The sequence below is a fragment of the Cricetulus griseus genome, chromosome 5 (assembly GCF_003668045.3).
Source record: "Cricetulus griseus strain 17A/GY chromosome 5, alternate assembly CriGri-PICRH-1.0, whole genome shotgun sequence".
Lineage (NCBI taxonomy): Eukaryota > Metazoa > Chordata > Mammalia > Rodentia > Cricetidae > Cricetulus > Cricetulus griseus.
In genome coordinates, this window is record NC_048598.1 from 56,640,457 (window position 1) to 56,765,910 (window position 125,454).

General features: G+C 43.6%; 4 protein-coding genes across 12 annotated transcripts in view; 1 reads left to right on the top strand and 3 right to left on the bottom strand.

Annotated features, from left to right (window-relative positions):
- Cntn2 (contactin 2) overlaps positions 1–16,478 on the top strand; it is a 21,061-nt gene extending 4,583 nt beyond the window's left edge. The window contains exons 5-22 of the mRNA XM_035445589.1: positions 290–499; positions 703–802; positions 1,826–2,001; positions 2,370–2,506; positions 2,816–2,945; positions 5,255–5,405; positions 5,517–5,644; positions 5,908–6,083; positions 6,525–6,645; positions 7,116–7,274; positions 7,737–7,886; positions 9,643–9,713; positions 10,020–10,254; positions 10,503–10,615; positions 10,977–11,163; positions 11,483–11,595; positions 11,946–12,114; positions 12,500–16,478. Coding sequence (XP_035301480.1) covers positions 290–499; positions 703–802; positions 1,826–2,001; positions 2,370–2,506; positions 2,816–2,945; positions 5,255–5,405; positions 5,517–5,644; positions 5,908–6,083; positions 6,525–6,645; positions 7,116–7,274; positions 7,737–7,886; positions 9,643–9,713; positions 10,020–10,254; positions 10,503–10,615; positions 10,977–11,163; positions 11,483–11,595; positions 11,946–12,114; positions 12,500–12,603 — 2,630 coding nt within the window. The 3' untranslated portion in view covers positions 12,604–16,478. The remainder of the gene's footprint in view (positions 1–289; positions 500–702; positions 803–1,825; positions 2,002–2,369; positions 2,507–2,815; positions 2,946–5,254; positions 5,406–5,516; positions 5,645–5,907; positions 6,084–6,524; positions 6,646–7,115; positions 7,275–7,736; positions 7,887–9,642; positions 9,714–10,019; positions 10,255–10,502; positions 10,616–10,976; positions 11,164–11,482; positions 11,596–11,945; positions 12,115–12,499) is intronic.
- Positions 16,479–18,084: 1,606 nt separating this feature from the next.
- Positions 18,085–21,045, bottom strand: Tmem81 (transmembrane protein 81). Its single transcript, XM_027417629.2, has one exon. The coding sequence runs from the start codon at positions 19,286–19,288 to the stop codon at positions 18,503–18,505; it is 786 nt and encodes a 261-aa protein (XP_027273430.1). The 5' UTR covers positions 19,289–21,045; the 3' UTR covers positions 18,085–18,502.
- A 341-nt stretch (positions 21,046–21,386) lies between these two features.
- On the bottom strand, positions 21,387–49,191 carry Rbbp5 (RB binding protein 5, histone lysine methyltransferase complex subunit). 7 transcript variants are annotated; one of them, XM_027417634.2, is made up of 14 exons: positions 48,764–48,909; positions 42,705–42,730; positions 41,703–41,875; positions 37,720–37,860; positions 36,853–37,015; positions 35,300–35,409; positions 33,137–33,256; positions 32,898–33,051; positions 32,730–32,801; positions 32,099–32,216; positions 30,742–30,811; positions 30,006–30,235; positions 28,845–29,036; positions 21,387–23,246 (listed from the first exon to the last, which is right to left on the bottom strand). In XM_027417634.2, exons 3-14 carry the CDS (start codon positions 41,843–41,845, stop codon positions 23,218–23,220), a joined length of 1,542 nt encoding a protein of 513 aa, XP_027273435.1. In that variant the 5' UTR covers positions 41,846–41,875; positions 42,705–42,730; positions 48,764–48,909; the 3' UTR covers positions 21,387–23,217. The 7 variants fall into 7 exon arrangements, with proteins under 7 accessions (XP_027273435.1, XP_027273436.1, XP_035301483.1 ...); XM_035445592.1 differs by lacking the exon at positions 48,764–48,909 and adding an exon at positions 49,025–49,191 and having other exon boundaries at positions 21,393–23,243; XM_035445593.1 differs by lacking the exon at positions 48,764–48,909 and adding an exon at positions 49,025–49,190 and having other exon boundaries at positions 21,393–23,243; positions 28,959–29,036.
- Positions 49,192–60,464: 11,273 nt separating this feature from the next.
- Dstyk (dual serine/threonine and tyrosine protein kinase) lies at positions 60,465–104,901 on the bottom strand. 3 transcript variants are annotated; one of them, XM_027417630.2, is made up of 13 exons: positions 104,464–104,899; positions 89,537–89,940; positions 77,609–78,272; positions 73,387–73,619; positions 72,633–72,716; positions 71,424–71,600; positions 70,705–70,834; positions 70,263–70,419; positions 69,778–69,910; positions 68,050–68,163; positions 66,594–66,708; positions 64,343–64,477; positions 60,465–64,000 (listed from the first exon to the last, which is right to left on the bottom strand). In XM_027417630.2, exons 1-13 carry the CDS (start codon positions 104,726–104,728, stop codon positions 63,813–63,815), a joined length of 2,799 nt encoding a protein of 932 aa, XP_027273431.1. In that variant the 5' UTR covers positions 104,729–104,899; the 3' UTR covers positions 60,465–63,812. The 3 variants fall into 3 exon arrangements, with proteins under 3 accessions (XP_027273431.1, XP_027273432.1, XP_035301482.1); XM_027417631.2 differs by having other exon boundaries at positions 89,552–89,940; positions 104,464–104,898; XM_035445591.1 differs by lacking the exon at positions 71,424–71,600 and having other exon boundaries at positions 104,464–104,901.
- Positions 104,902–125,454: the final 20,553 nt, after the last annotated feature.

Below are 125,454 nucleotides of genomic sequence, written 5' to 3' on the forward strand. Positions count from 1 at the left end.
GCAGGGTGCACTGGAGAGGACTTCCGGATGCTGGGGAGAGAAAATACAGGCCAGGAGGTGGTAGGTCTTGACTTTAAAAGGCCCTGCAGTCTCCTAGCTGGACTTCAGAGTGTGTCCCCAGTTCTGAGAACAGAGCTGAAGCTATCTCTTCCCTCTACATATTACTTCAGCCCCTGTTTATTGCTGCAAGTCCTCCTGAGAAGGCAGAGCATACAGCATGTCAGGATCCCGCCCAGATTGCCTGTGTACCCAGCTCTCCCTAACCTCCTCAAACTTCTTCCCTTTCTAGGTTTGTCCTATCGCTGGCTCCTCAATGAGTTCCCCAATTTCATCCCAACGGATGGGCGCCACTTTGTATCCCAGACCACAGGAAACCTATACATCGCTCGGACCAATGCCTCAGACCTGGGCAACTATTCTTGTCTGGCCACCAGCCACATGGACTTCTCCACCAAGAGTGTCTTCAGCAAGTTCGCGCAGCTCAACCTGGCTGCTGAAGGTCAGGATCGTGGGACCAGAGACCTGGTTGGGCACTGGTTGGGCAGCTAGTCTTCCTAGAGCACCTTGCCCTGGAGAAAGGGAATGTTTGAAGACTCCAAACATTTGTGTTTGGAGATTTGTGGACTTTGGAAGACACGGCCCCTAAACACAAAGCGCCTCCCTGGAGTCCTTTGTGTGTGATTTACACATTTCTCTCCCCAGATCCCCGGCTCTTTGCTCCCAGCATCAAAGCCAGGTTCCCCCCAGAGACCTATGCACTGGTTGGGCAGCAGGTCACCCTGGAATGCTTTGCCTTTGGGAAGTAAGTACCACAGGAGGGACAAGAGTGCCCTGGGACTGGACAGTTTCATTTCAAAGCCCCTCAGGAGCAGGAGGGATGCCACCATCAAAGAAAAACAGTTCTGCCAGGAGGACATTACGTATGAGGGCTTTAAAGGCATGAGTGAATACATGGTGTCCACCCCCACACACACCCCACGCCCCTACCAACACTAAATGTAGCCCTAGGCAGCTTGAGGAGCATGCAGGGTTAGAGGCAGGAAGCACAGTGTGTAGACCCCATCCTGCTGGTTCAAAGCCCAGCTTTACCACTTGCGGGCTCGGAGACCTCTGGCTGGGCTCCCTGACCGGTAGGTGGTCATGGTAACAGTGCCTGCATTGTAAGATTGTTGCAAAGATCAGATGAGTTAATGGGTACCAGGCCCTGAGAATGATGCTTGGCATTTACCAAGTGCTGCACGAATGTTACATTGATCCTTTAAAAATTACAACAGAAAGCCTCCTTCTTGCTCTCCCAGGAGAGTCCATCAGAGCAGGCCTCCTTGGGCACTGCTGTGTGGGAAGGTATTGGGCCTCCAGAAAACATGTATACAGAGCATTTGGCAGGGTAATATGTTGACCCCCCGCTAAAGTCAGTGTTTCCCTAGCCCATTTTATTATACAAATTACTGATAACTAAAGTACCTTGGGAAAGTGGGGTGATGTGAAAGGGGACCTGTAAAGACCCGGGTCATAGGTCACTGTTGTCCGCTGTGGTGAGCGGGCAAGCTGGCTTCAGAGTACAGACCACATGGAAAACCAGCTACACTGGCTTCACAGCTGTGGCTGGGGCCAGGGGCCTATGATAGGACATCTGGTCTCTTCCGTGTATATATTCCTAGTCTCCTTTGTGCCCTCTTGCTCTCTGTCCCCTCCCAAACAAGAGTCCCCTCCATCTTGTCCAGTACTTCAGGAGGGGCCTGTGAGTGAGAGCATAGGGTTTGTGGACACATGAGGATCATGCCCAGCTCAGCTCACCCCCCTCTGGCTCTTTCTCCCCTGTCAGCCCTGTTCCCAGGATCAAGTGGCGCAAAGTGGATGGTTCTTTGTCCCCTCAGTGGGCCACAGCAGAGCCCACCCTGCAGATCCCCAGCGTGAGCTTTGAAGATGAGGGCACCTATGAATGTGAGGCAGAGAATTCTAAGGGCCGGGACACCGTCCAGGGACGCATCGTTGTGCAGGGTACAGAGCTGGGAACACCTCCCTTCTCCTTGAGGAAACAGCATGAAAATCAGGAGACCGGAAGGCCTCTTGCTTGAGCCTTCTGGCCCTTGTCAGGACTACTGAGCATAGGTGGAGAGGCCATCTCAGAGCTCAGCAGGGGCATACAAAAAACAAACGTCTTTCAAGTGACTTAGTTGCTAAAGCCGTCACTGGCACAACCACAGAGTGCCAGTTTTCATCTGCCCCCGCTTCTTTGTCTCGCTATCCCAGAATACCAACAGCGCCCTCTACTGTCGTTTACAGATACTACAATCTTGTAATTCCCTATTTAATGAGCCTACGGCTCCTCCCAGCCAGTCCAGGTTTTTTTACTCTCTTCCCCACAGCTCAGCCCGAGTGGCTCAAGGTGATCTCAGACACAGAAGCGGACATTGGCTCCAACCTGCGTTGGGCCTGTGCAGCGGCAGGCAAGCCTCGGCCCATGGTGCGCTGGCTGAGAAATGGGGAGCCTCTGGCCTCCCAGGTAGGAAACCAGGGCTCCCTCCCACGTGACCTGCTTATCTGGTCCTCTTACTCTGCTGGGCAAACCAGGAGGTCTTGGGATGTTCTGTTGCTTCCTCTCATGCCAGAGTCACATGGTCACAGGTGGGTCAGCTATGCAGTATCACAGAGTTCTGGCCTCCAGGAGGCCTAAGATACCAAGCAGCCCTGAAGTAGGCCTGCACTCATGAACCCCCATCCTGATATTGGCCTAGGGCCTCTGCACAGCCTCTCCCCTTCTCACCTCCTTCTGTCCTTCAACAGTCCTGATCTCTCGGGTTTTTTTGCACAGAACCGGGTGGAGGTCTTGGCTGGGGACCTGCGATTCTCTAAGCTGAGCCTGGAGGACTCTGGCATGTACCAGTGTGTGGCAGAAAATAAGCATGGTACCATCTATGCCAGTGCTGAGCTGGCTGTGCAAGGTAAAGGGCCTAGGAGGCAGGGAACAACCCTGGAACATGCAGGTTGTGGCACGGTGGGTCTGAGCTTTTGCTTCTCCAAAGCCATGCTTGCACGCGCGCGCACGCGCGCGCGCGCGCGCGCGCACACACACACACACACAGACAGAGAGACAGAGAGAGCGAGCAGAGAGAGAGAGAGAGAGAGAGAGAGAGAGAGAGAGGCAGAGAGAGAGGGAGTTTTCTTTGGTTTTTCAATGATCCCTGCTTAGCACCAGTTTCAAGATACTAGACTGAGTTCTCCAAGGATGTGACTAGACAAAGCATGCTCACTGCAGTGAATAGTGGTCTTTATTTAACCTAGCTCCTTCAGCTCTGTGGCCTGTGGCAGGTCACCTGATTCTAAGCTCCAGTTTCCTGATTTAAGAAACGCGTCATGCTGGATGGTGTTGGCTCACACCTTTAATTCCATCACTCTTTTTTTTTTTCTGCTGTAAGATGGACATGAAGATCCTTTATTAAGTTTGAATAGCTTCAACAAAGACACACTCTTTTTTTTTTTAAATTGTATTTGTATCACATACCCATAGAAGTCAGGAAAAAACTGTTGATTTTCATGGGACTAAAGTTACAGATGGTTGTCTGCCATCATGTGGGCACTGGGAATTGAACTCAGGTCCTCTGTGAGAGGACTCTTAACCACTGAGCCATCTCTCCAGCCCCAAGACTCATTCTTTCTTTCATTCATTTATTCAACCAATACTTATTCAACATCTCCTGGCCGGGCTTTGGTGGCGCATGCCTTTTATCCCAGCACTCAGGAGGCAGAGGCAGGCAGATCTCTGTGAGTTCGAGGCCAGCCTGGTCTCCAGAGCGAGTGCCCAGGACAGGCTCCAAAGCTACACAGAGAAACCCTGTCTCGAAAAACCAAAAAAAAAAAAAAAATCTCCTGAGAAATGAACCAAAAAGGTCACCTCTCTGCCTTCAAGCACTGTACAATCCCATAGAGGGAGAGGAATAAATACACTAAATTCATTCCATATAACGCTAAAAACATAGTATAAGAAAATCCAGTAGTGCAGTGGTACTGAGGTGAGCCAGTTAGATGGGGTGTCAGGGAAGACTCTCTGAGAAAGTCACATTTAGATGTGACCTGAAGGAGCCAGCCTTGTAAAGATCTGAGGGACTAGCAGGTAATATTACACAAGCACAAAGATTCTGAAGCAAAAAAAGCTTGGTGATTTCACAGGGTTAAAAAGGAAAGCAAAGGGTGGGTGGTGTGGGGTTGGAAAGATGTCTCACAGGACACTGGTTGCTCTTGCCGAAGACCCAGGTTCCATTCCCAGTACCCACATGGTGGCTCACAACTGTATGTAATTCAAGTTCCAGAGAATCGGATACCCTCTTCTGGCCTCCTCAGGCACTGCATGAAGGTGCTGCACAGGCACACATGTGGCAAACAGCCATACACATAAAGTAAACATAAATAAATCTTTAAAAGAAAAAGGGAAAGCCGGGTGTTGGTGGCGCACGCCTTTAATGCCAGCACTCGGGAGGGCAGAGGCAGGCAGATCGCTGTGAGTTCGAGGCCAGCCTGGTCTCCAGAGCAAGTGCTCCAAAGCTACACAGAGAAACCCTGTCTCGAAAAAACAAAAAACAAAAACAAAAAAAAAAAAAAAAAAAGAAAGAAAGAAAGAAGAAAAAAAGAAAAGAAAAAGGGAAAAAACTGAAAGCAAGATAGATGGCTGGAGCATGTGTGTGAGGGAGAGAGTAGAGAGAGATGACGTGAGGGTGTAGGGGTGGGCTCGAGTTCTAGAGACGATGCTGCCACTTGGAAGGCTGGTCTCCAGCGGCACTTCCTGTGCTTAGCACGTGGCCAGGTGGCATCTTAATGGGGGAGGGTGAAAGGTTCAGGCATTATGCTGGCCTGCCCCTGTTACCTGGTGGAACAGGCAGTACCCTGGTCAGCCCAAGGTTCCATGGGAACTAAGTCTGCACGCAGATACAGAGGACCCCTTTAAAAGATAGGCCCCTGCCCATTTACGCTCTCTGTTTTCTCTGTTCCCGCTCTCTGTGCTCTCTGTTCCCCGGCTCTACTCTGTCTCCCACCTATGCTCTCGCTCTGTCTCTCTATGGCGACCGGCCATGGCGGTCAGCCATTTACCCCTGTTCCTCTTCTTAGTCTCCCCATTCTGCCGGGCCTTATAATAAACTTATAGTCTTATGTCTCATGTCTCAGCATTTCTCTTTTCTTCTTTTTAAACAAAAGAATAACAGAGGGGAGCTGTGGATATTACAGGGTGAGTGTGTAGTAACTCCTCTCCTTCCTGCAGCCCTGGCCCCTGACTTCAGGCAGAACCCTGTGAGACGGCTGATCCCCGCAGCTCGAGGGGGAGAGATCAGCATCCCCTGCCAGCCTCGAGCAGCCCCAAAGGCTACAATACTTTGGAGCAAGGGCACTGAGATTTTGGGGAACAGTACCAGGTAGGTTCCGTGTGCCACAACTGAGAGGGCTTCTTGGAGGCCAATCCCCTTTCCATGGGCCACAGTGAATCTATCCCTGGGTTGACCAGATCTTTTGTGTCCTTGCTGCAGAGTGACGGTAACTTCAGATGGCACCTTGATTATCAGAAACATCAGCCGATCAGATGAAGGCAAATATACCTGCTTTGCTGAGAATTTCATGGGCAAAGCTAACAGTACTGGGATCCTGTCTGTGCGCGGTAAGGACTGTGCTCTGCTCAGACCTGTGGTCAGCTGCCGGGGTGCTGTTCTGACAGCCATCTGCTACTGGTCCCATATACTTCTGCTTCCAAGGCTACCTCAGAACTCCCTTTCTCTTGGGACCAACCCTGGCCAGCTTCCAGAATCTGGCTGCTCATGAATTTTCTTCTTGGGGTACAGGACAGAGGCTCTCCCTGCCTGGGACTTTTCCATCCTTTACATCAAAGAGCTTTGTTTTTGTTGTTGCTATTTTGCTTTGTAGATGCAACCAAGATCACTCTAGCCCCTTCAAGTGCTGACATCAATGTGGGTGATAACCTGACACTACAGTGCCATGCCTCCCATGACCCCACTATGGATCTCACATTCACCTGGACCCTGGATGACTTTCCCATTAACTTCGATAAGCCTGGAGGTCACTACCGGAGGGCCAGTGTGGTAAGGCCAGGGGTCTTGTAACTCTCCCTTTTTTCAGATAAGACAGGGGACCTGATGTGTCCTCAGCCATCACCATCTTCAAGCCCTCCAAAGTTCTCCCTAACCCCTGAGGCAGTGCCCAGCAAGCCCATCCTAGGACTGACAGCCACCTTTTCTGAATCCACCCAATGCCTGTTCTTCTAAGTTAGAATCAAGCGTTAGCATTCTAAGTGCCCCAGGAGGGTCTCTCTGCTACTCTCGCTCTTCCCCAATACAAATGCCCATGCAGACTGTCTTATGTGACACACTTTGTTGTTCAGTGATACCAAGTAGTGATTCTTCCCATTGAACAGACAGGAAAACAGAGGACATAGATGCCAGGCAGCCAGAGAATTCAGGTTCTGTTTATTCTAGTCAGGGCCTCCCCCTGACTCATCACACCTTGCTGTTCCCTGTGCGCAGAAGGAAACTATTGGGGACCTGACTATCCTGAATGCCCAGCTACGCCATGGAGGGAAGTACATGTGCATGGCCCAGACAGTGGTGGATGGAGCATCCAAGGAGGCCACAGTCCTGGTCCGAGGTGATGGGAGTCGGCTACCCCAGTTCCCTGAGAGGCTCTAGGCTGTTTGACCCTCCCCACCTCCCTTCACTCCCTGAAAGCTGAAAGAAGTCACAGAGATGGACACGTCTATTTACTTCCTCTGTGGTTCTTCGTGGGTCCTAAATGAGTAGAATGTTTCTTCGGAAGCTGTACTCGAGAAAGAAAATGTTCCCTAAATGTCCCAAGACTCTGCTAAGCCCGAGAGTTCCAAATTCGGTGCTGGGAAATCTATGCATCCCCTTATGGACAGCATCTGTGAGCCTGCAAGTCTGAGACACAAAACTTCCCACCATGCTCCTCTGTCCCTGTGCTCTGGCTTTCCACCCAATCTTTCCTGCCCTGTGATGCCCCATCTAGATATTGAGCCAGTCCAAGCTGGGTCTGGAGAAAACGGGCTCAAACTGGGAGCTGTCTACTTCTGACCCAGTGTACTCTGCTTCTTGGTACAGGTCCTCCAGGTCCCCCTGGGGGTGTGGTGGTGAGAGACATTGGAGACACCACTGTCCAGGTTAGCTGGAGTCGTGGCTTTGACAATCACAGCCCTATTGCCAAGTACACGCTGCAAGCTCGAACTCCACCTTCCGGGAAGTGGAAGCAGGTTCGGACCAGTAAGTGTGAGGCCCCACGTGGATCAGTACTGATAAATCTCCCACTGTGTGCACAGCAGGAGACAGGGATCAGAGAGTCAAAGGCTGAGCATGGGGCTTGAAAGAGAATTAAATTGTGTTCTCTATCTCCAGGGAGCACCTAGGCAGGCAGGGACACAATTATAGCCAGCAGGAAGGTAAGGAGAGGACTAGAGGAGGCACTTGGTCTGTACCTTTGAAGCCTTCAAAGGATTGTTGCTGGAGATTGCCAGCATGCTCAACATGTGTGGAGTGAGGAGCACACAGCATTGGCAAAGGCCCTGAGGCATCGGAGCTTAGTAGCTTTTCAATCAAGAGTAATTGAAGGCTTAACATATGGTAGCACCACAATGAGGGCAGAATACAAAGGTCTCACAAGCCCAGTACCTGCCCTCATCCTGGCAATAAATGGATGCTAGCCATTGACCCCCTTGGACCTTGCAGATCCTGTGAACATCGAGGGCAATGCTGAGACTGCCCAGGTGCTGGGTCTCATGCCTTGGATGGACTATGAGTTTCGGGTTTCAGCCAGCAACATCTTGGGCACTGGGGAGCCCAGCGGGCCCTCTAGCCGAATCCGGACCAAGGAAGCAGGTGAGTGTCTGGGGTTCTAAAGGACATTTCTCAGCAGAGGGTGCCCTAGTGGGAGCTGGAACAAAGTTCCAATTGGCTTCCCAGTCCTGGGCTCTGATGTGGAAGTCAAGAGGCAAGGCTGCTGCGTGGGCAAACTGCCTGATCCAAAGCCCTTGCTGAAAGACACTCGGGCAGGCAGATCTGTGGTCATTGTCTCAGCTTAGAGTTTAAACAGGAAAGCTGGTTTGAACAAGGGAAAAAAGTCATGCTGGGGGAGCCTGATCTCGAATCTAGGACAAGAATCTTGAGCTGTTTTTAAATGTATACAAACCGCAGAAATCAGCTAACAAGGAAGGAGTCTGTGAGCATATACACTTGTGTGTATACCCATGTGCTATGTGGGGGGCTAGAGAAGCAGCCAGACTCCAGGCCCTTTTTATCTGGTATCTGTGGAATGGAAGGGATAATAATCTGTCTGTGACCCTCAGTGAAAGTGCATGTGTGTCATAGCCCAAACAGGCAAGTGTGTGAGAAGAGAACCAGGAAGGGAGACAGACATGGGCTTAATCTGCCCAGAGTCACCAGCTACATTCTGACTATTCCCAAGGGAGGACCTGGGATCATGTGACAGCATCATGGTCGGCCCTGTCTCCCTCCTTCCATTTGGCCAGACCTGTGCTTATGTATGGTGGAGGGTCCACCTCCATGTATCCCTTAAACATGCTCTCCTACCTGCTCCAGGCTGACTCCCCAGGCTCTGGAATCACTCAACATTTTTATCAGGCATCTGTCTAGAGTAGGAAATTCCAGAGGGCATGCTCTCTGACTGAACTTCTTGGGAATATGGGGTGAGAGGGGTCTGTCTCTTTGATTCTAGCAGCTCAAAAACTGATGGGCATACAAGCACAATGCAAAGAGACAGTGGTGATCTTTAAAATCATAAAAGTGGAGATCACAGTCTAGCTGAGTTGTACGTTAGCTGTGTGAACTTGGACAAGTTGCTTAACTGCTCTGGACCTCAGGCTTTCTGTCTTGGAATGCGCTCCTCAGAGTAACGAATGCAAAGCTACATAATCACAGTGTGAAAGCCTCTGAGCACTGGGTGCTCTTCGGAGATGCTCAGGACCCTCTGTGAGCTGATGGGAGCCGTTCTTGGACTTATCAGTCTTGTATAATACTAAAGACAGGGAGATTAAATCTGTCACCAAAAAAAGAAAGGAAAGAAGGAAGGAAGGAAGGAAGGAAGGAGAGAGAAAGAATGAGAGAGAGAAAGAAAGGCAGGGAAGGAAAGAAAGGAAGGAAGAAAGAAAAGAAAGGAAAAGAAAAAAAATAGCAATAAAATACCTTGGAGTTTCCCCTAACAAAATTGGTTGGGTTTTGTTGTTTGCATGAATTGTTCTTTATCCCCATAAACTTAAGCAAGCTGGAGTTGGTCTCTGGTTTAGCTAAGCCAAGAGGGATGAGGGCAGCATACAAGGGTAGCTACTATATGGTGATTGGCCTCTCGTTTAAATTCTTCTCATTTCAACCTTGACAGAGACATTGCCATCATCCTATGGAGAGGAGAACCAGGGCCCAGAAAGGTTAAGTAGCTTGCCCAAGGTAGTGCAGCAAAAATGGGAATTGTTCTTAGACTGGCATGACTGAACTCATACCTAGAAAGACTATGGGAAGATACATCAGGATGTCCTGCCTCAGATACTCTCTAGGCACAGGCTGGTGATTTCCCCATAACTGCCCACTAACATGACACATCTGTGTTCCTTGGCTCTGACAGTCCCCTCGGTGGCACCATCAGGACTCAGTGGAGGGGGCGGAGCCCCCGGAGAGCTCATCATCAATTGGACTGTAAGTGGGCAGGGACAGAGAAGCAGGCAGGTGTCTTGGCCTCTCAGAAGTCATGCCCGTTTCCCTCCCTTCCTAGTTTATCTCCAGACACAGTGGCAACAAGCAGAAAGGACCACTGAAGTCTCACTTGGAAGCTGCCGGCTTCCCTCCCTCCCTTTTCCCCATGCACCTATATCCTCTCACTAAACCCTTGAGAGGGCACAAGCATGCCAGGGCCACTCCTCTGGGTGAAGACTGGGTGGAGCCAGATGGATGGGAGCCACATGGACCCATGAGCCCTGGCCCATACTATGCTCTTGTCTCCAGCCCATGTCACGGGAGTACCAGAATGGAGATGGCTTCGGCTACCTGCTGTCCTTCCGCAGGCAAGGCAGCTCCATTTGGCAGACTGCCCGGGTGCCTGGTGCTGATGCCCAGTACTTCGTCTACAGCAACGACAGCATCCATCCCTACACACCCTTTGAGGTCAAGATCCGAAGCTACAATCGCCGGGGGGATGGGCCCGAGAGCCTCACTGCACTAGTGTACTCAGCAGAGGAAGGTGGGCTGTTGGGCCTGGTGCCTGGCCCACCTTGACTGCCTGGCACAGGGAAGGAGAAGGGATGCCCTACGGGAGGAGAAGCAAGCCTAGGGTATGCCTGGAGGCCCCTGGGCTTCATCCTGAGCACTGGGCTTCATCTTGGGACCTGGGATCCCCCAAATCCTAAGCAGATACAGTCCTAGTCAGAGCCACTCTGTGAGGCACAGAGGTGTCTCGGGAATGTATGCCCATTCTTTATTGGTCCCCAGAACCCAGGGTGGCCCCTACCAAGGTCTGGGCCAAGGGGTCCTCATCTTCAGAGCTGAATGTGAGCTGGGAGTCTGTGCAACAAGACACGAATGGCATTCTCCTGGGATACGAGGTAAGCACCAACTGGAGCTGCCAAGAGGCAAGGTTGGGCAGGTAGGTAGGTGGGAGCATCTGCTGGCTTACTCGTCGTCATTTCTCTTGGGATCACTAATTCCTCACCAAGGAGACCAGTTCTCCACTGGCTACCCACTTCCTCTTTCACCCCGTATGTTGACACCTCCCTTGGACTAGACACTGTGTTGAGTACCCACAGATGGGGGCGCTCATGTGACCCTGCTTGCTGGGTCTCCTGACCCAGAGTGTAGGTTATCAAACTATAGTCTACCACAGCACCAGCCTGGGTGGGAAAGGGGCATGCGGACTGGGTAGCCAAAAGCTTTGCCAAACACTTTAGTATACCCTGCCCCTTTTAGATTCGATACTGGAAAGCCGGAGACAATGAGGCAGCTGCAGATCGAGTGAGGACCGCAGGGCTAGACACCAGTGCCCGAGTCACTGGCTTGTACCCCAACACAAAGTACCATGTAACTGTCAGGGCCTACAACCGGGCCGGCACTGGACCAGCCAGCCCTTCAGCCGATGCCATGACCATGAAGCCCCGTGAGTGTCTGCCAGGGTTAAAGAAAGGCGTGTGCCATGGGGTAGGGACTTGTAGGGCCTTTGTTTATTCAGTAAAACACTTATTGCTGCCACACGGTCTGCACCAGGCAGAAGCAGTTCAGAGGACCTACTGAAATACAGAAGTAGAGTCATGGCTTCTGAGGCCTCTTTCCCTTCTTCAACTCCTGGATTTTCATGGTGACAGATGGTTCTGAGAATTCCTTCTATATGGGCAGGCATCAGAAACGGGGCTGGCTAGTGGTAAGAGGTGGCCATGGAAGCATACAACAGTGTCTTCTCATCCTTCCTCCCCTGGCAGCACCACGGAGACCTCCTGGCAACATCTCCTGGACTTTCTCAAGCTCCAGTCTCAACCTTAAGTGGGACCCCGTGGTACCTCTCCAAAATGAATCCACAGTCACAGGCTACAAGGTGAGAAAGGGGCACACAGGGCGGCCATCAGGAGGAACTGCTCCCATCTTTTCAGTGGTCACAAAGAGTTGCAATTCCAAGCAAGAAGATCTGAGAAACAGGAATGTGGCTTTTGGAGAGATATGAAGCACAGGTGCTCTGGGTAGAGACTATCAAAGCAGGAGCATGGTACAGCTGCAGAAAGGGCGGGGCAGTGATGGGCTGGGAGTCTGACAAGAGAGTTTAGCTGCTTGCACACTTGCCTCCCACCAATGAGAAGCCTGGCCAATGGGAAGCTGAAGGATGCAAAAAGACAAAACCTCAAGGTTTTGTGGTCCAGGAAGCTGTACCTGGAAACTTCTATCCTACAGATGCTGTATCAGAATGACTTACATCCAACTCCTACTCTCCACCTCACCAGCAAGAACTGGATAGAAATCCCAGTGCCTGAAGACATTGGCCACGCCCTGGTACAGATTCGAACTACAGGGCCGGGAGGGGATGGGATCCCAGCAGAAGTCCACATCGTAAGAAATGGAGGTACTGCCCCTCCCCTCCCCCTCTCTGCCCCTCAGCCATATTGGTCCCCCAGCTACTGGTGAAAGGATTGTCCTCAGGAGCCAGCTCTAACCTAGATCCCCCACCCCACCCCAAGGAGAAAGGAAAAGACAGACAAGAATGACTAGCGGTCATGTCATTGTCCCTTCCCCACCCTAGAACCACCCCAAGGCACGGAAGGGACTGTACCTCTTTTATGAAATGCAAGGGGCCGGAGACTAAGAGCAAAGGCCTTAGCCAGTGCTGCATGAGTAAGGCCAGGGACACCACTGGTGTCAGCTCTTTACCTCTTTGTGCCCTCAAGAGCTCTGTGTCCTAGTACAATTCAGGGAGGCTCCACCCCCACAATTTTCACTGCTGGTTTCAGGCACAAGCATGATGGTGGAGAATGCAGCAGTCCGTCCCACCCATCCTGGCCCCATGTTCTCCTGTGTGGTGATACTGACGCTCATTGGCTGCCAGAAGCTCTGATCTTATCACTGCCTGCCACACCCAAGCTGGACACCCACCCTAACAGACACAGCCACTGGCCACACCCCCCTTCCAATGCCACGGTGGTCCAACACTGTGCCTGAGAGTGGTTGGCTTAGATACCTACCCCCAACAGTACCCTTTATGGAGGAGGTAGGGTATTTCTAGCCTGCCACAAGATAGAAACCATGCAAGGGAATTTTCTTTGAATCAGGAGGCACTGGGTAGTGACTTCCATGATAACACTAGGCCCAGTGCCTGGACCACTTGGATCCTAGACAGAAGGAACAGGCCTTTGGACAGAAAGCATTTAATATACATTTTCAGATCAAGCAGATCTGGGGCCACACGTGGGCATTGCCATCTGAGATCAGAGTCCCGGGCCCAGCAGGAACACTGGCAACAGTGGGCTGAAAACCTGGGATATCATTTGCCCTCTGTGAAGCAGAGGGAGCTCTTCTAGTCCTCGCTGGACAAGCAGCGCCGCTGGTCCTGGCATGGTCTTCCATGGCTCCCCGGCAGTCCTTCCTGCTTGGTACCCAAGGGCCCCAGGCTACTGGGGAGAGGAGCTCAAAGGGGTTGAGAGGCTACAGCCCCTGACAGAAAGGGCAACTGCCTGGGCCCAAGGCCATGCACCATGCAGGTGGCACTGCCCTCTCAGCCAGCACTGCCAACCCAATCCTGTCACACTCGAGACTGAATGACATAGTGACAGAGCCACTCCAGGTTGCTAGGTGACTAAAGGGCTTGTCTCGAGGAGTTGCCTTGCCCCATCGAGATGCCTCTTTCTTGGCCCCTCCAGGGTGTGGGCAGGAGATGTCCAGCTGAATGCCACTCTCTTCCCTTCAGCTCTGCTGCAGATCTATGCCTGCCTCCACCTCCCATAATTGCAGGCCCTGGAAACAAACCCTCAACACAAAATCTATTCTTTGTCCTGGGATGAAAAGGCCTCTGAGAAGGGCCAGCATCAATGTGGCCCTGCCTGCTTCCAGGAGTACTCTCCACCACCTGGCCACATCTGCTCCCCCAAACTGCCTTGACTACTCTGATTCCCCAGAAGAAAACGGGGCTAATAAAGGGGGCAGCCTACCTTGAGTTCGGGGTACATTACCAGTGACAGGCCAGACTACCAGACCTGAGGAGGCCTTATAGCCTGGCTGACCCATACCCTGCCTGCACTTAACAGACGAGGAAATGGTGGTCCAGAGAGGGTTAGGGACTTCCTCAGGTCACATGGCTTGGCCAAGCACCAGAGTCTCCTGCCTGCCGGTGGGAGGTGTTGAGAAAGGAGGCGTGGCGCTGAGCAGCCACAGCCTGGTCACTAAGGTGGCTGATGCCTCTGAAGGATGAGTCCTCTGCTCGGAAGGTTCCTGCTGGTGAGAAGATCAGTATGGATGCCCAGTCCAGGCAGATTCCAGGAGTCATCAGCCATCTGAGACAGGCTTCTGCTGGGAACTCAGCAAGTGGCACTGGTTGGAAGCCTCTCAGGCCCTCATCTGTGCTCCAAGAAGAGAGGCCAAAGCAAGGACAGAGTTCCTGAGACCGGGACCCTGTGGCAGCACGACCAGGAAACCCCAGTGTCTACACCCTAGGCCCACAGGAGCAGCAGAGCAAGAGCCTCAAGAGGCACTGGCCCTGCAACTCCAGGGCCCATTTCTGTAGTTTACAGTTAGAGCTCTATTTTGTTATGGTTTTTTAAACTTTAAGCTCTGCTCTGTTTTCCTGGGCAGGTTTATGTTAGTAATTACCCACTACAATTTTTTAAAGATGTACACTTGCACTCCTCCCTACCACCCCAAACCTACCCCTAGCTAGGGACTGCTTTCCTGGAGCTGATCCAGTACTCTTCCCCTGATCCCGGCACCTCACCTACAAGGGTGCTAGGGGCTCAGCCATGTGCTCATTCTCACTCACCGGGACCCCACAGTTAGTCTAGATCCTTCTCCACCCCATGCTGGCTGAAATTTGGCTCCAGGCAAGCTCTGGAAAGTCCCACCTAATCCTAGAAAGGGGCAACAGAAAGAAACCTCCCAATATTTACCTATTTCTCACTGCCTTGGGCTACAGGAGGGACACTAGAGAAGTGGATGTCTAAGGTGAGCTGGTTTGGCACTGGACCTAGCTAGGGAGATGGGAGGCTCCTAAGGGGGATGCAGCCCCTAAGCTTTTCTTCTATCAAGGTCCATGAGAAGCAGGCAAGCTGCTGGAAGACCCAGGAGAGGAAAACTTTAGCCCTGTGCAGGTAGAATTTCTTTGGGGGGCTTGAAGCTTAGGGCTTCAGGTGGAGTGTTAGCTACGGTGTAACAAAGTCACAGGTGACCCCCCAACATGTAAGCTTGTACATGGAAAAAGACTTGCTGAGGAAACTTGGGCCCTAACTGGCTTGGAAAAGGCTAGATTAAATAGCTTCTCTGAGACCCTTCCTGGACAAGGGCCCTCCTGATTTTTATAGGCTGGGGAAACTGGTGGACTTGCTCTTGCTATGGTCATGACTTCTTTCATGAGATTCCATCCATTCACACTAAACCACAAAGGGACAGCCACAAACAAGTACTCTGCTTGGGTTTAGCAGGCAAGAAATGTACCTAAGGGCTAGGGACAGAGCTACCTGCTCTCTCTTGGGTTGGGAGATGCTCTCTGTTCTGTCCATACAAGGACTCAGGCCACCACTGAGCTATCTCCTTGTCATCGGATGGTGTGGATGAGAGTGGTTTTGCTGTCTAGGGTAGCAGGTGAGCCCAACAATGGGGGGGGGCAGTGAGGCTACGAGGTGGGGATGAGAGGCTTGACAAAGAACAGGACAGAATGAAGCCAAGGTCAGAAAAGTCTTAAAAGAATGAGGAAGGGGCTTCATTTTGAGTAAGCTTTGAAGAACTTTGAGTGTTCTTGCGGGATCTTGGATGGGAGAAATCCTGATTGGAGGGTGGGAGGTGCTGAGTCCTTCTGGAGCTCAGATATTAAGAATCAAAATGCCTAACACAGGAAAGCCTTAGAGGTGCCATCTGCTATGGTCCCTACAGCTTAAAAAAGCCATCAAAGGGAATGGTCCACCACAGAGCAGTCCTTACACACTAGTGCCTTCCCCAGGGGGCATTGCCTCTCTGCAGTCCCCAAAAGCCATTCTCACCTGTGCTCTGGCCAAGAGCTCAGTGTGGCTAGTGAGGCTTTACTCCCTTCATGCCTTTCCCAGCAACCCAGGCACCTTTTCTTTTCCTAGTGTCAAATAGCCATCAGGGCTCCTGCATGCCAGGGGGAGAGCAGTGTCCTCATTCCTATTACTGGTTCAAGTGTGGTGTTCTGTCTTGCTAGCTGAGACCAAACTTGGTGAGGGGAATCTCCAGGTGGAATTTAGAGGGACCCTAAAGGACCTCAAGAAGCTCACAGGAAACAGTGCTGGTAGCTGGGGATGGGGTTGTACCTCTTGAACCTGTACATATGGTCATAGGCTTTGGGAAAGCAGGGCATTAAAGAAAAACTGGAGAGGGAACAAAATGGGTCAGACAGCTTTGTCCAGAGTGCAGGTTGCCGCATAGCCTCACAGCCCATAGTTTCTTTAGAGGAGATGAGACTCAACCTGCCTTGGCACCTGACACCTCCAACTTAGCCTCCATGTCAGAGCCTGTGCAGCTCTGATCTCAGGGCTCCATTGGACCACTGATGACAGTTCCTGTTCAAATGCAGCCCCACCTACCCACCCCACTCTTGTAATAGTTATTTATTGATTCTGATAGCAAGCAGTTCTTAATAAAGATGTTTTTTTCAACCTGCCCAGGCAGCTGGGTCCTTCTCACCTCACTGAAGTGTGCTTCCTGGGCTTGTTCTGCAACCAGTACATCCACCTTTCACTCTGAGGAAGCTGCACACCATACAGCTGAGGGAAAACACAGGCCAGGAGGCTTGCAGGCAGCAGCAGAGCATGACTGGCATTCAGCTAACCTGAGCAGGTTTTACCTAATGCTGGTCAACATGGGGGTAAGGGGAGGGGGGAGCGGGCAGAGCCACTTCCAGGTCCCCTGATTTCAAAACATTTCAAGTGTTGACTCTCTTGTCCCAAAGGAAGGTTCCCTCCATGAAGGGATTAATGACCCCAACCGGTAAGGGGTTGTTTCTGTTGTTCAATCAGGGTGGCCCAAAGAGGGGAACTCCTAGTTTTAAGGCTTGACACTCACATGATGAACCTCAGACTGCATTACAGGTGAGCACTCACAGGGATACACTCAGGCAGTGCTGGTCTGATTTCCAGTGTCAAGTGAGTAGAGGACACCATGCTATGATGCAGTGTCCCAGGTTTTTTGAGGAAGGAAAGGAAGGTGAATGAGGACCCCTCCATGAAACGTTTAGCCTCTGACCAGGGCCTTTTCAGCATGACAGGGGGTCCACACAGACTTTTAGTCTTTTGTCAGTCTCTCCACCTTCCCAGGTCAATACATTAAAAAAAATGATTCTACAAACTATAAGAAAAAGTTAACAACTGATGAATCTGAGCAAAGAGTCAATGGGTGGTGTGGCCGTTTGAATGAGACGTCCCCGACAAGTCTCCAGCATTTCAGTACTTGGTTTCTAGTTGGTGGGTACGGCTTTGAGGTTTCTCTCTCTCTGCCTCCTGCTTGAGGCTTGACATTCGAGCTCTCAGCTGCTGCCTCAGCCCCCTGCATCAGCTACCTCTGCCATCATGGACTCTGTCCCCATGAACGGAAAACCCCAAATAAACTTTTTCTGTAAGTTGCCTTTTCCTTAGTGTTTTGTCCCGGCAACAGAAATGTACCTAAGGCAGGTACTAGACTTGGAAGAGTAAGAAGGAAACACTAGTCATCCTTTGGTCATAATTTGAACTGAATCAGTGTCCCGGGGTTGGGGCTCAGGAGTGTTTAGTGTTCAGAGCCATCCGGGTGACTCTGGCACAGGCACAGAAGGAGTGTGGCCTCGGGACTGTCACTCCTGCAGTTAGAGAAAGGTGAAGACAAATGCTATCCCACTCTCAGTTGGCACCCAAGAGCCTTTCCCCAAGGATTCCATAAGTCAATTACCTCAGACTCTGTCTGAATGACCTTCGAGGGCCTTAAGACTGGATGTCCATAGGGGAAATGAAGACAACAGTCCTCCCTTGGGGACCTCAGTGGCTGTACGAAACCAGCACACTTGACCTTTCCAAAACACGAACCCCAGCTACAGATAGTGCCAAAAGAAGGAGCAAGACAAAGGACTGTTTGCAATGACCAGGAGCCTCTGTTTTGCCAGGAAATTCAATTTGATACTGAGTTCAGAGGGTCATCTAGGGAGGACAGGGAGGGCAGAGAACGTATTCACATGGTCTATCAACCGACTCAGTGCCATTGTTCACCTTTACAACATACAGGCATACAGCCCATACAAAGCAATCTTGTCCAAGGCATGTTCTAGGAAACCCAAGGAAAATGAGAACCAGGCCAACTATGGCACAGTTTCTACCTGTGAGAAACTTCACATAAAATAACAAAAGAGTTAAGTTGCTATACATTTACTGTAAATTCTCTTTATTGAACAAAAATAAAAAAAGCTTCTGCCCAAACAGTCAGTAGTACATTCTGGTCCATACACACTGTTTGGAGAAGTGGAATGCGCCGTAAAGCACAGAAAGAAAAAAGCAAGCTTGGAAGACACAACTGCCCTCGGGACAGAAGCAAGGCCAGTAGTGAGTGGGTTTCCTGAGCATCCAGTATGAGAAAACCTTAAGACAATGATGGATACTGCTGCCCTGAACAGCAGTATGAGGACGAGGTTGCATCCTCCAAGCCTCCTAAGCAACCTTTGGCTCTAGGAACACTTTCTTGGCATGTCACTATCAGAGGGATAGGATGCTCCCGTATAAGCTAGCCTGGCTTTCTGGGCAGCCAGACCCCCAGGTGCAAGGGTTGTATCATCAGCTGCTAAGGTTGCTGTTGCTGTCAATCATCCTTAGCACACTTCGGACAGCAATGCTCACCAGCACGCCAGAGACCACTCCAACAGCAATCCCTATGCCCAAGGCTGATGCCACCTTCTTTTGCCACTTTGGGAGGTAAGGCTTGGAATGGTTGTCTAGATTAATTTCCCAGCCCTCATCTACTAACTTCTGGTCCTCAGTGAGGGACTGATGGAAATTCAGGTTTACCAAATTTGGAGGAAGGACCCTCAATCCAAAATAGAGCCTCTTGACAAATTTCAGGTTTTTCAGCAGCTGCACATCACATCGGTATGTCCCAGAGTCATACTCATAGGCGGGTTTAAATCGCAGAAAGTGAGAGTTGGCTCGGAAGGGTTTAAAAACTTCATCATTAGTAGAGATGATGCCCCGAGCAAGCTTCCAGGTAAAGCGGAAAGCTTCTTGCCCCACCTCTAGGATGTCTGAGCTGAGACAGCTCAGCTCAAACTCTTCCCCATGGACAATGGTGAAATGGAGCATCCCACAGATCCAGTTGGTCAGACACTCCAAACGCTGGGACTTGCACTTCCTCCTCACTCCATCAGGACCCACCTCACAGACGGTCTCTTCCTTGTAGCCAAGGCCACATGTTACAGTACATGTTGTGGCATTGACAATGACTCTCCCCACAGCTTGTTGTAGCTTCTTGGGGATGGCCAGTGTTTCAGGTGTCATCAACACCAAAGGCAGGTGGAACATCAGCACCAGGCTCCCAAGGATGAAAACAGTGGTCCCAGGCTTCATGTCTCAGTAGGCATTTTACCAGCAGGCATTCCAGATGAGCTCTCTATTGTACTGTACCACAGATCCTCCAGCTTGGAATAACCCTTGGCATTGAGAGATTATGATGCATAGCTGTCAACAAAACAGACACATGTGTGCGCGCACATATGCACAGAAGTGCGCACACCTGGGAACAGAAGTGCAGTCCTTATTCTCAGGTGAAGCCACAGGCAGAAGAAAAAAAAAAAAAAACACTACTGATGTTTGACTAAGTTTGCCAGTGGCATCTTTACAGGTGTCATTCTTGTCATGTCCTACTAATGAGTTGAAACCCGCAGGCTTAAGAACAAAAAAAAGGGGAAAGGCCTGAAAAGCTGAAGTAAATTTCAGTTCCCTCCCTTCAAACTGTGGAAGTTTCCAAGTCCCATGCCAAATCTGACCAAATAGAAAATCCAGTCTTAAGGAAGTGGTGAGGCGGGGCTGGGTTGAAATGTTAATTTGAGTACCTTTAATTCTTTACTGAGAACGTTCCTAAACTACACCCATTAACAAGGTAACTCTGGCCAGGTGGTGGTGGCCCATGCCTTTAATCCCAACACTCAATAGGAAGAGGCAGGCTGATCTCTGTGAGTTCAAGGCCAGCCTGGTCTACTGAGTGAGTTCCAGGACAGGCTCCAAACCTACACAGAGAAACCCTGTCTCAAAAACCCAAAAGCATAACTCTGGACTGAAGTCACTTGACTCCCATTTCTATTTCTCTCCCTTTGTAAACTGAGATCTCCCTGTCTAGTTTCAGGAAGGCCACTTTGAACACTGCACCTGAAAACACTTTCCCCAGTGTCAACTACCTTCATTTGTAAAGACTTTTAAAGAAATGGAAAGCAAGGTGTGGTGACAACACCTGGAGGCAGAGGCAGGACTGCTGGCAAATTCAAGGCCAGCCTGGGCTACATGATGAGAGCAGTCTCAACAGAAAAGAGAAAGCTCAGTGGAGTGCTGGCAGAGCACTTGCTCGGCACGAGTGACGCTCCAGGTGGATCCCCAGCACCACACAACACGTCCCCTATCCCAGCACTCACGAAGGTCAGAAGCTCCAGGGTATTTTCAGCTACATAGGAGATAGAGATACTAAATGTACTGAAGGGTGTGTGTGTGTGTGAAAATTTAGTTCAACACACCCTTCCAAAGGAGCAAGTGAGGCTACAGCTGAGGCAGCTCCTGTCTTGTTCCAGGTACTCTTTTCCAAAGAACCAGGATGTTGCTAGGTTTGAGGATGAACAATGCTGTTTGATTCTCTAGTCTGCTCTATTTACCCTGCAGAACAAAGGAGCTCATTGTTTGTTTACATCACCCAACGTTGCTATGAAACAGCTATGATGATGAAGATGGGTTCTTAGTGACAAGACAGAAGATTAGTAAGCAGACCGATTTGGTATTCATTAAAACCATACCACAGTAGCAGTGGTTCTCAACCTGTGGGTCACAACCCCTTTGAGGGTCTCAAATGACCCTTTCACTGGGTCACATTTCAGATATACTGAATATCAGATATTTACATTACGATTCATAACAGTAGTGAAATTACAGTTATGAAGGAGCAACAAAAATAATTTTATGGTTGGGGGGATCACCATCACATGAGGAACTGTATTAAAGGGGTCAAAGCAATAGGAAGGTCGAGAACCACTGCACTACCGTCTCTGAGACACCTTATTCTTTATGAGACAATGAATATTCAGTATGGATGTTAAAGTTATTAATCAGAGAAAATGACTAACAAGGAAGAAAATATTTAGACTAACAGAGATCCTTGGAAGGTTGGAACCTCTGGGATGCATTACTGTAACCTCCCAGAATGCCTAGCACTGTGGCCTCTTCAAAGCTTATATTGAGTTAAAGAATATGGAGATTCCTAGATGACCTTTGTTCCTTTTTTTTATTAACACCAACTTTTAGCTCAAGTCATTTATTTCTAGTTTGTACAAAGGAAGAAATCCAAACTGCCTGACCTTTTCAGATCCAAATGACCAGATGACCAAATGACTTATCTTCTATTGTATAAAAACCAAGTGGCTGCTGAGTCCCAGAAGCAGACAGTTTACAAACAAACACCTATACCTGTGGATTAATAAACATCCCGTTTTATTTACAAAGCATTAAAGCTTTAGCAAGAAGTACCCAAGGCTAAGTCTCATCTTGTACAAAACTACAGAACATTTTAAGAAACAAATAGAGAGTCAGGGAAGACAACAAAAAGGAAGAGGAGAATATACATATATTATACAAATCAAAAAATCCTGGCTGAAAGTGGATGGAAGGTTTTAGAAGCTTACGAAAAATTCCAAAAGCATAAATAATTATTAGGAACTAATGCCACAGACAGTCTGGCAGGGCCTGGGCTGATTTTCTCAGTAGCCAGTTAATGGAAATGGACACAGCATTAGCATCCAGATGGAGGAAATCAAGTCACTCCACACAGGAAAGGTAGAACCCTTGTATCAGTTTGCACACTACTGCAGGACGCTGTACAGAGAGATATGACATGGATATAGTATCTACAAATAAAAATGTGTCCTGTGAGCCACTTACCAATCACAACCATTGGTCTCACACACACTTGAGGAAGCAGCACCAGCCACGATTCTGGAGACTTCCTGCAGTGTCCACTGTCACTTCTACCCCACAATATAAAGTAATCAATGGGTTTGGCTATCTGAAGGAGCCTCCACCAACTGATAGAGATTTCACAATTAGCATAGTATTTAACCCCCCTTTCAATGCAGAGAAAGTATGACCCCGGGGCAAGCCAAAAGCTATTGCCAGAGACATTACTAACTAACTCTTTCTACACTTGGCTTCTGGACTTTGGATTTTCAGAAAATTTCAAACACTTATTGTACACATCCATCCAATTTGCTATTTTTATTAAAAGAACAGCAAATGCAGAGAAAGCCAGGGTGAGAAAGAGAAGGGTAAAAAAAGCTAAGCAACCTTTCACAGAAAGGAAGTGAGTGAAAACACAGGGGGCCTGGCTCTAGGAAGAGACACACTGTGGCTGGTGGGGACAAGTTCTCCACAGGCAATGATTTAACAAATGAACCTGATCTTTGATTTAAAGCGAGCTACTGCTGCTTTGATTTTGGGGGTTTCACGTCAGTCCTCGCACAGGTGCCCCAACCCCATGATACAGAAGCTTGTGGAGAAATACACCTTGCTGTAATACACAAACTGTTGATGATTCTTAGCTGGAGATGGATAAAACCATGATTATTCAAACAGACCTGATACTGGAAAACATGCAATGCAAGGGAAACCCCAGATTCTCTGGAGCCCATCCAGCCTCCTGAGCAAAAGGTGGTAAGACAGAATGACAGGCCCCTTCTATCTTCCTTCCTTTTCGCCAATTTGAAATCTTTCAAGCACTCGCTTCTCTGTCCAACCTTTATACACAATATAGAAACACAGGAAGCACTGGGAGAGGAAGTTATGAATGAAAGAAACAGAAAATGCATTGGTTTTCCGAGGATACTGGTAGCAAAATTTCAGAAAAGAACAAGTCACTCAAGGACATGCACTGAGGATGGAAGGCAACAGGAGATGGGAAATACATGTCCAAAGGATGTGACTTCAACAGTTAGGTGAACAAAACCTGGGCATTTTTCACCAGCAACACAACCAAGTGTGAAGTTGAAGCGAGTCAGATCTCCTGACGTCTTCACGCATCCTCATTCCTGAGAGCCTATTTGGACTTATGCTTGAAAGGGAAGGCAGGGACCTGCGCTCTTCTTCCATAATTCACTTCTTCCTTCAAACATAAAATCCACTCCTTCCACCTCCTGGGTGGGAGGTAGAGGCCTTTGTTTTCAATTAAAGCCAATCTCAAATGACTGGCCACACTGTCCAAAGGCTACCTGACGACAAAGTGAGAAGAACGAAGTGTTTCACCGTCTTCATAGCAGTTCTGAGATTGCTCCTCCTGCTAAAGAGATGAGACACAGAAGATTTCCTTTAGTATCACAGGCATGCATGGGCCAAGAATGTCCCCTCTGAAGAAAAATGCATAACCCAGCTCCCAGTCAATCTTCATTGAAGCATCCATCAATCTAAACCCAAAGCCCCACCCAATATGGCTCAGTATTGTCCCAATGTGTGTGCAGGGAGTGTAAATGGATGAGCCTCTACCCAATTGCTAGGCTGATAACCAGGCTTTCAGGCGATCACAACAGACAAAATTAACTTCATATTTTAGACTAATCAGTCACTAAAGATTAACAGTGAACAAGACATCCCTGTCAAAGCCCCACTGTTCCTTAAGTGACATTTTTAATCAGTTTGGAACCTCAGATAACGTATGCCGTTGATGAAAGCTACTATCTGTGTTTCTATGCACCATGAACGGGTAAGTGAGTAGTAACATTCTAAATAGTAAGTAAGATCAAATAAGCACTTCCCTGATGACTCCATAGAAGCCGCTCAACTTCTGAGGGACATCTTTAAATGGGCTGCTGTGAAATATTAACTAGGACGTATAAAAAGAGAACAAGGTGAAGAAAAACCACCTGGTTGTAATTTAAATGAGGGGTTACACAATTCTTGGAGTTGTAAAATGGTGAAAATTGCGTAAAGAAAGAAAAGTATTCATTCACAAAGTTGCTTTGACTGTTATTTTTAAAATGAAGTTCTAATAAAAAATAAAAACTGACACTAAAAACATACTCACGTTTGCTGAGAATAGACTGAAATGAGGACAAGATACACACTCTCTACTGAAGGCTATATTGTTAAAAGTAAAACTGTGATTTCAAAAGATATGTTTGTATTTGGCAAACTTATTTTTCAAATCTCCTTCAATATGAAATGCAAATAATTTCTTGAGTTGATTTAAAATGTAAAATAACAGAATACAGTCTACTAGACTCAGTTCATTCACTTCTTTCATGATGGTCTCACTGACTCCTCCCATAGGTACCCTGACCAAGTTTTCAGTTTACAGATTAGCACAGCACCACCATTTTAACCATTAATCATGATGGAAAAAGTGGTTTGACCACAAACTGACACCTTTAATAATAGGCACTCAAGACAATGAATGAACACTCTCTACTGTACAAAACAGTTGACATTTCTACACCACCCCCATTCTTAGGAAAGACGTGCGCGTGCATATTCACAATATACACTTACTGAGCCATTAGAGAACAAACTAAAATCAAAGCAAGCAATACTATTAGCGAGGTAATATACGAGAAAACAGCTCTACAAAGGCCTGCAGCATTTGGCTCATGGAAACAATATTTAGCTGCATCATTCAGGAAATCTCCAGCAGTATAATATTAAGAAAAATTCAGCTTAAGATGAACAACTATTTTTGGTATCTCCCAGTAGGAGCCTAATTCAGGATGGCCAAAGAGAACATCCCGACATAATTTCCAATCCTTCATTGGTCAGCTAGGAGGATCATAGAATGAGACAAATATCCAGCTAGGCATCTATAAATTAGCCTTTGAGTGATGATTTATTTCTAAAACAGAGAAGGAAGAGAGGGAGGTGTAGGACAAATGAACATTTCACTATTGGGCATTTAAAACCAAGGTTATTGTAAACGATTAGAGGGGTGGAGCTCCAGAAGGCAATGAAGTAGTTGCTGAGTGGTTCAAGGTAGGACAATCTGTATGGTGCCCAATTCTCTAAGAGTAGCTCTTCTGCCCACTTTGGCCTTTGTCCACCTTTAACAGATCCAGGTGTACATCAAGCCACTGGTGTCTACCATAGGGGGAGGGGAAATTATATATGTGACAAACCAGCCCTTTGTGGTCTTTGCTGATAAGGTTTGCTGCTGAGGAACCTTAGGTCTTAGGTAACAAGGAAAACAACAGAGCTTGTGTTCTCATCACAAGCTCAGAAATAGAGCCAAGGTAACAGAAACAGAGATGTCAGACAGATGGTACCAGCAGGCCTGTCCCTGAAGAGTTCCCAACTCAGGGTTACCCTTACCAGGCTTCCCTCCACACAGAATCTAACGCTATTCAACACTAATGAGCTGTGTGACATCAAAGAGTTTTAGTAGCCCCAGATTCCAGATTAACAGTGGTCTATTTGCCCTCTCATTTTAAATGACAGCTGTTTATTAATATGTTCAACTGGCCAACTAGTGAAGAATCCATTCTGTAAACCTTAACTGCTCTAATAAAAAACTGCCATTATCTGTTGTATGTTACAAGAGGAAATTACAGATTTCAGGGGAAGTGAGACGGCAAATAGACCAGCTTGAGCACAACACAACTTATCCCTAAAATTCTGCCTTCAAAAATTTGACACTAATGTAAAAGTTGTCCAATTAAAGGGATTCCACGGAACACAATCCTCAGAGTAGACCGGTTTGTTTCTGCAGTGCTGAGTAGAACCTAGGCCCTTGCACATGCTAGGCAAATTCTTTTTAGACAGGGTTTCTCTGTGGCTTTGGAGGCTGTCCTGGAACTAGCTCTTGTAGACTAGGCTGGTCTCAAACACACAGAGATCCACCGGCCTCTGTCTCCCGAGTGCTGGAATTAAAGGTGAGCTAAGCAAATTCTAACACTGACCTTCATGCCCAAACCATGGGCTAATTTTCAAAGAGATCTCTGCTATAAGCATTCTGGATGAGTTTTATTTCTTAATACCTATAGAAAACAATGGCTACATACTATCTTTTATTGAAAATCTCTGAGGTAACAAACCACATGAGTTATTCGTGAAAATACCAGTTTTCCTCAGAGGCCCCTGGAGGGCCACAAGGAAATCAAGAGCAGGTCCAGCTTTTGCTTGCTCAGGACCCTCTAAAAACTAGGATGTTACTGAATGAAGCCCTTACCCTATAGAATCCCACACAGAAGATATGATAGTTTACCCTGAAAGTGATATTTCTGGAATTATCTTGATCATCTGGTGTCACCACTCACAAATTTGCAGTCTTACAGAGCTCCAAGCTGTACTGACCTGTCAGTAAAGCCATAGGCAACCCTCTGATGGTCTTGGAATCATGCTTCAAAATCCCTACTGAGGTTTTGCTAACGATCCTGCTCCTTAGCACTCTGGTATTTAATCTGTTCTGGAGATTTCCATCCAGGAAAAGATCAATGAACCAAGGCCAGAGAAGAAAGAACACAGGAAGAAGGAAACATAGTTGCATGGAGAAGCACACGCTGCATGCAATCCTGAGGAGCTGCTGGACTGGAGCTGCTCTGCCTCTTATAAAATGTATCCCTCCTCTCACCCCACCAGGGGCAAGCTCTCTAGTCCTCCTTAAGGATGGCATTGTTAAAATAGTTGTCTCCCTTTAAGGCTGACCCACTTAAAGGGCAGCATGAAGTACTCTGCAACTAAAGAGAGAGTTCCACCTTTAATGTGTCGGTACTTCCTTCAACCTTGAGGCTAAACAAAGTGACAATGGGTCATCTTCAAAAAGACCCTAGACAGAGGTACCTACTCTTAACAGAACAGGTTGAAATGCTAGCCTGCATAAATAACCAGTATGCATTTTACATACAGTTCAAAATTTTACTGCAAATTTGTTTTGCTACTAAGATAATAATACTAATGAATTTGAGGAATAATAATAAGTTAATTCTCCAGGACTGAGTAAACTTTCAAACATTTTCATCTTGGTTCTCGTTAGGCATTTAGTTATTGTGGCTAAACATATTAAATTGAAATTGTAAGTTTTTCTATTTTTAAGAAAGATAATTATAAAATCTTGTAATGCTGTATTTACTATATATACTTCCTACTGAAAAGCACTAGATTAAACTAATAGTGTTTTGTTTTGTTTTTCTGGTGATATAGCTCAAACATAGGGCACTGGGCAAATGCTGCTCCACTGAGCTATACACAGAGCTCCCAAGTCCTTACAGGATAGTTCTGAAGAATTGGGGGTGGGAGGGGGACATGGTTGTACACATCTTTAATCCCAGAACTCTGGAGACAGAGGCAGGAAGATGGCTATGAGTTCCAGGCCAGCCTGGTCTACTCAGAAGCATAGAGACTATTGTCTTAAAGTGTTTTAATTAATTTTATATATCTGGCCACATTTTAAATCATGCTAAAAGTAACTGGACTTTTGTAGCAGGGAAATCTACTCAAACTTCAAGTTGGGTTTCTTCTGAACTGACATCAGTATATGCACATGAGCTACAGAAAGACCATCTTTATTTGTTGGCAGTCAACTAACTGCTCATCTGTAGTCAACTGCTGATCTGTGATTTTGCTCCTGGCTCTTTATCTATCTACACACAGCTTAGGACTCAGTATGGAAGTGGGAACTGCTTACCAAGTGCTGTAACCACTTCTGCAGGGGACTCCCCTACTCATTGGTAAGGTGTTGTAGCATTAAAAACTCAGGTCTAGATCTAGCAAACTTAGGGGACTAACGACTCAGTCTGTTTTTCAGTTTCTCTATAAAAAACAATACCTATTTATAGGCAACAATTAACTAGCATAAGGTACGAACTGAACAAGGAATTCTGCTTTGCATTCAACTATTTATTATATGTGGATTAACACATTTAAATTAAATTTTAAAGTAGAGGGAAAAAAATTAAATATAACCACTGACATTTTATCTATGCTGTGTCAATTAGCCACAAAAGCCAGAGCATTATATTAACAAAAGCACTGCTTTCGTATGTGTGTGTGTACACACGCACACATGCGCAATATAATGTATAGATACAGGCTTTCAAATTCCAAGGACATTTGAGTAAAGATCAGCACTAACTCAATCATTATTTTTCAAACAAACACCACTTAACTGGTTCACAGGTATTTTCTAGGAATTTCCATTCCTTGATAAAACTCCCTCAGTTATCTATTATGTGTTGGGGGCTGAAGTGGCTTAGATGTTAAGGGCTAAAGGCTCACAACCAAAAGGACACTTAGATGTTAGGAAGTCACATTGTGTCTTTTCTGGCAATTTCCTCCTATTTTCAGATACTGGGGGAACCTCATAGCCTGTTTTCTCTTTAACATTATAGTACTGATAAAAACTTTTCCCTAGACTGTGGAGAAAGAATGTCATCAATTGGAGCATCTGAATGATATGGAGATACTGAAATTTAATAGTCAAGTTCTACATTAAACCAGCTTAGCTTGCATTTCTGGCTTCTTGTCTTAGGCAAACATATAAAACAAACCAAAGAACCATCCACAAATGAAAAATTTTAAAAAACTAAACACCTAGGGCAGACACAGCCTAAGAAAGGTATTAACTGGAGGGTCGTATCTTTTTGAATCACAGATTTTCCTATAGGAATCTAATAGAAAGTAGAGGTTCCTCCCCCCAAAAAACACTCATGTAATACTTTGTATGTATCTGTAGAATGTAGAACCCTTGTAATCTATTTATGAAACCAAGGCTGACAGCCAATGAATTAAGCTAATTTTGGTTAAGCCTGCCCTTAGCAGCTTAAATCCAAAGATTACTTGATGCTGGGGAAAAGGAAGGAAGAAAGGGAGGGAAATCCCATTGCAGTTAAAGGAAGTCAGGAGCTGTACAAAGCAAGGCCACAAAGCAAGCCAGACAGTGCTCCCAATGTGTCCTTACCTGCCAAGGGCTGGCTGAGTTCCGCCTGCACTTTACCCTTCGTTGATCCTTCCAGAGGTAAACCTCTGTCCCCTTTGTAGAGTTTCGGTTTAAATGGAGAATCTTTCTCTTTACCTTTTGCTCCTTTCGGCCGGCCTGCTTGCTTCTTCTTGGATTTACCATCCCCCTTCACACCCAGTAGTGGATGGACTTCTGCAGGAGGACAGACACCCATGAAAAACAGTCCACACCACACTGGTCCCACCCCACACACCAAACCAGACCTTTGAATGCAAACAGCATTGCTTTTTATGGCCCACATTACTAATCTAAGAAAAAAAATGCATTACTATTTTTAAAACTACAAAAGAATAGCTACTAAATTGACAAATACTTGCTAGACCAAAAGGCATACACAGTCTACAATGGTTTATACCAAACCATAGCAACTCCAAATTGAAAAACAGTTAAAATACCCACTCATTTTAAGCCAATCAAACCCAAACAGAGGTGTGTGGGACATGAACGAGCAGCATAGAAATAAGGGATCAGAAAACAGATGGACAGGCCTGGGCAAGAGTTCTAACTCTACCGTTTTCTGTGAGAACTTGAACAAGTTATACAGCTTCAGCTCAACTTTTCTCCTTTGTAAAGCAAGAATGATAAAATACTTGCAGGGTTGATGTAACTATGACCTGTGGTATAAAAACTATATACTGCTACTTGAAATAGAGTACACAATCAGAGGTTATACGGTTGTATAATTAATTGATCTACTGTTAGCTCTAAGAGAAAAGAATGGAAGACGTCTAATGCTAACACTACCCCAACCCTACAAAATATTACAACACATGGTAATAAAAGCTTCCAACCCCACCGTGAAAGTAGGAAGGAAGAAATGACCATACAAGTCTGGCTGGCACTTAGCCAGGCAGTAAAACCACTCTAGGGGAAAAACAAAAAGATGAACAGTTCAAGGAAACAATTCTAAGTCATGTATCAGAAGACAAGTATGTCATCTTAGGCAGGGTACTTGAGGGCAGAATGTCCCCATTTTAAAAGAAATAAACACAAATGTAATCATCACAGAACTGTAAAGCAATATAGAAAAAGACTCATGGGAAAACTCCTTTAAAGTAAAAATGGCTCAAACAGGCACCAGAATAAAGAGGCAGCTCTTACCGTCATTCGGCACTCCTTGGAGTTCTATATTGGTTGTTTTAGGTTTCTTCTTTGGTGGCTGGGAACCATCTGCTGAAGACTGCCTCTTCTTCTCTGAACTAGCCCCTTCATCCATCAAGGAGGTTGGGACTGCATCCGGTGGGGGGCCATATGGATTTTCTTCAGGGTCTTCTACCTCAGGGGCAATGGGTAAATACAACAGAGCCTTTGAATCTTCCAGCTCTTCATCACTATTTGGAACAGGATCAAACAAGGGATTGGAAAAAAGAGGAGATAGTTGCTTAAACCACAAGCCCTTCAGCCTTTCCTCTAGCGCCTATATTTAGCACACACAACAGTTATAGACCTAGACTTTAAGAAAGACAAGATGAAGGAAAGAAACTGGGTAAGAGGATAGTAAAATCATAACCATAAACAAAGTTCATTACTTCTTTTTTTTTTTTTTTTTTTTTTTTGTTCCCGAGACAGGGTTTCTCTATATAGTCCTGGCTGTCCTGGAACTTGCTCTGTAAGCACAGGCTGCCTTGAATTCAGAGATTCACCTGCCTCTGCCTCCCGAGTTCTGGAATTAAAGGTAAGGGCCACCACCTCAGTTTCTTCAAATATACATCACGTTTTGTTCAGCAAAAGACTGTTCACTATTCCCACTACTAAGCAGTTAGAAGTGAAGGGACAGCTTGGGGAACTGGGCAGTGCACAAGAGACAGGACTATACCCAGCCTTTCAAACCACTCACCTGCTACAGAAGGCAGCAATGGGATCTACACTGGTGACATCCACTTCCTCGTCTTCAGCAGCATCAGCCCCTGTAGGTCAGAACATTGGAGAGGTTTGAAAAGAAATGGAAAATTGCTTTTTGCCTGAGAATAACCCAATTGTTCATTTTACTCAATTACTTAACAACAGGGGCTGAATTCCTAGTAAACATTAATACTGGAAATAGTGACAACCAAGAAAGTTGGGAATGGCTCTTCAGTAAAAGTCTCAGTCTACCCAGGAAATACACAGATCATTTCAACATAATACAGTAAAATAATGTGCACTGTGCTTGATGGGGAGACAAGAAGAGCTGACTAGTTTATGTGGACATCTAAAAAGGTTCACAAAACCATCAACAATACTTTGCATCCCCGGAGGCATTCCTAAAACCCACAAGTCTTGTAATTTACCTAAAACCCAAAAGTGGAACAGTTTTCAAGCTGGAGAGATCTAACTTCAATCCTGATTCTTAGCACCAGGAAGTAGTCCAGGTGTCAAAAATCTGGCCATTAATTACAGTGCCAGGGGGCATAGTTACACATACACATATACATACATACATACACACACACACACACACACACACACACACACACACACACACACACACTATATGCAAAGTTCTGCCCCAGAAATCATAAAGATAAATCAAATCTCAAGATAGTGGTGATGCAAATATGTAATCTCAGCACTGGGAAGGTCAGTATGGGAGTCTGCACTACACAATGAGACTCTTTTCTCCAAACAGCAACAAAAAAGTCAGATCTTTATTTCAAGGAGTTCCTATTCAGAAATTTGGAATATCAGATTAAATATAACAATGACTAGGGTCGTGATAATAAAAGAAGAACTCTGGGGTTCTTCTTGCAAGCTGGGCATATCCTAAGTGCTTTATATGAATTATTTCATTTATCCTCTACAATGGAAAGACGTGGGTGTTGCCATTACTCCATCTTAGAGATGAAGGATTCAAGCTTAAGTATTTTGCCCAAAGCTGTCTGGTAGCAGAGCTCATGTTCTTGACCTTTCTCCAACTGACAAAGACGTAACAGAAGACACAGCACAAACTGAGTCTGGACACATCTCTGTGCTTTGCAGGGTGCTGTATGCAAACCCTCATATAATCATCTGTGACTCATCAGGAAATAGATGAAATGTCAAGAGCTGCTTGAGCATTGGTGATGCACATGGGAACCCTTAACTAGAATATAAATTAAGACTCCTCAAGCACTGTGAAAACTATATATACTTAAGGGAAAAGGGTGGCAGATAAAGCATAAGTAAAACAATCATTTTTCCTTTTGGAAATACTATCTGCAATTGAGAGGCATTACCTGTTTGCTCAGGCTCACTCTTATCTTCATCTTCAATATCAAACTCTGATTCTCTTTCCTCATATTCTACATTTTCATCCAGCTCTTTGAAATCTGGTGCAAATGCACTCCAATTTTCCTATGGCAGAACAGGTACGTCACCACATAAAAAAATCAGTAACCATGTAAGTTCAGACAACTTATATTCAGCATGAACCAGACTAAGCATTCTAAGATTAAATTTGGAATAAGAGAATAAAATTTATATGTGTTTGCCATCTTAATCTATATAAACATTATAAGTTATTAACTGCATTTCTTTCCTAAATAACTCCGTCCTTTAATCTTTTTAAAGTGTACTTCACAAAGGTAGTTTAAAAGTGTTCACCAATATAAAATAAACTGAGCTGAAAATAAGAAAAGCAAAATAAATGTTAAAAGGTTGTAGAAAGTATATACACATGGAAACAAAGCTGGAAATCAGCTCAGGACTAAAAATGTCCCTCTGAAGTGAAAGTGAAACTAAATATAATGAACTTAATTAGGCTGCAAATTAGACGCAAAGTAATTAAAGTAGTATTTAGCTTACTCTGTTTAAAGAATTTTTGATAAATATTTAGTTTCAAAGTAAATCAATCAGAAAAATACTTACTACTTGATTTTGGGCCCAAATGGACACCACTCCACTAGAAATAGAAGCTATGATGGGTCGAACTGGATGCCACTAAATTGTAATTTAAGAGAGAGAATTGTTTGTCAGAGCAGATTTAAGCCATTCTAGAATGTGAATGCAACCAAAGCAATGTGCTGCTCCACTCACGGCCACATCCAGCAGGAGTTCCCCTCGGGTCCCATGCAAGATCTTCACCAGGTTGCCAATGCTCTTCTCCCAGATATACAGTGCATGCTGCCGGGCGGAGCCCGCCACTATGTATTCCCCATCCCCAGAGAAACAACATTTTTTCCATGGGGTCCTAAAAGACAAGAACATCCCCAAGAGAAACTGGAACCAGAGCCCAGGGAAGGTCATTCACCTCCTCTTCTAGTAACAATACCTACCTATTCACCAAGTCCTGCAGTTTCTGCATAGGCTCAGGCTCTCCATCCCTTCCACACGTTAAAATCTCTCTGCCATCATAAACTCTGATTATTCGATCTGCTGTGTTAATTAGAAAGCAGCTACAGAAAGGAGAGAGATTATCAACCAGTCAGACATCTGCTGTCCCTGTTAACAATTTCTATCACTACTAATTAGACTAGCACCACAGACCAACTAGTTGACTGGAGAGAAACTAAGAATGGCCAAGTTTTGATGCTTATGTATCTTCTTGTTACTCCAAACCAATAAAGTGAAAATACACGCACTTTATCCTGTGTATCCCCAAACCTCATGTTAATACGGTCTGGACTTAACTGAGATCTAAGACCTTTGACCCGAAGTCAGCCTTGCTCAATTCACAAGTTTAACAATAAAATACTACATTCATCTAGTCTGTTTCAAATTCAATATGATTATTAAGTCAATAAGCTAAGTGTATATTCTTTAAATTATGTTTATTTATTTGAGGAGGGATGCACATGCCACAGCACACTTATGGAGGTCAGAAGACAACTTGGAAGAGTCAGTACTCTCCTTCTACCATATTGGTCCTGGGAATCCAACTCAGATCAGTAGCTTTGGTAGGAAGCTTCTTTACCTGCTGAGCCAGTTCTTGGGCCTTAAATATGTCACTTTCAAATAGCTAACTTTTTATTGTAATGACAATGGAAATTTGTTTAAAATGTTTTCCATCATTTCCTTAACAGTCTTTAATGACTTAACTATTTTTCATAGTAAAATAAATTTTTTTTTGAAATTATATCATTTTCCCTCTTCCCTTTCTTCCTCTCAACCCCTTCCGTGCACCCCTCTCCCCTTGTTCTCTCAAATTCATGACTTCTTTTCTTTCTGTGTTTCTACGACTTAATTATTCTTGACTCAAGAGCAATCTGAGTGACTGGGCTATGGTTCAGTGGAAGAGTGTTTGCCTAACATGCATGAGGCTCCAAGTTCAATCTGCAGATATACCAAGCACTTTGAAGGGGAATGAACCCCAAACACATGAATGCTCCTAAAAAGAAGGGGATGAGTGCTGACTAACAAGCCATTTTTTTCTTGTTTCTGTCAATCCATCTGCATCTTACAAACTTAGGAGAATGTCTGGAATTAAACCAGTAAGCACATTTTAAATGCATGCTCAATTGCAATATGAATTCTATAACATTAGTTCAGGTTATGTGCTGGCTAGTTTTATGTCAATGTGACACAAGCTACAGTCATCTGAAAAGAGGGAATCTCAACTGAAAAAGTACCTCCACAAATCTGGCTGTAGAGCATTTTCTTAATTAGTGACTGGTGGGGAGGGCCCAGCCCTTTGTGGGTGGTGCCCTCCCTGGGCTGGTGGTCCTGGGATCTACAAGAAAGCAGGTGAGGAGCAAGCCATGAGGAGCAAACCAATAGGCAGCGCCTCTCTATGGCCTCTATATCAGCTCCTGCTTCCAGGTTCCTGCCCTGCTTGAGTTCCTGCCCTCACTGCTTTTGATGGCAAACTATTATATGGAACTGTGAATGAAATAAACCTTTTCCTCCTCAAGTTGCTTTTGGTCAAGGCATTTCATCACAGCAACAGTAATCTTAACTAAGACAGGTTGTAAACATATTTGGGATTGGGGATGTACCTTAGTTTTAGAGCACTTGTCAAGCATGAGGGAAATTCTGGGGTTCTGTCCCTAGCATTGCTAAAAGTATATTAAGTAAAATATTTAAAATTTTTACTCAGTGCCATGTGCCAGGCATTTTGATTCTAAGCAACAACACTTAAACATCTTTTCTGTAGAGGGATTGTCTGGTAACTGTCCAACAACAAAGATGTGACTCCAGCAAGGGGAATTTTATGAACCTAAGAACCAGACAGTGAGAGATTCTAACAGCTTTAGTAAATTTTATAAATTACACACACTGCAATTATTATTATTATTTGCATTCCATTCACTTAAAAAAACAAACTAAAGAAAATCAAAGACATCACTGGGTGTGGTAGTGCTATTCTGTAATCTTTGCACTCAGGAGGCTGAGGTAGGAGGACCACAAGATCTAGGCCAGTGTGAGCTATGTAGTGAGATTCTGTTACAAAAACAAAACACAAAAACCCCATATACACAGGAAGACAAGGCCTTACTCACCTCCCTTTCCGAGCAAATTCAATTGACTTAATGGCTGTAGTATTGCTTGTTCCCGTTGTTACTCTGAAGGAAGCAACAAGATCCTGAGAGTCTGTTTTTAGGACCAAGATCTGAAGTTTACAGAACAAAAGTAAAAAAGTAAATAGTCTGATGACTATTAGTGATTAGATCTGACTTGTTTTTTAAATTGTGCAGAGACCTAGTAAAAATTCAAACATCTCTAGTCCTTAATATTCAATCTTATTAAGTGATATTATGTTTTACTTCTTTTAATAAACTACAGAGTCTTAACCATCTACTCTTAAAACATGAAGTTTAACATTATTCACAGCAGTCAACAAGTGGAAACAACCCTAGAATCCACTGACAGATAAATAGGTAAAATGTGGTATATACATACAATACGATTAAACTTTGAAGAGGGAAATTCTGACACACAGTACACCACAGTTTCCTTGAGGACACAATGCTGTATGAGAAATACCAGTTGCAAATGTGAAAATACAGTATTTCATTTCCGTAAAGTGCTTACAGTGGTCAAATTCAGAATGACAGCTGCCAGGGACTGGGGACAGCTCTCTGACAGTTGCTCAGTTTGCAAGATAAAAGAGGTCTGCAGAGGATGGTGATGAGTACCTCCACATACTGAGTACCACTGAGCTTAACATTTAAAAATGCTTGAAAGGATAAAGTTTGGGTGTATCTTCTTTATTTATTCATTTTTGTACTGGGGATAGAACCCAGAACCTCACACATGGAGGCAAATACTCTACAACTGTTAATATACATCCTAACCACAATTAAAAAAACAACAACAAAAAAAAAACAAAAAACAAAAACTGCTACAAGAAACACCTACAATGTACTATCCCCCCTGCAAAGTCTACACTTCCAAACATCCCAAAGAACAAGCTTAACAAGAAGAAAAAAAAGAAAAGTGACAGTCTCAGTACTACAACTAAACTGGCCTGAATTGTATCACGTTTCCTCTGGGTTAATGTGCACGTGTGTGCATGTTTATACTAAGTCTCATACAACCAGATATTAAGACATTTTCATAAGCATGTTCTAGTTGATGACTTCTAAATATTATTCTCTTCATTACTACAACTGGCCAAGAATCTTCTGTCCTTTTTTGGTTTTGCTGAGGATTAAACCCATGACACATGGCAAACACTGTACAACTAAGTTATATCCCAGCCTTTTTCTTTTCTTTTTCTTAGTGTCTTGAGATAAGCTTTGCTATGTAGTCCAAAACTAGCTTGGATCTTACTATTTAATTCAGACTGCCCTAAAACTTGGAGTGATCCTCCTGTCTGCTTCCCAAGTGCTGGAAGACTGACAAAATAAGCTGCCACACTGTCTCCATCCTTATCTAAATAAAATAATCTACTCTAATTCAAAGTACAGAAATTATTATTAAGGCATGAAAGAAAACTTAGCTACATTTCAGTTGAGAGATTATTTCAGGGATACCAGAAACTTAAAGTAGAAGCAAATATGAGCCAAAACAGACAGATGCCTAGCCTTTTTTCACTAACCTCATAGCTTACCTTGCCCTTTGCATTTCCTGTATAAATATATTCCCCTCGCCTATCAAAAGAAGCCACCACGTTCAAATCGGAGTCATCGTCTACCGGCAGAACAACATGTTTGGAATCTGAAAGGGTCAACATGACAGGAGCAGATTTCATGGGACACACGAGAACCTTGTTCCTGTTCAAAAATATGAACACATATTGGCTGTTGCTTTGGTATCAACAGATTGAGTCCCTGTCCATTTCCCCACATCCCTGACCACTTCCCTGACTGGCTCTCCCAGCTCCAGCAAATGTGAAATGGTGAAACCACATAAAGTCTACACATCTGATAACAGGGGACAGACTCAATTATGAGAGCCTATCTTGACAAATAAAATGTGACCACTAAAAATACTTAGTAAACCAGTAAGACACTAAAGTAAAAACAAAATACTGATTTAATTAACATATATGTGTATGTTATCAAATACGGCCTGTGCTTGAGGCACATATAATGGCATCATACTTACAGAGAAGTAGATTATGAGAGGTCCCCAAGAAATGAGAGCTGTGCTGAGTAATGGAGCACCGGCAACCTTTCCTTAAATGTAGTCTTAACAGTAAAACGTTCCCTCATACTACAGGGTTCTAAAGAATCACGGCCAGGGCTGACTCTTACATTATTCCCACCTTTGGTCATTTCCAAAGTCTTAGTATTGATCAGTTACAATCTCCTTACAATGTATTCAGTAAAACCAACCTAGACAGAAAAATTGTTCCATATAGGTTTGGAAAGTTGTTGTGTTTGCCTCTTAAACCTTAATCTGAAGTTGTCAGAGCCCAGAGCTAATCCACTCAGAATGAGACCCCCGCCCTAAGAAAGGAATATCTTAAACATACTGATCTCGAGGATGATATTGGACTTTTAAGATGGGTGAAGGGAATCGAAACCTCTGGTCGCAATCGCCTGAAAGAACATCCCACTGTGACACGATGTTATCTGTAGAAGCACTCACGAGCTTATGGCCATCTCGACTCCAACTAGGGGAAAAACAGAGATAAACTCAGCACGTGGTCTAAGGTAAAGCATATATACCACTACTGTGAACAAAATGTTGACCTAATTGCCCAGGTCAACATTTTTTTTTAAGTCTAGTCAAATCCATAACAAACTTTGTCATCACATAAGTAGGCTGACCTTGAATGCAACCCAAGTGCTAGGATTATGGGTAAGTGCCACCATGTCTGGCTCTTGTACTACCGTTATATATAGTAACATTACGATTTCAAAATAACACTACAATTAGCACCATATATAAGAGATTTGAGCATCTTAGTTAAGACCCCAGATCATATGACCTTTAAGATCATGAAACATAAAAAGGGCTTGAGGGGGTTTCAGGGATGAAGAACATCTAAATTTCCTACAGTCTTCCACCACAGCACCAACAAAACAAAAGAGACAAACACACTATCTCAAAATAAAGTACCTGTAATCCTACACTCAGGAGGTGGGGGAAGGAGTATCATGAATTCCAGGACAACCTGGGCTACAGAGTGAGACTATTTAAAAGGCAAAAACAATAAATATTAAGAAATGGGTAGTCATTTGTTAAATGCAGTTAAGCATACTAGGCATTCTGTTAAACAAAGATTGAAAGGTAGACTGACTAGTTAAGAGACAGCAGAGCCCAACAGATGACTCAAGACTAAATTCCCTGGATCTTTTTCCTCCTCAGTATCCTGGACTGGGTGAAGAAGTCCAGACTAGATAATGAAGAAGTTAGCAACTAGATAATGGCAACAGTTACACACAGCCCTCCTCTTCTTCCCCCACCCAAGAAAAACCCCAGAGAAAAACCTGCACCCACTCTGTCCTCATCAGTAAGGTCTAGACAGACAGCTAGACTTCTACCCTGACCTTGCCTCCATGCCTCATGATGGGTACAGTCAGACAGCTGACTGGAAATGGCTTTATTAGTGAGATCTCACCACCACAGTGCCTGTGGAGGTCAAGCAGAAAGAAGGCTCGGGGCCTTCCATCCTTCCCAAATAGGGTGATATCAGCAGAGACCCCTGAAGAGTCTCTACTTCCAACCCCACAAGCAACCTCTGCAAAGGTGGAAAGAAAAAATGTAAGGGAACTCTAGAACTGAAAATATAATAACTCAAAGTAAAAATGCAGTAGAGGAATCCAGCAGTCAATAGAGTGGAGGAAAGATAAGAAACAGTAAACTGAAAGAATAAAAATTACTCAACATGGATAATAGATTAAAATTTTTTGGATTAAAAAAATGAGAGAGAGAAATTTTTAAGTGGGTGGGAGGAACACAGCCTCAGAGAAGAGACCTCAACAAATAATTTAATATCCATGTTATTGGAGTACTATAAAGAACAGAGTGTAGCTTTAAAGTATTTGAAGAAATAACAGCTAAATTTCTCCAAATATAACAAAAAATAAAAAAAACAAAAACAGGTGAGTGAAATCAAACAATATAAGCCAAAGAAACCATTCCAGGATCTGTGGACATAGCTTAGTTGGTCCTAAATACCATTCCGAGTACTGCACAAAACCAGGCACAGGGATGCACACTTGTAATCTCAGCATTTGGGAGATAAAAGGAGGATTAGAAATTCAAGGTCATTCAGCAGGTTGGTGGTTGTGCACTCCTTTAATCCTGGCACTCGGGAGGCAGAGGCAAGTGGATCTCTGTGAGTTCACGGACAGGCTCCAAAGCTACAAAGAAAGCCTATCTCGGAAAAAACAAAACAAAAGAAGTTCAAGGTCATCTATAACTAATTTAAGGCCAACCTAAGCACACAGGGCCACCAATAGCAGGCATGAGAAACCCTCTTTTGAGTTGTTGGTCAGGGCTGCCCAAAATACTCCCACCAAGGAAATCTCTCTGCAACAGAGACCATTACAGAAATCAGAAACCAATCAAAATGCAGAGTAGTGGAGCCCAGTTCTAACTGATCTACAACACAACTCCTGCACCTAAGGTTTGGGGGAGCATTGTGGAATATGGGGTAGGAAGATTTAAGTACCAGAGGATCAGGATATTCGCTGTGAGACTTTGTCTCCTAGGAAGGTCAGAAGCCACACTCATAAAGTTTCACCAACATCACTACCTAACACTGGCTGAACAAAGACAACAAAAGACATGATAACGTGGATGGGAAAGGCTCACATGCCTAAACCATAGACAACAAACTGCAGGCAACTAAGGAAGGCTAAGAACAAAAACCTTCCTCTGGAAAGAGTGCAACAAATGGTCAAATACCAAATGGTCAGCCCTGAAAACATACATTCATATAACACATTCCTATAACATTATATGAACTGAGTGTGTATATGTATGTATGTATGTATATATATGTATATATATATATATATATATATATATACACACACATATATGTATAGGAATATATTCATATGTGTATATATACATACACACCAAAAATTAAAGAAAAAGAGGCCATGAATTTTAAAGACAGCAAGGAGTAGGGTACATGGAAGGGTTTGAAGGGAGGAACAGGAAGGGGTAAATAATGTAACTATGATTATAACATCAAAAATTTTTAATAAAATAAACTTCAAAACACAAACATATGTTGAAGGCAGAAACGTCCTCAATCTTAAATCTTTAACGTGGTAATAGGAAAATGGCACCTCATCTATAGACAAATAGCAACACAAAGACAAAAACCACAGAGGTCAGGAATCAGGCATGGTGGCACACCCCTCTAATCCCACCACTCCTGAGTAGAGGCAGGAGGATCTCTCTTGAGTTGAAAACCAGCGTGGTCTACATAAAGGGCAGTCAGGGATATGTAGAGAGACCCTGTCTCAAAATACCAAGAGACTAACTCAAGTTCTCTAAATGAAAAGAAAAAGACAAAATGGAATATTAGGACACTAGGTTTGCCTCGTGCAGGTTACAATGTATGAAGAGGAAATGTGCAAGATAATTATATTATACAAGGGCAGCATCAAGGGAAAGAAGGCCAGGGCTCTATACTTTATCTGAACTATTAACAAAGTCAACTCTGGGGTATTTTAGACCATGGTTAATTGGGTGTGTAACACTGTATCTATTAACCACTAGAAGGTACACAAAGAAACACTGTAAGTCAATCAATACAAAACCCTAAACTTGTCCAAGTAACCCACAGAAGTCAAGAATCAGAGAAAGGAAATATAGAAAAAACATAAAGGAAACAAAACTTTTATGAACCCAAACTGTAGAATGAAAAATGCTTGTTATTGAAGACCTTAGCAGCCAATGCAAGAAGAACAAAAGCTCACAAATCAGACTTCTGCTCAAACCTAGACATGAAATTAACCTTCTAGCTGTGTGATCCCAGGGAAGTGTACAGTTTTTCTGGGCTTCAATTCCTCATCTGTGACAGGAAGGACAAAATCCTTACTTATAGAGGACTATTGAGAGAATTAGAATAAATAAATATCAGCTTCTTAATCCAATGCCTGGCACATAAGGAGCGTTAAGAAAGCATACATGATCATTTGTATCAGAGATGAGGCAATGTATTCCTAGACTCTGGGGACAAATGATGGCACAAATAAGCTAAGGATTCAACTATGAGGGACTAAGTTCAAGTCTGCACACAGACAGACTGGGGGACCTTTCCCATCAGTTCTACAATTCCTGTAATTAACCCTGGGCCTCCATACACACGAGGTCACACACATGCAAACATACCTATACACACGCACATTTTAAAAAGGAAAAAGAAACCATGGTGCTGGGGTATTTATATAATTCAGTAGTAGTAAAGTGTTTGCCCTGAATGTATAAGATCCTGGGCTCCATCTCCAATACCACAAAAATAAAGTAAGTAAAATCAAAAGTCCTTACCACAAAGAACAGACTGGATGGATGTGTGCACTAATTATTTTAGCAATGCCTCTTGTCAAGAAATCCCAAATAACAATTCGGCCATCGTTACAGCCAACTGCAAGCAGTGTGCCCCACCTGTTAAAGGTGCACGTCAGGGCCATGCTGATGCAATCCAAAGTTCCATCAGCTTCCTACAAGACAAATGCAGAAATATATACAAGGGCTCTTTGTCATAAAAGACAATGTATACACAAATGATCTCTGCAAGTGTTCTTACACCTTTTTAATTGGTTGAAATGAACAAATAATTATAAACACTAACCCAACCCTTTTGGAAATAGTAATGATCAATCTTACACAAACTCTCTGGAGGTTAATGGGCAAAGATTATAGAAGGACTAGAAGAGTTCTTTGATTACAAAAAAAATGTAAAAGTTATGACACAGCCTGTATAACTGACATTAAGAAAATTAAATTTTTTACGTCAATGTCAAGCTTTAAAAAATAACTACAACGAAGCACAGGAAATGTTACAAATGCACAATTACACAGTGATAATTATTACTATGTAAATACATTCATCAAAACTTGCAAAGCACACACAAAAATGTTCCTGTATAAATGATGGAAGTATTTGTTTAAAAAGCCCTTCAATTAAAGTTGTGAATATTTTTTCCTTTTAAAGAAAAATGAACCTTGCTGGGAGGTGGGAATGCACACCTATAATACTAACATTAAGGAGGCAGAGGCAGGCAGATCTCGGGGTTCGAGGACAGCCTGGTCTATAGAGTTCCAAGACAGCCAGAGCTACACAGAGAAACCCTGTCTCAAAACACAAAACAAATTTACTATGAGATTTCCAGCCAAAATTGCATAATTACCTGTTGCCCAAAGTTGAACATTTCATTTTCATTTTTACCAACATAATATAAGTATGTGTGTGTCACATTTAATTATTTGTCACCAAACAAATAAAAGGCAGTCACCATGTTTCACACATTACAACAAAACTAAACTCACCTCTGGATAGTTCTGCCCAAAGGACTCTGCAACAAGGCAAAGAAAGAAAGTGTATGAAACATAAGTCACACACAAGGGCCCACACAGCCCACGAACAGTACACAGCAGTATTGGCCAAGGAGGGATGGGACTGACACCTTTTCAGGTCTCCATGAGGTCACACTACTCATCAATCACCACTGACAGATGACATGTGCTTTTTTTTAACTCTTTGTCATTTCATAAGGATACAGGAAAGTATACCGAGGCTGTGAGATCTTAACAAAGTAAATACAGAAGGAGATATGAATCCAACCAACTTCTGTTTAGGCAAACACTGAAGAGACTTGTCAAAATGAACAATAATGCCATTCCTCTCACTCATGTTTCTTTGTTTTCAAAAACCAGGGGAAGTGGAAAGCCAGGGATCCTAACTCTAAGCTGTAACACTCACCTGGTGCAGTTTGGAGGTGCCCTGAGAGGGCAGACAGACTACAGAGTGAGGGCCTGAAGAGCTAAAGGCAGGAGCTGAGATGGTGAAGAACACAAGCCCTGGCGGCTGGAGTCAAGAAAGCCATTAAGGCACAGGCCAGTGTTGTAAGGGACACAATCCAGGGTCCTAGGTCGCAGGGCCCAGGAGCTGCTGTGTGCTAACAAGCCAAGCCTAGAGCCATAAGCTTCTGCTTAAGCACCCGAGCAGCAAGCCTCTGGCTCTGAAACTCTGGAACCATAAGCCTCTAGTTCTCCAGCATTAGAATATAGAACTAATTTGGAACCATCCAGGGGCCATTAGAATGCAGGGTCACCAACTGTCCTCACTGTCTATTCAGGATTCCTGTCTTACAAAACCAGAGAACCCCCCATCCAGTGGCTTGTAACAGATTCAATTATGAAAGAAGGAAATGAAAGCAAATGCTGAAACATATCAAGAAAAGTGTTCTTGAAAATTGTTTTTCCACTTCTTTAAAGTGGAATGTGTGTTACATAGAAATGTGTGTCTGGGGCTGGAGAGTTAGCTCAGTGGCTAAAGTGCTTGCTGAGTGGCCCTGAACACTTGAGTTTGTACCCATAGCACCCACCTGAAAAGGGAGGGGCAGCAAGACGGTTGGGGGGGGAAGAAAAGCACTCGCCAAGCAAGCCTGGCGACCAAGTTCAATCACTGGAACCCACCCGCAGGAGAAGGGAAAAACCAACTCCTGGAAGTTCCCTCTGATTTCCACAAGAGCACCATGACATGTACATGCTGATACACACACACACACACACACACACACACACACACACACACACACACAATATTTAATAAAAACAAAAGTTTAAAAATCATCAAGAAAGGCATCGCTATGAACACCTTTACATATCCCAGCAATCAGGAGGGTTCAAGCCAGTGTGGGCTCCTACAAATCCGACATTCTGCCTTAGTCAGTCCTTTCAACTCCCTACTAAACAGGCATTTGCATCCTTCATTATTACAGATGAAAAAGGGTAGTCATAAATGGTAAGTCCCAAAGCTACAAACTGGCAAGGTCCCGACGAACCCAGAAACAATGCTTGTGCCTACATTAACTCCTAGGAGCTTGCCTGAATTTGCCCATCAGTTTACTACTCTGTGATTTACAAAACACACTGCCTTTTCCTGAAAGTCAAAATGTACCCTATCTCCTTTTCAGGATAGCTGGATTTTCCTCCACTTCTCAAGGATAATCAACAGTGTCGTCACTCACAAGCTCTTCAGGGGCCAAGAAATATAATTCAACAATGCAATGTGAGCTAAGAAATTTACCTAAAGAGAACTTTTCTTGGCAACAACCACTACTCATTTTATTCTGTTAGTTCCAAAACACCATCCATTTGCCATAGAACCAAAGAAAAGGTAAGAATTGAACCATTCATTTAGCCTTTGCCTGTAACTCACAAAGGTATTTATCAAAGTACTGAAAGATGGCTGTTGTTCCTAACCAGCCTCAAGATTTCTTCCTTCTCCGTGTTTGATAAAACACTGAAACCCTCTCTTATCCCTTATTCTTACTGTCTTGGCTTCAGTTACATTACAGTAGCTTTCCTACTCTGTTCTTAAAAGCCTGTGCACCTTTGGCTATCAAGTGTAACAGCGTCTTGCTTTCAACATGGCAAGCCGCCACTTCAATGGAGGCCCTTTGAGCCTGCTTTCTCTGGAAGCCAAATTCAGTTAGCTTTTAGTGCAATCTTAACAGCTTCTTCGAGTACCTCCTCAGATCTTCCTTCTCCTGTGGGATCCTTGCTTCAAATGGCCTTGGAGTAGCCCAGGCTTCTCCAGCCTTCTCCTCAATCCTGTCATATGGGATAATGTCCACATCTCTTTCAAGATTTGGCTGTCAAGAGCTTTTCTCAATAGTCTTATTTTCTAATTACCAACAAATCCCTCCCTTTCAGAACAGTTTGAAACCATAGTAGCAGCCCATTCTGCTGCCTCTGAAAGGTGATGGCTCTGTCAGTATCTCTTTCAGAGAAATCCAATTTATAGGTGTCTATACAACAGATACCACTCTACCTTTAGTCTAACACGACCACACCTGCTACATTGCCTTGGGCCTAGTCTTGCCTCCCTTCAACAATCTTTCAAATAACTTGCAAGTCTAACTTCTTCCACCCACAACTGTAAAACAGCACTCGCTCACTTAAAATCCTTTTTTTGCTAAGCAAAATGAACAAAAACTCTTCAAGTATAATTTTAAAAAGCAATCTCAGCTTGGCCCTGGCCAGTATTTTTCATTTCGCCTTTTGTCTTTGTACTATCAGTACCTGTGCTAGAACTTAAATTAACCATGCCCTGAGTACCAGCTGCAGAATACACCATTTCCTTCACATCTGCACTCATGCAAGTCTAGGAATGTTTGCTTCTACAGTTTCCTCCACTGGAAGGTAACCCCACAGAAAGCTCCTGCTCCATCTTTTTTGGTTGGTTAGTTTGGCATCTCCATCTCAGTATTTTCAGTCCAGCAGGACCTCTATAAAATTTCCCCAAATTTTTCATCAATCCCACCCACACTGTAGAACTAGCTGCTTTCATGTGGATCCCCCTACAGTGTATTAAGACACTGCAACTCTGTATTACACAGAGGTACTTGTTTCTCTTTTCCTGATTGTTTTTAATCCAGGACAAAAGCAGTATCTTATTCTGTTTTCAGTTGGTATAATTCATTTATCCAAACTGGATAAAACATGTCTATTAAAACAAGTTTTTAATAAATTAGTGCAGGAATATCAGAGGACAATGAGCAAAAGCATTGGTGTAATTTCAAAAAATTCTAGGGCTCAGTGCTTAAAAACACTTGCTGCAAAGCTGAGGCCTGGAGTTCAGATCCCGGCCCCCACATGGTCCAGCAGGGCCCTGCACATGCTTGTAAATCCAGCACTGAAGGGGGCAGAGACAGGAGAGGGTTTGCTGGTTACCAGTCCAGCTGAAAACATGAGCTCCAGGTTGGTAGAAAAGGGCAGAGAATGACAAAGTTACATGACTCCTTTGTTTACATGACTTCTCTGGCCCAGGTGCACAAACTTAACCACAAATATAAGAACTCACACAAACATAGGCATACATCACAGACACACCCATGTCAAAAATATTCTAATTACACATGTACATACATAGGGGTTGTGAAAGTTTGTTTCTTGGGCCAGTGAGATAGCTAAGGACATGAGTTAGAACTCCAGAACTCCCCACATGGTGAAAGGAGAGAAGTGACTGCCCAAAGTAGATCTCTGATCTACATATGAGTTGCTGCCTGCACCCCGCCCCCACGAATCCACACACACTAAATAAAATTAATTTAAAAATTAATTTAAAATTAATTTTTAAAAACAAAATATTTCCTAATAAGTTAGAGAAAAAAATGAATTTGAAAAACTATCTTGGGCTGGAGATGTCACACTTGCCTAGGTGCACGTGCCCTAGGATGGAAGAGAGGCTATCTTAGTAATTTTGCATCTCCAGCGTAGAACACTTGTTACACAGCAACATCTCAAAAAGTGGTCAGATGGTCACAGAAGTAAAATTAGTATCCTATCTAGGAACCACCTGAGTGGCCACGTTCCACAACCTACTATCACACCTTCATTTCCTTTATCTGACCCGATGTCCTTTATAGTGTTCCCATAATATCACTTCTGTTCTTTTTTCCTGTTTATACACAATCATTAACTTTCTCATTTTAAAACTCAGTCATCTCTACAGAGATTTTTATCTTTTGGTGATCCAGACCTCTTTTAATTGTTGGATCAGCCACTGCTAAATATTCCTAAGTTTCCCCCTTATGAATCTTCTCTACCATTCAAAAGAACTTTAGCTTTCCCCATGACCCTGCTAACTCTTTCAAAGGACTGCTGTAACCTCTTTCCTCTTAAAAATAAGGATCATCTCTTGATCTCTACTTCACCAACACCTTCCTAAAATCACTATAATCTACCTTCATCCTGGACTGTTAAGAAGTACAAGTTGCCCAGGGATGAAAAAGAACAGCTTTTTACCAGTTTTCAGCCCCAAATGCTCTGCAATTAATGTCTATGGGAAGGAAGTACTAACCTGTAAACTCTTCTAGCTGCTGTACATAGGGAAAAATATGGAAGGTACCTGAAAATGTGCCTAGCTCATGCAAGTGCTGCATATGTCATATAAATTATAATCATTTGCTCATCCTTTTCCCTCCAAATATAAGTAAGTAACCAAAGATCTTGTCCCTGGCAATTTTCTTTTCTGTCCCTCTCATCTTTTCCCTTCCACTTACTCATAGGGTTTCAATAAACCAAAATGAATGGTGATGAGAAGTCAAAACTTGTCTCCCAAGCTCTCAGTCTGCATTCAACATATTCAAGCTACCTTTCAGATGCTCTTACATCTTATCAATAGCATCATTATTTTTTTAATTCATCTTCTCATTGCCACTATGTGCAAATTCTGCCAACACTGCCTCCTCAATGTTTTTCCTCTCCATGTCCTAGCTCACACATTCCTTACACTCATATATTGTAGCCTTCCAAACTGGTTTTATATTGTCTCAACTTCACACTGCTGTCAGATAAACTTTACAAATCAGTGCCCCAACTGAGTTGTCAATGCATCTGCCCTACCTTCCTTAAAAAGCAAACTGTCCAACCTGGTGTCCACGAGTCTCCACAAAATAGCACCAACCTAAGCTTTTTGATCATCTCTTTATCACAATATACACATTTTGGCCAAGTAGAAAACTTCTCTCACTGGGGTGCTGAAGAAATGGTTCATCGGTTAAGAGCACTGGCTGTTCTTCCAATGGTACCAGGTTTGATTCCCAGCACCCACATGGTAATGCATAATCATCTGTAATTTCAGTTCCAGGGGCTCTCTCTTCTGGCTTCTGTGGGCACCAGGCACCCTACTAGTGCACAGACATACATACAGACAAAACACCCAGACACATAAAATAATAAATTAATAAGAAAACCTCTCACTTATGTCTTATTTCAGACACATCTTCCACATATTTTCATACTTAGTTTGTCAATATTATATTATATCCATGTGCATGCATGCACGCTCCAAAAAACTACTTAAAAACAAAGAACACTTTTTCAATCTTTATAACCCTCTGTCCCTTCTCAGAAAAAAAAAAATATATATATCCATTAAAGGCAGCCAAGTCACGTAGGAGCTCTTGAAAACAGATGTCACCAAGCTGCCATGCTAAAACATCACCTTATAGAAGGTCATAAAAAAAATACCAATGTGGATAAGGCATTGGGAGGCAATGATTTAAAGACATAGTGAGAATAAAAGAACTGCCTGTGTAGTTAACACTTCAGTGATCTACAACTCCTTACGGTTAAGGATCTTAAACTAGAAGTCAAAATAACCGGATTCCAAGTGCTAACTACGTTACTTAGTACCCAGTTACAACACTCTTAACCTTTTTTTTTTAAAATAAAATCTGGCTAAATAATACATTTCCAGTAAGAGTCACTCTATCTAGGTACCCGATCCCCTGACAGGTCTTCACAGTTTCACCCTAGTTCACTCTCAGATTGCATCTCCAAAAACTCTGGTCCTGCCTGCTCAGTGACTTCAGCACCTGCGATCCTCGAAATCACAGCTCAGGGAAAAAGTGCCCTTATGACTCCACAACCGATCTGGAAGCGGCTTCGGAAAGGTAATGCATTCTTTTCGGGCAGAAGCTGGTCTTCTGCTGCTGCAACTCCATACCATGAGCACTCAATGAATCATCTAAGAAGGGTGTCCCTAAGGTTGCAGCCTGAGTTTCCTCCCGCCCGGGTTCCCTCCTTCCTTTCCAGTACCAAAGGGTTAGCTAATACGCAGCCACAGTCCTCCTCACCCAGCAACTCGAGGTTCATCCCTGCGGACGCTGGCCGCCTGGTCTCCGCACCGGCAACAGTTCCTTCTCCCCCACCCGCTCAGAAGCACCGCGTCTAAGTGGGGGGCGCCACGAAGAGCCTGGCGCAAGCTCCGGAGACTTTCGGACTTAGAAGGCCCCGCGGCTTCCGCTTTCCTCCCCCGCCTTCCTTGTTCGTTTTACGTAGCTGTCCACATTGATCCCCAATTTAAAAAAAAAGATTAAACGCTTTTGGAATAGATAAAATATAGTAGTTTTGAGATATAAAAATGTTGTCGTCGGTCAGAACTCCAAAAAAATTCAAGAATGTAAGGCTTTACTCTCCGGGACCATGTAGGCGAGCAAAACATTTCAGGCATATCGCTAACCCACTAATGCTTACTGGGTTGTGTGTTCCTTGAGTTGTTCCGGCGGCTGCCTGTGACTCCGCAACAAAGGTTCCGGGTGATTCTTTCTAAAGCAGGAAAGCGGGAAAGATCGGCCCCTAGTGCGGGAGTGTTGGAGCTCGGGCTGGCTTGGATCACTCTACGTGTGCGGTAGTTACCATGAGCTGACTTAATTTCGTGAAGATTATTTCAGATCTCTAAAAGTATGTCATACACCACGGAAAAGAGTACTTTTCCTATAGTTTAATGTGTACACAGCGTCGATTACAACACAGGATAAGAACTGTCAAGAGAGATGGACTGATTTCCCCAGTTGTCAGACTTAATGTTTACAGAGCAATCAGAGAAGACCAGCTGATGGTAAATAATGGGGATGGGATACAGGGTGTTTGTCCTACTGTAGATATGGTGGGCATTCGAAAAAAAAAGAAAGAATGGCAAAGGCCTACTGCTCTAAAAGGAGACAAGCTAGGTTCCCCTGTGTAGTTATTATGGCAGTAATCTAGAGGTCCTCCTAACTGACTCTACCCTTACCGGTATTTAATCCTCTGTGCCTTCGTTTCCCTGTGAGTAAAATGGGAATGATAATACTACTACTTACGCCGGGCGATGGTGGCTCACGCCTTTAATCCCAGCACTCTGAAGGCAGGGGCAGTCGGATCTCTGTGAGTTCGACGCCAGCCTGGTCTACAGAGTGATTTCCAGAATAGGCTCCAAAGCTACACAGAGAAACCCTGTCTCGAAAAACCAAAATAATAATAATAATAATAATAATAATAATAATAATAATACAGGATTGTGAGTATTGAATGGGTTAGCCTACAAGCGCCTAAAATAGCAGGTGACGGCAAATATTAGCCATTATTCACCAATTACCTTGTCCTAAATATGTCACTTTCTTGTAGCCATTAACCCAATAACAGTAATTGAGGCTCAGAGATATTAGACAATTTTCACTCCTTTACATATCCAATTTTCCCAAAATTCTACCCAATACTATACTACCAGGAATGGTCGATAGAAGTCTTTCAGCATTTCTCACAGTGACTTATTATCAAGTCTCCTCAGCTATAACCACTGGATAAGTGAAAAAAATAATTGTTTCATTTGTTTAGTAATAGCGATGAACTTTTCACATGTATACATTTTTATTTTTCTCTTCTGGAAACAGTTGTTTGGTGTCCATTGCCAGTTTTTTTAATGGGACACATTTTTTTTTTCTTGTTTTTTTTGAGACAGGGTTTCTCTGTGGCTTTGGAGGTTGTCCTGGAACTTGCTCTTGTAGACCAGGCTGGCCTTGAACTCACAAAGATCCAACTGCCTCTGCCTCCCAAGTGCTGGGATTAAAGGTGTGCACCACCACCGCCGGATGGGACACACATTTTATAAAGATTTTCCATGTCTAGCTTTCCCAAGCATCACCTGGTTCTTGCAGCTGCTTGATCTTTGGGACTTTCATCATCTTGAACCATTCATATTGCTTTGCTTTCTTGCTTGGAACCAACTAGACAATTACAGTCAGAATCCCAGTTAGCTAGAGTCGGCACTAACTTTATCCTCTCCTCTATCGATGGGTCAATTTTTCTCTCTTGAATAACTTTCCCTTAATACGATTTCAACTACAAAAAACCACCAGAGTCTCCTGGGGTCCTTTTTCCAGACCTATGGAATGAGGCTCCCCTTCTGTCCTGATGCCCATCTCTCCCTCCTGACTAAGGAGGAAGCACGTCTTTGCATCTCAGCTGTCCTGGGTACTTCACCTTGCTTGGTTAGCTGTTGACCTTGTCTGTGTGCTGGCCACTACTTCTTGGATGCCAGCCTTGTGGGTATTATGGACCTCAGACCTTGGCAGGGTCTTCGAATCGTTGATTAGACTGTGTCCTCTTTGTCTCACACTTCTGTGGACAGCGTGTAGTTTTCATCATAGCAGGGAACCAAGTCCTGTCACAACTACCAAGATGTAGCTGCTATCATCTCTGGTTATGTCACACCCAGCTCCTTCTCTGTGGAGTGGTCTGGGGTTGTCTCCTTTCTGGAATAGGTAGAGGGTTTTTAGAAGCCATTCTTACTTACAGTTTCATCTGTTGGAAGCTAGCTGCTTTGGAGATAAGAATATATGAAAGTGCAGCAGTAGCTTGCATGTGTTGGGGGAAGGGGTTCCATGGGAGTGGGAGCCAGCCAGCCTGCTGACAATGACCTCCTTTTTCTCAGAATCCCCGTCCTTCCTCTTATCTAGTCAGCTTGACTGACTCATACCTGGCTGCAAAGCCCTGTTTTGTACCTTCTTCAGTGTTCCTGCCGTCAGCACTTTAACCCTGACATTCCTTTTAACATTGACATTTGTTTTCACTGCAGCAAACCCCACGGCCTTGTGCATGCCAGACAGAGTGCTCTGTGTGCTCCAGTGTTGTCTGTAGAGTAGGTTTTTTTTATTTAATTTATTTACTCACTTATTGTGTGTGTTGGGGAGGGGTGTCCGTGGCACACCTGTGGAGGTCAGAGGACACTCTTAGGCAGAACTCTGTTTCTACTATGGGGTCTTAGGAGTTGAACTCAGATCATCTGACTTGGTGGCAGGTGCCTTTATACTCTGAGCCATCTCCCAGCACCCCTAATAGATTTTTAAATTAGAGTAGAATTGGATTCTCACTGCTGTTGTATAGCTGTTTCCTCTGGATTTTCCCTCTTAGAGGGAAAAGGTGATTCATAAGATTCAGCAAGCTTCCAGGCATGGAGGTGCACCCCTTTAATCCCAGCTCCCGGGAGAGGCAGGTAAATCTCTGAGTTTGAGGGCAGTCTAGTCTACCTAAGAAGTTCCAAGTCAGCCAAGGTTACACAGTAAGACATTGTATAAAAACAAACAAACAAAAAAATGGATCCAGAAGACTAAGGAAATATGTAAGGCTCAGAAACTCAGAAATGTACAAGCTCCCAAGGTTATACAAGCCATAAATTGTTGCTGAGGGGAGAGGAGACTTTTCAGTGGAGCTGGCTGCAAGTTGTATTTGGGTCTCTGGTGATGGGTGTTCTTTTGTTATCAGTTATGCCTAAGTAGGCTTCCTGGTGATTCAGTGTGGCCTTCAACTCACTGAGGCCTCTGTAAATATTCCCAACAAACTCGTTACTTCACCAAGCTGGACTTAAGTGAAATTGTTTTTCAGTCTCTGATCATTGCCATACCTTGGGTGCACATTTGTTCATGTCTCCCTAGGAAAAGACATGCTCTCCCTTCCTAAGGTCTATATAGTTTTGATAGCTCCCACCAAAGCCTCTGTCAAACCATTTCTTCTCCCCTTTCCTGAGAAAAGAAATTCCTGTCCTTTGAAAGCACTGCCACCAAGGGACACTACCCCCTCTTTCTCCTCCATGCTGGCATCTACAGTCTTTCTTCTGCCTGACTCCATCTTCCTTTTGCCCTGTTCCTGTCATCATCCTGGTGACCTCCACAACCTTGATTCTTGCCTTCTCTCCTCCAGTGACCTCTTTGATTGCACCCTATTGCACTCCAGTCTTTCATTTCCAGGGTCATAATTCTGTGACCACCAAAAGAGAAACAAACAAACAAAAGCCTGCACCACCTTTGAGATCTCAATTTCAAGTACCCCATTCTCAAAAATAGACATCCTGTTTTTGTAGCTCCCTTCCTCCAGTCTCCTAGTCAAATTTTCATTCTTACAAGATCTCTGTGACCTCCAGTCCATCTTTGTTTTCTTGCTCCTTTCATCTTTTCTCTGCTCATTTCACCAGACTTGGATTCCACAGACTTCTTCAATTCACATCCCAGCTCCAGTGTCTATTAATTGCACCATGCTGGTTGCTTACCCTATCCGTGGTGCTTAGGTCCCACTTGGTGAACTCTTGGGGAAAGATTAGGAGGTGTGGTGTTGTTGGAGTAGCTGTGTCCTTGTTGGAAGAGTTATGTCACTGGGAGTGGGCTTTGAGGTTTCAAAAGGCTCAGGAGCCAAGTCTCTCTTTCTCTGTCTGTGGATCAGGAAGTAAAGCTCTCAGCACCATGCCTGTCTGCTTCCTGCCATGATGGTCACGGACTAATAACCCTCTGAAACTGTAAGCAAGCCCCCAGTTAAATGCTTCCCTTTATGAGTTGCCTTGGTCATGTGTCTCTTTTCACAGCAATACAACAGCAACTAAGACATTATGTTTCTCTTTGTTTCCTCATCAGTAAAATGGATTGTAGTCAGGATTAAGTATGGAAACATTTATAATAGTATATGGTACTCAAGGCATGTGCCATTATCTAGATCCTTCACAATTTGAATTTTTTACATTTAGAAAGGATAACTGAGATGGTTTTTTGTTGGTTTTTGTCTTGGGTTTTTGTTGTTTGTTTGTTTGTTTGTTTTCAAGACAGGGTTTCTCAATAGCTTTGGGGCCTGTCCTGGAACTCATTCTGTAGACCAGACTGGCCTCAAACTCAGAGAGATCTGCCTGCCTCTGCCTCCTGAGTGCTGGGATTAAAGGTGTGAGCCACCATTGCCCAACTTTGTATTTATTGCATGATTATTTGGGTCTATGTTTTCCCCAGATGGTGCTATGATTTGGATGTATGTGTTTCTCCAAAATTCAGGTTGGAACTTAAACCCCAAGCTGACATATTAAGAGATAAGGCTTTTAGGATACTGTAGTTTGGATTGTGGGTGCTCCTCAAAGGTCCAGGTGTCAACAGCTTGGTCTCCAATAGGAAACTATTGAGAAGTGGTAGAATATCTAGAGATGGGGCCCTATGGGAGGCCTGCTCTTGAAAAGAATAGTGAGAGTCCCTCCTCATCTTCTCTTTGTTCACTAAGCCATGCAGTATGCGGTTTGCTTTGTTACATGCTCCAGCAATGACACACTGGCTCCCTTACCCACATCCGTGTCAACATATTTTATCATTTGTTATCTTGTTGATAGTCATTCTGACTGATTTTGAGAATCTCAGAGCAGTTTTAATTTGCATCAAACGCTTATTTAAATATTTATTGGCTATTCCCATCTCTACCTTTGAAAACTGTCTATTTAATTCATTAGCCTATTTATTGATGGGGTGGTTTAGGGGTTTAATTTGTGAGCTCTTCATACATTTTATATAATACTCCTGCTAGATGTATAGTGGACAAGGAACTCTAGGGATGCAGCTCTCAAGAGCCATCGCTCATGCTAGGGTGGCCTTTTTGGTGATGCAGCTGCTTTAGTTATCTGTGTTCCAGTGAACTTACTGGTTCACTAAGCCAGACTTGTCACGGGTGCCTCCGCTGGAGCATGTAGACAGTTGTTTGTGACCCCATGTGATAGATGTGTGGTTCTCCCTCCCCGACTGATGTTTGAATGTAGAGTTTCCTCCACCTTGTCCTTCATTCCCTGCACCCCCCCTTCTTCTTGGTCATATCTGTTAAAGATGCTGTTCCCCACTCGTTAGTGACATAATTATTTGCTGAGTCTTTGGGAATTTCACGTCAGGCACCCCCATCCCACTCACAACCCAGTCTCCCCATATCTGCCCCTCACTCCTAGAGCATCTTCCCCAAAAGAAGCCTCCACACACACCTTATTTCAAAACAAAACAAAACAAAAACCACCGGATCATCCATCTTCCTGCCTCTCCAACACTTCTTTATCCTTCCTAGTGGCATTGGATCTTCCCCATTCTTAATTTGAGTCATTGAGTGTTTCTGTTTTTTTTTTTTTTTCCAAAATCTCAATTTCCCTGTTTATCTTTTCATCAATTTTCTGTCTTTTCCATCCATTTTGCTAGCTTGCCTTTCAAGTCCCTGGATTGGTTTTCTTTATTCATCTGCTCATTTGTATTTTCTTTGAGGTCACTAATTAATTTTACAAGTAAATTTCTGAAATTTTTCTTTTTTAACTCTGGCTGACCTCAAACTCACCAAGTTCCACCTTTCTCTACCTTTTGAGTATTGGGATTAAATGAATGTACCACCATGCCTGGAAAAATTCTGAATTCTTGTTGGTTTTTGTTTGTTTGTTTTTAAAACAAACTCTGTGTAGCCCTGGATGACCTGGAACTCACTCTGTAAACCAGCCTGGCCTCAGATGCACAGAGATCCACCTGACTCTGCCTCCAGAGGGCTGGGATTAAAGATGTGCACCACACCACTGCCTGGCAGCACCTGAATTCTTTATTCAACACTTTTTTTTAAACCCAGTTCAGTGTCTTTTAGTTCATTAATTAAAGAATTTATAATTTGGGGAGGAATCATGGTGCTTTGCCTTTTTATGATTTTTGTTGTTGTTGTTTTTTCGAGACAGGGTTTCTCTGTGTAGCTTTGGAGCCTATCCTGGCACTTGCTCTGGAGACCAGGCTGGCCTCGAATTCACAGATATCCACCTGCCTCTGCCTCCCAAGTGCTGGGATTAAGGGCGTGCGCCACCAATGCCCGGCCGATTTTTTATTTATGTGTCTAATCTGTACTTTCTTTGTTTTTTAGATATATCTTCTGATATACTTGGGGACTCTTTTTAGTGAGCAAATTACTGGGGGGAGGGTGTCAATCCTCAGTACTATTTAAAGAAGAGAAAATAAATTGCTGTAACAGCAACATCAAACCACACAAGATACAGAAATGCACTTAAAATCAGTTTTGCAACTCAGTAATACCTCACCAATGGCCATAAAACAGAACATGGTAAAATTAATGTAGAGTGTACTACTAAGTTAAAAAGTACTTAGTGTTCATGTAGAAGTAGTAAATGAATGAGATAAAATAAAGGGGAAGGGAAAGGGAAAAAGAGAGGAGAAGAAGTGTTAAATAAAGGAAAAGCAGGGGCTGGAGAGATGGCTCCGTGGTTAAGAGCACTGGCTGTTATTCCAGAGGACCCTGGTTCAATTTCCAGCAACCACATGGCGGCTCACAACCATTCATAATGTCACTTTCAGGGGACCCAACACCCTTTTCTGACTTTTCTGACCTCCATGGGCACTGCATGCATGTGGTGCTCAGACCATACATGCAAGCAAAACACCCACACACATCATAAAATTTAAAAATTAAATCATTTTAAAAGACGGGAAGAACAAGAGGAGGGTGGTGGAAAGTATTATGAAGGGGACGAGAAAAGAGCAGGGAACTTTTAAAAGGAAGAAAAGATTTCCCAAGAAAGAGAAAATTTGTAACCAAAATTAGGTAAAAAGAAGTGGAATAAAAAATTAAAAGAGAAAGGTCTTAAAAGCAATAAAATAAAGCCAAAATACTAATAAAAGTATAGTAGACAGAAAAAGGAAAATTGTCAGAGGAAAAAAAATGAGAGGATTGCCAAGCAATGGGAAAAGTATGTAATTAAAGTTAGGTAAATGCAAAAAAAAAAAAAAAAAAAAAAGGGCTGGAGAGATGGCTCAGAGGTTAAGAGCACCGACTGCTCTTCCAGAGGTCCTGAGTTCAATTCCCAGCAACCACATGGTGGCTCCCAACCATCCGTTATGAGATCTGGTGCCCTCTGCTGATGTGCAGATATACATGAAAGAATGTTGTATACATAATAAATAAATAAAATCTTAAAAAAAAGTTAGGTAAATGCATGTAGGAAAATCAAAAACATACTTTCCTGATAAGAAGGGGTAAACACCCTCCCCCATAAAAGGAAAGAAAGTATTAAAAATGAGAGTGTTGGATTAGCTTCTTTCTGGCTGGGTCTTGAAAATTGAAGCCTGCCAGATCTGTGTATGGAGGAGCAATGGAGTACAGCTTGTGGACTCTGGTCTTCCTGGGATTTATGCTTGTGCCAAGTGTATATGGAACCTTTGAGCAATGTCCACCACTGCCGGCTGTAAGTCTGTAGTTCTTTGTGTGCTAGGGGCCTCTGCTGAACACACTTAGCTTTGCAATCTTCGGACCAGTAAGTTTTCTCACCTTCCAAACTCTCCAGATCATATGTGGCTAGTATTATAGTGGGGCATGTCTCCCTATTTCACTAGGATTAGCAGAATTAAGCTAACACTGAGCTCTGTACTGGTGGACCTCTCTCCATGCTTTCAGAGCCCTCAAAGCACTCATCACCCTGCTGAAGGGATGTAGCTATAGATACCAAGTGGTCTGTGGGAGTTTCAGTGTTCTCAAACTCTACAGAAAATGCCAAAGGATGATCCACCTACTGGACACTCCTGTTATTCTGAGTGAATGAGGTCTTCCACATACCCAGGCAAGGGCACCTTTCTTTATACACTTCACTGCTTGAGTCCCATGACAGTTGGACTTTTCAGCCGGCCAGTGCGCAGCCTTCCTGCTTTCCATAGCTGTTTCCCAGGGCCATCTCTTGCTCCGAGGCTATAGCAAGTTTAATTTAGGTACCATTACTTACAACTGTTCCTTTTCTCTGGCCATCGGGATAGCTCAGGTTTAAACAGTGGATTCTTCTTCAAGATAGTGTCCTGCCACAGCCCTCTGAATTAGGGGAGCTCTTCTCATTGCTGGCCCATCCCACTGAGAAGGCACTGCCTCAGCAGGCCCTGCCACTGGACTGTAGAACTCTGAAGGCTGAGGGCTTGTCCTGTCGGTAGGACTGCCAGCCCTTTCTCATCAGGACTCCCTTGATTTCCATGTCTCCTGCCCTTTCAGAGTAGGAGGTGTACCATGGCCTGTGTTCTTTTTGTGAATTTCTGCCACTCTTCCCTGGCCCCATCTCTTTGAAGTAGAGTCTGTTTTATCTTACCTTGCACAACACCTCACTTTTCATCTTTTTGAGACAGGGTCTCTCTGTGTGGCAGCCTGGCTGGCCTTGAACTCAGAGATCCGCCTGTCCCTGCGCCGCCGCCACCACCTGGCATCTTTGGCTCTTCTTTACCAGATGACACACATGTAGCTCCTAGAGGCCGGCCATTTTGTTTTATAACTAGGCGTTTGTTACAGCAGCCACTAGTACCATTTCATCTCTTTAAACATGCAGGGGCATGGCCTTTGTCCCTTTTTATCCTTCTGCTCTTCCATTATGGCAACACAGCACATCTCCATAGGCTGCAGCAACAAGGCTCCATCTATGAAGCAGAACTGCACCAAATTGGCCTGCACCTTGACCTGGGACTTTCAGTTCTCCAGAACTGTGAGAAACAAGTTTATTCTAATTATAAGTCATTCTATCTATAGTTTTTGTTATAGGAACAGATTAATAGCTAGTTTTATCGAATAGTTTTTCCCATTGACTTGAAATGTTACCTCTAGCATATACTAAGGAACAAGTTGTCCCTTGGGCTCTAAGAAACCTCAATCTGTACATGGGTACCCATTCTTTTATAAGAATCCATTTATAAGAATTGCTTGGTCATGGTATCTCTTCACAACAGTAGAACAGTGACTAAGACAGAAGTTGGTACCAGGAACTGGGGCATTGCTGTGACAGGCCTGACTGTGCTGTTTGTTGGAGGAATGCAGAAGACTTTGGGACTTTGGACTAGAAAAGAGGCTGAAGGCTTTAAGCCAGATTAATGGGCATCATAATAGGAGCATGGAAGACAGCGCTAAGGGTAATTTGAACTGTGGGGGACAGTTTCAGAGGAGAAGAATATTAGTAAGTGGCCTAGAGAACATTTCTGTCATATATTGGCAAATAATGTGTCTGTTTTGCCCTTGTCCTAAAACTGCCAGAGGCAAAACTGAAGAGTTTTGGATTAATGATGTTGGCAGAAAAGATTGCAAAACAGCCTAATCCTGACGGTATAGGGTGGTTATTAGTAATCACTCTTATGCACATCTATAATGAAAAGAAGCAAGATGGACTGAGAGAAATGCAAAATGTACAGTTTGAGGAGAAAAAGAGTACGAGGAAGTGTAATCAGAGCTAAGTTCAGTTCTTGTGGGAATGAAAACATTTAAAGAGAAGCCCAATGCTAAATGAAATAAAAGGGAGTGGTGACCTGAGGGCAAGACCCTACCCAGCTAAGTTTCCATTTTTTTTTTTTTTTTAGATTTTATTTATTATGTATACAACATTTTGCTTCCATGTATATCTGCACACCAGAAGAGGGCACCAGATCTCATAATGGATGGTTTGAGCCACCATGTGGTTGCTGGGAATTGAACTCAGGACCTCCAGAAGAGCAGTCAGTGCTCTTAACCTCTGAGCCATCTCTCCAGCCCCTAAGTTTCCATTTTGTGAAAGGGAATTAGAGAAAAGCTTAAGCTGATGCAAGGGGCTGGAGAAGTGGCTTAGAGGCTAAAAACACTGGCTGCTCTTCCAGGATCCTGAGTTCAGTTCCCATCAACGACATGGTGGCTCACAACCATTTATAATGGGATCTTGTGCCCTCTTCTGTGTGCAGGCATACATGCAGGCAAAATACTATACATAATAAGTAAATAAATCTTGAAAAAAAAAAGAAAGCCAATGCAAATGTAATTGAATAGGAGGCCAAGTTCCAGCCTCATCAAACACCAGAACTTGGCAGCTTCAGCCAGCCATGTGGTTCTGGATTTAGAGTCAAAGATATAAGAAAGGGATTATGGAATCTCCTTCCACAGCTAAGGAAAGCTGCTGAAGCCAGGTGTGTGTCAGGGTTGTCCCTGCATAGAGACCTAGAGAGGCCCACTATGTGAAACTGTGAGTGAAACCTAGATTGTGTTGGAGACCCTAAGATATTGGAGATGCCAGAGTTGTGGGATACCTGCCAAGGAAAGCTGCTAACAGGTAGTAGAACCAGCTCAAGAGAGAGAAGCATGTTCGGTCAACAAAGCTGAAGAGTTGGGAGTATTTCAGCAATCTTCCAAACTGGAAGGACAACAGGTCATGGAGGGAAGCAGGGCTTGGGAGCATCCTGTGACTGTGTGAAGGGACTTGAAGAAAAGATGCAACCAAATAGGTTACCCCGAAGCATAAATGTGGTCTTGATCATGCAGCACGCCTGGTCTCCACATCTTAACAGTTGATAGAGGACTCCATAGAACCCAGGCTGCCATTCAGATTACACTAAATGAAGACAAAGCCCAGGGCTGTGTCTTAAAAAAAAAATACACACAAGTAAAATGGTCCCACTGTAACAATGCCACCAAAAGAGCCACACCGCACAAGAAAGGAGGGCACAGAGGCTGAAATCTGTGTCAAAGTAATTTTTTGTTATTGCACTTTATTCTACACACTTAGTATGTTACACTTTTATATAATACTGTAATAAACATTAGTCTTTTAAAACAAATAAAAACATTACATAAAGACAAAAAATAAAAAAAAAACAAGCAAGCCATCTAGACCAAGTTTCTTGTCAACCCTCTCAGCTAACTGGCCTCCCCAATGTCAGATGTTTACACAATCTCCACCACCATGTCAATCACACTAGGTTCTAATAAAGCAGATGAAGTTAAAATAAAACTTTTAAGAGCACCAGTACCACTTCTCGGGGAGTTTGCAGTACCAGTGTCTTAAGACCACTCTCCTATCAACTAGCTCTATCCCACAAATCCCAACACTTAAGACTAAACCCTCATTTTCTTTTAAGGAAAATGTGGACTTATTGACCCAGCAAATGCACAATGCAAGTCCTGAACACTTAAAGCAGCACCTTGGAATGCACTTTCCAAGGCTGTTAATCCACCCCAACACAACACAGGCTTGGAAGGTCTCCCTGTAAGCGACATCAAACAAGCAGGGCATCTCTCCAGAGCAAGACCAGAGGGTGCCTCAGTTTCCCTAAGTGTGACTGTACTAACCCATCCCCTGGGCTTCTCAGTGCTAAACAAGACAACAACAACAACAAAAGTAAAGTGTCATTTAGTGCAGTTGTCACTTTACAGCCCCACTACCCCAGGCCACTCCTGTTAGGAAGAACATTCTCCAACCCCTTTGACCTTTTGTTTTGTTTTGGTACTAGACCCTGAACCCCAGGTCATATGCACACTAAGCACATTCTACCACTGGACTACACATACCCTGAGTGCTCTAACCTATCTATGACAGCTCAAGCGAAAATACAAAATGCACTTGGGGAACTGACGAGTGTCCAGAGTTCACCATTCTCTGGCTCTAGCTGTGTAGTAATGAGTCCTTTCCTTAGTTTCCTTGAGCTTTAGTGTTAACGTTTTGACCTAGTGGCTGCCTAGCCCTGTCCCTTAAAGTGGATGGAGTCAGAATTGACTCTCTTTGGTCTAGGAACAACCAGGGCAGTCCTTTCTGAGAGCAGAAAGACTGCTCAGTCATGAAGCCACTCAGCTGTGCTGCTGCTAGCTCAAGGGCACAGGTGAGCCATGCAGGGGCCAGACTGCCAGCATTTCTTCTGATTGCTCTGCAGGAAGGCCTGTCACTCCATTCCAAAACAAAATGAGTAAGCAGACTTTTGGCTCCTAAGAAGCAGCCAGGCGGTCACTTGTGGGCTAGAGTCACTGCCCTTATGTAAAATTTCTGAAGGATGGCACACAGTAAAGGTAACTAACTCTCTATGCCACCCTTCTGCTTCCCTCAGCCTAGAGGTAAATCTTCAAAACTTTGGCCCTGTTGAGCCCTGTCCTTCCTAAGTGCCACCACACTTCTCTGAGGACCTAGTGTCTTCACAAGTGACATACAATACAGTACATTTCATGGCATTTTATCACTGAAAGTAATAACAGATGCCAAAAAACAAAGAATTCAAAATTAGCTTACAATGTTATAAAGTAAAATACATACAAATTAGACACATGTCTTCACATACTCAGCCTGCTGAGCATTGAAATACCACCATCAAATACCCCCATGTAGCCTTTGGCTTGCTCGGACACTTTCAGGAATATCTTGGATGTTTTCAGATACTTTTTTATGAATGAACTACAAAACTACTCCTTATATCCTCACTTAGCATTAGCCTCTCCCTCCCACTGGACAGAAAAATGGGAGGAATCTTCTTTTTAAATATTAAAGATTGAAAAAAATTGAACCTGTAATCTGGCAGAAGACTGAAAATGGACTCTGGATGGGGAAAAAATCTAACCTCCCACGTATGAGTCTGAGGATGAGCTAAGACATGCTACAGATGTTAGTAATATGGTTTCCATAGTGGATCTACATCCTCTGTATTACAGTTAGAGTTCAAGACCAAGGGTAAATAGTCTCTCCACTACACAAGACTTCTTGAAGTTTCACACACAACAGACCTAACTAGTAGAGATGACTCGTTTCTTCTTTCTTGACACCTGGCTTACTGTACATCCTACTGTCTCCAGAGGACAACAAGTTAATGCTCAGGGCAGAGTAAGTATAGTTGAGTAGATACTAACATTCTAAGAGCGAAACTAAGCATTCTACCAAAATGAGGCCAGAGCCAACGAGCCCAAAGACACTGGGCCCTCACTTGTCAGATACAATCTGCATGTAGAGCATTGCATGGAATTTGGAAGAGCTGTGAGTACTTAGGAGACCATTATACCCAACTGCATCATCATCAGAGCTCATTAAATGTGAACTTTGAAAGCTTTATGAAGCTGGAGTGTGGCTCACGAGAGAGCACTTACCGGCAGCTCTGAGGCTGCAGACTGATGGAGTGATCCCTAGCACTGAAGAAGGAAATAGTGAGTTACAGAGTTAAAAGCTGGGCATGGTAGCACATGCCTGTAATCTCAGCACTTTGGCAGCTAGGCAGAAGGATGGGATTTTAAGGCCAGCCTGGGCTACATCCCATTTAAAAACAACAACAAAATTGTAGTCTGTTTTTGTCTGATCAGATGCTCAAGTCCAAGTACCATGCTACCTGGAGGATCCCCTCCTTTTTAAGGGAAAAGAAGAGTAGGAGGTGGGGAAAGACCCAAGAATCAAACAAATTCTGTTCTGGGTTAGCCTTGCCCTGCAGAAACCAGGGCTCCCTGGCCCTGGAAATGTAAACACTGGGTTGTGAGGGCAGACAGCTTCACACCCAGCTGCCTCCTGGGGCTTCTGACTTACAACCTGAGATCCTGGTTACAGAGAACAAGAACCAGACAACCACAAGGTATATTTGGCTGGGTTGTTTTGTTTTTTGACCTTACAATCATATGAACCTGAACTAAGGTCATGTTTTCTAAGTGCTCTCTACCTACCATTGGATAGAATTGAACTGATCCCAGCTAAAGCTGAAGTCATGAAAATGATAGTTTTATACCCTGCACTGCAGTGTCCCACTTGTTTTAGAAACATATACAGTGAATAGACAGTGGTAACAGTTGCCTCCTTTTCAGTTCTGAGGCCAGAACATCACATTCTTCAGCTTCTACACATCTGAGACAATCTTTTGCTAAAGAGATAGTGTGAGGCAGTATGAATACTACAACAGCCACTGAATTTTTCACTGTCCAGGAGCCATCTCTGCCCAGGAAGGTCTTGAGTTGCAAACAAGCACCAATTCCCTTGGGAGCTCCATTAATGAACAAATGACAAATTCTCCCCATGGCCAAAAGGTAAGAGGGAAGGAAGGAACAGAGTGAAAGAGAAAGGTTTTGTCTTCAAGTAGAATCGTCTAGTCCTCTGTTTGGTTGCTCAGAATTGCACTTGCAAAGCCGGTCCATAATGCCTTGGAGCATAGGCTGGACGATGCCCAGGAGAGGCCTCTTAGAGGGGTCACCATCCCAACATGCTTCCATCAACTGCCAGCACTCCTCATCAAACACAGGAAGACGTTCTGGACGGGTCCCTAGAGGAGAGCAAAGAAAAACAGCCAATCAAAGAGAGCTGGGAGGGCAACGAGCCTGGGTTTTCACTGCTAGACTATAACCTAACAGAAATAGTGAAAACCAACATTCTGGCTTAGAAAACCCAACACTAAAAATTGTAGCAAAAACCATTTTTGAGGTAATTCAATATGGTGCTGTCCAGTAGCAAAGGATTGGTTTACAGTATCCTTTTTGCATCCTATGATGGTCTGCCTAACATAGTCATGCTGTGCAGTGGCCGGAACATAGGGGTACCCTGCTGTGGTGTTCGACTGTCTGCTTTCAGTGAGGGAGTTAAAGCAAAGCAGGTTGGTGGCTCTTACCTCTTCGCACATTGTTCCAGAGATGATCTTTGCTAGCACACCTCTCAAATGCCTCAGGGAGCTTGATAGAGCCCGAGCAGATATACCAGAAAAGGATCCCAAAGGCATAGACATCCACAGAATTATCATACTTCCCTACAGTAAAGACAGATGAGCAACAGTGAGCCCCCACCTTGCCTCTACAGGTCCTTAAACGATTTTAAAGCTTTTACTATCTATTGTTCTTCACAACTTGCCTGGTAGACAAGGCACATTTGTAATGCCCATTTACAGAAAGCTAGATGCTAAGACAGAGAGATAAGAATTTGTCAAAAGAGAATGAAAATCATTTTATCATTTTAATGGGACAGTATGCAAGATCAATTCTTAAAGGCCATATTAGAAAAATATAGGTAGGAACCAGAAAATAAAGATTATAATGACAAGATTAGCAGGTGTGATGCACACCTGTAATTCCAGCATTCAAAGGACTGAGGCAGAAGGATACATTTGAAGGCATTCTAGGATACAGAGATTTTAAAGGCAGAGAGGAGTCTAGAGTTGATGGGCAGCAGAAGGTCTTTTCCTTCTTTTTTTTAGAGCAGAGATACAAAAGAACATTTTATAATCGCCTTCTGACAGCAATGGAGTTTAAATAAGCATCAGGCAAGGCAGAGTACCAGCATTAGGAACAGAACAAAGAAAAGCTAGGAAGGGAGGCCTATTATTTGGCTCCAGTGAGGGTCAGACTACAGCTGCTTACTCTGTATATCACCCAGTGAAGAGGCAGGTGACAACCTCCATGAAATGAATGAAATTCAGGGGCTGGAGACAGAGCTCAGTGGCTTAGAGCACTTGGTGCTCACAGACACCTGTAATTCCAGCTCCAGGGGATTTAACAACCTCTTTTGACATCCTTGAGCACCAGGCATACTCATGGTACACATACATACTTGCAGGCAAAATATCCATGTACATAAATCTTTTTTTTTAAAAAAAAAGAGCAATTGGAACGAACTGCTAATGTTTTCTCCTATCAATACTAGCGAGTGACCTGTGATTTCTTTCCCATCTTCCTTGGCACAGTGCCATCATTCTCCATCCACTACGGCTTAGAGTCTCAGTCTTCCATACCAGGCACTCCTTTCTAGTCAGCACTCACATAAAGGCAGTAAAAAGCTTTCCCATTGTCCTCTGAACTTATCTCAAATCTGTAACCCTGTTTATTTCCGCATCAGTACCAACCTAACCATGGACACAAACCCTTGCCTAACTGGTTGCCTCACACTGATTCTTCTCCCTAGCATCCCTTCTACCCATGGTTGTGAAGCTGGTCCAGGCATATGTTCTTTGCCATCCTCCCCTGCTCAAAAGCTCAGCACCTCCGTACTTACACAAGACCCTAACTTCCCCAAGGTTCTCAGTCTATGGGCTTCTCTGGCCTTGCTGTCACTGATTTGCCAAGTGCATTTCTTTCCTGTCATGATGCTCTGTTTTGCAGTTTCCCTTGGTATTTCCCCTACTTCAGCCTAGACTGGACTGTGCAGACAGAAAGACCTCAATTCAAATCACAGTGCATTGCCTTCTACCTCAGTGTTTTGGGAGTCAGTTACTGCATCAATCCAGTCCTAATTTAATCTATGAATCTGACATAAAAATATCTCAACATCATCACAGGCTTGCTGAAAGGATTAAGTAAAACAAGATCCCAGAAACATACCTGCCCTGCTGAATGCAAAATGTTCACTCAAACCCGAGTTCCCTTTCCACTGCCAGTTTTTCCAGAGAGGACTTAAATGTTACCCAAATCTCATAAAGCCATCCAGCATTCTAACCTTAATTTGTTCTTTCACTCTGCATCAACAGAACATTGTAGCACCTATCATTTAGCATTTAATGCTGCCTTACACTGCTTCCCAGTTATTTTACCTCTCTCAGTATATCTCCATGTTGATGATAAGTTCTTTAATGACAGGTTTCATCATTTAGAAGTTATTCAACCAATGCTTTATGACTAAGTAAGTGCTAAGTATGGCAATTATAACACTAATAGCCCAGAGACACATCCAAAAGAGTACTTGGTGACTCCCATTTACATTTACACCTTTCTTTCTCACTTCTTTACCTCTTTACTCTTCCTCTGTTACGGTTTCTTCATTGCCTGTGTCACACCTGCAAACAGTACTTATACACACTACTTACCCTGAGGGGAAGCACTCCAACTCAGAGTACTGAGGTCTGCCTAAACCCACTCTTTGCCCTCTAGTCTCACCTGTGAAAAGTTCAGGGGCCATATGGATTGGTGTCCCAACAATGCTGCCTGACATCATGGCTTCTGGCTTGCAGAATCCTAAGTCAGTGATCTTGGCTCGGTTTTGTTTGTCCAGCTGCCAAAAACAGCAAGTTGGAGTCACCTTGTGTTCACACACCCAGCCTCAAGACAGTACTGAGTAAGTCCTTCCTTCTTCCAACCACACTGTCTCAGACTCCATCCTGTCACCATCTTCTTCCCCATTGTAAGCAACCTGGTGGCAGGGACTGTTTCTTTCATCTTTATATCCCTGGAACCTACTAGGACCACTATAATCTTGGAAGAATGAGTAATGAAGGTCTAAAATGAGGAAAACATGTTGGCACCTGATTTCTCTCTTAGTCAGCTTTAATTCTTAAAGCTCCAATACAGAGATGGCGGTAGCTCTATGGTAGAGACCTGAACCAGCATGCAGACCCTAGCTCTACCCCAGCACAGTAGAAAGAACAACAATGATATAAAAACAAATAAGCAAAAAATCAATTCTAGAGAATAAATGTGTCTCATCTGGCTACTGATTGTCTCTTAGATTTCTATGTGTAATTTTCAGGCAATCTTTTTCTCCCCTAAACTGCAACTTGATGGGATGTTGCCATGTGATACTGGAAGGTTTTTTCCTAAATTATTACATTTTATTTATTTACTTATGTGTGTATAGATGAGAGGACAAGTTGTAGGAGTCTGTTTGCTCCTCCTGTGTAGTAACAGGTACCACAGCTTGTTGAGCCATCTCAGTGACCTTAACAGACGTTTTCAAGAAGTCTGTCAAAAGACTCTTTATGGCTTTTGCAATGTGACCTTTAAGGTGTGTTATACATGTTAGCTCTCATCTAGCATCTTTGAGCAAGCCCTACACATTAACAAAAACCTGGACTCCTAAAAATGCCAATGACATAAAAACAAAAAAGAGCAAAGATTGTTCTAGATTGAAGAAGGCAGAAATAGCATGATAACAAGATACACTGTAGAATCCTTGGATTATATCCTAGATTAAAAAACACAAAACAAAACAGCAAACAGACCATATTTGGAGTAACTGGATATAATGGAGTCAACTGTATCAATGTTAGTATTATCAGCAACTTACCTTCATATGGTGCAGGAAGATAAACAGAAAATATGACTGTGAGTGGGCACCTTGGCAGGAACACAGGATACAAGGGTATCCATTATGCCAGTTTCCATTATGCCAATCTTAACTATTCCATGAAACTGAAATTTCTCAATAGTGGAGGGAAAAGTATTTGACACAGGTAGTCTGTTGAAATTGCTCCTTAAGCTTTCATTCAGGACTCCATCCACCCACCACAGTGTTAACGCTCCTGCATTCCATATAGACTTTTCCTAAAATCAAGGTGCCTTTTACACAGACCCTCCACTGAGGCAGGGATCCTCTCTGAATAGAGCTGTTACTTACCAGCACATTTTTCAGTTTGATATCCCTATGGACAAGCCCCTGGCTGTGCAGAAAGCGGATTCCCTCCACCACATCCAGGGCTATTTGCAAACGTGTCTCAAGGGTCAGGCCAGCCTGGGAAGGCAAAAGAGCCTAGATGTCAGAAGAGCCTAACTCCTTAACCTAACTGAGACTTCCAATTACAAGCAACTAAATGACACAAAAGGGCAGAACAGTGAATGGTGGGTACAGGGAAGAACGAGCTGTACAGGGACACAAAGCAAAACTAAGCCCTTTGCAAGCTGTAGTTGGTCAGCAGGACCACACCCAGATTGGAACAGAAGAGGTTCAAGGACTAACAACATCTCACTCCCAGCATCAGAGTAACTCTGGCACTGCCACACAGAAGATTTGCTTTCACAGGCTTGGTTAAGCCAGGTTTGATTTTATGGATTCCAATTCCAAAGTCACCATGATTACTTTAACTTAGAGTCTTTAGGATTCTGAAAACTGTCCTATTAATTTCCTCCAAAAATTAATTTCCCCCAAGATCTTCAAGTGAACATTCTAGGTGCTCCTAAGATAGGGAGGGAACTACTTGCAGTCTCTTCTTCATCTCACCAATTTCTTGTGACTCCTGAAAATGTTCCTAAGCTTCCTCTACCTTACTTCTGAAAGTCTCCATGTAAGCTCATATTGGGGAATCCAGACACTCTGGGGTCAGCTTTTCTCTCCTTCCACTCAGCTCATGCAGGGGACAAACAAGAAACCTAATTCCCTTACTGGTGATTTTTTTAGATGAGAGTTTAAACTCAGCATTCAACTGAGAGTTTCACCTTTAGTCAATGTAATTCTTCAGTGGCATACCCCAATTTATGTTTTAAAACTCAAGATCACATAACAAGATCTTACAAGTGACTTTGTGGTTGCCCCCACCCCACATCTTTCTCACTGACTACAATCTTCTTAAATATGTCTAGAAATGACACATTTTGCTATTATCTAATATTGCTTATCACACTGCCTTTCACAAAATAGTTTTTAATAAAAACTTGTTCACTTAACAAAAATTGGCTTTATCCAGAAGAGTAACCAGAAGCTATTCTACTCTTCTAAAGAATCTGCATTTTCATCTCACCAGAAGACATCAAAATGGTAAATAAACTGGGTTTGCTGCCTTTAATCCTAGCACTATGGAGGCAGAGGCATCTGGATCTCTTGTGAGTTAGAGGCCAGCCTAATCTACATAGCAGACTTCCAGGACAGCCAGTGCTACAGAGTGAGACCCTGTCCCAAAAAACAAGCAAGCAAATAAAAACATTTTTTAAAAGTAGTGAGTAGGGACTGGAGAGATGGCCCTGGGGTTAAGAGCACTGGCTGCTCTTCCAGAGGACCCAGGTTCGATTCCCAGCACCCACATGGTAGCTCACAGCTGTCTGTAACTCCAGTTCCAGGGGATCATTCATCCTCACACAGACATATATGAAGGAAAAACACCAATGCACATAAATAAATAAATCTTTTTTTAAAAAAAAAGTACTGAGTAAAGCATTACAGAAATATACTGGGACAAAAATGGATTCTGACAATTGTCTGACATTTTTCTGGAAATAATGCAGTAAAGTCAGATTACTCCATCAATTTCTATGAAAGTGAGAAGTTCGGGATAAACAGAAAACGGATGAAGTCCAGGAAGGAAGGGGTGAGCCTGGCTCCTGGCTGGCTCCTGTCCCTGGCTGCCTCACTCACCTTCAGCCCTGTGTAGAGGTCCCGGTGCAGCCGCTCCATAATAAGCAGTACAGCAATGCTGGAGCCACCACCATAGTTGTAATCAATGACTGAACCGTGAAGATCTACCAATCGCTCGTGCTTTGGCAAAGACCTGTGGGAAAGAAAAAGGTTTGGGCTACCACACTCTGGCAATAATTCTGCGTGATATGCCAGGACATAGGAAGAAAGAACCTCACATCTACATTTAGTCCAAGTGCAGACAGGGAAAAGAGAACTACTTCTTCACCAAGGTTAAAAACCATACTGACAGTCTTAGTGACTAAGAAGATAACAGAATGAAGATTGAGAAACTATGAGAAAAGACTGAGCAAAGATTGCATGTGTGACCTAAATCTACAAACACTAGTTAGAACATTTTGAAATCTAGGTATACAGAGACAATGCATGCTGTAGCCCATGGTACAAAACTAATCCCCAGGGAGATTAATGAAACCAAGACCTACCTCATATAGTGAAACTCCAATGCCAGGTCATTCCAATGCTTCTCATCTGGAGGAACAACTGACTTGAGGGCACAAGGAAAGTGTCCCCCCCAGTTGTCACACAGGTATACCACACCATATTGGCCCCGGCCTAGTTCCTGTCCTAATTTAGGTTTACCTATAAGATATAAAGACAGCAATAAGGCTGACTGACATTCTTGTTAAGATTCTTGGATGCAACCCTGCCTAGAGGCCACAAGTTGTAATCATGCAATGGAAAGAAACTCAAGTGTTGTTCTAACCCAGTAGAAAGTAACCGAGCTGCATGATTTTGAATAAACTTTGATCTTGTTATTCATATTACATAAGCAGGAACAAAATGGGAGTTCTTGGAGGCCAGGCAAAAGAATGCTAGAAGACCCTGCATTTCCTCCAATTTACTTGGAAAGAAATAAGGACTCACGGTGAAGCAAGACATCCTGTAAAGACCGGCTCTCTAGAGAAAGGCGGGCCAGACGAGGGGCGTGATCTTTTCGAACCTTTAGCCACAGATCTTCAGTTTTCTCCAGCCGGCCAGAGTGGCCAGCTTCCAGCTAGGAGGGAAACAGGAAAAGACAACAATCAAGTCCCTCACCTTAGCATCCCCACCTGATACACAGAAATAATAGTATCTCTTTTGTGCCAAAAACTGTGAGAACTGCACAGCATGTGTATGACATGTTTAATACAATGACAGCAAACAGTTAATAGTCATTATCCTCTTGGATGCATAATCATATCTATTCATGCTCTCTCTCTCTCTCTCTCTCTCTCTCTCTCTCTCTCTCTCTCTCTGTTTCTCCTTGGGGGAGCACATAATTGTATTATTAAGTTAGAAAGTCATTCCTCTGCAATTCTTAAAATATGATATACGTATATAAAGTGTACACTCCTCTATACTCTTTTTTTCATTCAGTTATATGGGAAGAAATCAACTATACCCACTCTACACCTTTCCTAGAATTATAAAAAGATCACATGAAAAATTGGTGATGAACCTTCCTGTAACATATTATTCTTTAGCAGACTACAAAATATGCTGATTAAAAAAAAAGTATAAGGATAGCAGAAAGCAAATTATTTCCCTCTAAATGAGGCTCTTTTCTGCTTATTACAGCTTTCACTCCTTTCCGGCATACCAACCTGCCTCAAGGAGGCTGCAAAAGCCTCATGAGAACTATTGAGCCGAGTGCGGAACTGGCTGCAAATGCTCTTGGCCAACTTGGAGGCACTGAGGCTCTCGATGGCTTCCTGGGCCACCTTCCTCTTCCACTCTAGAGTGATGGTGGGTGGGCTCACCCATGTGATACGCTGGATGATCTGCCAAGATGAGGATAGAAAAATCATTGAAGCAAGGAGGAGGAGCTCCCAGGCAGCTCCCACAATGCCCTTCCTTCACAGGGTTCTTACTCATAAGGCACAGCTATTAATGTAGGAGACTGTGAAATCCAACATCATCAATAACTCCATCTACCTCACACCCCTCAGCATGTTACTGTCAGGGCCAGGGCATAACTGATAACTCTCCTGAAGCAGTAAGAACTCTACATAGATGCAAATCCAGGATAGGAACCACACTCTTGGCCCCTGGCAACAATGCCTGTTTTGTTTTGTTTTGTTTTCAAAGATTTTTAATGTTCTCCCTGCATGTATGCCTCAAGCCGGAAGAGGGCACCAGATCTCATTATAGCTGGTTGTGAGCCACCATGTGGTTGCTGGGAATTGAACTCAGGACCTCTGCAAGAGCAGTCAGTGCTCTTAACCTCTGAGCCATCTCTCCAGCCCCCAATGCCTGTTTTTGTTTGTGTCCTTGTTTTTTTTTTTGAGACAGGGTCTCTCTACACAGCATTTACTATCCTATGTAGACCCAGGCTGGTCTTGAACTCACAGAGATCTGCTTGCCTCTACCTCTTCAATGCTGGGATTAAATGCATGTGCTACCATAACCAACTCAATGCCTATATTTTTGTTGTTTGTTTACTTGTTTACTCCTTTGGTACTGGGGAATCAAACCTATGACCTTGCATATGTTAGGCAAATTATCTACCACCAAGCTATATCCCCAGACACAACAATACCTACTTTTGAGAAAACATTTAGTCTGAATAAAGGAAAGATGAAGAAACTAGTGAGGTAGAATTTCATGGCTTCATCAAGTATTACATAAATCTATGGCTTTTTAAGGGTTAAAGAGAACATTGGTAGTCATTACTTGAGAACAGGCATACAACAGAATTCTCTGAGAGAGGCAAATGAGAATAATGGCCACCCTACTTTAACAGCATGTTCTAAGAATCTATTCTGTTGGAGAGTCTTAAGATATAAGTGAGCCCTTCTCTGACGAACACTCACCTGCTTGATTTGTTCCCAAAGCGTCCTCGTAACTGAGGACCCAGAGTGAAATGTGACTTCAACATGGTAAGCAGCATTTAAGATCTGAAAGAGAACACATGAAGGAGCATATGCAGATAGTCATTTCTAAACGACTTAAAAACAAGTCCAAGTTGGGTGTGCTGGTAGACACCTTTAATCCCTGTACTTGGGAAGAAGGGGAGGGTGGGTCTCTCTGAGGCCACCTTGTTCTACACAGTAAGTTCTCAACCAGCCAGATCTACAGAGTGAGACCCTGTCTCACACACAAAAAAACAAAAAGCATAGTTGAGCCAGACACAGCACATGTCTGTAATCCCAACACTTGGGAGGTGGAGGCAGGAAAATGAGGAGTTCAAGACTAGCCTTGACCAAAACAGCAAGTTCATGTCGGCTACATGTGCCTCCCCTCCTATCTTCTCCCTGCCCCCCCAATTACAGTCCAGTCTGAAGGTTTGAAAATCTAACCCTCAACATATATGGAGTCAACTCAAGTTCATCACCCCTATTTTGTGACTAATTAGGTTCTTTTACTTTCTATTCATTTTTATCAACTCTAATTTTACAACTCATCAGCACCTCTCCTAGGCAGTAGTCATGTAGTAAGAAAACAAAATGGAATTTCAACTAGATTGTTTCAAAGGGAAATCCTTGGCTAATTTGAGGTTGGGCTTATGTGTGAATTATTCTAGATGTTATCTGTAACACGGTGTCTTAGCAACCATTCTTTTCATACCTGTTTGAGATAATTGCTGGTAATATGAACTGAGACATCCTGTGATTTTTCAAGGCTCTGCAGACACCGTTCTAGGGTCCCGACAAAGCTTTCCCGTAGGTAATCCACTGAACTAATCAGCTTGTTGGCCACCGCCTGATTGAGCCTGGAGATGATAAGCTCTTGGATCTGTCGGATGCAGCATTTGATCTCTCTGGTGCCCACAGTTTCTCCATTCTCAGGGACAATGACATCTATATAGGTAGAGACTACACTAGTTAGCAATGAAGGGAAGGTACAGACACAGTAAATACGGGCATCTCCCACGTCATCACCAGTGAACTACCATGATGGTGGCTATGAAAAGATATGGTTGGTTGTCAAATTCTGAATCTTAGTATGATCAGAGCCAGGCAATGCTCAGTCACTTACATTAAATAAGATCCTGAAAACGAGCACTTATATCTAAAACAAGTCTGTTGGTTTTAGTAGCTTTAGGTTTCAGGAGGAAGAACACCATTCACTCAGTGGAAACTATTTGAAAGGCACAATAGTAAGCACTATAGATAGGTCATCTAACTTCATCTTCACAGTACCTTTGTTGGTAGATATTAATGGATATATTCTGTAGATCAGGAAACAGCCTAGGGGATAAGACAAAGTGGGCACTGGGAGAGAAGATGTGCAATCAGGAAGCAATACAGCTAGAATTTGAGCACAATCCCCACTTGTCCCAAATCTAGGATCTTGGTTAAATTTCACACTGGCTGGCATATTAATCAGACAAGCACTGATACTACCTGTGCAGGTGCAGATATCAAAAATATAAACCAACCAACAATGACAACTGTATACACTCTCTAGCTATGCTTCTGGAAATTCTTTCTCTAGAACTCTGTCATCACAAATTTCAGATTGTGTGTACAATGCTATTAATTCAATCATTTGTAATAGCAAAATGAAAACCACAAAAGCGCCTAAATAGTTATCAATAGGCTGAAAATGATGCAATGTATGTCCATTAGAAGACAGACTTAAATGAACACTTGCAGAAAGCTTTCTGAGCTATATATTAGAAGTAGAAGGGGAATGCAAAAGCACCTAAGTTTGAATTAAATATCATATATATGTATTTATATTATGGGGGGAATACATCTCTATGATATATTCCCTAGCATGCATGAGCCCTAGGCTCAATTCCCACTACTATAAAAAAATGACATATAACTCCCTGCATAGTCCAGGCTGACCTCACACTTACGATTCTTCTGCCTCTGTCTCCTGAGAGCTGGGAGTACAGGCATATGCCACCACACCTAGATTAAAACATAAATATTTTCTAAAGTATGTACATCCTGTTACCCAGCATACATGCATGACCTTTATTTAAAGACAAATAGCAAGAGAAATCTGGTTCTATCAGATTGTGTGTAAGCTCTCTTTTAAATCAACTTATTATTGCTCCAAAGGTACTCAGAAAGGACTCAAGAGAAGGCAAGATTAGATATTAAATTGCACTTAATGTGTACCTATTTAAGTATATGGGTCCACAAACCTAAATGCAGAGTCAGACATTTGATCTACTTTGTTCCAGTTATTCCCATACCTGTTTAAGCTAAACACTGTATCAAAGGCACCAAACTTGGTATGCCTGCCATAATACAATCCAACATTACAGTGTTACCTTTACCTAACTCTGCTGCCCTGGCCTGCTGTCACCATGTGGTAAGATGCCAGCACTGATGATCCAGGGTGCTTATTGAAGTGTTCAGGGGACTCCTTAGAATTTCTCCTGAAATGAGCATTTCTCGGTCACTATTCATTTTTACTGGAAATGAGAGAAGAGAGAGGAAGGAGGGAGGAAGAAAAGAAAGGAGATTCTTGGGGGGGGGTTGCTGCAAGGTATAAGATGATGAATAACCCCAAGTTCATATTCTTCAACTCTGGCATTTCACAACACAGAAGTGTGCACTATAAGAAAGTAAAAAATGACAGGTTACAGGTGAAATGTGTGGAGGCATAAATGAGCACAGCTGACAGTAGACGACAGACTAATGACTTTACAAAAAGTGGCATGTGAAGGGTAGGTAGGATTTGGAAAATAAAAGATAACTTCAGATTTGAGGCATGTCACAAAGGTCTAAGGAGTGTATGGAGGACAGCAAGCAGTTAAGACCAACTCAATTAAAATTACAGGAAGGTGAAGAATGGAAAATACGGTTGGCTCAGTTAATAGAGGCTTTGGAAGCTCTCAGGCTAGACTGAGGTTCTCAGTACTAGTCTGTGGAACTAGTAGAGAAAGAAAGAAACAAGCTAGGAGACTGATTAGTAAAAATACTTCAGACAGACTAAAGAAGACCGAATAGAATTAGGAGTGTTTTGAATGCTTATATCCCAACACTTAAAGAGGCTGAGGCAAGAGGATTGTAAGTTTAAAACCAGCCCAGGCTACACAGTGAAAAAAATATACAGAAAAGCAAAGCATGCATAGATATAAAATTGCAAGGAACTCATGGACCCTTGGCAACTTGTTAAACAAGAGAATTCAGGAGAAAAGACAATACAGGATATACTGAGCCTCTGAAGCTGGGTACCAAAATAAGGGGGCATCAGTAACTTAGAACAGTTTAAGCCAGAAGCTCTCAATCTTCCCAAATGCTGCAACGCTTTAATACAGTTCCTCATGTTGTCACCACAACTATAAAATTATTTCATTGCTACTTCATAATTGTAATTTTGCTATTGTTATGAATTGTAATGTAAATATCTGATATGCAGGATATCTGATATGTGACCCCTGTGAAAGGTTCATTTACCCCCCAAAGGGGTCACAATGTACATGTTGAGAACAGCTGGTTTAAGCAGTAAAGCACCGAATTATAAACTATGGGTTCAAGGACTGGGTGTGGAGGTGTATTCCTTAAATTTCAGTACTCAAGAAGCCAAAGCAGGTGGATCTTTGTGAGTTTGAGGTCAACCTTGTCTACATAGTGAGTTACAGGACATCCAGGGTTATACAGTGAGACCATGTTAATGCACACACACACACACACACACACACACACACACACACACACACACACGCACTCAAGAATTAAACTGTCTCAGTTCATATTCTGCCTCTATTTACTTGTTGTAGGACCTTTGGCAAAATTGCTTACCCCTTTAAGCCTTTTTGTCCCTCATCTAAACAATGAAAGTAAACTAAATCTATCTAGTGAAGGCTCTGACAAACACAGCACTGACAGCGTCTAAAGTGGCCTTTCATGGTTTTAGCACCCTCTGAGACGATGTGCATGTATACTCATGATTGAAAACCTAAAGAGTAACTGAAGATAGTGTCATTTTAATCACTGTACAGTAAAACTAATGCTCATGCATGGACATTCAAACAGTTGTCAACATAAAGGTCAGACACAAAAAGCTTTCCCCAGTTTTGTTAATAGTCATTTGTGATAAATGAGAGACTGCCAGAAAAGCTAAACATGCTTTGGGAAATTTTCCTGTGTTGGGTTTCAGGAGCAGCCTGAAGATAAAATAGACCATGGGACAAAAAGCAACACAGTGAAGGAGTTGGGCCATGCTGACAAAGCAAAGGTGAAAGTACAACATAGTAAATTCTTCAAGCAGCTCTTCCCAGGAATACAGGGATGCAGACAGAAGGTGGAGATTGGAGAGTGCTAAGGATGAACTTATGAAGAGCTAAGCTCATGGCTTGGGAAAGAATGAAAGTGAATCTTAAGTCCATGAAAGCAAAAGAGGCTACCTCATCTAAATGATTAAGATGCTGTGGTAGTTTGAATGCAATTGGTCCCCATAAGCTCTTTGGGAGTGGCACTATAGGAGGTGTGACCTTGTTGGAGTAGGTGTGACCTTGGAGGAAGTGTGTCACTGTTGGAGCCCAAGCTTTGAGGTCTGCTATGCTCAAGCTACACCCAGTGAGGACACTGCCTGCAGATCAAGATGTAGAATTCTCAGCTCCTCCTCCAACACCATGTCTGCCTGCGTGACACCACTGTGTCCCACCATGATGATAATGGACTAAACCTCTGAAACAGTAAACCAGCTCCAATTAAATGTTTTCCTTATAAGAGTTGCTGTGGTCATGGTGTCTCTTCACAGCAATAGAAACCCTAAATACGACAGGTGACCTCCTGCTGAACCTTAAGAATCAGGGCAGCTTCTAGCCCAAAGAATCACAGGCCTCTGCAGTCCCAACACCCCACTAAGTTCTAGAACCTACCTTTAAACTCCATGTTGGCAGCATCATCCAGAAGTTCCTCTTTCATGGTGTTAAGTGTCTCAACAATCATATCCTTCATTTCCTCCTGCTTTCGGTTGGCAATATTCATCAATGATTCATACAATTCATTCTCCTTTTTTCTAGTATATTCTAGACGTTTGGGAGTGATCTGCAGGTCCCGCTGCATATCAAAAGCCTGGTTAATAAAGATGTCAAGGCAGTGGCAGTGTACCATGTTCAGGGCCTTGGCTGCATCCACTAGGCGGGTCTGTAGCAGCTGGTGAGAAAATGTACTCAAATGTCTCAGCTTCTCACTTTGCTCCACCAACATGCTCTGAGCTCTGCTGTCCTGGTCAGGGGCTACACAGTTCCTGTGATTGCTGCTCAGATAGCCCAGGTCCATTAGCTGTCGATACAGTGGCGATCTTTCACTCTCTGCTCTCCCACCAGAGGAGTCCATTATCTCCAGCTTGGGTGCTTTGAAAAAGAACACGGGAAAGGAGAAATACTTTCTGATTTCCTGAAGCTCTTGCTCATCCCTCTCAGAGAGCTCATCTTTGTGAAGTGCATAGGTTATCACAGGCAAGGAGTCATTTGCCAAGTCACCCAGAACATCTACCGCAGGCCGGTGGCTGTGGCATGGAGCCACCACAATATCCACTTCCTAGAAGAAGAAGGGGTCAGATCAGCACTTCAGGGTTGGAACCAATCCTTGACTCCCTTAAGTCTCATCTACACTAAGACCAAACTCCAGACGAATAATGGAGCAAATGGACTTCAGTGTATCCCAGTCATTTGCCAATCTCCTACCTTGGTTCCAAATATTCCCTTCTGTGACCTACAAAGGCAATCATTCATCTACATAAAGATGGCAGCCCCTTCAGCAATTTCAGATGAAAAGAGTAGTTAGTCCCTGCCTTTCTCTGATACTTGCAAATTCCTACTGATTTCCCATGAAAATGAGATGAATTCTTAGGGCAACTACCAGACAGGAAGCAATCCTATAGTCTTCCTCTTGCCTTCCTCTCACATGTCCATCCCCACCTGCCAGCCTGGCTCACCCCAGCAGTCTTTAACTGTCAGTGCGTAAAGCATGTCAGACCTTACAGTCTTTCGTGTTACAGGGACCCTGGCACTCTATTTCTCCTTATCCACATTCAACACATTCATAGTTTACTCATGTAAAACCCATCTTGTTCAGACAGGTGTGGTGGTACATAGCACCCGGTACACACAGTGAGTTTGAGGCCAACCTGGGCTAGAACCTAGGGAAACCCTATCTCAAAAGGAAGGGGGAAGAGAAAGAAAAAAGAAATGAAGAGAAGAGAGGGAAGAAGAGGAGAGGAAAAAATAGAAGGGGGAGAGAAAGGAAGAAACAGGAAGAGATTCTGTTCCCTGTGAGCCTATAAATCCTTTGAAGGCAGAGGCCACATTTACTTTCTATTAGAATGCCAATGTCTAGCACAAGTAAATCCATAATATAATCAGTTGTCAAACAAAGAGATCATTCTGCAAACTGATAGTCAAGGTCACCATACATTTCTATCCTATTCCAAGACTCCACAGATATCTCAAAGGCTCAGTCAAGTTACTTAGTGGTTATACCGTTAAGAACATGGCCCCTTGGGGGTTGGGGAGGTGGCTCACTGAGTAAGAGTACTTGCTGAACAAGCATGAAGACCTAAGTTCCAATCCCAGGAATGGCCACAAGAGTCCCCTGGGTCAGTGAACTTCAAGTTCAATGAAAGATCCAGCCTGGTCTACAGAGTGAGTTCCAAAACAACCAGGGTCATACAAAGAAGCCCTGTCTCAGAACACCCACACCCACACCCCAAAAAACAACCAACAGAACAAACAAACAAACAAACAAACCCTTAAACTTTATTCTCAGGTAAGTCACATGATACTTTAGTCTCTTGAACTCCAAGAAATCTAAGAGCCTTTTAGCATCTCCTCATTTGTAATTTGAGCAAACTACATAAATCTATCCACTCCTTACCCAAACCCAGGTCAAGAGGAATCTGCTGTTTCATTTCTGCCTCAAATTGTAGAGAGTGTTTTCTAGTTGGAAAACATGCCTGGCTCTTGATGTCCTCTTAATGTCCAAAACAACCCTTTTTACTACCCTGACTTACACATGCTGGAATGTGAGCAGTCACTTCGGGGAAGCTGGCACGTAACAAATTTCAAGGTTTAGACTGGAATACACAATTGCATAAATACCAGAAGCAAAGTTACATTAATGGTGAGAAGAAGACTAACAAGAGTCCTAAGGACCAGAGGGAGAAAGAGAAAGATGGGGGAGCATGGTGTTTGTATGATGGGGCCAGAAGATCTTTCAGGAGTTGGTTCCTTCCTCAATATTGTGAAGCAAGATCTCTAGTTTCTGCTGCTGTGTTTCACACTCCAGGCTAACTGGTCCACTCACTTCTCCTGTGGCTGCTGCCCATCTCACTGTAGGAATGCTGGGATTACACATGCTTGCTGGCACATCAGGCTTGTTGGTGGGCTTCAGAATGAATTTAGGATTACCTTCACCCACTGCACCATCTCTCTGGCTCATACACTAGATAAATTATATAGTTTTTTTTCTTTTTAACTACAGTTCCTCTAAGTATATAACACCTCCCCCATTGAGACAGGGTCTCGTGTATCCCAGATTGGTCTCAAACTTGCTGTGCTGTCTAGAAGGACCTTTTTCTGATCCTGCCTCTACCCCTAAATACTACATTACAGTCATGCGTTACCATGCTTTCCTTATGAAGTGCTGAAGGCTGAACCCAGAGCTGTCTATGTGGTAGGCAAGCACTCTACCAACTGAGCTATACTTCAGTCCCCTGGATATACTGTAGAAAGATATAATCGAATTTATTATAGGAAGAAAGCAAAACATTCAAAATCAAAGTATTATTTAGAAAATTTTCACTTGAGGGAATTCATAGCTAGTACTGTAAACTTGATCAAAAGCCCAAGGCTGGGAGGTCATAGGTCATAGGAGGGAAACACCCACTGCTGCCTTGCTAACTGACCATGTTGTCAAACTGATGACCTCAGACTCAGCCAAACAAGCTCCTCTCTATAGTAGTCAGCAATTAACTAAGCAACTCATAACTGGTCAAAATGCTGAGATTATGTGACTGGGCCCTACATAGGATACCTATATAAACCCTCACATGCATTAAGGCTTAGGGAACATTGTGGAAAAGAAGGTATAAAGAATATAAGGGCCAGAGTGTAGGAAGGAGTGCTGAGAACTGACATCTTCTAGAAGACATGGCCAGTATACTCATGAACTCACTGAAACTTTAGTTACCTGCACAAGATCAACAGGACCAGTCAGCATTCCAACAGGCAACACTAATTGGACTAAATTCATTACAAAAAGGTAGGGGTGGGGGTGGACACATGAAGTGGAGATGGGGACATGTTAGGTGCCTAGGAATCGAGAGGAAGAGTTAACAATAGAAATGATGAAGATACATTGTTTACACTATGAAATTGTCAAAGAATAAATAAAAGATATATTTCAACAAATTAATTTTTTCAGAATAATTTTATTTGGTTAAATTTTAAAAACTAAAATTTCAGGTTTTCCTCAAAGGACCACTTTGTGCATAAGAAAACCATCCGCCAAAACGGCCAAGTCCATACATAAGACCAACACCCACCTTTTAAGAGAACAGAAAGAGCCCAGTGGTGGCGCACAACTTTAATCCCAGCACTCAGAAAGCAGAGGCAGGTGGATCTCTGTGAGTTTGAGGCCAGGTTGGTTGTAGACCAAGCACAGCCACGAATACACAGAGACCGTCTGTCTTGAAAAGGAGAGAGGGAGGGATGGAGGGAGGGGAGAGAGAGATCAGAAAGAACTGTTGACTTCATTTACTCATAGATACAAATTCATTGATTAAGGTTAAGGGATTTTTTTTTTTTTTTTTTGGCAGTGTCTGTACCTCAAATTGCAGGGAATGGGTTCTGGTTGGAAAACTTGACACTTCATTGCTGTTCAAAACAACACCTGCTGCTGCCCTGACTTACATGTGCTGGAGAGCTAGCCAGAAACCTTGGGGAAGTACTTTCTAAAAGCTGGTGAACAATACATTTCCTGAGCTCATTTTCATGACTTGCTGTATAGCCCTGGCTAGCCTGGGGACCTTGGCCTCAAACTTGTGTCAATCCTCCTACCTCACATCTAAAGTGCTGGTATTACAGGCATGTGCCACCACACCTGGCAGATTAAGGGCTTTGTAACCATATATTGGCACTTTTGATAATAGCTGTATACTCCTAAACCTCTGTGTTGCTGTTTTGTGGTGTTCTTTTTTGTTTTAAGGGTTCTGTTTTTGTTCTGAGACAGGATCTCCATATACCCCATGGAGGCCTTAAACTCACTATGTAGCACAAAGTAGACTCAAACTTTTTAACCTTCCTGTTTCAACCTCCTCTGTGCTGGAAGAACTACTATGCCTGGCTATTTGTAAATACATGTTGCACTAAACAAACTGGACAGAAAACAAAAACGGTGCTCTCTTCTCCCATCCCCCGTCAGTTCACTGTGCAGCTGGTCTCAGGTCAGTGCAGGCTGACACTCAAGCAGCAGTCAATACAACCCAGACTGCAGTGTGATTTGTGATTCTGTAATAAGACTATGTCTAGGGGATGACTCATATTTTATGGGTATAAACAAAGGGAAGCCAGTAATGGAGGCATAGAGTAGAAAATAATACTGAGTGGATAAACCAGAGCTGTCCTCAGTCCATCATAGCCACTTGAGATAGAAGTCTGGCCTCAACTGCCTATTTCATGAAGGATATATACCTTCCTACCACCCAGGACAGTGCCTGTAACTTAGACAGCACACAATAAGTAACTGTGGATTAACTGATGAAGAAACACTGCTCTTATTACTTCCTCAAAATGGCATGTGATCATCATATAAACTCTTCCACCTTTCAGGTCACATCACACTGTTTTTCCACCTTTCAGGTCACATCACACTTTTTATCTGACACTGCTGTTTGAAGTAATAAGTAAGCATTTTGCTCAGGGAATCATGATGGAATTCCTTGATTTCCATTTGAATCACAATAAGAGAGTTCTCTTGGAGAATAATTCTGCCCAAATTCATGGACTCCACAAAGGTTTCTGTTAACCATCAATTCTTCTGGTAAGATTAAGAAAATGTAAAAGAAGGGGAGGAGTGGAGAGAAGGGAGGCTGTAGTCAGGATGTATTGTATAAGAGAAGAATTTTTTTAAAAGGGTTTTTTTTTTAAAGAAAGAGAACATAAGAGAAAGTGCTTGCTACTCTCAGACCACCAGAATAACAGCTCTTTGGTTTTGTTTATCTGTTTGTTTTGTTTTTATTTTTTGTCTTTTGGGCTTTTTGTTTTTGTTTTTTTCTGAGACAGGGTTTCTCTGTATTGCTTTGGAGCTTGTCCTAGAACTGGCTCTGTAGACCAGGCTGGCCTTGAACTCACAAAGACCTGCCTGCCTCTGCCTCCCGAGTGCTGGGATTAAAGGTGTGTGCCACCAACACCTGGCAGCTCTTTGGTTTTGTTTTCCGTATGAAGTGGCAAATGCCAAGTGTCCATCGCTCAATCACTGAAGAACCTGACTGCTTCCTAAGAATATTGCTTGTATTGGTAGGGACCGTGTAGCACACAGTACACTGCTAAAGCTCAGTTACATAAAGGATGATGTCCTGGATGGTGGTTTTTGTTTCTTGTTTTGTTTTTGTCAACCTGACACGTTAGAGTTATGTGAGAAGAAACAAGCCGGTGGGGCATTTTCATAATTAGTGATTGATGTGAGGGGGCCCAACCCATTGTGGGTGGTGCCACTCCTGGGCAGTTGGCATGGGTTCTATAAGAAAGCAATCAGAGAAAGTCATGAGGAGCAAGCAAGTAAGCAGCACCCCTCCATGGCCTCCGATTCAGTTCCTACCTCCATGTTCCTGCCTTGAGTTTCTGCTCTGATCTCCCTCAGTGATCGAGTGTGACCTGAGAGCTGTAAGCTGAAATAAACCCTTTTGGTCATGGTGTTTACCACAGCAATAGAGCCCTAAGTAAGACAGGAGATTATTCTAACTGTGACTTAAACAGCTGTGTATTCAGACTGACGTTGGGAACTGGCAAGTGTCTTGGCTTTCTCCACATGCAAAGCCTCAGGTTGATAAGCCCACATGAACAGCATCATACACTAATCTAGTAATAGCCCTGCTCTTGCAGAGTGGCTTACATAGTGCAGCTTTTGCCCTACACACCTTTTTTTTTTTTTTTTTTGAGGCAAAACACTTTATTCAGAGGCTTGGGAAGGGCTAGAGAGATTCACATTCTCTGCTGTCCTCCACAGGGCAGGTCTTTGAGGTCTCTCTGCCACTAAGAGAGCCCTACCCATCTCTGCCTATGGTTTTCCGCTGAGGCCCCTTTCATCGGCACTTGAAAAGTTTTCCTATTTACTGTTTTACAGGATTGACTCTGAATTCACCTCTACTTTCTTAAAACTTAGCTTTATGCCAGGCATTGGTGTCACATGCCTTTAATCCCAGCACTCAGGAGGCAGAGGCAGGCAAATCTCTGTGAGTTCAAGGCCAGCCTGGTCTACAGAGTGAGTTCCAGGACAGCCTCCAAAGCTACAGAGAAACCCTGTCTTGAAAAACAAACAAACAAACAAACAAACCCTTAGCCTTATTTATAATTAGTATGGTGTGTATCGTGTGTATGAAAGAGTACAGGCACATATGAAGAGGTCAAAGGACAACTAGAATCAATCAGTTCCTTTTATCTACCATGGGTTCTGGGAAGCAAACTCAGGTCTTCAGGCTTGCTCACCCAACACTTGTACCCACTGAACTATCTTACGGGCTCCTCACTCTTAAATATTAATTACATATTAAAGAAAATACTGCTCTACTCTTGTCCTATTGTAGAAAATATATTGACTCTGGTTAGTACAGATACTCTCCAAGGGGAAGCTTAAGTAAATGGGTTTCTAGGCCATGAGATACCTCCTAAGAAACTGGGGTTAATGTGAGGCCATCCCAGAGCTTTGTCTCAGAAGCACAGAGAATGGACAGAGCATCTCAATAGGAATCTGAAACTTTATTCAGCCACTGATGAGGTTCACAGGCATAGAAAAAAATGGATGGAAAAGAAAGATCTGAATTAAGCTTTCATACACTTCTGTACTGTACCTTCTTAAACCGCTTTCTCCTTTCATTTTACTGTAAAAGCAAATCATACTGAATTATGAAGAATTTTATTTCTAGTAAGGTTAGATAACAAAAAGTTAGCTGGCATGAGGACTTCAGTTTGAAAGAAAAGGAAAAGTCTGTATTTGGCTGATTATTAGGGGAGAGACAAATGACTGAGAAAATAGGAACTTTGTTCTTTTCAAAATTAAAAAATTTAAATTGTGTGTGAGTGTGTGTGTGTGTGTGTGTGAGAGAGAGAGAGAGAGAGAGAGAGAGAGAGAGAGAGAGAGAGAGAGAGAGAGAGCAGTGCCTGCAAAGGCCAGAAGAGGGTGTTAGATCCCCTGCAGCCAGAGTTACAGGCAGTTGTGAATGGCTCCACTTGATGGCGCTGGGAACTGAATTCAGGTCCTGCAAGCACACTCTCCAGCCCAGGAACTCTTCTTAAGAACACTGGTTTACTCATCCAAATGGAAGGAGGAGCTGGCTTCTTTGTACATTTTGTCTCATTTTAGCTTCATATCAATCCCAAAAGAAAGGGATAACTAGGCCCATCTTACACAGTCACAGAACTCAGTGACAAATCCAGTTCCATATCCACCTAGCCACAAAGGCCATGTTTAATCAGTGCCTATTGGCCTACTATGTATCAGGAACTGTATGCTCTGATGTCAGGGAAGTTCTGAAAGAAAAGGCATGACATGCTAGCAGGAGTCTGAAGAATCTTCTCTCTCACTCTATGCTCCAAAATTCACCCACTGCAAAGTACAGACCCCACATGAAACAAGAGAGCATCCTCTTAAGAATGGCTGAGGTATCTCAAAAGAAACCAGAGAAAATATTCAAGAACCTTAACAAGTTCCTGCCTACTGACAGTTCTTTCAGTTTCTTGAGACTGAGTAGACTCCCTCCCCACACTAGCCTTTCCTCAGAGGGAGACATAACAGGTTTTGAAAGGGGAAAAAACAGTATTGTGCAGGATAGTGGTAGCAAAGGGAGAAGATAAAAGAAGATGATTAAGACTTTAAACTATCAGGTAACCTCCAAGAGCTAGCTTGGAAGGCCAAAGGCAAATAAATAGTGAACTGAGAAAAGACAGCATCGTATCAGGAGTTGTTTTAAGAGACAGCAAAGCTACTATGGCACAAATAAAAATCTTAGGATTTTTTTCTTTTTTCAGTTTTTTGAGACAGGGTCTCTCTACATAGCCATAGATGTCCTGGAACTCATATATAGACAGGCTGGCTTCACAGAGATCCACCTGCCTCTGCCTCCCAGGAGCTGGGAGTAAATGAGTGTGCCACCACGCCTGGCCCAGGATTGTTTTCAGGCAGGATTTCATGCATCTCAATAGCCTCAAACTCTCTGTGTAGCTAAAGATGGCCCTGAACTTTGGATCCTCCTGCCTCTGCCTCCCGAGTGCTAGAATACAGATGTGAATCACGAGGCCTCATGTATCCTGTGCTGGGGTGGAACCCAGAGCTGTACTCATGCTAGACAGGTACTCTACTATCTTAGGGGTCCTATTGCTGTGATGAAGCACAATGACCAAAAGCAAGGTGGGAAGGGTTTATTTGGCTTACTCTTCCACATCACTGTTCATCATTGAAGAGAATCAGGACAGGAACTCAAGTAGGGCAGGGACCTGGAGCCAGGAGCTGATGCAGATGCCAAGGAGGGACGCTGCTTACTGGCTTGCTTCCCTGTCTTGCTCAACCTGCTTTCTTATAGAACCCAGGACCACCAGCCAAATAAGCCAAATAAACCCTTTCTTCCCTACCTTGCTTTTGGTCATGGTAATATACAATGTTTATTAGGCACCAGAATAAATGCCAATAACTAGCCAGAACGTGAGAGAAGCTAGTTTCCTAGCAACAATCTTAGGAAATTTCAGGGTTAAATTTTTGTATAAATTTTTTGTTATCTCATGATGCTTTGTGGTGACTGGATTTTTAAAGCATTAACTGCTAAAATATAATTAAAAATCAGTATATGTATTAAAAAACAGGTTATTCCTACTGATAGCTAGTAGTTGAAGGTTAGAAAGAGAAAAAATTATCACTGTAACTGGTTAGTTACAAATATTTGCAAGGTAAATAAGACCATGTCTGGAAATATTAGTCTTCATCTGTTCCCTGAAGTATCTCACCAGCCATCATATAAGCAATAACCACACCACCATGCCAGCTGTGTGGCAGGCTAGTGAGGTAACAGACACATTTCCCAAAGGGCCAGGGAGTACCTGTTGGGATAAACAGGCTATTGAACAGGGCAGAATGACACAGCTAGCTGTGGTAGCTCATATTTAAAATCCCAGCATGTGGTAGGCTACGGCAGAAGAATTTTAAGTTCGAGGCCAGCTTGTGCAAAATAAATAACACTTATGATGATGATGATGATGATGATGATGATGATGATGATGATGGGGAGGGGAAGAGAACGAGGAGGAGGGTTAAAAGACAGGGAGGAGGGGGGAGGAGAAAAAGAGGAAGAACAACAAGCTCAAAGCAACTGAAATTATGTAACAGCCACAGTAAAGGAAGCACTGCTGAGGCTGAGGGAATCCTCTCAGGTTGAGCAAATTGAATCTTCACAAAAGACACACACACACACACACACACACACACACACACACACACACACACCCTACTACCATCAGACTGTGCAAGTGTGAGGGAGACAACTGTTGCATTAGCCCTATAAGGAGATTTTTAAAGGAGGTAGGTAGATGCAGATGCTAGAAAGTGAGTAGGGGTTGGGAAGGGAAAGTGTTTCTGCATATAAAATACTGTGTATGAGGAATTATGAAATGCACTGCCAACTGGGGAAAAAAGCCACATTTGAATACTAGATAAGGTCTCAAATACTAATGGTTTAACCTTGTTCCTCTTACTAAAGTGTAAACCAGCAATCTCAGGGGATCCAGACAACAAGTTGGAAGTACCATGCAGTGTGAGATCATATAAGTTGGTCTCTTGGAATATTATGAAAATGACAAGGTTATGAGGACTTTAACATATTAGAAAAATGACCATTGTATAAGAGGGCAGGGGGGAATTCTGCCTTGATAGTTTGACAGCTCAAAGGAACATCCATTTCCCCTAATTCAATTTTTGTTTCCTTTAGCTAAATGTTTCCTTTATTTACCACCCCCTCTCCAAATCAAATAGAAGCATGAACTCATTAATTCTAAATATAACTGGAGCTGAACAAAATATCTTTTTCACAGGCATGAGCATTCTCCAGGTAGCTGTGCCCTGCTCCCAGCAGTGAGCTCAGCATCCTTGATTACTCCACAGATGAAAGCATGTGGTGAGAGAGTGGCAGCCAAACCCACAGAGGCCACAAAGCCCCCAGCATGACAGGAAGCTAAGCTTAGAGTCCCTGGAGTCTGCTCCCAGCCCCACATCAGAGCACTGGAGAAGAAAGCAAATCTGGAGAAACTGCATAAAGGAAATCTCATCAGCCACAGGAAAGGGCAGGAGAAACTAGAGAATTTCTCAGGAAGAGTGAGAACCTTCATTTTAATTGTGCCAAGAAAAGGCTATTCTAGTATTGTAATCCCAGTACCCTCCTCAATTATAATCTTGGTGTGTGTGTGTGTGTGTGTGTGTGTGTGTGTGTGTGTGTGTAGCATGTTTGATGAGCACCACACACACACACACACACACACACACACACACAAATTAATAAATAAAAACAAATTAAACCCTAGAAATTTAAATCAAATAGGGCTTGTACATAGCTCAGTAGTAAAAGTGTCTGCGAACAGGAAGCCCACTACTAAATTGAGCTGAGAGAAAATGCAGATTATTACATATCCCACTCCAGCACATAAAGATAAAAGAAACATGTAGAAGGAAATGAGAAGATTGTCTCTGTGATAGGCCACAGTTACTGGCTGAGAGACCAAGTATCTTAGAAGAGAGGCAGATAGAGAGGTACTAACAAGGACAGAAGCACTCTCCCAAGTTGGCCAAACTGGCCCATCCTGTCTAGCACAGCCACACAAGGTGATGAACCCCAGATTTTGAACACTATTGTGCTCTTTTAATCCTACCTGACCTGACCCCAACCATCACATCCTTCACCAATGCCCATTTCTGTCTAGCCATGGCCTAGTCCTAACTATCTACTAAAGGCCAGAAAAAGAGAGGAGCCCTTCTTGTGTGGAGACAGGAATGATGGAGAGGCAACACAATAGCATAGTGTTGCCTATGCCACAGCACCTATGCTTTCTTTGAGAGTTTACATAAAAAAAGCCAAGGTATTCTCCAAATGATAGGAATGCTTTGCTCCCTTATATTGAATCAGACCTGGGTTCCTTATAAGGTTGGGGACAGGAACTGCCCCACTCAGTAAATTAACAGCTATGGCTGAGAAACAGCAATACAATTTTTCACATGGTCTTAGTTCTACCAAGAGTATTAATTATTCATCATATCACTGTCCCTTTAGAAAGAGATGGCTAAAACAGTACTAGAAACAAAAAGGCTTTCTAACTTTGATAACTACTCGGTAAGATCCTGTCAAGATGCAATAATCACATATCCCTACCTGTCTGACAGAGACAAACATTCTCCAGGACCTGCAGTATGATGAACAGAGGCAGGCATAAAACTGCTACCGCCTGCCCAGTCAGCCTCATGGACCACATTCCTCTTATTCTACTTTCCCTTTAGAATACATAGCACCAGACTTCTTTCCTAAAAAGTCAGAAAAGACTCTGGTGTGGACATACGTTTAAGGCTGGTACCTGTAGGAGGGCGTGATGCATTGTCACCTCCAGCTCAGCTAAAACATGAGCTGCATCCTCGCTGTCTTCTTGAACCTCCAAGTCCTCCTCAGGGATGGTCTCCCAGTTGTTCTGGTGTGCAGCCAGCGTGTGTACTAGTTCATACTGACCGGGGAGTGCCAGACTGACCCGAGTCTGAGTCCCGTAGGTGAAGCGGAGGCGCCGGAGCTTACAGCTCTCATCACTGTCCAGCTTGATGGTGGGAAGCACCTGCACCCCCAAAAGCAGGTTCAACAGCTGGCACTTGGCGTTACAGTCCTGGCCGAGGATCAATATACAGGGAAGGCAGTCCACAACCTGCTGGAGATACTTCTCTTCCTTAGGTGGGAAGGAAATGCAGCTCAGCTGGCCTGGTTGGGGAATGAGGAGAGTGGAGCAAAAAGAAGTAGGTAAGAGAGGGGAGTAGAGAGTGACTTCCAGAGACTCCACTAGAAAGGCACAGTCCTAGAGGGAAATTTCCAGGAAACTTCTGGTTAAAAGAGGTACCGGAAAATGCACAAGTCAGAAAATGTCCTTCCAATGTCAAATGTCCATCTGGCTAGCTAATCACAGAAACAGAAGGTGACAGTGAACTGACAGTCCCTCCTCCTTTGTACAGTGGAGGGACAGCTTACAAGGATTCCATCACAAACACAAGATCATTAGATGGCAATAACTATGGTCTGAGTCCAAGTAGAAACTATCTGTATCAAATTAAAACCTTCCTCTGCTGGAAGCCAGTCTGGTCTACAGAGAGAGTTCCAGAACAACCTGCAAAGCTACACAGAGTCCCCCAAAAAAAACTTCCTCTGGCAGAAAGTGAAATACTTGAATGCACAGCCCCTTTAAATTCCTACCCAATGCTGTTTTAGCTTATGCTCCTCATTTAAACTTATTTTATGCCTCAATGCTGATAGATACACACATGGTGGGAGGCAGTAAAAACCTCTGCAAGATGACATGAGCTCAAAAGCATTTTCCAGTTCATCACCCTGACAGCCAATGACAGCACCCAGCTGCCAAGTTTTCTTGAGATACGGGATGCTTAATCAAGATCTATATTCCCTAATCAACTCATAGTCTTTCTGTTAATGGCTGACAAGACCATGAGTAAGACAAAGGGACAACACTGCCCAGCAGGATAAAATCTAGGCAAATCTAAGAGATGTAATCTCAAAAATAATCTTCTTTGAGGATACCACCATTAACCTAAAGAGCTCACTTCCTCAAACAGATTTCAGAAGAGTTGTCCAGACCCAAAGGCTTTTAAGCCTGTTTGGAAAAGAGTATGGAACTGGTTTCTGGAAATGCTCAAGGAAGAATTCTCTGGCTCTCAAACTGCTTCAGCAGTGGGGTCTGCCACCATCTAAAATTTGGGAAAGCCAATCTTTGAGCCAAACACACACGTCATAATTGAAGCTTAAAGTGATAATACTGAGATACTCTTTGACTTAGTCACCTAACAATATATTATATCAAACCACTTGTGGTATTGTTTTGTTCATGAGGCAAGAGGCCTGACTCACTGAAAAGGTAGTTTTTCAGAATGTACCTGCCTTATGCTCCCTTACCCTCCACAAGTAGCATCACAAGAAAGGTTCAAGAGTCCCTCTGTATTTATTATGCTCCTCTGTTTCATGTCCAGCTATGAGTGCAGCATCCTGGCCTCAGCACATATATTAGCACACTAGAAACGGGAAACCTACTTTCCTGGGGAAGAGACAGTTCCTCTGAAAGCCTAGAGAACATCTCCTGAGTACCTGTTTCTGTGCCAGCTGTCTAAGAAGCACAGGAGTGGACAACACCAGGCTGCTCACTGGTCTAACCTTGGCCTACACTCTAAACCAGGAAGGAACAAACAATGGTCTGTGTGACTACTTAGCAAAGAGCAATGGGCAAGTCCTGAGTCCTGTGTCCCTTTGTTCACTATATACTATATAGACCATACAAAGTGGAAGTTCTCCTATTAATAACTGCTTCTAAGAGTCAAAGCATGAAGAACCTTACTATTTTTCTGCATCCTCAGCACCCAACACAATGGCTGACAGCATTTGAAAATTATGTATTTGTTCTGTGTAAGAATTAATTGGATGTGAAGAGCTGTCTACAGAAGTGACTCTACTACGTCTTCAAAGCACAGTATTGTGATGAAGTTTCAAGGGAGCTATCATTCCTAAAATGCTCTATCGTTACACAGGGAGTAGCTGTGAAGAAAACAGAGTCACAGAATTTGAAAGGAAGATGTCGGCTAGCCTGCCTTCACTCTCCGACATGTCCCCATTTCCTCTTTTCCTAGCCCTTCCCAGTCTCTTACCTAAGCGACTGTTCGCACTGACAGCCTTGACTTTACTATCATAAAGGCAGTTTTATAAGTAAAACAAAGCAACAGCCCTAAGTTCTGCCACTGCTGCTCCCTCTAGCAGAGTGGGTAATAAAGAAAACCCACTGAGTCTCTTCAGGATACCACCCCTGACACAAAGTATCAGCAACAGGAAAGCCAATAAAGCATGCTGCATCAGCCAAAACCACAGACACACCCCATTATTCATCTGACCCAAATCATCACCTTCCCATGTTCCATCTCTCCTACAAAAATAGTCTGCAGAAACGAGCTGCTCCAGTCAAAGCAGCCAAAACTAGTGCAATGGCAAGGGGGCTGAGGTTGAGCCCAGTTCTGCTTCCTGTTTGCAGGCACTCTGCCAGGATTCCATGTGCAACCAACTGATCTAGGAAGGCCTTTATCACCAGCACTGCTCCCTTGTTTTTCAACAAATCACTATCCAGCCCTCTACTTCTCCCATGAGGCTTTAGCTTTTCCACTGATCTTCAACATGTCTGTAAGATTTGAATAAGTGCACAAGAGAAATGAAGCCAAAAGCAGACAGGATGATCCTTTTCTGGACACCTTCGTGACAAGGAGCGCAGCTGGCAATGGGAACAGCCCTGAGGTGATTTTCTGATCCTGGCAGTCTAATGGCCCTTTCTGACACTTACTCTGCTCATCCATGAACTGACATAGTTAGACCATCTTTAATACTGTTTTTGGCTCTAAATTCTCATTTTAAATCATCTGGTTGTTATTAATGCTATTCTGAGATAGGGTCTATATAGACCTAGTTAGCCTGGGTACTAAGTAGATAAGGCTGGCCTCAGAGATCCACCTGCCTGATTCCTAAAGGTGTGTGTGACCATGCCTGGCTGTTTTTATTTTTAGATTGTATATGAATTTACTTATGCTAGCTCCTCCTGAACTACTCACTATTAAGTACAGATCAAAGGTGACTAAACAAGCCATGGGCTCTTAGAACCTACAATGCAGTCTTAGAAAGCTCTGAAGAAGAGATTAAAAGCTGCATCTGACACTGGAGGGAGGAAGGAAGCCTGCTCCTGAGCTGCAGCAGCTGCCTCGAAGACAGCTAAAGGACTTTTAAGTTAATCCGGTTTTCTTTGGTAATTAATACAGCAGCATCTGCATATGGGCTGCCAGAAGGTAACAGTGGGGCTTCTCAGCTGGTGCACATTAACCCTGCCAACTCTGACTGCAGGGAAACTCAAATCAAACTGTCCTAAACGCAAACCAAGGCTCACTCTCTCTGTCTTTCCTCATGGTGGTTGTTCTTAAATACAGTTATCTTGACTGAACTTCCTTCTAACAAAGGTTTCAGGTTCGGAGGAGGAAGCACAAACAAAAGAGAAAGCCATTGTATTTACTTGTCCTAGACAGTATGTTTGGTTCCCTTTCTATACACTGGTCTCTATTTGCCTCATCTCAGTGTACCTGATTCTATCAGATAACATCTGTCCTCCTTTATAAATTAGGAAGTAGCCTCAAAACAAAAATCCAGAGCAGCCCAGGTTTCTCCACTTACCTTTACCTAAGGACCTAAAACAGCTGTGCAGAGCTGTGCCTTGGTCTCAGCAGTGATACGAGGCAATGCCCCCACCACACCATTTCCCAGCTGGTGTCATTCTCCACAGCGGTCTCTTCTTCACCAAACCTAAGCCTGCAATCACCTTCCCTGGATTTGGGGGGGGGGGTCATCGTTTATGTGGCTCCAAGCTCATAAAACTTTACTCCATCACTGTGCTTTGCCTGTTAACCTGGTTTTGCTACAGGAGATTGGGTTTTGACCTTGAGATGGAAAAGGAAAGGCACCACACCTCAAGAGTGACTGACAAGGACTTCAGAGTTCATTCAGGTCTTAATCCAGCTGGTACCCAAGCACATTTCCTTCCCTGGGCTTTTTGTTGGCTTTGTTTGTTTGTTTGTTTGTTTGTTTGTTTGTTTGTTTGAGGCAGGGTCTCATTCTGTGGCTTGGGCTGGCCCCCTGCCTCTACCTTCCTACTGTTGGGATTGCAAGTGTATGTTACCACAACCATCCTTCAGGGTTTTTTGTTTGTTTGTTTGTCTGTTTCTCATTTTTAAATTAACTTCTCTACATACTAAGTGATTTTGTGGCAAGCTACCATAAGTCCTGTCTAAAAGCAAATAAAACAGATTCTATAGTTAACCGAAAGGAACTGTGACACAAACATACATTTCCAAAAAAGTAGTGAAATTTTACTTTCCATTAGCTACATGTGCCAAGAGTAGAGAGGTAAGGATCAATCTGAAGTTGAAAAAGAAATGCTACACAGTCTTTCTACTACAATCAATTCCACTACAAATTTTGAAGTATTGAACTTGGAACAAAATTCCCAGGAGCCGAGAGAAAAATGTCTAGATAAGAAACATATTTATCATTTCCAAAGGACTCTCTGAGCATCCCCAAAACATAAACAATTCTGAATGATACAGGAGACATATGTCCAAACATCATCCCTTCCACCAGAGTTCCTTGTCCTACTTGGTCCCAAAGATTCTAAAACTCAAGACAAGGAACTGTAATGGAAGAGATGGTGTTTGGAAATGAAAACCTGAAATGTATTCAGGTAACCGATATTGGTGGGGTTTTTTTGGTTTGGGGTTTTTTTGTTTGTTTGTTTTGTGTTTTAGTTTGGTTTGGTTTGGTTTGGTTTTTTTGAGACAGGGTTTCCCTGTGTAGCTTTGGATTCTGTCCTGGAACTAGAACTAGGTCTTGTAGACCAGGCTGGTCTCAAACTCACAGAGATGCACCTGCCTCTGTCTCCCAAGTGCTGGGATTAAAGGCGTGAGCCACAGCAGCAACCAATGTTCTTATTGCAAGCTCAAGTCCAGCTGCTGGAGTATGGCTAAAGTTACTTTGTGTGGTAGCCCTGGGAACATCTCCATATTTTAAAAAATCATAAGAGGTTGTTCTGGACTGGAAAAAGAGGGAGACCTCCATAGTAGCTGGTACCCCAGAGCCTGTGAAAAGATGAAGACACTCAGCAGCCTGCCAACAAGTTCCTTCCTGAGTGAAAGTGCTTCTGACACCATCAGGGTGCACAGGGAACAGAAACACAACAGGCAGCTGAGGCTGTCATTATGGGATGCAGAAACAGAAGCAATTCCTCGAAGGAAGTGAGGCCTATGCATCACAAAGGCCTTAAGTTCTACCATTTGTAAGAAAGCATATTAACCATTAGGAATGATTCAGAGGTGAAGACATACCAAAAGGACACTGGAACCACCCTGAAAGGTGTCTACTAACCAAATAAGATAATTTAATCATAAAATAAAAAATACTAAAAGTTATGACCCACTCAAAAAACAAATGCCCAAATGCAAGTCCACAGTGATAAAAAATAAAGCAAACTGTCTTTAGAATAGCAACAAGACAGAAAGAATGACAGATATGAAAACTATCACTGAGCAGTGAAGACTGTCAGTGGATGTTATGCTAGAGCAGTGGTTCTCAGTCTTCCTAATGCTGAGACCCTTTAATACAGTTCCTCATGTTGTGGTGACCCCCAACCATAAAACTATTTCATTGCTACTTCATAACTGTAATTTTGCTACTGTTATGAATCATAATGTAAATATTTGTGTTTTCCAATAGTCTTTTTTTAAAGATTTTATTTATTTAAAAGATTATTATTTATTTATGCATACAATATTCTGCTTCCATGTATATCTGCACACCAGAAGAGGGCACCAGATCTCATAACGGATGGTTGTGAGCCACCATGTGGTTGCTGGGAATTGAACTCAGGACCTCTGGAAGAGCAGGCAGTGCTCTTAACCTCTGAGCCATCTCACCAGCTCCTCCAATGGTCTTCAGAGACCCCAATGAAAGGGTTATTCAACCCCCTACAGGTTGAAAAACACTGGTCTACAGAAAGAACGGGTTTTGAGGAACAAGCTAGCAGTAAAGTCTGAGAGCCTATTTGCGGTGATATCTTTCTTGCTTTTACACATATTCCCACAAAAGATTAAGCCAAGGGAGAAATGAAGTTAAAGTGGAGATATTGAGAGGATACCCACCTAATTAGTGATGTAGCTTAACATCTCCAGAGCCTGTGCTCTGTGAGGTGATAGTGTCATGTCAGTTCTCTGAAATTCTTGAGGGCTCATGACTGAGTCTAGTCATTCTACAATAGGTAAGGCCTGTTCTTTTAACTGGTCACAGACACAGATGTCAGGGAAAGGTAAGGAGACTGCTCCTAAGGGAGTCTGGAGAGGGGCGATAACTAAATGCACCACATGTTCAAGGGAAATGCCAGGGACATGTGTTGGGACAGTCAGCAAGCTCGAAGTGGCCAAAGACTGGATGGCAGTGAACCCATACTGACTTCCTGATCTGGAGAGCAGCAGAGTATGTGGAATTGTGTCCTTGTCTGCGAACTGCACGCTGGAGTCTTCAGAGATGAGACAACCTGTCTGCAAAGGCTCTGAACAGATGAGACATAACATAGAGGACATAGGTCAACTAGGAAACACCAACGACTGGTAAACTCTAATCAACAAATGAGCTCTTTGCATGCTTTTGAAACTGTTCATGTGTCTTTGAAATTATTTCAAAATAATTTGTTTTTGTTGGTGTTGTTTGTTTGTTTGGGTTTTTTTGTTTTTTTGGGTTTTTTTTTTGTTTTTTGTTTTTTGTTTTTGTATAGCTCTGGCTGTAATGGAACTCACTCAGTAGACCAGGCTGGCCTTGAACTCACAGAGATCCACCTGCCTCTGCCTCTGCCTCCGGAGTGTTGGGATTAAAGGTATGCACCATCACCACTAGGCTTCAAAATACTTTTTTTTTTTTAATGACCCAAAACTCAGATCTAGATCTCAGGAAATAAAGAGACCAAGAGACAAACTCTGACCCTACAAGGAAAGAAAATGTCAGATACAGAAACAACAGGACTTGGTATATTTTTTAAACAACTTAATAGGAGTTCCTTCCTTGTCCTCACTGATGTCCTGCACAAATCTTTCCATCTCTTGGATCTTCCTCTTGGAGGAAGAGGGTGCTTTCAGGGCACTAAGTACTTCAGAATGAAATTTAGAATTTAGATCCACAAGCTGAGGCAGTGGTACTCCAACAGACCTGCTTACAAGTCCATTAATGAAGAAGCCCGAAGAGAAGTTGGACCCTACAGTGCCCGCAAGGGGCCCTCCTGTTCACTGGGAAGTAGAGGAGACATCGTCATGTTTGAGGAGTGCAGGCATCCTCCTTCCTGCCCAAATTAGCTTTAGTCTATACTGATAAGACCACTTTTCCAAGGTAGGTTGGTAGGAATTCTCTGTCTCTCCATGGAATATGCATGAAAGAACATGTCAGTTGTTCTTCGAAGACAGTGAACTCAACCTTCTCTAGAGGGTCCTTGTATGCCAGACCCAAGAACGACTTTGCTTCCACTGGCTGTTCTTCTCCACATCCTTCCTGTACTCACCTGTCTTCACAACTTCAAAGCTAAAGTCTCTTCTACAGAATAGTACTAAAAAGTAAACCCGGGAACAGCTCAGCTATGGTCTCTCTAATCTGAATAGAAGGAGTTTTCTTAGAAACTAGTCTTGTAACCCAGTTCCTTCTGGGCTCTGCAAAGTCTAGTGGGAAGTGTGGAGAGCAAGACAGGGGACAGGAGGAAAGAGACAAAAGAGAGAAGAGAGAGATGGAGGGAATCTTGTGAAATTCTCTCCCCACTATCCGGAGTAGAAAGGGTAAAAACCACCAAAGAGAAGCCAATCTGACATAAATAATGCATTAAAGTTCTTAATCTGATTAATCTAAATTTAGATACTTTACATCCATCCAAGTAAAGAGATAAAAGTCACTTTTAAAAAGGGGAATGTATTTTAAAACTCAAAGGCTTTTATGAATACATAACCAAGACATTATTCTTCAGAACAATTCTGACACATCAATTAGCTAGACATGTGAAAGGCAAAACAGTTCTGAAATCCTACTTTCAGCTTCCTGGCCAGAGAACAGTGCCCCAGGGAACAGAAGTGCAATTCCAAAGTGAGCCTGGTCCAAAGATTCCCAAAGCCACAGAGCAAAGAGCTGGAGAATACATTCAAACCATTCACATTACCCAGGAGAGAGCAAAAAGCACACTGTGTATGACTGGCACTTCAAATGGGGAGAAGAGGTTGTCAATCAGTCCCCATGCTGGGGATGGCTTTCCTTCAGGGTTTTGGTCTGGACTTGAGAGAATATTATACATAAGGGGACTTTCACAGAAACCCTGATTTATACAGCTCAAAGTAAGAGTACACATATCTCAACCACCACTACACATGTTCTCTGTCAGGTCTCAAGTTCCAAGATCCCCAAACCACCAAAGAACAGAATCCTCAAGCCCAGGAAGGGGACTGAAGTGAGACTGGGCATCCCCACAAGGGACGCCAGCCAGAGTTCTGGGAGGTAAGAAAGAAAAGTGCACCTTCCACACATCCATTCTATTACTGATTCTCTGTAACATGTAATAATAATAATAATAATAATAATAATAACCCACTGTCCTAGAGACTATTTTCTTACATGCAGGGCAAATCCACCTTGGATCTTGAAACTCTTGAGTGTGTGGTAGTGGTGAGGGGCAACCCACTGTTCCATGGGAGCATCACACTCTTCCTCTAAGAAAGGCAGAGATGGGAGGATCACTAATGGTAGTGGGACCGCATGCATTTTGCATTCAACCACACAAATATGACAATCATCATGACTCACAAAGGTTACAGAGTACCTCAACTCCTTTTTAAAGCTTGTTGTTTCTTTTAGCAGTATGGAGATAGAATCCTGGGCCTTGCAGTTAGGTAAGCTCTCTCTACCACTGAACCAACTCCCATCTCTCAACTCTTTATCAATACAGTATGGTGTGTGTGTGTGTGTGTGTGTGTGTGTGTGTGTGTGTGTGTGTGTGTAAGAACATATCTACATATATGTAGACAACTTACAGGAAGAATTGGTTCTCTCCTTCTACCTTATGGATTTTGAGGCTTGAATTCAGGTCTTCAGTCTTTTATTTGTTTTGTTTTGTTTTTGAGACAGGGTCTCTCTGCATAGTCATGGCTGTTCGGAAGCATCCTATAGAGACTAGCCAGCCTTGAACATACAGAGATCCCTGCTTAGGTCTTCAGTCTTATATGTCCTTCATCCCATCATACTTCATCATTTCAAAGTCAGGTGATGGTTAAGTAGGCAACCAATCTGTAGAGGATCCTTTAGAGAGGCCTGATGAAATGCTAAACTTCCTCTCCTAACTGCAACCTGGAATGGCTCATCTCAGGTCCCCAGGTAGAATAGTTTACATAAAAGAGCTGCTGCTGAGTTCATGAACATTAAGAACTTACTTCTCATTCCTCGATGGCACTCTGGTCTAGTTAATATTGCACGAAAATCATTCTTTGGGACATGAAAATAATTATTTTGGGTAGGGCATGGACTCTAACTTCAGCTCAACTAGGCACAGTGGCACATGTCTATAGTCCCAGCTACTGGGGAGCCTAATAGTTTGAGAGGTGGAAAACAGGCTGAAGAGGAAAGGATACAAAAGCTATTATGCTCAGGGAGGGCATTTCCTAGCAAGTTTCTGATCAGCAAAGGTGGTCAGAACCCTGAGCTTCAGGGAGTAGAAACTAGGGAAGGGGTCTGAAAGGTATCACATTTTCTTCACTGAATGGGATAAGGTCTCCTACTATAGTAAATCATGTTTCTAACTTAGGGCGCATTTGTAACAGTCTCTGTGAAGAGTGCATTTTTATTCCCAAGCCAAGTCACGGAAGCACAAGGAGCCACAGAAGCAGAACTGGACCCGAAGCCTGGAGACCCGGGTTGAGATCTGGCTCCGGTACAGCACTGTTTTGTCCCGAGTTACATCTTTCTTACCCTCTCCTCCCTTCCAAGCCCATGCTCCCACTTGCTAATTCAATGTTCACACCCTACCACAGGCAAGAGCCACATCTATTAATACCTACACCTGAGCTGTAGTGTCCAATGTCTCTAAGTGTCACAATTTTGTAAAGTGGGCATTATCACTCCCACATCATACAGTGAGATAGAAATGATCATATTTTTTTTTTTCTGTTTTGACTTTTGAGACAGGGTCTCACTATGAAGCCCAGTAGCTCAGACTGATTGAACCCCAGATCCTCCTGCCTCAGCCTTCCAAGTGCTGGGCTCACAACCACAGCACTGCTGACTACACTGTGATACAGATTTCTAGGACAAAATCTGTTTTCAGTAAGTGTTAGTGCCTTGCTTCTAAAATTCTAGCAACACACCTCTACTAAAAGTGACAAAGAGACCAAAGAATGCTGAGAAACATCTATTAAATGACAAAAAGCAAACGTCTATAAAAACCTAAGAATTAAAATTCATTTAAAAGGCCTCTAATCTAGCCACTCTAACTTCCTGTTTCCCCCCCAGCTTTATGTGTTCCATGTATATAAATTCTCGGTGAGATTATACTCTGCAGAGGACCAGGTTCAGGCCTCCAACTTCTTTTTTTCCCACCACCCAACAGACCCAAATATCATTAGTTTTTCTTAAGAGAAAAGTGTAAGCCAAAGTAGTGCTGCACACTTATAGTCTCCTCACTCTGGGAGGTGAGGCAGAGTTACAGGTTTGAGGCCAGCCTGAACTACATCTTGAGACTCTGTTGAAAGGAGAAAAAGAGGGAGGGAGAGAGGGGACTGGTATCTGCTCACCTAAGGCAAGGCAAATTTCTTTACTTGCCCCTTTAACCCCCATATGTAGTACACTGACCAGCACATCCCAGACACTCAGCTGTCTATCTAATAATGGCTACCATGGGGCTGGGTGTGTACCTGTAATCCTAGCACTTGAGATGCAGAGGGATCATTTGAACAGAGCCGCTTAAGACCAGCCCAAACAAACTGTGAGATTGCATCAAAAACAATCGGCAGCTGCTACTTACTAGCCCCTTAGCAGGCTGGTCTAAACGTGCAATTGTTAACTCCCAACAATCCTAGAGGTAAGGACAATTACAACCCCCATCTCCACATGAGGAAGCTGTGACACAACATAGTTATGATCAGTTAAGACCTGAGGGAGGCAGCACAAGTGACAGAGTTCCAACCAGACATATATGAGTCATTCCAACGTCTTAAAATGGAGAGCTTTAAGAAAACTGCAATAGCTAGGACCTCTACTGGATCATAAAATAAGACAAATATTTTTCCTTCTATTTTGTAATATTCTACCCTGCTTTGCCTTAGAACAGTTCAAAGCCTTTATCTCATTGCTTCTGAATGCTCTAGCAGAGGAGAAGAAAAAACAACAAAAAACTCAACAGATCAAGGGTCTCTCCCCCACAGCTACATGAGATGACTTGAACAACAAAGTACAGTTTTCTTTGTACAAGGAAAGCTACCTCAAAACCACAACATTTTAAGAGTTCTACTTAACCTATACCACTAGCATTACCACCACTGCACAGCCCAGGCTGACCCGGAACCTACAATCCTCCCATCTCAGCCTCCCGAGCACTGGAGTTGCTGGCATGTGCTGCCATGTCTAATTCCATTTATTTTTTTTTTGAGGTGGGAGGAGCCGTGTGAGACAGGGTTTGCTAAGTAAACCTGGCTAGTCTGCAACTCCCTATGAAGCCCAGGCTGGCCCTGAATTTAACAGAGACCCTCCTGACCATGATTCTTCTAATTGCCTCCAGGGCTGGGATTACAGGCACACACACCCCTAGCCTGGCCTTCCATCCACATTTAACTTGTAAAATACTGGAGCTATTTTATGTTCTATATATAGACTTGAGTGAATATATACCTATCAAAACTAAGAGAAAAGCATTATTTTAGAGTTCTTCCCAGTTCTCTGTGGCTGGAAGTGAAATTTTTAAAAAATGGTATCATATTTTATGACAAATGTATGCAAAGAAATATTAAAAATTGCTTTATTATTGCTGCCATCTTTTTAGTCCAACAACTTCAAAGTATAGTTAGTCCCTCAAATACCACACTGCATTAAACTGAGAAGGGCTTGTTAGGTTAAGAATTGAGTGCCCTTTCCTCCATGTTCTGAGTCCCTATTAATCAGAAACCAACATTCACAAAAGAAAGTTGAGACAGCCTCCCCAGTGACTCTGACCTTACCAAAAAAGCTCCCAGCACAAGGAGCTAATTGTCCTTTATGGGGGTATTTCTACTTTCTAACACCTTTTCCAAAATAACAGGGATGACAGCATCCTTCAACTGGACACAGAAAGAGGTACTTAAAATTCTGATGCAGTCACACCCCTCAAAAACCTAAAACCCTCCTGATGACTGGGAAACATGGTATGGAACAAAATCAAATTGTTCCCCATCCTGTCAATTGTATCCTCCGAATTTTATTGAGATGAGCACATTCCAAAGGGTGAAAAAAAGTGTAAATATGCAAAACTTAGATCTTGATGCAGTCAACCAGAAAAGCCAATTAAGCAAAAATGCAAAGGTGTTTTTTGTGCATCTTGCATTTGCCTTTAAAGAAAACAAAAGCCCCAGGCCGGTGGTGGTGCACGCACTTGGAGAGGCAGAGGCAGGTGGATCTCTGTGAGTTCCAGGCCAGCCTGGCCTACAAAGGGAGTTACAGGACAGCCAGCACTATTACAAAGAGAAACCCTGTCTCCAGAAAGAGAGAGAGAGAGAGAGAGAGAGAGAGAGAGAGAGAGAGAGAGAGAGAACAAAAGCCAACCAAGATGCTTGAAAATTTGAAACTCTCCATCTAATTCTGATTTTTTTTAAAGAAGTAACTCTGAAATAGTCATTTTAACAAAGAGCAGCAACAGAGGCTTTTTAAAGTAAAACTGCAGGAGGGTCTTCTGATGGGGGAAGCTGCTTCAAAGCATTTCTAGACAGCAAGTCTCCGGGTGTGTCTAGCAAGTGTTCTTTATCTCCAGAGGTAAATAAGAACTTTTGCCTGGCAGTGGTGGCTCACACTTTTACTCCCAGCCCTCGGGAGGCAGAGGCAGGTGGATCTCTGAGAGTTCGAGGCCAGCCTGGTCTACAGAGCAAGTTCCAGGACAACCTCCAAAGCAATACAGGGAAACCCTGTCTTGAAAAACAAAAATAAATAAATAAATAATTAGCCAGGTGGTGGTGACACATGCCTTTGATTCCAGAACTTGGGAGGCAGAGGCACGCGGATCTCTGTGAGTTCAAGGCCAGCCTGGTCAACAGAGTGAGTTCCAGGACAGCCAGAGCTACCACAGGGAAACCCTGTTTGGAAAAATCAAAAATAAATAAATATATATCCATTGTATGTGCATGTGTGTGTGGTGTGGTGACCAAGGTCAGTTTCCAAGAAAATGTTCTTTTCTGATCAACTCAGGGCATCAGGCTTGGCAACAGGTACATTTACAGGCTGAGCCATCTGATTGGCCCAGAACAAGGGCTCTTTAAATTGCTATCCTGGACAATGGAACAGTATCATTGGAGGCCCTATCTGAACCTGCCAACCCATCTTCAAATCCCCCCATCTGAAGTCTCAGACAAATTTAAGATGCTAACCATGCACATAATATGAACGTAGGGTCCAAGTCACAAGTTCACCTTAAATCCAAATTTGTCAGCAGTATCTAAAATCTGTAAAAACAACCTGTATCAGATCCCAGCATCTCCAACTGCTAAATCAGACTCTAGGACCCACCTACCAGTTACACAACCAGAATCCGAGAAACGGAACATGGAACATGGCATTTTTTTAATACACGCCATGAGGTTATTTTAATCCATACTGCAGCTTGAGAATCACTAAATAAAAACTAAGGACATATCTGCTGTTATGTTGTCCCCAAACCCTCTATATGGAATGCCAATGCCTTCTCCCTTCCATCGACTTCCTAAAGAGACAGAGGTTTCCCTCCAGTTCCCCTTCAATTGCAGTTTAAAAGTAATCAAGGAAGAGCAAAGATCTTGGAGTATTTAAAGTGATTTGGGACCTCTGACACGTCCCAGAAAAAAAAAAAAAAATCAACTCAAGAAGGGCAAGTTCTTCAAGGGCTCAGGACCGCCCCAATCCACCCCCAACAAGAAGTCTTCCTTAACTCTTTCACCTTAAACGCAAGTAACATCTCTGGCTAATTAATTGCTGGCACCCATTAGGTATCTTTTTCTTTGGCGACTCCAAATCCTATTTAGAGAGCATCTTCACAGGGCTGTCTCTCTTGATTGGATTACCAGCATTTTACACACCCAAACCCCGCGCGCGCACACACATCCCAGTGCAGTTCCAAGGCGACCGGGGACTCCAGGAACACCCAGCCTAAAGTCTAACCAGAAGGACACGGCCCCCAAACTGCGCACCTCAAACTCAAAGCAACTTTCCCACTCTCCGCTTAGCCTTCTCGGGCTCTGCTTCCCGGTCCCGAGCCCTCGCCACCTCCCTCCAGGGATGTCGTCCCACCTCATCTCAGATCCCCGCGGCCCAGGCCCCGCGCCGCCCCGCGGCCCACTCCCACCGGCCGCCTCCTCCTGGGCTTGTTTTGCTGACAGAGGTGCCACCCTCCAATTTTCCTGTCTCCTTCGGGCCTGTTCTCCTTACCCGCTGGCAGCAGGGCTTCGGCGACGTCGCCGGCAGGGCCAAGCTCGGCCGCGCCGCCGCCCGCGGGGGAGGAGGGACAACTGTGGCTGTGGGAGCATTTGATGTCGCGGAAGAACTTCTGGGTCTCTCGCAGGTTCTGTCGCAGCCGTCCCAGGTATCGGCGATAGCGGCCGAAGCCCCGGCACAGCTCGCGGATCATTCCGCCGCCTCCGGGGCCGGGGCCCGACACGGACTCGCCGGCCCACGGCAGCCCGTCGGCCTCCATCGCGCAGCCCGCTGTCTCCGCGGCTAACTGCGCCGCTGGCCCGGCCCCCTCCTCCCGCCCCCTAGCGCTCAGGGAAGGCGGAATCCGCCTCCCGACGCCCCTGCAGGCACTCCGCCGGGCCTCCAGCCTCCGTCACTGCCGCCGCAGAGCAGTCAGGGCACCCGGCGCCAGCCAGAACCTTTCTCCGCTCCCCCGCGGAGTGAGGGAAGCGCTCACCGAGACACCGTCGTTGCGCGGGCTCCTGGGATTTGTAGTCTGGACAGGGTGGAATGCCACAACGCCCACGGATCAGCGCGAGAGCGGGTGGACCTGACTGATCCTCCTGCTTACGCTCGTTTCGTTTAAAATGTGTTCATGCTCTGTACACAAGTCCCTAAGGAAAAGCAAAACTAGCGGAATCCAAACGCCGGTAGAAAAGGGGTACCTCAAACCAAGACGAAAGATTTTAATAGTCGAAAGAGGAAATAAGACCGAGGCCAGAATATCTCTATGGTTACCCCAAATGGACACAACAGATACTAGAGAACTGACTGAAAATACCCTGGGAAAAGTGAAAACTCTCCTGTTTGTATTGCAGTCTACATTTTCCCTTTTTTCTTGCTCTAGATGTGAAAGGGGGGTTGTGAAAGGGTGGGTGAGTTATAAAAAAAGACAGTTGGTTTCTTGTAGAGCCGGCTGGGTAAGGGGAAGTTGAGGTTTGTAGCCATCTAAAGCTTTCTGATTATCTTACTAGACTTCTGCCAGTGTGGCAAACTTCCATCACTCAGACTGTCACGGGCCCGTAACACACTCACAAAAGGGACAGAACTTGACATCAGTCACCTCTTCACCTTTTTCCTGTTACATACCCGCGCGCGCGCGCGCGCGCGCGCGCGTACACACACACACACACACACACACACACACACACACACACACACACACACACACACACACACACACACACACACACACACACAGCAAGACCCTGTTTTATCAACCATGATGTCTCCACAAGTTGATTTCTAAGGCTTTTCAGGTCTACAAGTCTAGCTTTAAAGTTTTACACACACACCCAACTTATTGTGCCTTGAGTAACCTGGGCTCTTAACTAAATGATGTGACTATATTAGATTAATTTGATGTGAAATGTGGAGGCCTTAACAGGAACTTGTGGCACTTTCTAGAAGTTCGCCAGTTAAAGGAATCTGCACTTCGATGTAAGCTAGCTGTAAAGAGGGAGGGAGCCTCGTGCTCCTTCCCATTTACTCCTTCCTTGGTTGGTGCATTCCCCACTGCCCAGTCCTCTCCTTTACAAGAGTGTATACCCCATGCTTTCCAAAGGGCTCGGTAAAAACAGAAGTGAAAACACAAAATGGTAATTCCAAGAAAAGAAGGTTGATAATGTTCTTTAAAAATTGAACACGGAGCCGGGTGGTGGTGGCGCAGGCCTTTAATCCCAGCACTCGGGAGGCAGAGGCAGGAGCATCTCTGTGAGTTCGAGACCAGCCTGGTCTACAAGAGCTAGTTCCAGGACAGAAAGGAAGAAGGAGGAGAAGGAGAAGGGGGAGAAGGAGGAGGAGGAGGAGCCGGAGCCGATGGTGGTGGTGGTGGTGGTGGTGGTGGCAAATTGCTTTAAACCCCACACTTGGGAGGCAGAGGCATGTGGATCTCTGTGAGTTCAAAGCCAGCCTGATGGATACAGTGAGTTCCAGGCCAGCCAGGGATACATAGTGAGACCCTGTCTTTATTCTAACAAAGCAATGCATGATGATGAATCACACACAAGAATTTCCAGTTAGGGACATCAGTGGAGATAACACCCAGGCTGGGGGAGGGGTCTACCTAGATGAGATACACACAATGAGACATGCCTGTAATCCCAACACTCAGGAGGCTGAGGAAGGATGATTACAAGTTTATGGCCAGCCTGGACTACATAACTAGACCTCATCTCAACATGACAAAACTATTCATTAGTACTTAATATTTTAAAAATAAGTGGGAGGGGGCTGGAGAGATGGCTCAGTGGTTAAGAGCTCTGACTGTTTTTCCAGGTGTCCAGGGTTCAATTCCCAGCACTCACATGGTGGTTAACAACTGTAACTCTGGTTCCCTTGATGCACTATGGGCACTGCACACATGGTACACAGACATACAGGCAAAGCGGCTATACACTCAGAATAAAAATAAAATAAATCTCAAAAAAGAACTCGAGGCAGGATGATGGTGAGGTCTCACATCTGCCTGGGGTACACAAAAAATCCCCGGCCAGACTTAGGTAGTAAGTCTCCTAAAAGAAAAGTGATATAAGAATTCTGTACAATTTTCAGAAGATAAAAATGGTACATGAGGAAAACTAAGTCTCCCTTAGTTTTTCTATCCCTGTTTCCTAGTCACCTAGTTCCTTTCAGGTTACAGCCACCATTGTAAAAATTGCATATGTACTTTAAACATAAATGAACACCACACACATACTCTGTTACAGCCTTAAAGACTTTTATACCAGAACATAAAAATCTACTTCATTCTTTCTAGCTGTGTAGCATTTGCTGGCATGTTCTGTTGAGCTGATCCTTTACTGATGGAACTTTGAGGTTTTGCAGCAGGAACTAAAATCTATGCATCATTTGAAAATGTGAAAGCACATATCACCATTTTTGAGCTGCTGAGAAAAGTAGTGTTTGTTGTTACTTAAAATATTTAAGGTTAGGTTGGTATCACTCAGTTGGTATCGTGCTTACTAAGCATGCATGAAGCACTGGGCTCAATTCCCAGCACTGCATATACTGGGCATGCCAACATAAGCCTACAATCCCCGGCATATACTGAGCATGCTAGCACAAGCCTGCAACCCCCAGCATATACTGGGAATGCTGGCACAAGCCTGCAACCCCACCACTTAGGTGGTAGAGGGAAGAGAATCAGAAGTTTAAGCTCATCCTTAACCATAGTGAGTTAGTTTCAGGCCGTGTGTGTGTGTGTGTGTGTGTGTGTGTGTGTGTGTGTGTGTGTGTGTGTGTGTGTTGGGGCTGGAGAGATAGCTCAGTGATTAAGAGCACTGCCTGCTCAATCCCTAGCACCGAGCTGACCCCAAGTTCAGTTCCCAGCACCCAGAACCCACATGGTGGTTTACAACCATACATAATTCCAGTTCCTGGGATCCAAAACCCTTTTATGGCTTCATTGGGCATCAGGTACACACATGGCGCACAGATATACATGCAGGTAAACATTCATGATTTTAAAAAATTTAAGACAAAAAGGCTGCAACAGTCAACCGTTATAGAATATTAGTTAAAGATGTGTTACATTCATTTATGCTGTGGAACATTTGTTTAATGATGCAAAGATGTGTTGCATTCTTTTATGTCGCATTTGTTTAACTCTGTGAAGCTGTGTTACTTTGTCTGTCTAAAATACCTGGTTGGTCTAATAAAGAGCTGAACACCCAATAGCAAGGCAGGAGAAAGGATAGGCAGGGCTGGCAGGCAAAGAGAATAAATAGAAGGAGAAGAATGTGAGAGGGAGTGAAAGGAGGACAGGAGGACTCGAGAGGCTAGCCACCCAGCAACACAGCCAGCCAAAGTAAAAAGGAAAGAAAAGATATACAGAAATAGGGAAAGGTAAAAGCCTAGAGCAAAAGATATGAAATCATTTAAGTCAAGAAAGGCTCTCTACAAACAAGCCAAGCTAAGGTGGGGCATATGTAAGTAAGAATAAGTTTCTCATCAGTATTTATATGGGAGCTGGGTGACAGGCCCCCAAAAGATCAAAGAACAAAGAGTAAAAAACAAGTAAATAAAATAATAAAATAATCTATCAGCAGTGAAAAATGTGTATTTTATTCAAATACTTAGTTCAAAAGATAAATGAGGTTTTGAGTGGGAAGAGCAGAGAATTAAAGAACTAATGAGTTATATAATTTGTGAAGATAAACTCAGATCTACTTTTTATTTCATCCTAGGATGCCTTTAAAATGACAATGACTTTGTTTTGTTTTGTTTTGGTTTGGTTTTTGGTTTTCAAGACAGGGTTTCTCTGTATTGTTTTGACACCTGTCCTGGAACTTGTTCTGTAGACCAGGTTGGCCTCGAATTCACAGACATCTGCCTGCCTCTGCCTCCCAAGTGCTGGGATTATAGGCATGCGCCACCAACACCCGGCTTTTTTTTTTTTTTTAATTCTTGAAACATTATCTCACTATATTCCAAGCTGTCCTGAAATTCATTCTGTACTCCTCCCAAGTGTCAGAAATTGGTGGAGGTTGACACCTTCTTGTCAGTTCTGGAAGTATAGGCTGTACAGGGGCCATGAACAGAAATTAAACAAAGCTTTGTGAGCTGGAGAGATAGCCCAATGGTTAAGATCACTACCTGCTCTTCCAGAGGTCTCAGGTTCGATTCCCAGCATCTACATAGTGATTCACAACTGTCTATAACTCCAGTTTCAGGAGATCTGACACCCCCCTCCACTCAGTACACAAACAGGCAAACACCCACACATACAAAATAAACAATAGTTTTAAAGTTGAGAAAAAAATGAAAAGATTTTAAGGGACTAGTGAGATGGCTCTCTGAGTAAAGGCACCCGTCAGCAAGGCAGAAAACCTGAGTTCAGTTCCTGAAGCCCTCGTGACAGGAGAGGAGAGGAGAGACTCCCAATCCCAAATTGTCCTTACCGTGGCACTCACGTGAGCATACACAATACACTCACAGAGCCACAGATTAATAAATGTATCTTTTATTTAAAGGATTCGGAAAGTTATGTAAGACCCCTTAAAGCCTTGGATCTTCTTTAAGTTCCTAGCCCAAAGAAGACTGAAGGAGTTATTCCCTAGAGAGGCTCAAACAAGAGTTCGCCACCTCTGCAGGGAGTATAAGTGAATATTTGGGAGCTCAATGCCCTCACTCTCCATCCAGTAGCCAGGTCTTTGGCTCCCAGGTATTTATTTATTCACCAAATAGGAAACTAGAGGTATCATCTTTGAGGAATTTGACCAGCTCATGAGGAAAGATTCAAGGACACAGATAGCAGACAGTGAGGTGGGGAGGGTTGTTTGGTTTGTTCCTGCTATACCTGAAGCCTCTAGAACAGCACTCGCTGTCCTTAGGTGGTCACTCATTAACTATTTATTACAAGAAGGAGTGTTTGCTCTAGACATTTCTGAATATCCAGGAAACCAGGAAGAGGGGGAAAAAAACATTCACATTCTCTTAAAAAAAAAAATCTTATTTTACATACCAATCCCAGTTCCCTCTCCCTCCTGTCCTCCCCCTCCCCCGACAATCTCCCCATCCCAGCCCACGCCCCCATTCACTCCTCAGAGAGAGTGAGGCCTCCCATGGGGGAATCATCAAAGTCTGTCACATCATTTGGGGCAGGACCTAGGCCCTTCCCCCCATATCTAGGCCGAAAGAGCTTCCCTCCATATGGATTGGGCTCCAAAAACCCAGTCCATGCACTAGGGATAAACACTGGTTCCACCGCCAGCAGTCCCATAGACTGCCCAAGCCCCCCAACACTCACCCATGTTCAGGGGGCCTGGTTCAGTCTTATGCAGGTTCCCCAGCTGTCAGTCTAGAGTCAGTGAGCTTCCACTTGCTCAGACCAGCTGCTTCTGTGGATTTCCCCAACGTGGTCCTGACCCCTTTGCTCATATTATCACTCCTGCTTCTCTACAACTGGACTCCAGTTCAGCTCAGTGCTTACCTGTGGATCTCTGCTTTAGCTTCCACCAGTTGCTTCTTACAATCTAGAAAGAGCCCATGGGTTTGGGGTTTTGTTTGTTTGTGGTACTGGAATTTGAACCTAGTGCCCACATGTACAGTAGGCACTCTACCACTGAGCTATATTCCTAGTCCTCATTTTACTTTTTGTTTTGAACTTGCAGTCTTTCTGTATCAACATTCTGAGTAGCTGAAAGCATAGGCCTGTGCCACCCAGCCTGGCTGTTTGTTCTTCTGAGACAAGGTTCACTACATAGCCAAGATTAATCTTGAACTTGTAATCTACCTTTTTTTTTTCCTTTTCTTTTTTAAGATAGCAGCTCATGTAGCCCAGGCTGGCCTCAAACTAAACATGTGACTGAGAATGACACTGAACACCTGATCCTCTTGTCTCCACCTCCCAACTAAATTAGTGATGAATACCACCACACCTGGCTTTTTGTTGTTATGTGGCACAGTCTTACTTTTTATTTCATGCTGGCTTTGAACTCCTGGTTCTCCTGCCTCCACCTTCCAAATGTTTGGATTTTGAACATGTACTACCACACCTCACTTAGAAATAGGTCTTTCTAACTTTTCTAATACAACGTCTTGCTTAGATGATATTTTTTGATTAAAAATTATTTTACGTGTTTGGGTGTTCAGCCTGTGTGTTTGTCAGTGTCCCATATGCATGGGTAGAACTATGGAGATCAGGAGAAAACAGTAGATCCCCTGGAGCTGGAGTTATAGCTGGTTGTGTGTTGGAAGCCATGCAGCTTGGCATGAACCTTTAGGCCAAACTTGGCAGGCCACACGGTTATAGAACGGTCTTTGATTATAAATGGCTTCTAGAAGCATGAGCACCCAGAAGGAACAACATGACCCAGATGTCAATCCTTTGTTTCAACCATAGGCCCACTTACCTAGGTAACCCTCCCTCACCCCACCACCCATGAACTTTTTACCCTGCCAACATCCTCTTTCTATAGTTTTCTGGCATCCTGCTTAAACTAACACCTGGCTCTTGGCCTCTTCTCCCCCTCCCCTTTACCCCACTCTACTGACTATATAAGCTAGCCTGGGAAAAATAAAATTTGCCACTTGATCAGAATCCTGTCTTGTGGTCATTCTCTCCATGTCTCTTGTCCCCATTCCCCTCCCTGGACATCTTGCCCTAGGTTGCCATCTACAGTTGTAAACCACCATGTGGCTGCTGAGAATTGAACCCTGGTCCTCTGGAGGAGCAACCACTGCTCCTAACTGCTGAGCCATCTCTCCAGTTCCTGCTTAGTTGATTTTTGAAGACCTGATCCTCCTATTTGCAAAGGTAAAAACTGGATGGGTTTGTGTGGAACAAAAGTATTACTACTTAATTCTTCCATGTGAATTAAGAAAAGGTTTAGGGGCTGGAGAGTGGCTCAGAGGTTAAGAACACTGCCTGCTCTTCCAGAGGACCTGAGTTCAAGTCCCAGCAACCACATGGTGGCTCACAACCATCTATAATGACATTCTTCCGGCGTTCTACATACATGCAGACAGAGCACTATATACATAATAAATAAATCTTTAGGTCAGCTGTTTCTGTGTGTTTAACCAGCATGGTCTGGACCTCTGTGCTCTTCACTGGTCCTTCTCTGCATCTGGGTTCCAGTTCAGAGCGGTGATTAGTTATGGGTGTCTGCTTCTACTTCCACCAGCTGCTGGATGAAGGAATACCCAGCATGGGACTGATCCAGACCCAAGGAACATGGGTTTCTGTGAGGAAACCTCAGAAATCTATGGGACCTCCTGTAGAAGCCCAGTATTTATCCCTAGCATAGGTGTGGACTTTGGGAGTCCAGTCCATATAGAGGAATACTCCCTGAGCCAAGACACACGGGGGTGATCGTAGGCCCTATCCCAAAGGAAACGAAGGACTCTGATGACACCCTATGGAAGGCCTCACCATCCAGGGGGAGCAGAAAAGATATGTGACAGATAAGGTTTTAGTTGGGGGGGTGGGGTGGATAGGGGAGGATGGGTAGGAGAAGGGAACTGGGATTGTCATGTAAAACAATCCTGTTTCTAATTCAAATAAAAAAGTTGGAAAAAAGAAAAAAAAGACAAAATGCACTGAAAAAAAAATCTTTAAAAAATAGCTCAATTTATGGGCTGGAGAGATAGCTCAGAGGTTAAGAGCACTGCTTGCTCTAGCAGAGGTCCTGAATTCAATTCCCAGCACCCACATGGAGGCTTACAACCATCTATAATGAGACCTGTTGCCCTCTTCTGGCATGCAGGCAGAACACTGTATACATAATAAATAAAAACAAATCTTAAAAAAGAAAAAAGAAAAGAGGGCTGGAGAGATGGCTCAGAGGTTACGAGCACTGGCTGCTCTTCCAGAGGTCCTGAGTTCAATTCCCAGCACCCACATGACAGCTCATAACCATCTATAATGACATCTGGTGCCCTCTTCTGGCCTGCAGGCAAACATGGAGGCAGAATGTTGCATACACAATAATGAAAGAAAGAAAGAAAGAAAGAAAGAAAGAAAGAAAGAAAGAAAGAAAGAAAGAAAGAAAGAAAGGAAAAGAAAAAATTTATTGCCGAGCATGGTGGCACATGCCTTTAGTCCCATCACTGGGGGAGGCAGAGGCAGGTGGATCTCTGTGAGTTCAAGGCTATCCTGGTCTCCATAGTGAGTTCCAAGACAGAGCTATGTAGAGAGATTTTGTCTCAAAAGGAAAAAAAGAAAAAGTTAGTTAGTTTGCTCAATTGTCATCTTCTAAGGTACTGTCAGCTAAATGAAACCAGAATGTAAAGAGGGGGAAAATTACAGAAAAAGAGATGAGAAAAAAGTTTAATTTTTCCTATGAACTGGGAAATGATCACCTATATCAAATTTATTTTTAATGTGTGAAGGTCAGAGACAACTTTTTGGATTTGGTTCTCAGTGGCCTCAATGTCAAGTCTAGCACTAAAACATACCTTCTTCCAGCCCAAGCATGTTTGGAAATCCCTAGATCAGCATTATTGTAGAGGATCTTGTTCCTTTCTTAGTCTATTCTATACATGGCTAGTAGTATTGCAAAACAGTACTCACTCTTTACTATGCACAGCAACCACACCAGAAATTCTTTTTACGTTTCTATTGCACTCTTATATTTATTTTGTGTGTGTGTGAGGGGCACATATGTGCCATGCATGTGTGTTGAGGTCAATACTGTCCTACCATGTGGGACCCAGGGATGGAACTCAAGCCATCAGGCTTGATGGCAACGCCTTTGCCCACTGAATAACTCAACAGCTTCTATATGGAGATTTCTGACTCAATGAGCATTCTAGTTTGCTTTCTGTGATTGCGATAATCCCTATGATCAAGGTCAACTAAGAAGAAGAAAGGGTCTCTTCAGTTTACATGTCCCAGATCACACTCCATCACTGAGGAAAGTCTGAACAAGAACTGAAGCAGAAACCTGAAACAGAAACCATAGAGATAAACTGCTTTCTGGCTTGCCCAACTAACTTTCTTATATAATGCAGGCCTATCTACCTAGGGACAGCACCACCCATAGTGGGCTGGGTCCTTCTGCATCAGTCATCAGTCAAGACAATTCCTCACAGACATGACCATAGGCCAGCCTGATCTGGGCAATCCCCCAATTGGGACTTCTTCAAATGACTCTGGGCTATGTTGAGTTGACAGCTGAAGCTAACTAGGCCATAAGCCTGTGAGATGTTTTAGATTTTTCAATTATAACAAGCTGTCAGGTGGTGCTAATGTTACTGACCTATTGACCATAACTTGGGCAACAAGGATGCAAAGGTACTTTACAGGAGTCAGCAAAGAGTTAAAGAAATGAAATCTGACATAGAAATTTGCTTTAAAAATCCCTGTTCTCCACCTAAAATTTATATGCCCTTAGAGATTACACTTTTTAGTCTTAGTTCCTTATATATAAAAGAGGAAAGATAGTACTTTGTTTACATAATAATTGGCCGGGTGGTGGTGGCACACTCCTTTAGTTCCAGAACTCGGGAGGCAGAGGCAGGTGGATCTCTGTGAGTTTGAGACCAGCCTGGTCTACAAGAGCTAGTTCCAGGACAGCCTCCAAAGCCACAGAGAAGCCCTGTCTCGAAACAACAACAACAACAACAAAACCAAAAACATATTGTATTTAAAAGGACAACAATAACCTCAAAGTATGTCCAAGTATGTATTAAAAATTGTTTTTATCAGGGAAGGGGTTGTTTTGTTTTGTTTTCCCTGAGACAGGGTCTCACTAGGTAGCTCTGGCTGTCCTGAGCTAGATGAACCTGGCTGGCTGGAACTCACAGTCCAACTGCCTCTGCCTCTGGAGTGCTGGAACTAAAGGTGATGCACCACTGCCCTCAGGAAGAATAACTGCTTTTGTCAACTGCATTATCATTACTATACACATGGTATCTTAGTCAATGTTCTATTGCTGTGAAGAGACCATGGTAACTCTTATAAAGGAGAGCATGTGATTGGGGCTGGCTTACAGTTTCAGAGGTTTAGTCCATTATTGTCATGGCAAGAAGCATGGTGGCATGCAGGCCAAGAGTTCTACATCCAATTGTCAGGCAGCAGAGAATGACACTGGCCCTGGCTTGAGCATTTGAAACTCCAAAGGCCACCTTCAGTGACACACTTCATCTAGCAAGGCCACACCTACATCAACAAGGCCACACCTCCTAATCCCTCTCAAGTAGCACCACTCTCTAGTGACCAAGCATTCAAATATATGAGCCTATGGGGGGCATTTCTACTCAAACCACTGTGGTGATATTTTGTTTATGATCTAATAAATAAAGCTTGCCTGAAGGTTAAAGTGCAAAGATAGCCACACTAGTCAGCCATACAGGCCAGTCAGTGGTGACACACACCTTTAATCCCAGCAGCCACACTAGTTAGCCATAGAGGATGTGGGGTGATGGTGCATGCCTTTAATACCAGCACTAGAGAGGAATATATGGTGGGATGAATTCTCTCTCTTTTCAGTCTGGAGATTTTGTAGAGGTAAGAGCTCTTTGGTAGCTTGGCTGCTTTGCTTTTCTGATCTTCAGCTTGAACCCCAATATCTGTCTCTGGGTTTTTATTATTTGTGCTGCAAACCACCAAACCTGGGTTCTCATTTGTCTTGCTACTATAAAATCTCAATCAATCATTGGCTCCTCTGAGTCTTGTTTTCTTTTCCACCAAACTGGATAATATTATCACTCACTTCAGTAGCTATGATGTGAGTGAAAATAATGGGAAAACCACATAAAATGCCTTATACAAAGGAGGCACTAAATAAAGGTAAGCATCCTCTAGAGGAACAAAGGTGATAGGATGTGTGTGTGTGTGTGTGTGTGTGTGTGTGTGTGTGTGTGTGTGTGTGGTTGGAGTTTTCTTAGGGCTGCCAGCTCATAAATAATGACACAGAGACTTACTATTAATTTCGTAAGTTCAGCCTTAGCTTAGGCTTGTTCTCAACTAGCTCTATAACTTAAAGTACCCACTTATATTAATCTACATTCTATTACATAGTGTTACTTCTCTTCCATTTCACATGTCTTGGCTCCTCTCCGTGTCTTGCTGAATCTGAGCACACCTACATTCCTCCTCCCAGTCTCTCTCTCTCTCTCTCTCTCTCTCTCTCTCTCTCTCTCTCTCTCTCTCTCATTCTCTCTCCTACCCAGAAGTCCCACCTATTGTCTCCTGCTTAGCTATTGACCATTTAGCTAATTAAACTAATCAGAAAGTGCCTTAGGTAGAGACACATCTTTACAGTGTAAGCAAATATTCCACAACATATATGTATGTATATATGTGTGTGCATATATGTATGTGTGTATAGCATTGAATCAGTTTAATATTGAAATAGTGACAACAGCTGTCTCACACCTGAAAGGCTGAGAACCCAGAAGTTGCTCGGTCTAGGAGGCTGGGTGACTCAGCAGTACCAATCTGGCACCAGAAGCCTAGAGGTTCCTAGGAAAATGCTGGCCCTTAGTCAACATGCCTGGGCATGCTGGCTCTGATATCAGCAAAGGAATCAGCAGCTGCAGCTGCCCAGTGACTCTGCTCAGGCAAGAGGGAAGGCAGAGGAAGCAGAAGACAAACCATCCTCTGCCTGTGACCTATTTATCCAGGCTGCCACCTGAAGATGCCACCCACAGTTTGGAGAGATCATCCCACATCAATCAAAGCCATCAGGACATTTCCTAAGGTGCCACACCCAGCTCAGGTGATTCTAATATGTGGCAAGCAGACTTTAAAACCAACCATCACAGTAACCGTCATGATGGTAACAAATCTAGGAGCTAGTGCTAGTTCTGTGGTAATGTCTGTTTAAAGGAAGGGCCTGGGGACTTCAGAGAGGGTTCAGGGGCTAAGAGCACTGGCTGCTATTGTAGAGGGCCTGGGTTTGAGTCCCAGAACCCACATGGCAGCTGACAAGTACTTAAAACTCCAATTCCAGGAGACTAGACACCTTCTTCTGACCTCCATGGGTACCAGGCATTCATGTGGTATGCATACAAACATTCAGGCTAACTACTAATACACGTAAAAAATATAAAAAATGATAAAAGGATGCACTCTTTCTGCTTGCTTCCACCATGACAGGAATAGCCTTTGCCATGAGCTCTAGCCACTGTCATCTTCTACATCATTAAGGGCTCAGAGTCAACAGAGCTAGGGCTGTCAACCGGAACCTTTAAAACTCTGATGCATTTCAGAAATAAGTCCTCCTTTACCTACGTTTTGGCACAGCTTAAAATATCAACAGAAAGTTAGTGCTAGAGAAGTAGGGTCATTGCTGTGACTAAATTTGAACATTCTAGAAGTAACTTGTGGGTGGAACTTGGAAAAAGTTTGGAGAAGTGAGCTAAAGAAAGCTTAAGCTCCGTGTGGTGGTTTGAATGAGAATGGCCCCCATTAGGCTCTTATATTTATGAGTTGTGGTTCCCAGTTGATGGACTGTTTGGGAACAATTAGAAGAGGTATGGTCTTATGGGAGGAGGTATTTCACTGGGGGGGGGTGAGCTTCAAAAGCCCTCAGCAGTCTTCTCTGTCTCTCTGTCTCTGTCTCTGTCTCTGTCTCTGTCTCTGTCTCTGTCTCTGTCTCTGTCTCTCTCTCTCTCTCTCTCTCTCTCTCTCTCTCTGCCTGCTGCTGCCTGTAGATCAAGATGTAAGCTTTTAGTCACTGCTCCCCCACCATGACTGTCTCCCTGCCACCCACACTCTCCACCATGAACATGGACTACCCTCTGAAACTGTAAGCAAACACCCCAATTAAATGTTTTCTTTTATAAATTGCCTTGGTCATGGTACTTCATCACAGCAACAGAACAGTGACTATGGCCCTCAGCTTAACGAAGATCCAGGTGGGACCTCAGAAAGCTAGAAAACTGATAGGAATTTGGACTTGGCTTGTGAGGTTCCACATAGGGATAAGGACTAGAGGCCATTAGGGGTTACATTCTAGAAAGGAACTTTAGAGAGCCCAAATTACAAGGTGACGGGCTAATTAACCTGGCAGAGAAAATTGCAAAGCACTTAGAATGTGGCATTGTTATTGATGACTTCTTTTTGATGATTTACAGAGCAATAAGTAGTGCAGTTGGAGATGTATTTTAGTTTAAGAAGTGCTCATCTAGCATGCACTGAGCCCCAGGGTCCCATCCTCAGTGCATTAAAAACAACATGGTAGTACATGTCTGTAATCCCTGAACACAGGAGACAGAAGCAGTGTGTCAGAAGTTTAAGGTCATCCACAGCCAGATGTAGGATACATGTGATTATATATATATATATATATATATATATATATATATATATATGCATAGTTATATTTGGCCATAAAGCCTACATAAAGTTAAGGAAGGCGTGATACCTGAAAAAAAAATTAGTACCATCAGAAGAAAAGTCACATGCTTTGCATCAGGAAAGATGCCATGAAGGCATCTCAGGACTTGGCCCCACCCCTTATAAGTTGAAGGGCAGAAAAAAGTCAAATCATTTCAAATACTTTCTTGCAAGGCAGTGGTAGCACATAGCCTTTAATCCCAGCACTTGCAAGGCAGAGGCAGGTGGATCTCTGTGAGTTCCCATCCAGCCTGGTCTACAGAGCATGCTCCAGGACAGCCAGAGAAACCCTGTCTAGAAAAACCAAATTAAAGAAATAAAATGCTTTCTTGAGATGATAGCATCTCCAGAGTGTCTAACACCAACAGGCTTGACTAGTACACTGTTTCTCTGGATTCCTTTCCTGATGCTCAGCTGACCAGGCTCTCCAAGGCAAATGTGGCCATGGTCTAAGGAGTTCAACTGCAGTTTGATTCAGCAACAGGCTGAGATATCATCCACATGATGCTGGTTTTGCAGGCATGCAGAACGCAATTATAAGGTCTCAGAGGCTTCTATGCTCCTATAATGGCTTCCTTTCTTTTCAAAGGAAGGCTTGGGAGGCTGGCAAGAGTGAAAAGGTCAGGGTCCCTACAGGCAGCCCAGAGCGGGTGGTTTGTAAAGCTTAGAGAGTGAAGCCTACATTGTGATGGATACTCAGGGATTTGGAGAAGCCAGAAACCTAGAATGTTTATTATGAAAAGCTAGAGGAGATGGCTGGGGATGTGGCTCAGTTGAAAGAGTCCCTGCCTCACATGCATGGAGCCCTAAGACCTCTGAAGGTGTCAATCAAAATAAATCCTAGCTTTCCTTAAAAACTGAAAGGATGTTGCTTTAACAGTGCTCAACCTCACCGGATTATTGGGAAGACAAAGTGAGTCATAGAGTATGTATGATATTTTTTAAAAATAAAAGGCCTATTTTCCTGAGAAATTGCTATACAGATTTCCAAAGTGGCTGTACGAGTTGGCACTCCCACCAGCAGTGGAAGAGTGTTCTCCTTTCTCCACATCGTCTCCAGCATAAACTGTCATTGGTGTTTTTGATTTTAGCCGTTCTGACAGGTGTGAGGTGGTATCTCAGAGTTGTTTTGATTTGCATTTCCCTGATGGCTAAGGATGTTGAACACTTTCTTATGTGTCTTTCAGCCATTTTAGATTCCTCTATTGAGAATTGTCTATTTAGTTCTGTACCCCACTTTTCAATAGGATTATTTGGTGTTTTGGAGGCCAGCTTCTTGAGTTCTTTGTATATTTTGGAGATTGGCCCTCTGTCAGATATGGGGTTGGTGAATATCTTTTCCCAATCTGTGGGCTGTCATTTTGTCTTGTTGACTGTGTCCTTTGCCTTACAGAAGCTTCTCAGTTTCAGGAGGTCCCATTTATTAATTGTTGTTCTCAGTGTCTGTGCTATGGTGTTATGTTCAGGAAGCAGTCTCCTGTACCAATTCATTCAAGGGTATTTCCTACTTTCTCTTCTAATCAGTTCAGTGTGGCTGGGTTTAGGTTGAGGTCTTTGATCCATTTGGACTTAAGTTTTGTGCATGGCGATAGACATGATCTATCTGCAGTCTTCTACATGCCAGCATCCGGTTATGCCAGCACCATTTGTTGAAGATGCTTTCTTTATTCCATTGTATAGCTTTAGCTCCTTTGTCAAAAATCAGGAGTTCATAGGTGTGTGAGTTCATATCAGGGTTTTCAACTCTATTCCATTTGTCTACCTGTCTGTTTTTGTGCTGATACCAAGCTGTTTTCAGGACTATAGCTCTACAATAGAGCTTGAAATTAGGGATGGTGATGCCTCTGGAAGTTCTGTTATTGTCCAGGGTTGTTTTGGCTATCCTGGGTCTTTTGTTTTTCTATATAAAATTGAAAATTGTTTTTTCAAGGTCTGTGAAGAATTGTGCTGGGATTTTGATGGGGATTGCATTGAATCTGTAGATTGCAGCAATTCCATTCTTAGTCATATACCCAAAGAAGCACATTCCTACAACAAGGACATCTATTCAACGATGTTCACCACAGCATTATTTGTAAAAGCCAGAACCTGGAAACAACCTAGATACCCCTCAACTGAAGAATGGATAGAGAAAATGTGGTACATTTACACAATGGAGTACTACTCAGCAGGGGAAAAAATGGAATCTTGAAATTTGAAGGCAAATGGATGAAACTAGAAGAAACCATTCTGAGCAAGGTAACCCAGTCACAAAAGACAAACATGGTATGTACTCACTCATATGTGGATTTTAGACATAGAGTAAAGGATTACCAGCCTACAATCCACACTGCCAGAGAAGCTAGTAAACAAGGAGGACCTGGAGAAGGGGAAAGGGACAAGATCTCCTGAGCAAATTGGGAGCACGGGGGGTCGGGGGAAGGGAATAGGAGAATGAGAAGGGGAGAAGAGGAGGGGTGAGGAAGTCATGATGGGCAGGGAGGTTGAGTTGAGGGAAGAACAGAAGAGAGCAAGATAAGAGATAATATAATAGAGGGAGACATTGTAGGTTTAAAGAGAAATGTCTGAGAGCTACAAAGATGACCCCAACTAACAATCTAAGCAACAGAGGAGAGGCTACCTTAAATTTCCTCTCCTGATAATGAGATTGATGACTAATTCATATGGCATCTATAGCCTTCATCCAACAACTGGTGGAAGTAGAAGCAGACACCCACAGCTAAACCTTGAACTGAACTGAAATCCAGATGCAGAGAAGGAGGACAGATAAGCAAAGGGGTCCACACCAGGCTGGTGAAACCCAAATAAATAGCTGACCTGAACAAGGGAGAGCTCTTGCTCCCCAGACTGATAGCTGGGAAACCAGCATGGGACTGATCCAGACCCCCTGAATGTGGGTGTCAGTGAGGAGACCTTGGTAATCTATGGGACCTCTTGTAGTGGATCAGTACTTATCCCTAGCATAGGAATGGACTTTGGGAGCCCATCCTACATGGAGGGATACTCCCTGAGCCTAGACACAAGGGGGTTGGCCTAGGACCTATCTCAAAGAATAAGACAGACTTTGAAGACCCCCCCCATGGAAGGCCTCACTCCCCCAGGGAGCAGAAAGGGTATGGGATAGGTAGGGTGTTAGTTGGGGGCGGGAGGAACCTGGGATTGACATGTAAAATAATTTTCTTTCTAATTAAAATAAAAATAAAAATAAAATAAAAATCCTGTAAAATATTTAGAGAAAAATAATGGAATCAGATTAGCCCATCTAGGCAAGCAAATCACTTGGCTTCTGAGAGCCTTAGGCTTTGTTGTTTAGAAGGACCAATAATGTAATGGCAGAGTTAAGTCTTTCCAGTGAGAAATCACTCCAAGCACTTCATAGATTAATACGGAAAACTTTATGAAAGCATACATCCTGATTTTGGCTAATACCTATGGGACTCTGGCCACGAACAGAAATCTTCCATAGCTTATATAAGTTGAGCTGTAACACTGTGCACTTACATATGCTCTCGTCAGAAGGTGACTTTTTAGGCTCCTGCCCCACGTCACATTTTCTGAACAACTGGGTGGGTTTTACAGAAACAGAAAGACACTGCAGTTTGGGTTATCTTTAGATGACACTTGCTGGGCTGCGAAACACTGATGCAGCTTCCTACTAAACAAGCCAGGTTTGTTCTCCAAGCAGCTGGCAGCCAAGGTCATTTTCTCTCTGCTTCTTCCTCTGATGAGAAGAGGGGCTCCTCAAGAGCAAGGAGCTCCAAATGAGTGAGCTCTAAAGAAACATATCCTCACTGAATCTAAATTCTAATTATCTGAGAAGTACAACTCTAACGCCATTATCTTTCATGGTCTCTAAGAAGTTTGATTAGTATGCTGCATGTCTTTGAGTTATGTCTGAGACAATACTTCTTCAGGCAAATTCTACTGCTATGTGACTTAATATTTTTTAAGCATACTCATTGGTAAATCCTCTAAGACATTGTTTGTCATTTTTAATTCTTTTCTTCAATAGCACTTACTCCATAGCACTGTGAAGGTTAAATGCCATAATGTGCAAAGCTGTTACCTGCTTCCTGTCATGTGTAATGACTTCCTTTTTATCATAGCTATCCCCATTCAGGGTTATGGGTTGTTGTTTTTTTTCCAAAGAGGATAGTATTTCTAAGAATATTTTGTTTCTGCTTATGAAATTGTCTATATGAATATTTATCGGCTTGAGGATTAAAGATCTATAAAATTGAACTGCTAAATGCATCCTACTTAATTATACATCAAGTATCACCCCAATGCTGAATATTTCATCAGTGGCTTCCCTGGCTGTGAGTATACAGAGCCTGGGGAAAGAATGCAATCAATTAAAGAGAATTTGGTACAACCCCAAACAAAGATCATTTTTTATTTTACTGCCAAGTGGAAGAACAGGGCTTTCCAAAAGGGTTTGTTGCTGTTCTTTTGTTTTGTTTAGAATAACTGACCCAAAATCTTTTGGAAGAAGCCCTGAACATAGCTTGGGCCATGATTCACTTTCCATCAGAAATATCAGTAGACTAGCATTGTTTTTCCCAGTCTAAATGGCTATAGACTGGGGCCGGATAGATGGCTTGGTGGGTAAGAACATGTACTTCCCTTTCAGGGGACCCCAGGTGGGTTCCCAGCATTCATATTAGGTAGTTCACAACTGCCTGTGACTCAGCTCCAGGGCTTCTGTTGCCCTTTGGCCTCTGAGGGCATCTGCATATGACTGGTGTATATAAATTCACACAGGCACAGTCACATAAATTTAAAAAATAATAAACATAAATGGTTATATCCTTTCTTTATCATGTTACCTGACAGTTCAGTAGAATTTATCTGTGTTAGTTTGGATTAGAAGTGTCTCCTTAAGCTCATGTATTTGAACACTTGATTCACAGTTGGTACTATTTATGGGAAGTTGTGGTGATATTTTACTTGTACAAATAAAGCCTGTCTGAAGGTCAGAGAATGGAGCTTGCCACTAGCTAACCATAGAGGTCTGGAGGTCTGTACAGACAGACAGGAAGTGAAGTAGCTGGGTGGAAACAGGATATAAGCAGGGAGAAACAGGAACTGGCTCTCTTGTCTGCTGAGATGCTAAGGAGGCTAAGATGTGGTTTGCTCCTTCTCTCTGATCTCTCAGCATTTTCCTCTATATCTGATTCAGGATTTTTATTACTTAGACCAATTAAGAACTCCATTTATATTTTGGCCTCCAACATAGGGCTCGAACCCACAACCCTGAGATTAAGTCTCATGTCTACTGACTGAGCTAGCCGGGCTTAGCTACTGACAAATTCCATTCTCTGACCTTCAGACAGGCTTTATTTGTACAAACAAGATATCACCCCAGGAAGCTATGGAATCCTTAGGGCGGAGCTTTTGCTGGAGGAATACCATCACTGGGAGCAGACTTTGAGGGTTTATAGCTCTCATCTCACTTCCTGCATAATCCTCCGATTCCTGTGTGGATGGGGATGTGATCTGCAAGCTTCCTGCTCTTTCTGCCTGCTGCCATGTCTTCCCACCCCCATGGACTATAGCTCTCTGGACCCACAGCTAAAATAAGCCATCTCTTCTTTAAGTTGCTTTTGGTGGTGGTATTTAATCACAGCAACAGAAAATTAACCAACACATTGTCTCCTTTTTATTTCTTTACCTACATAGGACTACCTTACAATAGGTCATAGATACTCTGAGTCACTCCTGTATGGGGAAAGATAGATAAATGAAAACCTAGCAATACCCCTTCTCCTTCCTCTCTTCCTTTCTCCCTTCTTTTTAAAATTATTTTTCCTTTTTTTTTTTAAAAAAAAAAATAGAGACTCACTATGTTACCTAAGCTGGCCTCAAATTCACAATTCTCCTGTCTCAGCTTCCTTGACAGCTTCACAGTGTGCATCACTGTGCTAGGTTTACTAGCAATCTTTTCAAAGTCAATACTCTCATGGTGAAGGTTTTCTAGAAGATTCTGAAGCCTGACTTCTGAAACATATTTCAACTGTCTATCTATCCATAGTTGAGAAACACAGTGCTTAACACAAACAACATATTTACATGAATCGACTCAATGTTTTGTTTCATCTCCCTGCCTGTCCCCACTTCTCACAGCCTTAGCTCTGCAAGACGGTGTTTCGAGGGAGAAGAGATCCAGGTTCTGACACAAGGGGAGATGAAAGGCATGTGATCAGGAGGACATTCTCAGCCCTAAATTTCAAAGGGGAGAAAGACTTCCAGGTGACAAGCTTCACTAAGGCATGAAAATGCCACCCCACATTGACCTGTGTCTGTCAAAGGTTGTATCATCCTCCCAGGGCACTGATGGAGTACATTCTCGGGACAGGGCTTAGTGATCCCTGCAGGTAAGTTTCCACTGAACACACTTCTTAAACAAGGTATATGAAGATGTCTAAGGGGGAGGGTGAAAAAAAGGGAAACAATATTACATTTAAGACATCAGAGAAGGAGCTGGAGAGATGGCTCAGAGGTTAAGAGTACTGACTGCTCTTCCAGAAGTCCTGAGTTCAATTCCCAGCAACCACGTGGTGGCTCACAACCATCCGTTATGAGATCTGGTGCCCTCTTCTGGTGTGCAGATATACATGGAAGCAGAATGTTATATACATAATAAATAAAATCTTTTAAAAAAAGACATTAGAGAAAAAAACTTCAAATAAATTTTCAGCAGTTCCATATTTGAACATAAACGGTGATTATTTGTTAGTACTCCCTATCCTTATTCATGGTTTACCCAAATTTTATCCATGTGGTTGATGTCATTATTTGTTACAATGACTTTAGATATTTTTAGCCATATTTGATGGTCATATTAAATGGTTGGTCTAAACCCACATAGCTAACAACACAGGTTCGTCTGGCTCCAAAGCCCTAATCCTAGCTCAACACAGTGCTGCACTTTAATGCTGTCATTTTACATTACTTACACATTGCTTTTTAAAATTTAATTTTATGTATTTTTATGCTTGACTGCTTGGGTTTTTGTTTGTTTTGGGGTTTTTGGTTTTGTTTTGTTATATTTTGTTTTTAAGACAGGGTCTCAGCCCGGCGATGGTGGCGCACACCTTTAGTCCCAGCACTCAGGTGGCAGAGACAGGTGGATCTCTGTGAGTTTGAGACCAGCCTGGCCTATAAGAGCTAGTTCC

Coding starts and splice junctions, on each gene's coding strand:
- Rbbp5 (XM_027417632.2), bottom strand. Junction 32,217..32,729: donor TTTGGGCCCAAAATCAAGTA/GTAAGTATTTTT, acceptor GTTCTGCCATAG/GAAAATTGGAGTGCATTTGC. Junction 23,247..28,844: donor ACTCAGCCAGCCCTTGGCAG/GTAAGGACACAT, acceptor TCATCTCTTTAG/CAGGAGGAGCAATCTCAGAA.
- Tmem81 (XM_027417629.2), bottom strand. CDS start 19,288: ATGAAGCCTGGGACCACTGTTTTCATCCTTGGGAGCCTGGTGCTGATG.
- Dstyk (XM_027417630.2), bottom strand. CDS start 104,728: ATGGAGGCCGACGGGCTGCCGTGGGCCGGCGAGTCCGTGTCGGGCCCC. Junction 68,164..69,777: donor ACCTCTACACAGGGCTGAAG/GTGAGTGAGGCA, acceptor TTGCCTTCCCAG/GCTGGCCTGACCCTTGAGAC. Junction 64,001..64,342: donor CTGGAACAATGTGCGAAGAG/GTAAGAGCCACC, acceptor GCTCTCCTCTAG/GGACCCGTCCAGAACGTCTT.